The 144,179-nt window shown below is 34.6% G+C and overlaps 2 pseudogenes; both read right to left on the reverse strand.

Annotated features, from left to right (window-relative positions):
* Positions 1–15,329: 15,329 nt before the first annotated feature.
* LOC100726081 (tRNA (cytosine(34)-C(5))-methyltransferase, mitochondrial-like) lies at positions 15,330–79,432 on the reverse strand (annotated as a pseudogene).
* Positions 79,433–85,475: 6,043 nt separating this feature from the next.
* Positions 85,476–111,700, reverse strand: LOC100726356 (ADP-ribosylation factor-like protein 13B; annotated as a pseudogene).
* Positions 111,701–144,179: the final 32,479 nt, after the last annotated feature.

The following is a 144,179-nucleotide window of genomic DNA, read 5'->3' on the forward strand; positions in this document are numbered from 1 at the left end:
GGAAGGAAATTAATACAAAGAAAAATGCTTGGTAATAAAAACATACATGCATGTAAAGAAATCAGCAATATATATGTGTGTGTTGTCTTTTTTAATTTCAGCTGTTGAGAGTATCTTGTTTTTATACTAAAGGAGGACTACATGAACCTTAAAGTTGTCACCTAATAGTAGCCTTAGATTGGCCTCCTAATTGGATACCCAAGCAGAACAGAAACAGCATGAAATTTAGACTTGGTTTTTGTGTACTAGTCTTAACTCTACCATTAACTCACTATGTGAACATTATGAGAATCTTAACCTCTTTGGAGACCTCAGATTTCCCAACTTTCTCAGAAAAGATGTGTTTCTGAACCAACAAGGAATGGCTATAATCAAGAAGTAATAAAACCCAGAGAGAATGCTGCCATTTTGCCTTTATTTATTTACTTTATTTTATTTAGAGAAAAAAAAAAAGCAAAACAGAAAAAGGGTAGAAATAATACAGAGTTATAAAAAATAACAGTAAGAATTCACTAGTTGATAAATTACATTTTGCCTTTAAATCCTAAGGCCTCAGTTGTTCCTATTTTATAGCAGCTGGGCCTACACAATCACTGAATCTGAAATTCCAAAGTTAACAAGCCAAGCTTTTTCCTGCTATCGTTGTATTCTCTAACTTCTCTGGAGTACTTGATTCTAGTGATCAACTGCTCCTTTAGTTAGTCTCTTGATAAGTATTGCATTCTCCTGCTTTTTTTTCTATCCCTACCTATTCTACACATTTGTGGTCCACTTTGCTAAATACCTGCTTTCTTGTAGCTAAACCAGGGTTTAGTATTACAAGTCTGCCTCAAATTTTAGTAATCATCTGTTTTTTGCCCTCTTATGAAGTCTTTCAAAAGGAATCTTATTACTACTTATGATTTAAAGTTATAACTCTTTATGTCTCTCACTTACTTGCCTGAAATTTCAGTAAAGTATCTCTATCTGGAAAACAGTTTCATTCAGATGCACATCCACTTTTAACTCAACATAACTAAAATTATTTTTTCCTCAATGTAGCTCTATTTTTTTCCCCTTGACAATAGTATAGATTCATGAAACTGCCTGAAAACCTTGAGCTGGATGTTGTTTGACATGAAGTCTTTTCAATTAGAAGAATAATATTATACATACACTATATTAAACTAGGCCAGAAGTTTGAACCAAACTTCTTTTCTCACTATAAACACATTAGGACTGAAGAAACAAAATATATAGTTATTTACACATTAAAAATATAAATAACTTCTCAGTCAGTTTAGGTAGGGTTTTGTGGCCTTGGGTGAGCTCATTGAATGCTATCAAAACACACAAAAAAAGGACTTTTAGAATTGTCTGGATCTGCAGTTCTTCATTAAAGGTAGTATTCATTAAAGAATAATAATGATAAAAGAATATTAGAATGATGAAAACAATATTAAAATTAAAACTCAAGTACTATGTAAAACATTTATGTATATAACAACAATAATATAATGTGTGCTCACTAGTAGGTAAATACTTTTACTTTCCCCATTTTCACATATAAGAAAGTATAAAATGCTGACATTGTCTTTATATTATCTAGGCTGAAAATTAAATCACTTTAGTTCCCTTCTTTTCTTTTCCCTCATATTTAATTAATATTCAAATACTATTAATTCTCCCTATGTCTCTCTTTGGTCCCAATATTACAGACAGCTAAATTAGATAGAAATTAATACGCATTCAGAGAAGGAATGGGCCCTTATGAAATCAGTAGAAAAGATGAAGACATCAAAATTGTGGCTGGATGCAAATCTGAAGAGAGTCCAGTCACAAAATGGATACACAATAGCCAGGCCTGCGAGCCTCTCTAGAGATAACAGCAATATAAATTATACTGTTTGAGCCAGAAGAGGGGGCTCATGCCGGTAATTCCAGCACTGGAGAGCCTGAGGCAGGAGGATCACTGTGAGTTCAAGGCCAGCTTGGACTACACAGTGAGTCCCAGTCCAACCTGACCTGCATAGTGAAGCCCAGTTTCAAAAACAGACAAAGAAAAAAGATTATACTACCTTTAGTATCACCTTGTCTATTAAATCCAGATAGGTATCAGAGGCAAAGATGGGTGACCAGAACATCTGGGCCCATCCCTTTCCACGAATTCCTTTCTTCTTTCCTTACAGCCTTGCTGTGTGACTTGCTTCTCTATGGGATCAATATAAGATAAGCAACTATAATTTGTAAGGCAATAGATTGGTCATAGTTTGATCCACACTGTACTCACATGGGTATTTTACTGTATAAGTACACACAATGGCCATCCACTTTTAGGATCCCTACTGTCTCTTAGGAGCTTCCTCTTAATAAACCTTTCCTATGCTTAACTTCTTTGGTCACCAAAATTCATTTTTTGATATTTGGGGGACACAAACTCATCACATCTAATATGTAATAAGTTGGGAGTTATTTTTCTCATAACATCATTGCTATAGTAAGACCCAACTCAAATCCTACATGCCATTTTTGGACGTAGTTTGTTCTCCATAGGCTCAAAACCTAGAAATTTCCTTCCCGATGTGCTGGTACTAGGAGTTGTGGGACATTTATGAAGTGATTCTAGCAGAAGGGAATTATGTCATGCGAACAGCACTAATACTGCTGGGAGAACTAATACTGCTCTTGCAGTTGGTTCTACTAGAGTACACTGTTAAAGAATATGTCAGGCCTATCCCTGTGTCTTCCTGTTTTGCCATATGATCCTTTTCATTTGCATTTAGCTGATTCTCTTTCTGGTATTCCACTGTGTTGTGACCCAGTTAGGCTGATTTTTATTAGTGACAAAACAGATAGGGTGGTTTGGTCTTGGACTTCGGTCAACTGTGAGCTAAATAAACCTTAGCCATCTTGTTACTGCAACAGAAAACAGCATAATACATTGCACCTGCATAAGCCTTCTCTCAGAACCACAATATCATACAGCCCAGAACAATATTTTCCCTCCCCCAATTAAAATTTTCTCAAATTGTAACTATTCTTAAATAGCATATTTATTATATATTCAACATATTGTATCCACAGATATGCCACATACTAACTATTTATTCTGTGTGGTATTCCTCTTCTGAAAAGTCTCCATGGATAATTATTGCCTATTAGATGAAATGTTGGTGCTTTGGATTCATATCTGGAGTTCTAAATAAAATCTACATTTCAAATTTATCTCTTTCTATTCACTTAGTTGAATTCTGAATTCTAGCTAGCATACTGTTTGGATATATTCTAAAATGTGGCAATATTAGGAGATTCTGGAGCCTATCAAAACTAGGGCCATAGTGGAAAGGAATTAGGTTATGAGGAAGTCATCTCTGGGGTGAGGAATACATGCATCTGCATTTCTCTTCATGCCAATCTACCCTCCTGGAATGAGGGAAAACTTGTTACATTACTTAATTAAACATTTGTGAGGCAGTATCTGCAGGAAAGCAGTGAATGAAGAGTTGGGAGAATTCAAAGATTGAGGAGATAGCCCTTGACTCTCCAGCTTCTAAAACATTAGTAGGAAAATGAACCACACAAAATTATCAGACAGGATTTAGCTAAGCCTTGAGATTGTAAGAAAACATGCTGCTAGTTTGTCTTTAAAAGGGATGTTTCCAAAACAAGATGTAAACACACATTTAGATGACCAGTTCCCATGAGATTTTGTATTTATAGAAGTTTCCTAGTTTTAGAAGATTGGAAAAAATAAAGACATCCTTAAATAATTATAATTTAGCTTCTAAAACATAAATTGTCTTCTTCCCACAGGCAAACAATGTTCTAAGCACACAAAAGAATTACATAATTTCGCACTAAAAAAAACCCCACATAGATACTATGATTGCTGTTTTTCTTAGTGTTATTCTAACTTTACTACTAAGGAGACTAAGACATAATGAGGTTTAGCAACTTGCTAATACCACATTGCTAGAAAGTAGCATAGAGTTGAACTATAGGCAGTTTGACTCAGCAGCACCACTACAATATGACTATTTTAATAAAGAGTAATGGTGGAGAAGAAATACAAGTTTTATGGGACTGGGATAGTGAAAAGGAGATATAGAGAGATAACTTCTGGAAATTGATCACAGAACTCATCTGTTTTACAGCATCCAAAGCAAAATGGAAAAAAATGTGATTTACATAGACCAGGTCACCTAAAATATTGACTAAAATCTATAAGAAATTAATAATCACACTCCTTATACAGAATAGACCTTGAATGACCTAATGTATACTGTCTCACATAGGATCATTTTAAATGTGCTGAAATTGGCTCTAAAACCAAGAACAAAATGATCCTTGAATTTTAATAGCAAAAGCACGTGGAAATAAATTAACATAGCACATTTATTACCTTTTAAGTTAACTAGACACAAGACAGAATAACTGGTTACATATTAAATTTTAAATTACAAATCATAAACTATTCATGGGTCATGAAATCAATAGTGTGGGCAAAAGCCAGCTTTTTGTAAACTACACACATTTATCTACATATATGCATGTATATATATATGCATGTGCATCTCAACTTTAAGGATCAATGTAGCATAATAAAACTTTACATGTGTCTTTTGGTTAAGAACATCATCTTACAAATAAAATTCATATTTTAAATATTTTTTAAAACATTTGAAAGCTACTCAGCTAGGATCTTGTTAAAAGCTCTATGAACAATAACGTCAAGCTTTAGTGAGTTCTTGAAGTGTATTTTGAGTTATTGCTTACAAGAAGACCCTCACACTTTAGACTTCATTCCTGTGAGTAGAAAAGATGTCCATTTGTAATTAAGGAGATATTAATTTTCACTGAGGAGTGTCTTAGATTTGCAGAAAAGGACCACAGGAAAGTACAAAGAAGAGAGAAAAAGCATTTCTCCTGAACAGCTTAGTTCCATTTGATCTATTCAAATGTACCAGTGACTCCTCAATCCATTCATGCACAACATTTAGGGTACTTAGGAGACCTAGAGAGTTCTGGCTACATACTGATCTGGGTGTAATTATTAGTAGCTTGCCTTTTTACTCTCAAAACATCTGGATAGATGATAAATTACATGACCACTCTTTGTATAGGAAAGAAAAAATTGTCCCTGACATGTAAAGAAACATTTGAAGGGAAAAGCTGTGTACAAAAGATTTTGTATCCATTCATTCAAACTATGACTTTCTTGTGATTCTCTTTCTCCTGACAAACTTTCTGGGATATGCTTGTTAAAAGAAATTCCGTTTTCTGATTTAAGATGGTCAATAAAGTCCAGGACCATATTTCTCAAACTGAAATTCATAGACTTGGGAGTTCTTGAATAATTTCCAGACATCGAGCTACCAATGAAAATTTAAATGTTTGTATAGTTTATTTTGAACTTAATCTAAAGTTGTAGAAAATAGTAGTAGTTGTAGAAAATAGTTGTAGAAAATAGTACACTCTCCATATATATGGCCACTAAAGATTTTAGTGTACAAAAAGATGTTGATGTTATTGAGCTAAAACCAACCCACAGTATTTTAATGTTTGTGAAATAACATAAAAACCTCACAGTGTTCATAACATATAAATTTTGCTTATAGAAAGCTGGAAACAAAACAGTATCTTAGGACACCAAAGAGAGAGAGAGAGAGAGACAGAGAGACAGAGACAGAGAGATCTTTTTTGTGAGGTCAAGTATAGAAAAGGAATGGAAGAACTGAGAAATCATAGATGATGATTGACTGACATACACTGATTTCCAAAGTCCTCCACTATAGTGGTCCGTTCAGTACATGGTCAGACTTCATCAGGCAACCTAGTTTTAATAGAACAGGGTCATCTGAGATTATAAATCAAGTCTGTTTATTTTTCATTTTTGCATTATCTGAAATTGAGCCTAAGGGCTCCTCATGCATGCCAGTTACTAGGCAAGCACTTTACTATGGAGCTGTAGCCCTAGCCCTTTTAAAAATTTTGTTCTGAGATATGATCTTGCTAATTTGCCCAGGTAGACTAAAACTTTGTGATCTTCCTGCCTTGGTCTCCCAAAGCTGGGATTATGGACATGTATTACCAAGCCCACCTCTATTTTATATATTATCTCTTAAAAGCTTTTATAAAAGCTGATAAATTTTCAAGTTTTAGAAAACTATAATATATACAAATTTTTAGATGTTTTTTTCATTTTAATAAATATTTTAAAGGGGTATTTATATTACTAAATTTTAAAATATATAAGAATAAAAACATCATAACTGGAAACAGAAGATTGATTTGCTGTTGTTACAGAAAAATGGAAACAACCAGGCACACTGTCTTGACAAGAATGCCAATTTATCAGAATAAATGATTTGCCAAGAAGTGAATAATTAATGCTGCTAATTGTCCTCTTCAGCAAGGTTCTTCCATCCCTGTCTCCCTTGTTATTCTCATTGCTTATTCACACCTTGACGGCCCACTTTTATTTATCAGTCTCTCTCAGACCTACTCTGGTTCTCCATTATTATCTTTCTACTTTCGCCTTTAACTTCTATACACATTCTTATTAACCCTTCGCCTCAATATCAGTTATGGATGAGACAATGTTTACAAAGAAAAGAGACCATTTGAAATAAAATATAAAGATACAGATGGCTAAGAAGTTCCTGGAATGTAATAATAGCTCCAAGTATATTCATTTTCCTTGGAGTTAATCTTTTACTTTTAAGATTAGGCAAATGAAGTTTAGAAAATTTGAAGTCCAGTTAATGTCAGTGATCAAGTTAAAAACAGCAGTTCCAGATCACACTGAGTTTCATATTAGAAACACACACACACACACACACACACACACACACACACCCACGCACAGCAACACAACACAACACAGCACAACACAACACCTCTAGGACAACTGATACATTTGTAAAGAATAAGATTTTCCTACCTTTTGCAAGTGCTGCTTTAAAAATTTATTTTTGACTGCCCTTAATGTGTGGAAGTACAATTTTTTTTCTATTTTCAGTCATTCTCATATGCTTTCTGCCTTTTGATATTCCTTGTAGGTTTGAAGTATTCTCCAGAAGGCAATTATGGATTTATACACTGGCATTCCCACTTTATTATTAAACCTATTTCATTTTGAAATTTTCCCACATTGCACACATGCTTAAGCATGCCCACGATATAGTGGATTCTCTAATTTATTTCTCTCAGTACAATACACAAGATTTTGAAACTGGTCTGACTATTCTTTCAATTCATTATAGAAAAAGTGAGGATTATAGCCTGAGATAGACCATTGTCACCTAGGAGTATCAAAATGAAAAACAAAACTCCTGTATTTTAAAATATTTAGAGCATTTTTCAAAAATAACTTCAGATTCTCCTATACAAAGGGAAATGTGGTGATTTATTTAAAAGACATCCCAACCAATGAGTGGGATCCTCTAACCATTGTGATAACTAATTTCCTCCTTAGGTTTCAGGGGTGGAGTTATAGGAGTGAGAGGAGAGGGAGGGAGGGCAGAAGGGTGGGAAGAAAAGAGGGGGGAAAGGGAAGGGAGGAGGCAAAGAGGGAGGGAGGGAGAAAGAAAGAGAGACAGAGACAGAAAGAGAGAGAGAGGCAGGCAGACAGACAGACAGACAGACAGACAGACAGAGATACCAAAGCAACACGGCCTAGAATGAATGCTAAGGGCTCAGGTCTCCTCCTGTAGTATCAACGGTTGTCTGAAGAATCATAAGTGGGTATGTTAGTCACCTAAAAATTAATATAACAAATGTCTCAGGTGGCCAATCTATACAGAGAGATTTTGGCTTAGATTTTTTTGGAGATTTCAGTTTTATGATTGAGCAGACATGCTGCTTTTAGGCTTCTGGTGGGGTAGGGAGCACCACATCTTGATGGGAGTCCATGGTGTAGAGTCGAACCATTCACCCCATGGTGGGGAAGTTTAAGAGGGAAAGTCTGGTGGCTCTTAGTCCTCTGCAAGGCCATGCTCCCAGTGATGTTAAACTTCCCACTAGACCTCAACCTGTTAAAGGTTTATCATTTCCTGTGATATTTAACTGACTGTGCTAACTTGAGTAAGAAATGACCAACTAAATTAGATCAGCATAGTCCTGAGTGTGACCAAGTGCTTTACTGAAAACAGAAGACCCACTCTGGATGTGAGTGGAACCAGCCAGTAGTCTTGTCACCTGAATGGAATAAAAGGGGAACAGAGCAGAAAGCCTAGGTTGATTCTTTGGAGGGGCTCCAGTCTTTACTTCACACTTGGTCTCCTGGCTTCCATGCAGATCCTCCAGCCTTTCATCACAGACCTTCTGGTCTCCTGATATAGACTCACACAGGACACTACAGTGAGCACCAGGCCTTCGACTGAACCCTTCATCTCCAGCATGCAGCCATCCCTTATGTACTCTTCCATACCTGACTCTGTGTGCAGTTATCACAAGCCTGTTTTTGTAAACACTTATGTATTTGTATGTTTTGCATTAGATCAGTTTTTCTGGTAAGCACTGACTGATACAGAGTTTGGTACCAAGAGTATCAGGTGATGTGTTAATCTTCTCAAACAAGGACACCACACCTGGAACACTTCCCAACAGCACAGGCCAGAGCCCAAGTCTTTAATACATGGACCTATGGAGAACATTCCAAACCCAAACTATAGCAGCAGAATAATGACATGATAAGGTTTTGCTGTAGGGAAAACATTTTTGCAGCAATAATAGCAAGTGTAGATTGTGAGATATGAGGCAACAGGTAGGAATATGACTGGAGAAGAAAATTGAAAAGTATAAATGACCTTACAGAAAAGTCTATTAGAGTATGGCTCTAGATAGTGCCAAGTTTTAGGGAATGTGCAGGAATATAATTTGCTGCATACAATAGAGACCAAATGTGTTGAGGAATAGGCAATCAAGAAAACAGGCAGGTGGAATATTGGGTAGGATTTCCATGGAAATGTTGTATTTAGCCTGCAGTATGGTAAGATTTCCAATGGAGAAGATCTGAACCAAACACCAAAGTTCTCCCTGAATGTGTAAGACCACAATTTAAAACCTAAACATCAGTGGGAGTCGTAATGTTTCCAAATGGTGTATCAAACCCCTGCATGTCTTATCATATCATCCACTGCTCCTGAAAAATGTTTGACTCACTCAACACAGACCCTGCCCAAGAATGATGGCACTTATCTCACTTAAAATTCTCTTGTAAGAATCACCTTTTCCTTGTTTCTACCAACTGGAATATGCCACATTGAAAAAGAAACCTGTTAATAATATACAGTTAGATTAAACAGGTAGCTCAAAAAATTTTATTTGTGGGAAAAACTTTAGCTTTATATGGACGATGTGACAGTTACTACCTGTTCTATGATGTATGACAAATAACCTTTTTTTCTTTTTTGAGACAGGGTCTATGTCCTCTATTATTGCCTGAAATTCTGGGTTCAAGTGATTTGCACAACTGTGCATCCCAAATTATACTACAAAGATTGCATATTATAAGCTAAATATTCTAATCCCTTTTTTTTTCCTCCTTGTGGTCTGGGAAGTTTATAATTGTAATCCCATTGAACCATTATAGGAATCCTGGTGAATTAACTTCAGTCTAACACCTGTAGTGCAACCCATGTTGAGAATGAAGATACTAAAACATGTTCATAGTTAAGGGCTGCCAAGGGGTCCTCAGTCTGGTCCAGATTAAGATTCACAGAACAAAAGCCTTGATCCAAGGCATCACCTAGTATTTACAAACTCATGAAGAAGAGAGGGGCTCACAGATGAAAGTGAGTATGGCAGGAATTATATGAGTAATATGAGTAATATGAGCTGAACTGGCAGGTGGAGAAAAATTACCTCTGTAATATGTAGGGAGACAGGTATGTAGAAAGACCAGCCTATATATAACTTGACTGAGGTAGCATTTAAATGATTTAGGAGGTTGTTATGTTAGTTTCTAATATGTACACTTTTGTACCCTGGGAAGTCACAGCTCTTATCTTGAGGCTTGAACCCAGTTGACATTCCTGGAGCTATGTGGCTGTGCCATCCAACCGTGCTCAACCATTTATAGGGGGCACAATGTGAGGGAACAGGAAACTGGTCAGCTGTCTTCAAGGATGACATATCAGTACCTCTGCTAGCCTTATGCACATTGCTTAGAGCCAACTGAAGGGAGAAGGAAATAGCATAGGCAACTCTGTACATATCAGTACATGGAGACAGGGCTCAATTTAACTAATGCTGAAGCAAATGTTCTGCATTCAAGGAGAGCCATCCAGTTCATCTCAGACACCAAGTAGTGGGGTTACAAGGACACATTATCATACTGGGCTGATAAAGAATCTTTTATTGAAGAATATAGATTTGTGTCTATCATGTTTATTAGGCACATTTGTTATAATCTAGGATTTACAGTGAAGAATGATCAATTCAAGAAGGCTATGCGTCATATGCAGTGTGGTACTGCCAATTATGCCAACTACTCATGGCTGAAGATACCACACAGAACGATTTTCAGTGGCATCAGAGCTGGCTACCACCACCATATTCCTCCCTCCCTTTTCTTAAGCATTGGCTACTATTAGCTATGAATCAGCAATAAACTCTTCCTACCAACACCAACTCTTTGAAAGGTCTGTCTGCTCATTCCTGTACATGTTTACCCAATGATTATTGTAATACCAGAACAGGGAAAGGTATACTATTTTGGAAAAATTGGTACCACTTTGTTTGGATAATGTTTTACTCTATAACTATCTATAAGCTAATTAAAGCTCACTGTTTTTTTCACTCTTACCACTGCTAATCTCTGAATTTTGTTTCTTCTTACTACTATATGTAATTTTGTTCCCAGTTGATTTTAAAAATTAGAAAAAAAACTGGATCCTAACATCCTGGTTTTTGTTTCTAAGTAAGTTATATATTTTTAGTTTCTGTTGATCCTCCTAGATGGTATATTTATCCTTATTTAATATGATTTTCCATAGCAATATGCAGTGGAAAATCCTTCTTGACAAGCCATAGCAAGCTTAATTGAGTTATGACATTTACTATTAAATAGCTCCCAATGAGGCAAACAATTCTTTTCCTAAGATAGCAAATGGTTTCACAGAATTTTAGAATGACTCTATATTCTCATATGAATAAGAAATTATTTTCTTCATTTGTAAAAAGTTCTAGAGGTATGGAATTAATGTTTGTGCTAGCAATCCACTCTAAAGAGCTGCATGCTCTATCAAGCTTTATTTTTCATTAGATTTGGTAAAATCTATTTAAAAAATTAAAACATAGCACTGGATTTCAGGTCAATTTTGAAATGGTTTGTTTACTCTATAATTATTCCCTAATGAAAATTGCAAATCAATTCCAAATTTTTGTTTTAAATGTCACACAATAATATTAATAGAAATTATTCCATGAAGATAGTGTTTCTGATTCTATTGATTTTGCAGCCTGAAGCCATTCAGATTCTGACATTACTTTTAATGTTTTCAGGACAAATATTCATAGATCTTTTAGCACAAATAACAGATTACCAGCATACAATGGTTAACTTGTGAGCTTCCTTCTGAATAGTTCTCAGATGCCCGTGGGATCCAGGAGATATTATAGCTTCAATGTCAGCCTGACAAGTAAAATCAGTAATAGGCCTCATCCTTACTTTCTACCCCAATACAGCAATAAGCAGAGAAAGGTAGATTGTAAACCACTGATTTTGAACCATATAAATAGGTTGAAAATAAATTGGACTATCTACTCTATTTGTCCCCAGTGTCACATTTACCTAACAAGTAATCCCATTCAACTGCATCAAAGGACTTCTTGGCATCTAATAAAATTGCAGCAATTGGCCTCCAATTTTTTCTTTGTATTCCAGATGAGTTGAATTAGTCTATGCAAATTACCTGATGCTTCTTTCCCAGGAATAAAGCTCCCTTGGATAAGACTCTACTAGATTTGTGATTATTTAGACATGTAGCAAGTGTTCAGGTAGTTATTATTTTATACCTCCCTACACTATGAAATAAAAGTTTTAACAATAATGCTAAGGAAATAATATGTAACCATAAGTTTAAGGTTATATGGATATGCATAATATAACAAAGAAATATAGGCCATCATAATTCTAAATCACAGATAGTACCCAATACTGTAAAAATTCAGTCACATCATTTAAATGCATTACATTTATTCATAGTATTATTTTGACACTAGTGTCTGTTCAGTCTGCTGGTAGCAGTGAGAAGTTAATATGTGGGTAACCAAAATTTTTGTAAAGATAAAAGTAGCTTAGAAAGTAGTATGAATTACTCCTTGCTTTTTAATTGACACTGCAAAGCTACTTCAAATGTCCATTCTTTAGTTCATTACCTGCAAAAGAAAATGGAAGGCACAGAATACTTCTTTGGAAAATTTCTGAGTATTACAAACACAAGAATGCAATTCTTTAGAACATGCCCAGAAATATTTCAAAGTTTTTTTCTCCTAAGTATTAATAAGTCTTTTGAAGCCCCAGATATAGAGAACATCATTAAAATAGAGTTGAACAATGAAGAAAAGAAGCAAAACCAGTCAATAATCTTGAGTTTTTTAAACCATTCATTAGCAAAATAAGATACAGAGAAAGGCTGGTAATGAAGGCAGCTTTTTGTTGGTGATATTGTGTTCTTTTTTGTGCTATTAGGGGTTGAACACATGCCATTTTTACTAGGCTGCATCTCCAGCCCTTTTCAAAATTTATTTACCTTTAAATGGTCTCACTAAATTACTCATGGTGCACTTGAATTCACAATCCTCCTGCCTCACTCCTAGAGTGCTGGGATTATAGGCCTACACAGTTGGACTCAATTTTAATCTTGTCTCTACTCTTTTTTCTTTATTTGTTGTGCATGTCTGGAGTACGTACTGATTACACTCATCATGTAGAGCTGGTCCATCTACATGATCTAAATTCTTTTTACTTCACTTTACCCTCCATCATTTCTTTTTCCCTCCATCTCTTACCAAGTAGCTTTGGCAAACTATAAATAGTGCTTGAGTTTTGGTTTTATTATTCAAAAAAGGGATTTCTCTACTCAGAACTGTAAGTTTACAGAGCAAAAAAGAAAACATATAAAGAATGTAATTAGCTATTTAATGTTCAATAAATGTTTGCTGCTTCATTATTAATAAAGTAATGTACAATATGTGTATGTACATTGTATATATGTATGAATATAAATATTTTAAAAAGACCAACATAAAAACAATGATACAGAAATTCAAAACAAGATAACAGGAAATTAATACATTGCATATTATTATCTTCAAAGTAGTTGTTCAGATTATAAGATATAGGCATGGGATAACTGATCAAATCATGTAAGAATAACAATTTTTTTCTATGAACTAAAAAAATCATTAGTATAACTATCTTAGCTGTCTTGTATACATATTTTGTTCTTTTTCCTTCCTTCTTTTTCCTTTCACCCATTTCAGTTGTTCTTTCCTTTTAAGCAATTTCTTACCCTTTTACACTATTATTATAGGTTTGGGATCTTATTTACTTTTTTGGTTTCTTATACTAGGGAGATAATATGATGTTTACAATGTAACCCATTTATAAATGGGTTTTACACATTAGATAAAGTCTAATCCAACATCAGATCAAATATTCAAATTGAACTGCACAGTACTATGTTGGGAAAATAATAACATTCAACAAAATGTATCGTGAAAATTTACTAGATAAATAACTTTCCTCAAAATAAACATTTTTAAACTGATAATATCTGAAGACAGAATTTCAAAGAGTAAATACAAACCAAAAAATACTAATTTAAAACAAAAACCCTTTTCATTGTCACTAATCTTCTATAATCCAATACGTTTGAGTGGGCTAGAAAGAAATCTAGCTTTACTTCGAAACATTGGTTAGATACACAAAAAAGTTTTTAACAGAATGAGGATGCATAAAAAAGCATTCTTTTTAAGAATTCCTAGTTATTTGAATCTGATTATAGCTACTTGCAAAACACAAAATAGTTAATTACCAAATGAGCTCTAATTTAAATGAACAAAATAAAAGGATACAAAAATATTTGGCTTCAGCAAAAGTTTTTATTTCTATAATCATGAAGTGTTTTTTAAAGGCTAATTTCCAAATTTATATTGAAGTATGCTGCATGATTTTTCTTATTAGTTGGAAAAATATGGTTGTACTCAAGTGAAGTAGTTGGACAAAACACATGCTCCAAAACTGAAGCTAAAATCTTAAATAAAACAAAACATACCCACAGTATTCCTAGGATATGTAAACAGAAAGAGCCAATTAGAAAATGGTATTGGGTTTACAGCATCATCCACTCTCACTAGGCATTTCCCTCTTGTGAATTAATATGTAACATTATACTCTCATGTAACATTTTATCAGAGTGAAATAAAAAGCCCCTCCAGATTGCAACTGTAAGATAATTAGATTCAGTAGTGTTCATTATGACTGCAATTATATAACAAAACTCTCCAAATATAGTTCAGTTATTGCAGTTATTAGTCATTCTGGTTTTGTTGCTTTACAGCTTGCTGGATAGACTCCATTATTTTACAAGCTTAAGGTGGAAAGTCAAATCTGTGCATGTGAGTCTGCTGTTCCAAAGGCCTTTCAACATAATTTACCCTTTCAATTAGTATCTGTGAATATGGAAAAAAATTAGGAAAATAAACCCAGTGTCAATAGAGTCACTGACCTTTGCAGTAAACAGAAGACACTTATTAACAGAAAACAAATTTGCAAATAGGAAATCTATTTTGCTAGAATTAGAAACTGCACTGCTTAAGAAGATAGCTTCAGAATAACAATCAGTTCTTACCAAAAGATCTGTACATCTGATTAGGAGGAAAACAGTAAGAGTGTTGGCAAGGAGCATCTTTCATGGCTTAATAGCACGATGAACAGAATATAGTTCTAAACATTTTATGCACAAAACCATGTATTCTGATTAATTTAACCATAAAATGCCAAGTAAGAGACACAGAACAAATGCTATCCGTGCCACCTTAAATTGTTGCTACAGATACATTTCTAGGAAAATGTACAACTGAAAAATCTTAAGCATAAGTTCTGAGATGCTAAAGTATTAACTTAATAGAATTGCAAACAGATCTAGGGAAAATGACTGTATAAAGTGACTGGAAGACAATACACAAAATAATAAACACAGTAAGGTATCAACATTGTTTATAAGTTTCATGTCCCTGCTTTCTGTAGCCCCACATACACGACTGGACCTTGATTGTCAGGATGATTTGACAGTGTGAGAGTGGGGAAGCTTTTGTTATTCAATGGCTGGACTTCTGCAGCCATTAAAAAAAAAAATCATGTCATCATTTTCCCATGCTCTGTATTTTTTTCAGTTTAGCCACATACATTGGGCCCCAGGCTTTGCCCTTATCTGGAATCACCAGGAGCCCACATTCTTGGCCAGTGGGAGCAAATGTGAAGTCTTGGGAGCAATGTTTTGTGAATCCCCTAAGGTCCATAGGCACGATGTTACTGTAGGAGTTTAAAACTTCAGTGATCACATCTTGATTTTCTGCCTTGGAAAGTGTGCATGTAGAGTACACAAGTAACCCTCCAGGACGTAGGGCTTTGATTGCAGACCTAAATGTGAACAGAAAAATGAGATTCATTGGGTCCCTTAAGAGGAAATCAGGGGGTCTTACAGTAATAAAGATCACTTACTTGAAACTAATCTTACTCTGACTCAGACAAAAACAACTTTGGAGGATTTTCATCCTTATACCTCATTCTTCCTTGACTTATTCCTGATGACTTGGGAAACGGTAATCAGATCAATCAAGATTGAAAGGACAGAGTATGTGTGATGGTTGGTGGTTTTATTATCTAAAGGACAGGGAAAAGAAGTTAGAATGTGGCAGAGTAAGTTTGTGTCTGAATTGATGAAAATGAAGATATTAATTGAAAGCATTCAGAAGAATTGACTTATTTCATACTCCATATATTCCAAGTTGGATAAATAGGTTAAAAGCTGAAAGATTTTGTATTAGTTTTCCTTTGCTATGACAAAATACCTCATAAAGCAATTTAAAGGAAGAAAAAAATTATTTCTGCTCAGGGTTATAGAGCTTTCAGTTAGCTGAAAGCTAACTTCCATTCCCTATAGGACCTTAGTGAGGCCCACATTATAGTGCAAGACTGTGGCAGAGGCAAGCTGCTCACCTCATGGCAGGTAGAAAGCAAAGAGAAAGTATGAAAGAATCAAAGAGAGGGGTCTAGGATTGGATAGGCCCTGTGGTCAGGTTACCCCATGACTACCCACTCCTCTTAACTAGGTCTCACTCTTAATAGCCAGTTAGCTATGAACTCAACAGTGCATTAATCTTTTGATGAAGTTAGCACCCTAATGGTCCAGTCACTTCCCACAAGCCCATCAGCTGGTCCATCGGGTACATTTTAGATCCAAATCATAACAATCTTTAACTAAAAAAATGGAATAAATTATTTGGGGTGACCTAAGACAGGCACTGTGCATGTTGGTCCTTAAAACAAAAATCTCTGAATTGTACACTGAAGGGGCCTCTAGAGTTACATCCAAGTTATTGAATAAAATCATCAGGAAAAAGTCACCACCTTTAAAATAAACCTCTAGTACTTTATTGTCTCATTATAAAATAAAAATGTATATTCAAGGATTACCAGATAGTTAAGGATAAGACATGCTTAATAAATGTGTAAAAGAAATAACACAAACAAAATAACAGACAACAATAAAAATTATCCTAAATTAAAAAGTTTAGGGAACATAAGAGAAACAAGATCCAATAATTGCAGAAAGATCTTCAAATATACAACTATAAAACAATAACAGAATGCCATGAGAAAAGACTAAAAGCACTTGAAGTTTCACACATATTTGCTAAAATAACAAAACTCTACAGAACTGTTTGAAAGATAACATAGAACCCAACCCTCAAAGCAAAACAATAAGAGACTGATTGAAAATAAGATACACATAATCTATCAATAGGTCCAAAATTCAATTAAGAGAAGTAAAAAGATAACCCAGAGAATCTGAGGAAGACCTACATTAATTAAATAATAAAAGAATAATGAGAAAATATGACCCTTCAGATTAAACTAATTCACTAAAGGGCTAGCATCCATTATTTACCTGCTGAGTGTCCATTATATGCTAGGTACTGTTCTAGGTGTTGGATATATATAAATGGATAAATCACTATCAACAACAAAACTTCCTCATAGTATGAAGATTACATTTTAATAGGAAGACAGACTGCAAAAATAAGAATGTCAAGGGATACCCTATCCCCAAATCCATATTTTGAAGTTCAAATACCCTCTACTTCAGAATGTGAATGTATTTGAAGATAGGTTCTGTGAAGAGGAAAATTAAGCTAAAGTTAAGTGCTTAGAGTGGGATAGTAATCAAATATGGGGATATCCTTATAAGAAGAAATTTGGACACAAGAGTTTCAGAGGAAGCACTATGTAAAGACTCCAAAACAATAAGCAATTTATAAGCCATGAAGAGAGCCTCTGGAAGAAATTAATATTGCCAACATCTTTATTACAAATTTCTAGCCCACAGAACTGTCAGAAAATACATTAGAGAAGATGGTGGCTTGCTAGGTCGCTGGGTGGAGAGCCTCTCTGAAAAACAGCTCAGACACTGGAATTTGACAGCATGTAGAGGGCCAGATGAGCACAGAGGAACTCTCAGGAACCCAAGAGAAAACTGAAGTGAAAAAAATAGGAAGAGGAAGGACAAATGTGAGTGGAGTGCTGAAGCACAATGCGCTCACTGAGACCAGTCCACACTGTGCTGGGAGTGCCATGGAGTCAGGTGATTCAAGGCCACACTGAAGCCATGGAAACTGGTGAGTCCTGGACCCTTGGCAGAAGGGCAGGTGGAGTGGAGCCAAGATGGAGAACCACATTGATTACTCGTGAATGCTGGAGATTGGGCACCACGGAGGCTGGCTGGAGGACATGTTGGAGTGGGGCAGAGCCCAGTGCTGCAGTGGTGTCAGTCAGCTGCTCCTGGCCCAGAGAGGATTGGTGGTATCTGCTTGGGCTGAGCCATGCCCCTGGTTGGGACCCAATAGCCAGGGATGAAACTGTCCTGACCCTGTGACATTCACAAAGAACAGGCTACGTTGCTGAAGGAACTTGCAGGTTGACAAGCTCAGGGGCTGAATGCTAGTCAGCATCATCCCTGCATGTACCTCAGATAATAGCAAATTGAAGAGGGTAGCAAAACCCCAGTCAGAATGCTTTAGAAAAACCATAAGCAATACAGAGAGGGTCAGGGACCTCCACAACATACCTGTCTGAAAGAAACCAGAAACATGATAAGAGATAGAAAAAAAAAAAAAAAAAAAAAACTCCAGCTGCTAATACTGGGAAAATAAGCCCAGGAGAGGTAAATACAGAAGAGAACCAGTGCAGTAACCATGCAATATTAGGCACAACATCAGCAGACATAAAGAAATACATTCTTGACCTCATAGATGAACTTAAAACTGAAATTCTAATCCAAGTGAGGCAAGATATAAAAAGATTAATTAAAGAAATGATAAGCCCCTCCCAAGAGAACACAGATGGAAGAACAGAGGAAATCAGAAAAGGAAACATTTGATGAAGAATATAAACAAAATCTAGAATACATGAAACAGATCCAAAGAGATTACCAGGAAACTAAAAAGTCCATTGAAAGCTGGCAAAATGCCTTGACAGAAACTAAAGTTAGCCTTTTTAAGCTTGAAGAGAGATTTATGGAGTGTGATTGTGAAAGAAAAGATCTCTTAAAAATAACAAGGATCCAGGAAGAAACAATTCAAAGGCTAGAAGATGAGAAGAGGATTTATAACTTAAGAATAAAAAACGTGAGCAAAGAAGCAGGAATAACTACAAATGAACTACAAAGACTATTCATAGAAATAATTAAGGAAAACTTCCAAAGCATAGGAAAAAGAAATGATATCCATATAAATGAGGCATATAGAACTCCAGCCACCTACAACCAAAACAGATCTATGCCCAGACATATAATAATCAAGATTCCAGAAATCCACCACAAGAACAGAATATTAAAAGCATCCAGAGAAAAGAAGCAGATTACCTACAATGGAAAAATTATCAAAATAACGACAGACTTATCAACACAAACTCTCAAATTGAGAAGAGCCTGGGGAAAATAGTCCAAGCCCTGAAAGAAAATAACCTGCAACCCAGATTTATGTACCCAGAAAAACTCTCTCAAAATTAATGGAGAAATAAGATATTTCCAAGACAAGGAGGAACTGTGGGAGTTCATGGCCACCAATCCAACCCTACAAAAAATACCGAAGGACATTCCAGAGAGAGAGAAAAAAAATACCAGGATTCCAGCAACAGTGACAGAGAAGCCTCAATGAACTGGGCAGACAGTGGAATGAAGCAGTAAAATGGACAAATAACAGCAGAATCATAGAATAGCAGAGATGAGGCAGAGAAGGAATTCATCCTTGTATAGCAGTCTTATATGTCTTTTCCATTTCATGTGTTTATAGGAATATGTTTTGTTTTGTCTTGCTTTGTTTTTTCCCTCCCTCTAATATAGAAATGATAGAAATACATGTTAAGACTCATGCATGCGTAGAACCAATAAACAGTCTATGAGAACTGATCTTATGACACATGATGAAATGAACAAATACTTTGAAGAAAAAGAGACACTACAGTACCCAGTGCTGATCCAGGAGTATCATAATGTGAAACCCAGCAATGCTATTATTCTTTGCTCAGAGTGATTTTTTTTTAATTTTTTTTTTGTCTTTTTCCTTTTTATCAGTACCAGGGATCGAACTCATGACTGCCCGCTTTCCAGGCAGGCGCTTATGCTGCTAAGCTAAATCCCAGCCCCTCAGAGTGGTTTTTTGTTGAACAGAACCATTTGCAGTCTTGCTGTTTGAAACCCCACTTTATATGTTCCACTTTTGTATCTTTGAATAACTATTTGTAAGAGGACAATATGTAAATATCAACTAGTGATTTATTACTATTTATTCTTTCTTTGAAAGTATGAATTATTTCTACCCATGTTCTGCTTTGTTTAGTCTTTCTTTAAATAAAATTTTTAAAAAGAGCAAAGGGAAGGAAAGGTGGAGACTACTATCAATTTCCTATTGTCTTATCTGGAACTCTTGCATTGTTTACATAATTTTATTAGGTTTGGGTTTGTTCTGTCTTTTGTTGCATATTATGCTTTCAGATAGTAAGGGCAGTTATTCTAAATATAATGGGAAATATTATGGTAATCATGGTTTCCTATTATATTGTTTTGAAGTCCTATAATGCTTTCATTCATTGGTCTGATTTTATTACGTGAGATGGTATGAATGCTATTTTGAAGAAAATAAGAAATTATGGTAGTTATTGATGATTTACTATCATCTTGTTTTGAAGTCCTACCATGTTTTGTTCTTCTGTTTTGATTGGTTCTATTGTGTTGTGTTTTATTTGATTTTATTATGTGTGATAGTATAGACAAATTTTTTGAAGAAAATGAGGTATTACAGCAGCCATTGTTCATTTCCTGTTATTTGGTTTTGAAATCCTGTAATGCTTTCATTCTTTTGAATTTTTTTTACTATATTGTTATGTTTCATATTATTGTGTGTTAAGGTATACTCAATTATTTCAAAGAAAAGAGACACTATGTTAGCTACTGTTGATGTCCAGTTGTTTTGTTGTAAAGTGCTGTGTTGCTTGCATTTTCTTGTTCTGATTTGCTTTGTTTCATTCTGTTTTCTTTTTTTCTCTTTAAAATTAAAAAAAGAGAACTGTCAGGAATAAAGTATTGTTTAAGCCACCCAGATTTTATTATATTGCGGTCACTACTGCAAACTAACACAAAATATATACATATACATATACATATACATATACATATACATATACATATACATATACATATACATATTCATATTCATATACATATACATAACATGTACATGTACATGTACATATACATATAAATACACAGGCACATTAATTGACACACATGTGTGTATGTTCACATATGTTTTTATTTAGTATGTCATTTCTGTAACAGGGACTATAAAACAAATTAAAGGAAGGATAAAAGGAATAGAAGTGTTTCGATGATGTGGGATTGCAATTTTAAATAAAAGTCATTTCAGAAAGTGACATTTGAATAAAACCTGACTGATGTAAGGGTCTGAGACAATCAGATGTCTGATAAAAAAGCATTCAATGAGATGACTGAAGCATGGACAGGGAATGAAGCCAGAGTGGCCAAGAAGGTGAGCCAGGGAATGGTAGGAAGAGCCCAAGGAGGGGAGGCGGTGTGGAGGGTCCTGAAGAATACTGCAACAACTTCAACTTTATAAAGAATGAAAAACAGCCGTGCTCAGACACATCACTGTTAAATTTTAAAACTTCAGGAATAAAGAGAAAATATTAAATGTTCCCAGAAGGGATGGGGTCACCACTAAAACGGGCTGTTACAGGGTTCAGGAATTAGTATGGCAGTGGAATAGTATACTCTAAATCCTGATTAAAAAATAAATAAATGTCTTTTTACATCCAACTCATCAAATAAATATTTAAGAGGACTACAGAAACTTACAGACATCTGGTAACTCAAAAACTATACCTCTAGGAAAAGGAGGAGATAGAACAAGAAGCAACAGATGTGATTCAGAAAACAGTAGATGCAACAGAGGAAAGCAGGGAAGGCAGCAGCAAAGTCTCAGAATGAGAGCAACAGGGAGGCCTAGAAGTCAGCTGTTCCTGACCCCAAAGAGAGGGAGGTGCTCATAAAGAAGAAAGAAGGATATAAGGAAATAGATGAAATGACCGAAAACAGAAAACTGTAAAGACTGGGTACTGTAAATATTTGGAATATGTAACTGGGAGAAGGCCTGATTTTTCTATCTAACTTGGCTCTAGGAAAATTCTTCTTTCATTGGTGTTCCAATCACAGCACTAAACCAACAGAGAAGGAAATTTAATTTTAGCACATTACTCTTTTCTAGTGAACAATATTTATAGAATTGAACAGCATGTACCACTTATTGGTCTGAAATATTCAGCACCCTTTCTTAGACTGGCATTAATAATGTCTCAAAAGAAATTATAAAATCTCAGAATTCATACTATCAACTTTGACAACATGAACGTGAAAGTGTCATTATAAGGTACCAAGAAGATGAAGGGAGGGAGGGACAGAAGGCAGGATGGGCATAAAATAATCTCATTTTACAGAGAAACCAAGAGATATTCCCTGGTTACTGTTAAGAAGAAAACAAAAGGCTGATGTATACTTAAGAGAATTTTTACATCACTAAAATAGTAAGAAATTTAGGTCTAAGTATACAGTATTAATTGTACAGATCAGATGGAGGGAGAAACAGGAATTTCTGTGGGAATTAAGGGTGCGGGATGTACAAATGAGATAAGTTCTACAAGTGGTCAGTAAATGTTTGTTGGTAAACATGTTAAGAGTGTTGGGAGTAACCTGGAAAATAAATGAAGAACAGAAGCACTGTAATTACAAGTTCAACATTTTACATTGGTCCCCAAATGCTTTTGTTTGCAAATAATTTGTTATTGTTTCACAAAATTTTTTGTTTGCAAACTCCACCTCTGGTAACAAACATAACCACATAAACATAAAAATGCCTATGCTTTCCAAACTTATAGAACAAATGAGGTTAGTAGACCAAGACTCCACTGTAGTTGCTTCTGAGGAGGAAGACTGGAGGAAGACCCAGAAGACTTGTATGGAAAACTGCTCGGTAACTACAAGTTCACTCATATTTTTATTTTTTCCCTGTGAAATTTATTTCTGTAATATAAATGAAAAGGGAGATTCCACAGTAGGATAAACATCCAAACTTTCCCACAGAGGCCAGTTATTTATTTTTATGTTTTGCAATTTTGATTGTTAAAGATAACCTATATAGAAAACTTATTCCCTGAGAGTCTAGATAACTAAATTTAACAGTATCTAGAATTCCAGACTTCCTATGTATTCATTTATTGATTAAATATTTTTTGGGTGCTGATGACTGAAGGCTTATTTACCTGTCAGCATCATTCTATAGACTAATATTAGTAATGTTTCAGAACAGATTATAAAGTCTCTTTATATTATCAATGTTGACAACATGAAAATAAAAGTATCATTGTATTGCACTGAGATATACAAGGGAGAAATGCAGAGTAGTCTCTAAAAGTCTCAAAAAAACTTTTAAAATGTATTTCTTCACTTATTACTATCTTCTAAACATCCCCCAGAAATAAAAATGGCCCACTTTAGCTGAACACTGAAGATGTGCCTGTAAGGTGCCACCCATTGTAAAAATAATAATGCCTACATCCTAATCCCCAGAATCTATAAGCATGTCATATTGCAAGGCAAAAGGTATCTGGAGATATGACTAAATTAAATATCCTCAGATGTGCAGATCGTCCTACAGTATCCGACAGTGAACCTGCTATAATCACAAAGGTCCATATAAACAAAAAGAGACAGGGTGATGAAAACAGAGATGTGGTTACAGAAGTTAAAGTTGGAGGGACAGGACTGATGGCTAAAAAGAAAGAGCCAAGGCTTGCAGGCTGTTTTGGAAGCTAAAGAGGAAAAAACATTCTCACAGAACAATGATGGTAAAACTTTTGGAGCTTTCAATGGTAACAAACAGCCACACATGCCATTGGTTTGCCACCACTGCCCTAGAGCTTCCAGAAGGAACAGTCTGCAAGCACCTTGGTTTTAATTTTGTGAAATACATTTTCTACTTCTAATTTTTAGAAGGATAAAGGTACTAATCTTCTGTTAAGCTTCATAAAGTGTGTCACAGTTTGTTACAGCAGTAAGAAACAGCATGCACCTGATATTAGCTATTTTTGTTGTTTGTTTTACACACTAAGATGTATGCTGATTTTCCTAGAACATGTGTGGAATATATGTGTATTCTTATTTTGTATCAATTTCTACTGGTCTTAGCAACATAAGATCTGTAAAAAAAAAAAAAAAAAAAGGTACATTATTGTGTAAATGCAAATATCAGGCTCCACTCCAGCAGGACCTTCTCAGCATGCAATCTGTTCTTCACCACCACCACTCTCTCAAAGAAAACCCACCTCAGCACTGGTGCTGTTGCTCTGGGCAAACACAGAATTTGTAAAAGAAGAGATAAATTGCAGCATGGAACTTCCCAAGTGCCATGATATCTTTATGATAACATTCATACATTTATACCAGAAATACTGAGGAGTTTGACCACCGAGGCACCAGACACTCTGAGGACACTGACTACTGATGTTCGGTCAGACTTTCTCACCTAACATCCCTTGCCTTATTTCAAGCCCTACAAAAAAGTTTGCTTCTCTTTGTTTCCCACGGATGGTCTTTTCAGCCTCCATCTGCTGCAGCCAAACTTTATACCTCATTGCCTTCGCAAAAGTCTGTTGAGTGGTCTCTGTCTTTCATCATCCATTACATCAAAGATCTTTAAATTCTTACTTTGATCTTAGTTCCACAATTAGCAAAACCAACCTTAAAAGCATGATCTTTTTCTCTCATTAGAGATGCACAAAGTATACAGAAGTCTCATCATTTAAAAACAATATTGTTCTGGGTGTGATGTAAATTTAAAATTAATTTCTATAATGTTGCCAATGCTGGATAATTCTTCTGCTTTGCTTTCATTCCAACATTTATAACTTATCTTTCTAAAATTAGGTTGGTAAAACTTAACTATTCACATTAATTTATAAATAGGGAAATTTTGTGTAGTGATTAAAGGCTTACTCCTTTCTCCTTTATCTCCCTTCATTTCTCTTCTTCCCTCCAACCCTCCTTCCTTCTCCTTTTTCTTTTCTTTTTACAAAACTTGTTTTTTAATCTCAAAACCCTATAGCAAAGTGGTAGTGATTCTTGTCAAATGGTAGCTGCTGTTTATTATAGATGATTGTCTAAAATCATTTTTACTCTTTAGTTTCTAGTACTTACAGATTTCAAAAGTACCATCAGTTTATATTCAAAGATCATGAAAGGCAAGCAGCCTGAAAAAACTCATGCCACGGTTTATAGCTAAGATATTTTTACACTTAGAATTATGTCATAGAAGACATTTTTCTAATGAATTGAGTATATATTGAGTTACACCATTAGTTTTGCAGCAAGTACAAAACTATCTCTATAATTAGAACTTATCAATATGATACACATGAGAGATTCTTCACTTTTCATATATAAGTAACAATGGAGAGCCAGTTTTATTTAATGCTAGAACATTCAGCAATAATTAGAGCTCAATGAATTAAAAGATAATACTTTGGGTACTGGTTTCCATTACAAATTAAAAAGATGTGTTTTACAATACTTTAAGGGAAAATAACATGTTCCTAAAATTTAAGTACCTAAATATGCAGGACCCTGCCCACTAAAATAGTGTTTACAATGCTTGAATAGCAATTCACATATACTTTTAAATGAATTTTTCAAAATAATTGTGTGCATATCATAAATTTCATCTCATTTAGCAGTTAGTGAGATATCTAGTATCTAATAGGGTGAAAAATGAGTCAATGGGAACAGAAAAGATAAACCTTATCTCACAAACCCAGTGAGAAACTACTGAAAAAAAGAAGTTAGAGATTATTTCAGTAATAAGTCCTAGAGAAGCCATGCTCATTTTGGGAGGAGTACAACAAGAAGCCAATTTCTAAGCCACACAAACCATGCAGGGTCCAGGAAGAGAGACAAGCCAGTTTGTCCTTCCTGTGGGTCTACTGGATCTGAGATGAGTACAAGAAGAAGCCAATTCTCCCTTCCCATGAGCTGTGGATACCATGCTGGGCCCAGGAAGGGAGGCAAACCAGTTTGTCCTTCTCATGAGCCATGCAAACCATGCTGGGCCAAGGAAGAGACAAGACAGTTTGCCTTTCCTTTGAGCCAACTAGTACATGGGCTGAGAGTCAATCCCAACCACATAAGCAACCAGCTGGCAGGCTGAGTTGATAGCAACTGAAGTAAAAAAAAACAACTAAATGCTTGTATTGTTTGACTGATGTGAAAGCCTAAGGCTGGTAGTCTGAGTATCTACTAGGAGGATACAATATAGCAAACATAGGGGATTTCTTGTTTTTTTTAATCCAATATTGTTCTCACTGTTTTGTTTTGTTCTGATTTCTTATTTTATTTAATGCTCTGTTTAGATTGGTTTTGGTCTGTTTTGTTTTATTTAATTTTACCATGTCTGATGGTACAGACAACTATTTTGAAGATAAGATATATTACTGTAGCCATTGTTATCCTATTATCCTACTTTGAAGTTTTATACCACTTTCACTGTTTTTGTTTTGATTGGCTGTATGCTGTTTTTTACTTTGTTAGGTTTTCTTCTCTTTAAAATTAAAAATAAAATCCTGGCGTATGTTTTGACCATATAAAAAGAAAAGGGAGGATTAGACCACAAAAGAATCTAAGTTGGATTTCAGGTTAAGTAGAAGGCAAAAACATTCCCAAAGGTTTATAAATTTATTTTCTTTGCAGCTATTATTCTTCTTTTCTAAATAAAAGAAAAGTAAACTAAGCAATGTCCATTTTGGTATAATGGTATTCTCTTCTAGCTTTCTCTAAATAAGCGGTGGCACCTTGTCTTTTTTGTTCGTTTCAAAAGAAGAACATATTTATTGAGAGGAAGAATGGGGTTCCTGAGAGACAGAAGGGTTCCGGAGTGGGTTGCCAAAGACTCTTCTTTTCTACGGGATTTTATAGAACAAAACCACAAGGTGAGGGGGTCTAAAATAGGAACTCACAAAAAAGATAGGAGAGAACTATGGTCAACCAATAATATTAATTGCTCAGGTAAAACTGATTAAATTGGGGACTAATGGGGAAGGGAGTCATATGGCAAGCCAGCATGCTTAAAGAACAGTGACTCTTCCTGTAGGGGGTTGGAATGGTGACTCCTGACTTCCTCAGAGTGATAGAAAGCCACTTAGAATATCAACCCTTAGGATGTGGCTGCATTTGCTTGGTCTTTTGTCTTGAGATCTGAACTAGATTTTATTTAAAATGCATTTTACAGAAGTTTATATTAAAAGTCTACCACAGGTGTTCTAACATTATTCTCTGTAGTACTATTGTCTAAAAAAGTCAAGCAAGGAGTACCAGTAAATTTAACCACTAGTTTAAATGTAACATGTATAAGAACAAAACTTTATAAGCGTTCCATGTTTTAACTTAGATATATCACCATTTTAACAAAACTATGTAAGAGACAAAGCAATTATAAGCAGTAGGCAAAGACAAATCACAAACAATTAATAAGCAATGGGCAAAGAAAAAGCAAAATTTGAAGCATAAAAATTTGTTACCTAGAAAGATGTTGGATAGATAATAGCTGGCTACAGAGGTTCCCTGAGATAGTCAACTTAGAATTCAACATAATACAATGTGGGGAATCCTAAACAGAGGGAGAGGAATTCTCTCATCCCAAGAAGAAACTAAGGTGAGAAAAAATTAATCAAACATACAGTCCTGGCCACCCATGCCACCATGCAGCCCTGAGTGCCTCTGGGCCACCAGTGAGACAGGCCATCCCAGCGCTGCTATGCTCCAGCTGCCGCCTCCAAATTTGTCGGCCGTGGGCCCACAGAAGGCTAGAGGAACAGAGTGACTCAGTGCACACTGTCTGCCCCCGCCTCCACTGCCTCTGCTGCCTTCCTTGATCTGGGCCGCACCCTGGAGGGTTCGAGGAGGAGGGAACATTGCTGCATCGTGGTGTGGGACTGGACCTGCTGGGATGCACTGCAGCCTGCATCCTTGCTGCTCTTGTGAGGACCCGAGCCCGCGGTGCCAGCACTGAGTTGGCCCCCACTGCCAGAGCACCCCCAAGGTCCCTGGGCAGGTGAGTGTGTCTTTGTCACTGCCAGGGCTGTGCAGCCGGAGCTCCATGGAACCACCATCATGAATGAAGTCCAGAGAATCTGCTGCTGAAAACACCTGTTCACACAATAATCAAAAATACAGAACCAGAACTTTCCGATTTCCTGCCGTGCTCCAAAGCTTTGGGGAATTGGCTTGCCTGTCTGCGCCCTGAACTCTGGACAGGGCAGCCTGGGGTGAGTGTCCCTGTACCATCCCAAGCCTCTGGGAGGGAGTTTAAGATACCTCAGATAACAGCAAATTGGAGAGGGCAGCAAAAATCCAGACAGCACTTTTCAGAAAGACACTAAGCAATATGGAGAGGGCCAGAGACTCCCCAGACATACTTGTAGGAAAGAAACCAGAAACATGACAAGAGCCAGAAAATAAAAAAACCTCCAGCCACTGACCCTGGAAAACAATCCCAGGAGAGGTAAATACAGAAAAGAACCAGTGCAGTAATCATGCAATATTAGACACAGCGTCAGCAGACATAAAGAAATACCTTCGTGAACTCATAGACAAATTTAAAACTGTATTTCTGACCCAAGTGAGGCAAGATATAAAAAGATTAATTAAAGAAATGGTAAGCCCCTCCCAAGAGAACACAGATGGAAGAACAGAGGATATCAGAAAAGGAAACCTTTGATGAAGACTATAAACACAATCTAGAATACATGAAACAGATCCAAAGAGATTACCAAGAAACTAAAAACTCCATTGAAAGCTGGCAAAATGCCTGACAGAAACTAAAGTTAGCCTTTTGAAACTTGAAGAGAGATTTATGGTGTGTAATTGTGAAAGAAAAGATCTCTTAAAAATAACAAGGCACCAGGAAGAAACAATTCAAAGGCTAGAAGACGACAAGATGATTTATAACTTATGAATAAAAAATGTTAGCAAAGAAGCAGGAATAACTACAAATGAACTAAAAAGACTATTCACAGAAATAATTAAAGAAAAGTTCCCAAGCATAGGAAAAAGAAATGATATCCATATAAATGAGGCATACAAAACTCCAGCCACCCACAACCAAAACAGTTCTACACCCAGTCATATAATAATAAGGATTCCAGAAATCCACCACAAGAACATAATATTAAAAGCATCCAGAGAAAAGAAGCAGATTACCTACAATGGAAAAATTATCAAAATAATGACAGACTTATCAATTCAAACTCTCAAATCGAGAAGAGCCTGGGGAAAATAGCCCAAGCCCTGAAATAAAATAACCTCCAACCAAGACTGATGTACCCAGAAAAACTCTCTCTCAAAATTAAGGAGAAGAAGACATTTCCAAGACAAGGAGGAACTGTAGGAGTTCATGGCCACCAACCCAACTCTACAAAAAATACTGAAGGACATGAGAGAGAGAGAGAGAGAGAGAGACAGAGACAGAGAGAGAGACAGAGAGAGACAGAGACAGAGACAGAGAGACAGAGACAGAGAGAGACAGAGAGAGAGAGAGAGACAGAGAGAGAGAGAGAGAGAGAGAGAGAGAGAGAGAGAGAGAGAGAAGAAAATACCAAGATCTAGCAACAGTGACAGAGAAGCCTCAATGAATGGGGCAGACAGTGGAGTGAAGGAGTAAAGTGCACAAATAATAGCAGAAGAATAGAATAGAAGAGATGAGGCAGAGATGGCAAGCTATAATCTTTAATATAGATAACCCTAATACACTAACAAAAAATAGAAACAGGCAGATTAGATTAGGAGGCAGAATCCATCAAGATGCTCTGAATAGGAAATAAACTCAACCTAAAAGAGGGTTTATCACCTGAGAGTCAAAGATGACAAAACAATGCTACATATGACAGGAAACCAGAAAGAAATATGGACAACTTGTCCAGCAGCTGCAATAGATTGAAAAGCTATGACACTTTTGGGCAATGTAGAACTACACAGCTGGAGGGAAGAAAAACCTTGTGACTTTAGTAAGTAAAGGAGTACAGCTCAAGATCAAGCTCAGGGGTAAAAAGGTTTAGCAACACTCAGATAGATAACAAGTTGGCCCTCTAATCTAAAAACTATAGAGCTAGTGTGGCCTAAAATATACAAAGCACCCTAAGAAAGAGAAAATTGTCTAAAAAAGGAGACAGAGGACATTGTTAATAGTGTACTGAGATTTAAAAGTCACAGTAGTCTTATCGCTGTTTAGTTTGATTATATTTTGTTCCGGTCTGTCTACTCATATTAGAGTTGAGGGCACAGACAGCTAACCCAAAAATAGCAGGTTATATATCATGGTAACTGTCCTTAATTTCCTATTAACTTAAACTAAAATCCTGTATTACTTACATTGTCTTACTATGACTGATCTTATTTGAAGCTAGTTTGTTAGCCCGCTGTTTAGCCTCAACGGATTTTATTAAAATTTGGTATGCTTGTTAGTATCAAGTCTAAGAGTAGAGGCAACTACTCTGAAGATGACAAGATGTAAAAGATATCCATTCTGGTTTTGATTATTAACTGCGTTCAAGTCCTACAATGTCTTTAAAGTTGTATTTTTATTAAAATAGCTTTGTAATGTTATGTTCAATTATATTTTACCTGGTGATGTGGACAATTCTATTGAAAATAACAAGAGAAAGCATAATAACTACTGTAGATCACCTAATATTGTGGTCCTATATGTCTTTTTTCGTTTCATGTTTTTCTAGGAATTTATTTTGTTTTAATCTGTTTTTCCCTATAATACAGAAAGGATAGATATACATGTAGAGAAGAACGGAAAGAATGTCTAAACTATTTAGAATTTCTAAACTATTTACGGGAATGGATTATATAATACATGATGCAATGAACAGATACTCTGAAGAAGAAGAGACACTAAGAAACCTAATGCTAATTCTGTAGCATTATGATATAAAATCTAGTATCTATGATATAAAATCTACTATCACTCACTGTTCAGTGTGGTATTAGTCTAGCCTCTTATGTTCAATTTCAGCATATGTAAAGATAAAGATAGCTACCACAAAGAGACTGAGAAACATTATGGTAGTCATTACTGACTTCCCCAAAATCAGGTCTTGAAGACCTAAAAAGCCTTCATCATCCTGTAATGATTTGATTAGTTCTATAATGTTCAGTATATATTCAATGTGTGTGAAGATGGGGACAACTATTTGGAAGAAAACTAGAGAAAACAAGATAGACAGTGAAGATCTCCAGTGGACTTGCTTTGAAATCTGTGTTTCTTTAAATTGTTTCCTTATAAACTGTTTTGTTCTGTTTTGTTCTGTTTAATCTTACACTCTTTAAGACAAAATGACAAGTGTGTAGGATTGATAACCATATTACTAAGTTCTTGTTGGATTGTTGAGCAGAACTGTTTGTAGTGTCATTATTTGAATATCACTTTGTATGCTTTAATTTAAACTCAAGCAACTATTTCTAAGATGACGGTATGTAATTTATCAACTGGTGATTTCTTACTGTTTATTTTTCTGAAATTCTGTATTGTTTCTATCCTTTTTTCTGTTTTTTTCTTTCTCTTTAAATAAAAAAATTTTTTTTAATTGTTGCATAAACATGTCTCAGACCAGAGTCTATGAAACAAAAGCAAACTCTTAACTCTATCCAATGACCTTGAACTGCAAAGGATATAGGAGAACAAAACTCCCAACCTACTACATACCCAGTACAAGCTTGTGTTCTCTAAAATCAAAGAATGAATATTGGGAACAATGGAGTTTAAGAGAAAAATATATTTACTGAGAGAAAGACAGCTTCTGAGAGACAGAAGGGGTCCTTGAGTGGGTTTTCCCCCCTTGTCTTCTTAATGTCTCTTAAGTTTCATGGTTAAACAAAATCCTGAGAAATCTGGTATTAGTCCTTGGTACTATAACCACATTGTATGAATTACTACAAACCAAGTTGCATTAAGACTGGTGATATTCATTTTGAATAGTAGCAATGTAAGCTTCTAAGCAGATGTTTAAAAACATTATGACTAACTGTAGCAGAGGCAAAAGTACTACAGTGGTACCTCAGTATTCAGTTCTGAAAGACATAATGAGTACCAACAACTATGAGTATCAAACAAATTGTTGTGGCTGAAGACAACTGACATAAGTAAGTTATGGCTTCCACATAAAAGTAACAAACAAGCAACCAGTACTGACGTAACAAAAATGTATGGAGCAGGAAATTTGATGAGTTTCAAAGCAGCCTAGGACTAAGATATAACAGTTCATGATCAGATTAGGTAGACTTCTAGTCTAATTCCTGAAACTTTTATTATCTGTGTACATTTCTAAAATCCAAATGAGAACTAATGAAAATAATTTGGGTTGTATATTTTATTTCATACACAATTTCCAACTATCATACAAACCTTGGAGAAGTACTTCGAAAGGAAGCAGGACTGCTATGTCACATAAACCCTCCACCATTTCCCTGAAACACATATTCTCCTCAGAAGCCTCCTACACAAGTGTTGAAATGTGTAGCTTATAACACTGAGGTGGGAAGCAAAACTGATCTTGATTAAAATATAGTGGGAAATGCTTTTATTCCAAGTACTACTGACTAACAGCTACACCTATTCTAGGTACCCTGTTCCTTTTGGCAGATATGAGCTACTAGAATGTTTCCAAATATTTGGCTGATTTCAGCTATTATGGAATAGACTAAGATGAATTTTGTACTTGAATCATCTAACTGATAAAGCTGCTGAAAACAAAATGAAACAAAACACATTCTTACAAGAAAAACATAAAATAATCTGTTTCTAAATTTTTCCAAATTTAGAAACACAAAAATGCTCAGTAGCTTTTTAGCCATTCAGTGCACACTTGAAAAGTACTTCAGATCTTCTATTTCTTTTACTTCATTGTGATATCCAAAAAACACTGAAATCTACAGTTTTTGTTTGAAATTCCTGGCAGGTTCATGTGGCCTCAAAATCTAATCTAAACTGACACAGGTTATTTATGGTCAACTTACCACATGTAACTGTTAAACTGGATTGCAACTCAGTTGTTTTGGGAGATAAGTAAAGCACATTTCTAGACAGGTTACAGAGGTGTGACCCTGGGTCCTGTATATATCTCTGGCTTTTTCCTCTCTGGCACTGTTCTCTTGCTCTACCTCCAGTCCACAATTAACTAAGCAGCTTTCCTTCATCAGATCATTCCACCATAACATTTCTGAGCTAGAGCCTGCATAACATGAATCTTAAGATTTAAACTGTGAGTCAAATATACCACTTCATTCTTTAAGCAAGTATCAAGTATCAAGTATTTAGTCCTACCAACAAACTGCTCACTAATACACTCTATATGATATGCTACTCATGTTTTGCTAAGAAAGTATTGATACACTGGGTTACAGTCTTGCTCTAGACCCCACTGGAGGAAAAGGGTTATTTCATATACTGAATATGATATACACTATATTGGTTTTATGCCCCCCCCCCCAAATTCTGAATTCTAAAATACATCTGGCCTCAAAGGCTTTGAATAAGATGCTGGGCTTTTAGATTCAAGTTAACTTCATTGCAAATTTCTACAGAATATCTAAACTTTAAGAAATATCAGAGGACCTGAAGGGATATGGCTGTAGAGTACCTACCTAGTATGCATGAGACTTTTCATTGGATAGTTACCACACACACACACCCACACACCACCACCACCACCACCACACAGTTAAATCCACTACTCAGCAGTCTGCATGCCATAGTGTTTCTTCATTATGATATAAGGTAAGAAGAAAGACTGATTATTTTGTCCTCTCTCAGTACACCAAGGGCTCCTTCCCATTGATCTCAAATAGTGTTTTAAATTGTGTTTGCATTTTTTTTTAAAAAATACTTCATGCATCAATAATAAAGTCTACTTTCAAGGCATTCATTTTATCTTTCTCCAAATTAAATGACTTTCTTTTCACTGTAGTTTCCTGTCCTTGAAAGATCTACCTAAAGGAAAGTAGAGGACCAACCTTCAAGAGCTATTTAAGATACTAGCTCAGAAATAAGGTGAGAAAGTGTTGCTTTCTCCACACAAAAGAGAGGCCACTTTGTCACTTCCAGACTAGACCACACAGGCTTTCAACTATTAATAAGTGAACTACAATGTACAAAGAAAATAAAAATGATCATCTGAATTTAGTACTTCCAAGGAAAAATATTGCTTTTATGACAGTTTAAATTCAGTGATCTTGACAATCTAAAACAAAATATAACACTTAAAAACAAAAATGTCTTCGAATAGGTACAAAGTTTCATAGAGAAGGCAACTCAAAACTTAATTAAAACTTAAAATGTGATGTAAGATGCCCTATTTTTTTCTCATGGCAAATCTCTGAATCTCACAAAATATTATTCTTATAAATAGCCATTAAGGCCCCTTACCCATTTTTTAAAAATACAAATTCCCCATTTTCATTCTATTCTTTTGGTGCTTGATTAGAATATTTGGCATTCTGTTAGAAGAGTCAGTGTTAATTAGAACACTAAATTTATCTGCTTTCTGTATTCAAAAAGGACTAAGCCCAAAATATAAGAAAAAACAGCAACAGTGCCATCTTTTGACCAAAGCACAGGAAATGACTTTTTTCCCTTTTATTAATTACTCATGGAGATAATTTCATTTATGTCATCCTTATAACAGTGTTTGAAGTTATTTCCCTTGTCTTAACTATAATTTCTAGTGCTAAAGTAAAGAAATCAGAGATGTCTATACTCTTGAAAAATTAAAATTATAGCTAAACAATATTATGACTAATAAATTTTTTCTTCATGTTTATTCATGTTCTTGTATCAAGGGAAAAGTAAGGTACAGTTGGAGTTGAATATGGGCAGAGGGAAGCAATCAAGTGGAAACAGACTTGACTTCCCGAATGTCAAAAAGTTAGTAAGATTCCCTCCTCATCTTAGAAACTCTGGCAATGTACATTTTTCAAAACCAACCAAGTATAATAATGTTAAATATTTGAAAGAACAATAGGAGCTCAATGCTGTAATTGGCTTATTTTAACATTTAATATTCAATTACTATTTTAGAGGCCCTCTATCAGACTACATTATAAGGCTACCTGCATGTTACTTCACAAGCAAAACAATGTTACAATTAACAATGTGAAAAATGTATAATAGGTATTGCCAGTCTTAACTCACTGTCCAAATAACAAGTAAACTAAATTTACAAGGTGAAAAGCTGCACTTCAGGGGAAGGGAATATAATGGACAGGCACTATACTCTTCATAAGGAAATTCTTGATGCTTAGAGTAGAATGTTGCAGAATAAATGGGAATGGAGATTTGGTTCACGAATCAAACAATGTTGATTGCTGTGTTAACTGAGCAAAGGACGTGTGACCAGCCTAATTAATAAAGACACTTCATTTTTATTTGGTGCTTAACGAGCACTCCACACACAGTCTCATAAAACCTTATGAGGTAAGTGTACAAGGTAAACAGCCTTCCCTGATTTATCAAGTGAAGGATCACAAACTCTACTCGCCTGAAGTTACATGGTTAATTATTGCAGCACAAAGACTACCATCCAATCTCATGCCAGAAGGAGTACAACCTAAACACTGCTATTTACCCTGCAGCAAGCACTACAGCTGCTAAAATAAGTATGGCGTCTGGGGCAATAAGACCTAGGATGCCAGTGTACACCTTTTCTCACTCCAATTGCCCCAAATAGTCAATAAAGATAAAGAACAATTATATATACACCTTTAAGTATTCTTAACAAAAAAAAAAAAAAAAAACACCTAAGAATTAACAGGTTTAAAGCAACAATCTGAGAATATTAGCTACCTGTTTTTTTATACAGTATGAAACCCTCACCTATAAAGTACTGCTGCACAGCATTTAATAATAAAGTGAATGAAAACAAATGCTTTATGCTGAGAAATGTTTGTCTCTACTGACGCTTAAATGGCAGTTTTGAAGAATATTAACAAATTAGAACCAGCAGTTAGAAACTCAAAAGTAGTCCTTTACTAAAATTCCAAATAATCTGAAGTAATGATTCCTCTTCATAATAACTATATCATTAGTCCAAATAACCTAGTAATTCAATCATATTTAATTATAAAGGGATAAAATATTCATTTTCCTCAGAAGCTTATGAGAAACATGTACACATCCAGTGTACATTATAATTCAGTGCACATGTACTGCTGGTCTTCATCTTACCATACTACTTGATTCAGCCATTCACAAAGTTCTTGAGTGGTTATCCTACTTTGTCTTCTGGAACATGCTCTTTCTTTTTCATCTATGTTTAGCCTTCTTATGTAAGTATTTTTTCTTCCTCTCCATATATTAGTTCTACCTACAACTTTATCATTTGTTTACCTTTTTGCCCAAAGTCAGGTATGTTACATATGTACTTCATTCCATTGTTCAGTTAATTTTCAGACATGTCATTATTCTTACTTTGCAGAAAAGAAAACTAAGAAAAGAAAGTAACTAGTACAGGGTCACGGAGGAGTTATCCAAACCAGGATTCAAATCTAAGCAATGTGGTTTGACAGCTTCTGCTCTTAACAAACTGGTCTTGACCACCTTCTAACTCCAGGCCCAACCAATCAGCAAATTCTATTAATTATCCATTGACAACATCTTTCAATCTAACCACATCTGTATTTCTGTCTTATTCACTTAGATAAGATCTTCATCATCTACCTCTTATAAAATATTTCAACTGATTCTCTCACTAGTGGATTTGCTTGTCTATTACAACGTGTAGCAGACATTTCTAATTAGTCTTCAGCATCTATTTTTCTTTCTGTAGTAATGGAATTTTTAACTGGGCATGGTAAGGCCAATTTCCTAAAGTGCCTTACAATGAAGACAGGCACATAATTTAGCTGACCCATGAGATATAAGTGGAAGTCTCACAAGACATACTTTTTTTTTTATTCCTTCCTACTAGTTGCAATGTGGATTAAACACTGTGTGGACTGTGACTCTGATGATTATAAAGTTCCACAATCTTCTGACTGACAGGACAACCCTGAGAAGCAGAGTTACACTTTATCAAGTCACTATTATTTTGAGCCTCCTTTTTGGTTGTTGTTGTATTAGAAGTAAAATCACCAATACTGACTTTCGTACCACATGTGGGGTTGTTTAAATGGTATCTATAATGTAGACCTGGCTTAGTTGGCAGGTAATATGGGGCAAGATAACAAACAGTACAGGTTAGAAAGCCAGTGTAATAGCTTAATTTTATGTTCAACAATGAAGCCCAGATATGTGGTCACATATTATTCTGAGTGTGTCTGTGAGGATATTTGTGATGAGATTAACATTTGCATTAACAGACCAGATAAAACAGATTGTATTTCACAATGGGTAGGCCTCCTCCAGTCAGATAAGACTGAATATAACAAAATACCACTGGAAGTGGAATTCTCCAGCACATGGCCTTCCCACCTGAAAGGCTCTTCCCTAGACCTCTAGTCTGCTGGCTCAGCCTCTAGTCTGCTGCCTCTAAAACTGCCTAAGCCAATTCATAAAATTCATACACCCTCTTCCAACACTGAGACATACTTTCTCTGGTGAACTTGATATATCCAAAGACCTTTATTATTCTATAGCAAAATGTTTACTAAAATCACTATCTATGGTATCTTGGAAGACAGATCGCATGCTAAGAATGTTTATAACTCTAAAGTAGCTGGAAGATTTTAAAACATTAGTACTTGTTAATGACAGAAAGGTTAGGAAAAATCTGGGGAATTTGGAAGCAGAGATGCAAAACAGCTCTGTTAAGAAGACTCTGCTTGTGGATTACATAAAACTCTTTTTTTTTTTTTGCTATTTTGTTTTTCAGTACCGGCAACGCACCTCAGAGCCTTGCGCTTGCCAGGCAGGCACTGCACTGCTGAGCTACATCCCCAGCACTGGACTACATAAAACTTAAGCCAACTGAGAATTTAGGCTTTGGGTCTTGTTAGAATGAAGAGCAGTGTTATAAATTCATCTCGGAAGAGGCAGCTCCTAAGAATGGATAATACAATGGCCTGGAGCCTTACAAATGCAGATGGAGTGAATGTCCTTGTTCAGACAGTGGAAGTCAGTCCAAAAGCAAAGATGTTGCTCTCATACTTCATCCACTAAAAAAAAAAAAAACAAACATAATACTTCTAATAATGGCAATAAAGCTCAATTCCAAAGACACTGTGCTGAGAGAAAAAGTCTAGATAAAATCTTACTTGTTTAATTACAGCTTTAAGAATTTTAAGAGCAGGCAAAAGTACGGCAAACCAGAAGAAAGGATGCATTTAAAGAGAGGTGTGACTGGATTTGTGAAGGAGCATCAGGAGTCTTTGATAGCATTGACAGAGCTGTCTCTGTAACTATCAAAAGCCCTGGAAAGGTACACACTAAGCTCAGTAGGCACACACACACACACACACACACACACACACACACACACACACTACAGGGTCCTGGCTCACCTGGTAGGTAGAGGGCAGCTGGGTCCAGACTTCCTTTAGGAATCACACAATCTTCATTCAGCTTTTCCAAATTCTAAACCAGGTTCTTGTGCATCTCACAAGCCAAAGCTATTTTGCAGATTCCCTCATACCAGCAGAGCTGCTCAGGGTGGGCAGCGATGCTTGTAGAATTCTAGTGACTGATGTGCTTCTAGTCTGTTCTTGTGAGTTCTCCTTGACTTCACAAGCTAACTTCTGGCCTTGCTCAGGTCAAGCTCAGCAACAGCATGACACAGACTTCTATAAATTATGTAACCAGCATTAATAAATGAACAAGCTCTAATTTCTAGTAAGTCCCCTACATCATTTGAGGGAGTTCTTCTCTGACCAAACTATAGTACAGTATTACCTCTGCTCCTGTGAGTGTGAGTGTGGTATAATTAAAATTCATTCTTTGCCTTTTCTTTCTAGAAATTATACAAGTTCTAATGCTTGCATAAATTAAATTTCACAAAAATAATGAAGTTTCTTCCTAGCTAGGTAAACTTTTATTCAATCTTTAAATCCCATTTCAAAGCTTACAGGGTAACAGAAACTCTCATTCCTTGCTGCAGAATTTCTTCCTAATTGTTTTTCCAAACAAAAACTTTTCAGCTCCTACACAATAAAGGTTATGTTATATTTATTCTGTAGTTTTATAAGTAACATATGTGGAAAGTATGTTCTTAAATTTCACTTATTAAATGACTAAAGAATGTTATCTTACTTATTATACAGCTCAGGAAGAGAACTTTTCATCATAAAATAAAGGAAAATATTTAACTGCAATTAATGTACCAAATTTCTGAGTAAGGAACAGCTCAAGTAACTTCCAACACTTATGTTACAGAACAGATGAAAATGATATAGGCCACAAGCTTTGTTTGGGAGAAAAGAATACAAGTTTTTGCTAAGAAATCATTTATAAAAATGAAAAAGGATTTTCTTCAACCAAACATAGACGGTAGACAATAAGCCTGTATAGAAAGTAAAAAATCTGCTAATCATGATTATTATGTAAGCAACTGTCTCATTTTTAATGAAGAAGTGTGGTTGGTAACTTTTAATAAGTAAAGAATTATATAGAAAACCTTAACTCCTACTTTAAAATGTAGTTCCAAAGCATGCCATTCAGATGTTTTAAAATCCCAGTTATCTCTGACACTGCCTTTCTATTATCAAAGAGAAACAACAGAAGATGTTAGTAAGACCAGAGAACACAGTAGGCTGTTGTTAGTTTGATTTAAAAAAAAAAAAAAACATTAAAAATGTTTTACATTCTGAAGTTTTAAAAAGCTAACAGTTTAATCTGCTGTAACCAAAATATATTTTAATTATAATTTACCTAGTTGTAAAAGCAAATCTTTATGAGTTCCATAAATCTTTGTCTCTCATTTGTTTGTTTGTTTGTTTTTCACTTTTCCTCAATCCTCAATGTCAATTCATCTACATTTCATTCTTTTCTTCTGCTCAGCATTTCAGGATACACCTTTTATTTATTTTTGTTATCCATTCCATATCTTTTTTCATGTTTCTGCTACCTTTTGGTATTCCTCTACAATTTTTCTGTTTTTGTTCCTTTTCAGTAGTTCCCATTTTGTTCATTTTTATATTGCCTGTTTCTCATCATTTCACTCTGGTCAATTCAGTTTATATTTCTGCTGGCAAACAGCAGTCTGGGCAAGAAAGCCAATAAAAAATTCTCACTGCTACCGTATACTCTGACCATAGAAACATTAAGGTGAAAAGTTGAAGTTCATTGGCAATCTATCAAATAAATGCAGATTTAAAATTAAGTTTCAGGTACTATAAATATCTAAAATACAGATATTTCCTAGTTGATAGCTACCCAGTGCTATCATCGGTTTTAAAAGTATTATTTTACAAGCCTTGAGGGTACCCATCACTGTGCTCACAGTAAGTAATCAAATTTCTAGATATCAAACTGTTTATTATCAAAGAAGTTCCATAAATTCAAGATAAAGAAACCTGACCGAGCTAGCTATTTTCAAAGATACCGTACCCAGCAGCTATACTTTTGTCAGCCTAAGAAACAAAAACCATGCTGATAATTATCTTTTCTCTCCTGGAAGTTAAGTTTTTACTTTGAAGAAGGATTTTTTTTTTTATATAGTACTGGAAGATAGTAATGACATTAGCTATTCCTGAAATAGATTATAAATGACAAGTTTTAACATATTTATTATCAGGTCTACACTTGGATATCTCATGTTTAATACTTCTTCTCAACAGTTAATTACTGCATTAATATAGGTATGGAGAGGGACTCACAATTAAAAGATCTCTGCTAAAACTGAACATGAAGAATAAAGCTCTGTGTTGTTTAAATTAGCAAACAGTGCCAGGAGACCTCGTTAGGCCTACCTTACTTCAATAGACGGTCTTTGATTTACCATGAAATATAGTTTCTTCACTTATTAAAAAAAGAAGATAAGAAAGAAAATAGAAAGTCTTCAAGAAAACTACTACAATTGACCTTATTTTGCCCTGGTAAATGTCATTATGAACAGAGAATTGCTTATGATTTACATTATTTAAAAATGTTTTTCCAAACTTTTTTTTTTTTTTTTTTTTTAAGTAATGAGAAACTTTTCAAATGAAATCCTCTGCATTTAACCAGATAACTATACCATTTCTCTAGCTGGAGCTGGTATGGTAGACTAAGGAGTTCTTCTGATCATCCTTACCTGTTCACTCCAGATGGTCCCTAGAACACTGCTATAGTTCGTGCAGCACAGTTTGAAAACACTAATCTAAATAATCCTTCCTGAAGAAAGAAGTCATTTGACTTCTATAGTGGCCAGATTGTTAGAAAATTTGTAAAGTTTGGAAAGGCATTCTAGTGACTCTGCAGGTTAACAGCATGGTAAGTTCAGATACCTGTAGTGAGTAGCAGAATGAAGTCAAGCACCAGGTAAACCCTCTGATGGAGGAAGAGTCACTGAGACTCCTGATGGATAAGCCAAACTAATCTTGCTCTTTCAGCCTCAGTTCAAATTGTCTGGGTCATAAAAATAATTGGTACCAGTAGAAAGAAGATTCAGAGGAGGAAAACAAATGCAAAGCACAAAGTAACAATTAACAATGCTCAAATGACCAAAATTTTTTTCAAAAGAAAAAAAAAAAGTCTAGGTCATCCTCTACCATACTTAACGGTTACCATTTAGAAAAACTGTCCAGAATTTTAAAATAGAAGAATATATATGCTTCTATGTTGTAAATACTTACGCTTATTTGTTCAGTTTCACTTTGATATCCACTTAAGGCTTGCAAAGTTATTAAGAAAAAATAATTTATAATCTTGCTAACATCAAAGGTATCTTACAAACTGAGTAAGATAAACTGAGGTGAATTAATGAAGTGCTTAAAGTATCATCGTAATTTGATGGTCTCTGTGCTCTAACTTTAACCCTTTGGAAGCCATCACTCATGGGAAAAATTCATAACTTCCTAATTAACTTTCTTCTATGTTTACTCTCATGTATCAACCTTTTTTGTCAAATGCAGCAATCATTCTAAAATGAATGTAATTATGTTTTTGCATTATTAAAAGTATCTCATTAGTTCCTTACTGTATATATGCATTATTTCAAGATAGGGAATAAGCTATTCAAGTTAAACATTAGTCAAAGGCACAATGAAAATAAACAGATGGCTGGGATGTAACTTAAGGGGAGGGGATTTTCCTAGCACAAGGTCCTATATTCCATCCCAGAATGGTTAAAAAACAAACAAACAAACAAAAATAAACAAACAAACAAACAAAAAACAGCAGCAGCAACTGTCTAACCCAAGTATAAATATAGATGCTAGCACCTTACTTTTTAAGAGTAAAAAATAGGGTTCTCTTTAAGGTTACTGAACAGAATATGAAAGCCACTGAAAAAATCTATATGCTTCTAAAACAACATGATCTTAAAATATGCAAGGCAAAATTTACAGTTACTCCTTACTCTGAAGAGTTCAGATCATATTTTGAAAATTTTAACACACTTTTTTCAATAACTGACCTGAGAATCAGTTAAAAAAGTAATAATATAATAAAATTTTAAAAAGTAATACTAACAGAAGAGTCAAACTAAAAGTAACAAATGATAATTAAAGAGTATATACAGAATACTAAAATGATAAATGTAAAATTTACGTTCTTCTCAAGTGTATGTGAAATATTTTTACAAGTGTCAACATGAGGATATAAAGAAAGTAAAATTTTCAGAGGGATGATTAGCAGCATATGTTCCTTGATCAAAATAAAAATAATAAAACCAGAAAACACACATATGTTTGGAAATAGAAAATAAACACATAATAAAAAGATTAATACAACTAAATTATGGATCTTGAAAAGATAAAAATTTGGCAAATCTCAGTCAAGACTAATAATAACAAAAAAGTTTGAATTGCATGTAATAAAAAGAGGACATCACTCTAATTCCTACAGATTAAAAAATGAAGAAGAAAATGCATGCAAATTTTTACCCTTGCACCCCATTCTTAATCTGAGCAACCTTAGGGGTTGTTCTAGTCAGGGGTTGTGCAGAGAATAATTAGAATCAGGACATGGAGTTATAATATTTTTTTTTTATAATGGTCACCGGGAGTTAAGAAAATGCAGCAAATCTATCCACAACACCAAAGACATAGAATATTTAGTCAAGGGCCTAAATCCCACAGCAATGTCCCACAGGAGTCCAGATAAAAACTCAAAGCTCCTGACAATGCCTCCCAGGAGTCCAACTGGAGGTCCAGAGCCCACAAGAAGGACTCACGCCAGTCTCTTTTACGGGTCCATGCCGGGAAAGGCCAAAGGTCAGCAGTGGAAACCAGAAATTCCATGCCAGCAGCGCGAAGGAGCTGTGCTGGTGGGATGAGGGTTCTATGCTGGAGCTGAGAAGTCACACTCACAACAAAGACCAGGGCTGTCCTGAAAGGCACCACAGCCATCCTCAGTGATGTGGAGGCCCGAGCTCCTCCAACAACAAGCACAGTCAGGCACATGCCAGGAAGCCAGCGTGACCAGTTTATCCTGGAGACCAAGAGGCACATGTCTTCCTGTCCAGAGCCAGGAAACAGTGCTCAATATGGGGAGCAAAGCTTTTCCAGGAGAATCTAATGGCTCAAACAGCAACCCGTAGGAGAACCCACAACATCTCAATGCAACAATGTATTAACACCCCAATGTCTCAACACCTCCCTTCTTCTCCAACTAATTGTCCTGGAAACTTTCCTCAGGTAGAGCATCTTCACTCAAGGCCCTGCTGATGTAATCCAGCTGGTGTTAAATTGACCACCAGTTCTTAATCCATAACAGGGGTCCTCTTTATACCTCCTTTGTGCCCTAAGTACTCCCTCCAGTAATACTTTTACATTTAATAATCAGTGAGCTAAAGACGTTGAGAACAAGGATCACTTATTATATATTTTAGCCTCTGCAGTTCTTAGCAAACTTGCCATATAAGGTGGATCTTAACAAATGTTGGATAAATTAATAACTGTTGACAAATTCTTGTGATTGAGATTATATTTCACATTATCCATCTACATACTTGAGACACTTTTATGAATGAAAATATAATAACTACAAATTATAGCATTGGATATTTCTTGAATAACTTATAATCAGTGAGTGCTTTTAAAAATAAATGTGTAGGGCCAGAGATATAGCTCAGTGTTACAGAATGTGTTAGCATGCAAGAATCCCTTAGTTCAAAACAAAGCACCATGCCTCACCAAAAGAATTCTTTGCTCAAATAAATTATATATTTTATATCCCAGAACCTCTGATTATTGCTACCCAGCTTAATGAGAGAGGGAAGAAAGGAAAGTAGGAAGGAAGAAAGAATGAAAGGAGAAAGAGGAAGAACAAAAGGAGAAAGAAAAATAGTATTAATATTAGTTATAGTAATTATAGTACAACTGCTTTCTGTACTCTAATATATTACACATATGATAATGTGCAAAGTTAATTAAATTATTTTAACTTTATAAAGAGTATATATAGAAAACTGAAATAGTGGTTGAAGTCTTCCATTCTGTTAGAACCAAATAGCCAAAGATTAGTTTTCCAATATAAACACATCAACTTTTTGCTCACTATGTTGATAAATGATAAAGACTATACTCCTCAATCACTAGATATTCCTCATTTCAGCTCAAGAATATCAGTGAATAGGTGTTAGAGATCTTTTCCAATATTTCTTTTAAAACACAATTCTTCTTTATTTTAAAGAGATTAAGACAAAAGAGGACAGAACAAAGCAGATCAGAACAGAACAATGTAAGCAACACAGTACTTCACCAAAACACAGTTCTTGCTGTCAAGCAGTACCAGTTTTTAAGGATTGCTATCTGAATAAATTTTCAGACATTACCCAATAATCTAATCCTCCATTTTTACTGAGTTCAAATAGTGGATTTTCCTTGTAAAGTAGTAAAAAAGAATACCAGAAAGTTAGTATTTTATAGTGATTGATTTTCTTCCAGGAAATGGATGACATGATACATTACTGCAATAAGATCTCTACGTTTTTGTTATAAATCATACTCTTCAGTTAGCATTTTCCCAACCACAAAATATATAAACTTCTCTTGCACAAACACTACAAACACCACAGTCACCTTCTAAAAATACGACATACATAGCATTTCACAATACTTTCCCACTATATTTTTCTTACATATAAACAGATAAGAAGAAATGAATTTTGATGATTGTAGTATAATACCAGAAATTACTGACTTTGAAATTCTTTAGAAAAGTGGTAATAAAGGTGTACTTTTTTCTTTTTTGTTTTTTAAAACAGGATCTCACTGTGTGCTTCAGACTGGCCTTGAACTCATAGTAATCCTCCTGCCTTAGCTTCCTCAAGACATGGATTGCTGATATGAGCCACCAAGCTCAGATTAAACTGCATTCTATGAATAAAACTGGCTTTTGTTCAATTATTGCTTTCCTCTTGTTCTTTGAAAATAGTTTTAGGGGTATTTGAGAAAATTTTTTATAATTTATTCCCTGTTTTATAAATTCAATAAAAGAGTCTAATTTTGCCATTGTTTAGTAAGTGTAAAAAGACCATGCATGCTTTCAGGACCTTTCTCCTATCATTATAGTACATTTTATGCTTTTAACTTTACAAACTTAAAAAAGCACGTTAAGTTATTTTCATGAGTACATATAATTATACATATACATTAATTTTTGAAAGAAATTTAAAAACAATATTACATATCTCTGAATACTCCTATTAAAATTTTAACACCAAACATTCCTTTAAGTGAAATATCAGTTTTCATTTATGCATTATATTTGTGAAAATGTGTAAGACTAACATTTAGAGGGGCTGGGGATTTAGGTCAGTGGCATAAATGCCTGCCTTGCAAACAGGCAGTTGTAAGTTTGATCCCTGGTACCGATTTAAAAAAAAGAAAAAAAAGACTAACATTTAGTCACAAAATACTGTCATTTCAAAAGCTCAAATTCTAAACACTATGAACACTACCTATCTAATATAAATATAAATAATTCATGGTTAAGATAAATAAATATACAGCCATGAAGGGTAGAAAGCACCTTTGAGTATGTATGTCAACAGATAAGTGCAAATATAAATTTAGTTTTTGTGATAGCTGACTGCATCAATTTGAATAAGAAATACACAACTAAACCAGGCATGGTGGTGCATGCCTGTAACCGTAGCACTCAGAGGCTGAAGCAGGAAGATTGGCATGAATTCCTGTCTTCCAGGGTAAACATTTTGGCATCCAGCACAAACCTCCAGTCTTCATCACAGACCTCTTGCCCTCCTCATATGGACCAGCACAGGTCACTACAGTGGACTTCAGGTTTCTCACTGGATCCTTCAGAGCTGCAGCTTGCAGACAGCCCTTTTGCATCCTTCTACACTTGACTGTGTGATGGCCACTGTAAGCCAATCTTATAAATTCTTATTTGTTTGTATATCTTGCATTAAATCAGTTTCTCTAGTAAGCACTGATTTATTTTTATTTTAAAGAGAATAAAATGAAACAAGACAGTACAAGAGAAGGACATTAGATTTCAAAAACAAGACTAGGAAATCAATCATAGTTACTGCATTGCACAGTTATCCTCCAAACAGTTGCTTAACTCCTACATACAGGCATACTAAGTTTATCAAACAATATAAGCCCTCAGTTGTTTCTTTACTTCCTGGGGGTATCAGTTCAGAAACTTCAGTGCGTGTTCTCTAATTTATTCCATGTGTATTTCTCTTGAACTTATTCTAGGTGAGATATGGGCATGCAAATTAATCAAAAAATTTAAGTACTGAGTTGTTTCTTTTCAGTTGCCACCATTTCAGAAATCTCAAGGATGTGACTATCAATTTCTTTTGTGTCTGCATCTCCTGGATGTGTTTTGGGTGCAGTCCACTGAGGGTGTGGCTCTTCTCCTTGAGTCTGCAGTGGCTGTCTTACTGGGAGATGTGGCTTCTTCTCTAGGTCTGGTGCCTCGTTCAGCAGGGAGCATGGTTTCTCCTTGGACCCTTGGCAGTGAGCCTGATTTTCTTATTTTTGCTAGATTCCTGGATTCTCTCCCTCCATGGACTTCAAGTTTCACGTCATATCCTTTGTGGGTCCAGGGGACCTACCTCCCTCCTTTTTCACTTCCTTATGTTACGATATTCCAGTATCTGGAAATCAAATCTTGGAGAGGCTCTTGCTCTGTTGCTTACCACTCTGTCATATTCCCAAAAGGCCCCCAGTAAGAACTGATTGATACAGATTTTGGTACCACAAGTGACGGTAGAGAAACAGAACTGTAAAGATGAAATCCTTTAATGGCATTAGGGCTTCCTAGAGTTGACACTAATTTCAGAACACTAAAAATGCTATGGTGTCTCCTTCTATTACTGTGAAGAATATTGATAGCCCCTGGTGTGAACTGTTTAAAGTAATATGCAATGTGGATCCACTTTATCCTAATTCACCACTTGTGAAATATAAGGAATTTAGCAACTCTGTACGATACAAAGTTTTGGCAGAATGGGAAATATACTGGCTGGCTGCTCTTAGCATTGCTGGAAAACTACTAAAGGAAAACAATGAGTTCAAAACATTCACAGGAAATCTAATGTTTTCTAACTGTGAGAAGAAATTAATAAAGGAAAATAAGGAGCTCAAAGATTCAAACTCTTAGCTCCAGACACACAGAAAAAATTTTAAAACTTCCTAAGCATGTCCTGAAAAAGAATCTAGCCTCCTTTTGTCAAGACTGTAGAAACCCAAACACAGGTCCTCATAATCCAACTGGCTGAAATGCACCATAAGGAAGGCTATCTGAAGTAAAGGTGAAGCCTCTGATTGAAAAAGAGAATGGGGTCTCAAACTGAGGTGGCAACATCTGGGAGGATCTGGATAAAAGTGAGGATGTTGAGCACCTAGACTCCAATGAGAACAGTCAGCCAGAGGGAGAGATTTCCTGACTCATAGTGGTGAGGCATCCCCACCCTCTGGGGGGTTGGATTCTCCTAGAGTATCTTAGGAAATTAATTCTGTGTTGATCAAGCATGTTAATACTGGCAATCCTCAGGACCCACCTTCACCACCCACTTTGGTCTGTGCAGTTATAAGCCTTTTCAAATCACAAAAGGTGCCTGTTATGGCTTGTGTCTACATATCCCCCTAAAGTTTCATGCACTCTTAAATAGGACAGGCTTTTCAGAGGTTTCCCTACCAAGTATTAACTAGGCCCAACCTTGCTTAACTTCTGATATCAGATGAGATCAGGAGCATTCAGGATGGTATGGCTGTAGAGCAGTGCCTAAATCTACAGTGTGTGATGCTGGGATTAAGGGTGTGTGATTAGTAAATCAGTCCACTGACTGGTCTGGCATATTTACAGCTAAGATTAAGGGTTTGAGCACTACATTTGCCTTGGTATGTAGCCTGCATACAATATAAGGGACAGAAAGAGTCTTATCTTTCCTGTCTAGTTCCCTTTGCTGTCTTCCAGGACCATGATTTCCCCTTGAACATGCCTACTGGCCTTGGAGCCTTGGAGCTAGGTGATTATGGATTGAAATCTCTATAAACTGTGAGTTAAATAAACCTTTCCCCCTTTAACTTTAAGTGATGGGTATTTGCCTCAGCAATGAAACAAATGTAACTAAGACAGTGCCTAACGGTGACGTACACATTCTCCCATGAGAAGTTCTAACTTCGTGAGTTTTGTAACTCTTAAAGCAGAGGCCTGATGAGCAAATGCAGGAATGGATTTTATAGGTATGGGATGATGGTAGCAAAAATATACACCTGGATCAGGCTGCACTTGTTGATATGGACACGCAAAGCACAGATTTTGAGTTTAATGTTGTAGGTTCTGGATGATTAAAAAACAGTGTTAATAGTTTATATACCTGATTGGCAGAAGTATGGATCAAAAGACGGCCCATTGCGAATGAGTCAGACATGCCTGATATTTCCTGGTTTACTGTTGATGAAGGGATTCAGAGGCTTAGGGAAATGGAAATACTGGAGTGCATTGATAACATAAAAACTATTCTACCACACTGGAATGACCTTCAAGAAAAATCCTTGAAGAGCCTTGTCACTGCTCTTCTCTCTATGCCAAATCGTACAGTGGGGACTGCAGTTATGCAATAGAAACTACAACCCGATTCAGGCAGAATGACAAATGACCTACAACCTTCAAGAATAAAGGTGTGAGTCCCCCTCACCTGGGAAAGAACCAAGACCTGTGAGGTGCTTGCTGAAGGCCAAGAGAATATAGAATGGGTAGAAAGAAGAAGGTAGTTCTAAATAGCAGCTATGACTCCATGATCAACTACAGAAATAAGAACTGTAATAGTTTTCTCCTAATATGTTTCCAATGTAATATAATGTTGATAGTTATAATGTTGGTTAAGTGTTGTTTAACCTATATATGATGTGCAAGTTATGAAATATTAGGAGTAAGCATCACACAAAGAAAAACTGTCTTCTATTCAGGGAAGGGAATTATTGTATCTCTATTTGTACTCAGGATATTTACAACATGTTAGGTATGATTAGGAGCTTGCCTTTTAATCTGGAGACTATGATTTAAAGAAATGTGTCTGATTGTCAAGTTGACAAAGGATGTATTGTGATAGTTAACTGTGTCAACTTAAGTAAGAAATGCCTAATGAAATTGGATCAGCATAATTCTGGGTGTCAAAGATGTATGCTCAAGAGGATTGCTGCCAGAATGGCGTAAAAGGGAATTAAGAAGGAAGGCGAGCTTCTATTTCTCTGGAGGAGCTCTCGTCTTTAGCATCCCCTTGGAGGTCATTTCCCACTTCCAGGGCAGACTCTTCAGCCTCCAGCACAGATCCTTCAGTCACCTGGTACAGACTGATACTCCTGATACAGGATCACGTGATACTACAGTAAGCTTCAGGTCTTTGACTGGATCCTACAGACCTCCAGTGTGCAGATAGACATCTTTCACTCTTCCACACCTGAATCTACAGGCAGCCACTGTAAGACAATCTTGTAAATTCTTATATATTTGTATATCTCACATTAAATCTGTTTCTTTAATGAGCATTGACCAATATAATCTTCAATAACACAGTGCAGCCAAAAGGCATGGCTTATCTGCTTTTCTACCATCCTTTCCAGGCCTTTTCTCTCTTTTGAATGCCATCTTTTGTCCACAATATAAAGCCAGTCACTACTTGCTTACCTGTTTTTGTTCTAACTATTTTTGGAAATACAAGGATCTTAAATCTACCTTTTACAATCTGACTAAAACTCATATACATGAGTTTACTCTCTGTAGATTTGTATTTAAATCCTTTTATCTGGTAATATAAATAAAAAGATTGCCTTTTGTTAAGAGACTAAGAGGCAGAATTTGAATCTTTTTATCTCTGTAAATTACAGAATTAAAAGATTATCTTTTCTTAAAGAAATAAGAGGTGAGGAAGGTCTCTAAGGCAGACAAGAGAAATTTCTGTGTAAATGATAAAGTGATTAACAGAGTTATCTCTAATGAAAAAAATATTGTTATTTTTTAATTTTTGAAGTCAAGGCCAATAAGTAAGAGAGACTATGTGCTATTATCACTTTTTTCTTTATTGCTTTTAACTCCAAGACATGTAGATATTGGGAAATCAGATCATTTCCTGTGTCCATAGATTGGGTATCCCTTTCTCCTCTACTTATTATCATAATCACATAGCTAAAAGACTCCAAGTATTAGCTACTTCAGACAAGTCCTAAACCTCCCATACATACCAAACAGCAGGTACAAAGGTTGTATAGGAGCTGCTCAAGGACAAAATGTGGGATGATAGCAGGTGCGATGGTCTTTGCCAATCAAGAATGGTGTTATGAAAACCTACACTCATGATTGTGAAGTCAGTTTTGTGACCTACCAATTTGTCCTAAAGTGCTGTGATACTAAAGACACTGCTTCTGAGGAATAGGAAGATGGGCAAATGGAATAACTACTACGGAAGAGCTTTATTTGTTATGCTGTAAGTTTATGTATGATCTCTATGGCAATGACTGATTTTAAGGGAATGTTGAATGTTAAGGTAAATTTTTAAATGAAGAGAAAGAAAACAGTTAAAAACCCAAACCAGGCTTTGGCCAAAATCATATAAAGCAATTGCAACAAAAATAAATTAAGTGAACTGCTTTAGATTTAACCCTAATTACTTTGCAGCACAAAAATGATACCTTTATTTTTTGTTAATTTTGCTATAAATTACAGCTTTGAATTATGAATAATCAGCCTTTGCAATTTATTGCCTTTAAAGTATTATTCACTGTGTATTTTCCATATTCCAGACACCAAATTATATATTGGGAATAAAAACAATAAAGCAATCCCAGACTCCATAGGATTTAAAATCTTACAAAAAGGGAGACCTATATAGCAAATGTCTAATGCAGAACACTTCCTTTATCATACCCTCCCCCACTCCATGAATGTATGTATGTATGTACATGGCAAAGATATCAATCCCAGTCCTACAGAGTCAAGAGTCAAGTTAAGGCTTCAAAATAAGATGTCAGAGGTGTTTCCTGAAAAATCAACTGAGTTAGTAAGGAGAAAGTGAAAGATAAATAAGAACTCTAAAATGAAAGGAACAGGAATGCACCAGTCTCAAAGCTTGATACTTTACAGAGATTTGTTCAGGTGAAATACAGTGCAATAACTGTCCTGAGATAATGAGGTTAATGAAGTAAGAATGGGTTATATCAAGGGTTCCTAGATATTATACTAAAGAGCTGGAAATATCTAATACCACAAAAATAAAACAAAGAGTATCAAATCTTGCTATTAACTGGGGATCACTGCATGAGTCTCAGAAAAATGATAGGATCAGATTTAAATTTCAATCATATCACTTTAGCTTCTCTGTATAGAATGGAGAAGTAGAACTCACAACATCTCGTAACTGGAGACATATTAGTTGGGAGTCAGCTGGAATCAAGTGACAGATGCCAGTGATTTAGGTCTGAAGATGGAGAGAATTGGACAGACTTCAAAGGTATGTAACAGGTACAGCTGAGATGTCTTCCTGATTGACTGGATGTAGAAGAGGAGAGGATGTGGCTTTCACACACATAGCCAAATGCTTGGTGCTATATAGCATTTATCTTAACAGAATAGGCAAATTGGGGGGTCCAATTTTTATTTTTTTGTCCTGTTAATGGCAGTGAGGAACTAGAAGAACATTAGAAATTATGAGTTCAATCTTAACTAGTTGAGTTATACATATGGAAGATCTCCAGTATGTAATTATATATAGGTCTAAGACTAAGGAGAAAGATCGAAGCTTAGACACAAATTTGAGATACAGTATTTCATTTAAGTTGAAAGTATAACAGGAAAGAAATCAATAAAATTAGAAGTTAAAAAATAAAGATTAAATAGAGCACAGAGAACTGATACTTTTTGAATATTTCACAGAAGGTAAAGAAATGAAATTAGGTCTATTTAGAAAAGTCTAAAAACTATTAAGTAAAAAAAGGTGCAAGTTACAAAACAGCATACATACATATTGCCAGCTGTTATCTTTAAATTTACTTTTCTATGTATATTTACTTGTGAGAAAAGCTACAGAAAAAGTTTATGACTATAAACCAAATTTAAGTCTAACAGCTTTATAATGAAAAGAGTATATGGTTAAAGGACTTCGCTTTATCTGAATTAATGTTTTTTATAAGACCAATAATTTCATATATTATTTATGTTCATTTGTTCTTTCTTTCTTTCTTTCTTTCTTTCTTTCTTTCTTTCTTTCTTTCTTTCTTTCTTTCTTTCTTATTGATACCAGGGACTGAACTCATAACCTCATACCAGCAAGACAGGCACTTGTGCAACTGAGCTAAATCCATGGCCCTCTATTTATATAATTTAAAACACATTTTCAATCTTATCAAATGCAAACCAGGCATATTTCTTCACATCTTCAATCTCAGAACTCAGGAAGCTGAGTTCAAGGCCAGCCTGGGGTACACAGGAGAGATCCTGTCACAACACTCAGCCCCATAAATAATAACTTCTCACCCAATTTTTAAAATGTTAAGTAAAAATGCATATCAAGTAAAATTAAGATAAAAATATGCCTTCACCATTAGTAAACTTAATATGAAAAGATTCAAAACAAAATTGGAGGGTTTGAGACAAAAATGGAAAAAAGAAACAGGACATGAAACATAAAATACAAAAAAGTAATCATGAGCAAGAAGAAAAAGAAGTCAAGGCAGATATTAATCAGAGAGAGGAGAAAAATAATATTGTCAGGAAGCCTCTAGTTTATTAAAAAAAACATTGCAAGTCACCAGACATTGAGGTACATGCCTGTAATCCTAGGACTCAGGAGGCTGAAGCAGGACGATTGTTCTAAGTTTGAGGCCAGCTTTCTTTACACAGTGAACTCAAGGGAACCTGAACTATGTAGCAAGACTCTGTTTCAAAAAACAAAACCAAATAACAACAACAACAAAATGACATGTCACAATAGTATTAAGCCATCATAGTAGTATCTGTTATAAGAGATAACAATGGAAAGGCTCCAAGTAGAGGAATAATTAATTGAGAAGCCAAACTATAAAAGTGAGAAAAGAAATTTAGAGAGAGATGTAAGTAACATCTTACAGTTGGTAACAAGACGTAAAAGGAAAGAAAACACAGAGTTTTCAAATGTCTTGGATTTCTAGAACATGAAAAGCAGACATCTGACGGAACATAGAAATAGTCGAACTGCAAGATGGGATACATTTAGAAAAACCTTCTGGTATTACCAAGAATCACTGTACTGAGCAAGTACCTAATCTGATGCAAGAACAAGACTACACATTACTACTGTTTGCAATGTTTAGGGATTAGCATACGTTCACTGTGGTATCTGTCAGAAGTTGGCAACAAAACACACTGTCTGAAGTCCACACTCTCACTCAGTGTCATTTTACATGTAAGAGGTATTGAGTGATAAGACAACATTTAGCTGTACTTTACATATTTCAGAGTTCTGGTCAAGCATTTCACAGTTTGGATATTGTCTGAGTGTGTTGTCTGCAGATTAATGTGCTGGAAGCTTGGTGCCAGTGTGTGAAGAGGTGGGACCTTCAAGAGAGAAAGCAGTTAGGCTGCTTAGTGTATTTCTTTCAGAATCCTGGTTAGTCTCTGGCAAAGTGAGTTGCTACTAGAATAATTTTTAATTATTTTAAAAATTAAAATAATTAAATTTTATTTTTTAATTTTTAAAAATTAACATAATTTTTAAAAATTAAAAAATAGGGGCTGGAGATTTAGCTCAGCAGCATAAGCACCTGCCTTGCAAGCAGGCAGTTGTGAGTTCAATCCCTGGTACCGATAAAAAGGAAAAAGACAAAAAAAAATAAAAAATAAAAAATAAAGCATGTTTTGTCCCTGGATTCTAACCTCTCTTTCTGGCTTCCTGTCTGGACTTGAGATCTTTCCTTCTTGTAGCCACTGCCCCCATGATGCCATGATGTGAGTGAGACAGTGACAGGTCCTCATCAAAGCAAAGCAGATGTTAGCACTAAGCTCATGACTGAGTGAAACAAGCCTGTTTTTCTTCATAAAATATCCAACCTTGGGTATTTTGTTATGGAAAATATGTACTAATAACAAGCATTAAATAATAGGAATTATTTGGGAGGAGTGTGTAAGTCAAAATCACTCTCAAAACCAGAGCAAGGATGTCCCAAAATGCCTTTGATCTGAAGGAAACCAAGTATCTCTTAGTATTTAATCACTTCTACAAGATTCTTAGAGGGGAGCTAAGTGCAACAAGTAGCTACACCTTCCCAGGGAGCTGACGTAGCCAGAAAACACCAAAAAGTAGATGCATGTGCAAAGCTATTCCTTGGAGGAACTGCTCAGATTCTCACAGAAAGCCTGGTTCTAACCTTATGCTTGGGATGGTCTCAGCAAGCAAATAACTGCATCTGTGCCCTTCCAAGATTACGCACAATGACATTGCATGTTGTTAGGGGTCAGCAGGCATTATAGAATAAAAGCAGGAAATTTTCAAAAGAGCTGGAAACTTTTTTAGTGCAGTCTTCAGAGGAATTAGTCACTGGCACCTACATAAGAAGCCTTCCATTAGGGAGGCTTGATATCCTTCCTCCGTCATACCTATTTAAATTCATTAGAAGTCAGAATAAGCTTTTGTATTAAACAGTTCTCACCTTAAGAGTTCTATCTTTAGAACAGGCAAGTTTTTCCTTTGATGTATCCTACAGGCTACCATCTGAGAATCAGAAGAGAATAACCAGCTTCGAACATTTGAACATGGAGCATCAGCTAACACATAGAGGAAGAAGGACAAATGATGCAGATATATTCATAGAGAAAGGTACATAACAAACAAATAATAAGTACAAATAGAAACATTTCCTTCAGTGCTAAAAATGTAGTATGTTTGAGTTCTTTAAAATATTTACTCACTAATACTTATCAGAAAATTTTTGTATCTAATTTGTGTTTTTATTTATTTATGCTATTGGAAATGGAATCTAGGGCTATCACACTGGACTATACCTTCAGCCCTTTTGTTTATTTTGAGACAGAGTCTTGCTATGTCTTTAAATTGATCAGGCTGAGCTCAAACTTTTGATCCTCCTGCCTTAGCTTTCTAGTGTTGGGATGAAAACATGAGCCACCATGCCCAACTACAGTTTTGGTTTTTGTTTATTTTGATTACAGAAAAGAAACATAGGAGGACTAAAGTCTACTGATACCTGACTGTCTCATATATGATGCTAGGCTTTGAATTCAAGGCCTAATAATTCTAGGTTAATAGGTCTGCCCCTGAGCTGTATCTCGAGCTCTTTTTATTTAATTTTGGGACCGAGTCTCACCAAGTTACCCCAGCTAGTATCAAATTTCTGATTCTCTTACCTCAGCCTCCCAAATAGCTAAGCTCACAGGTATGTGCCACTATGGCTGTTAATGCCTATTAATGACATTTGATATTTTAACAACCACATCAAAACTTATAAGTCACTCATTTTAAACAGATATTATCATACCTTATTTCCGAATCCCCAACATTTTTAAGACTATTTCAATTTTCACTTACAGAAATGACTTTTTCTGTAACATTCTTTAATTCAAAATATTACTGAACTGAAGCAATCTAGTGCACATGTTTGTGTAGTGACCCAAATAATATCTGACCTCTTCCTAAATATCTTTAAGGCACATGAAAACATGTAGCATTCTATCCCCAAACCCAATGTTATGGCTTCCTTTGAATCATGTTGACCATCAAATGAAAACTGTTTCCATGTTCACTTTATCAAAATTTCCCAGGGCACTGAAAAACTCTATCAGGCTATGTCTGGGAGCAGAAGAAAAACAACAACAAAGCAACATAATAGTGGTAACCTTGGGAGTCTATCAATTTGTCAAAATGTAATAAAAGTACCTTGTCAAATGTTTCAGGCTGAGCATCTCCTATTTCTCTGCCATCCAATTCAGACACTTTAATTACATTTCTCAAAGGTTGTGGGATGAAAGATTCTAATGTCTGCCTCAGCCATCTCAGTCTCAGGCTATCGTATTCACTACAATGAAGATAGCCTAAATATAAAAGATTAAAAGGTTTCAAATTAAAGGCAATGGAATTGTTAAATTTCTACTTTTCAATAAGTACAAGTTCATAAAAATCAATTCACTATAATTATGCAGAAATAAGGCTTAGAAATAAGTATTATCATTGTCTTACACTTTGAAAATAAGCACAAACACAAACCATCTGTGTGTATGCACATAGATGCACACCTATGTGTGTGTGTGTGTGTGTGTGTGTGTGTGTGTGTATGTGTGTGTGTGTGGGGGTAAGGTCTACACCTTCCCAGAAGCTTGCACATTTAGCCAGTCTAACTGGGGAGGGGGAACCCACAGGGAATTATGGATTCCTAAAGACATGCTGCACAAGCAGTACTTCGGACATAGTTCTCACCTGAAAGCATGAGCTAAGTAAAAATGCACTCTGTTGTACATATGTAAAGCTCTTTCCATGACCAAATAAGGAAGGTAACAGAATATGTGGGGAAAAGTAAGTATTGAGACGCTATACTAAGGTAGTCATGGTTCAAATTATGACTGAGGAGACTTTAAATAAATTACTTAGCTCTTTAAGAGTCTCAGCTTACTTATTTGTAAAGTAGGATTGTATTCACCTACCTTGAGGTGCTTGAAAAGATTAAATGTGATAATCATCAGGAGCAGGATAGTAGCTAAGGGAGATGCTTCTGGTGGTGACTGTCTCCCAAAAGAGACACTGATATGAATGGCTATTTACAATGAACTGCTTTCACAAGAGCTAAAGAAGTTAGGTGAGGGGCCGGGGATTTAGCTCAGAGGCATAAGCACCTGTCTGGCAAGCGCAAGGTTGTGAGTTCAACACCTGGTACTGATAAAAATGAAAAAGACAAAATAAATAAATAAAAAGAAGTCAGGTGAGAGATTACAGTGTCTGGCTTAGTAAAATAATGATAAAAGATGCTGAAGAAGGCAGGAAGGGGAAAGGTTCCTATAACATCAGTCCTCCAAATCTAATTAAAGTGGCATCAAAAGGGACACTTCCCACTTGCGAGGGAGAACAATTAAGTTTAGACCTTAGACTTGAAACTCAGCCTGGGGCCTGCCACAGTGAAATCTAGGGACAGGCATGCCACATGGCACTTCTTTCTGGGTCATATCCACAGACCATACTCTGGATGCTCCTCAGCCAGGCAGAAACTGCCTCTGTTACCTGCTACCCTTCTGTTCACCTTGAGCAGTACAGTGAGAAGCAAGAGTCTAATCACTAGGGAGTAGTGCCAGACCGAGCATAGGACTTCACTTTGGAGCTCAGTTCTAAGATCACCGCAGCTCAAAAGCTTCTGATCCCAGACCAGGGCTTCTACATGAAGAATCTTGTCCTGAAGGTCTCACGTACACATCTGAAACCTGGTGGCACAGATTCATGATTCAGCATGCATCACTGTCAGATGATGCCTAGATGCCTAGATACTCTTTCCCTGCAGCTATCAGACTCAGTTTGTGACCCAGCTAAGTATCAGCCTGGGCAATGAATAGAATATCTTCACCACCTTCCCCAACCTTGGGCAGCACAGCGAGAAGCAAGGCTCATGTCTCTGCACCAACACAGTAATGTGAATGGAGGACTTTCTCAGAATTCAGGATCAGGTTGGTAAAACCTAAAACTGGGCAGATTCTTCTAACAGTCCTCATCACCAGGCCAGTGGCTCCAGAGAACATCTCTACATCAGTACAGACACCACAGCTGATAGGACCTCTATTCCAGTCAGTGTCACATCTGGACTATGAGTCTACCTCAGCAGGTAACAGCCCACAGCGCTATGTGTGTGCTCCATTCCTAGGGCCAGTCCTCCTGTTTTGAGGCCTACAGCCAAGAAGAATCCTACAGCACCTTAACACAGGCTATAGATAAGGCATCTGAGGCTAGCCTGGGCCCAAAAAGATATGTTCCTAAGTTTATTTGGCATAACTTATTGTACCTACCATGGATATGCACCAAAACTCAGCTTGGGGTGCCCTCTAGCACTGAAATAGCAAAAAAGATTCATCTACTTAGAAATTTCTAGAAGGGGAGACACATGGAAAGCCAAATTATGAAAACTGGAATAAACACTTAATCCTGCAATATAAAAACTATACCACATGCTAAGAAGCTAAAAGAACTTTCAGGGAATCGTGACCTCACCCAATGTACAAAATAAGTCACTGGAAACAAACCACACAATGACCAGTATCTGAGAACTATCAGATAGGAAACTAAATAAGTCATTTTACAGAAACTCAGTGAGCGTCAAGAAATGATTCATAGTGTAATGGACAAACTTACCAAAAAAATTAAATTGTTTGCTTCTTTGCTTTTGACACAAGGTTTCACTTTACAGTTCACACAGGCCTTGAACTCCCACTTTGTAACCCAGGCTGGCCTTGAACTCACAGTGATCCTCTTGCCTCAGCCTCTGAGTTTTGGAATTACAGGTATGTATCAACACACCTAGCTGAATAGTTTTTTTTTTTTTTTTTTTAAACCAAACAAAAAATAAAATAAAATAAAAAACCAAACAAAATTTAAAATGTAATAGAAGACATAAATAGCAGAACAAATCAAATAGGAGATAAGAATCTTCAAGCTGAAAGATAGGTTTACTTGGAAATATAAAATTAGAGGAGAAAAAAAAATAAAAAAATAAAGAATATGGAGCTCTGGATAGCACAAAAAGAGCATGGTGCTCAGCCTCCATGTGAGCAAGCAGGCCCACACCAGACAGGTAGTGCCCAGTCCCAGAGAAAGACAGCAGGACTTGACGAAACACATAGTGCTCTGCTCTGATGCAAGCAAGTGGGCCTGTGCCTGCCCCAACCTAAGGGCGCCATAGTCCACCAAGATGGCTCAAAAGTTTGCTTCCCTTTGGAACAGGGCAGCAGAGCTGAGGATTAATCAACTGACCTGATCCTGGAAGGAAGCAAGGAACCAGACCCCACTACATCCAGCAGAGACTGGAGCACTGACTGTATTTCCCATCTACCAGTGGGAGTGCCTTGGCTCGCAGTCCAGGATAAACAGATGGATGGGCTTCTGGGGCATCTCAAAAACTCATAGGCCATCAATAGAGAAAATTGTGATTCTCCGGATCCTAAGACTACAGATTTTAGAAAAAAACTACTCTCGAAAACAAAAAAAATTTTACTTTTTACTCAATCTTTTTTCATTTTTCTTTTTTTAAAAACTATGTTCATCTTTTCTTCATCAAGTTTTTTGATGGGTGAGGTTTTTCTCTGTTTCCCTTTTCTTTTAGTTCTTTTTTTGCCTCTTTTTTAACTTTTTTGTCTGCCACAGTATTTTTTTTTTTTTTTTTTTTTTTGATACTGGGGATTGAACTCACGACTTTGCGCCTGCAATGGAGGCACTTATGCTGCTGAGCTAAACCCCCAGGCCCTCATGGTATGTTTTATTTACTGTACTTTGCTCTTTTTGTTCTTTTCTTATTCATTCTTCCCTGTGACTGTTTTTTAATACTATTAACTTTCTTCTCCACCTCAGCAGGATCCCCACTTCACATTCTTCACCTCCTTCTCATATCCCATTAATTTTCAAATTTTGGTTTTACATTTTCTGGTTCTCTATACCTTTTATTCCTCCTTGTGTACCTATTAGGTTTTATGACTCTCCAGAGAACTAATTAACTTCATACAATTGCTGTTGAATACTGTTCTATTGTTAGTGCAGGTAAAATTCTTCCATTTTACAGATATTTACTGTAATTTTACAGATATTTACTTCCATTTTACAGATATTTACTGTAGGACAACAATAGTTCAATATCTCATTTGTCATAGTGCTCATGTCAATTATTCTCTTTTCTGTGGTTAACGTAGTGCACTATTGGTCCTTACAGTTTGTCAGTATTCAATTTTTATTTGATGTTATAATTGCAACTGATTTTATCATAATAGCCAACTTGTTGCTATTAATTGGTTTTCTTGAGATGTTGATATCTGGATTGCCTTGTGGGGGGGTCGGTAAAAATACTGTTATTACTTCCTAGTAAACTAGGTCCTGGGGTAAATATGCTGCCAGCTCTCCTCCCACATAGCAGAAATGGCTGAATCCTGGGACAGAGGCAAAGATCAATAGTTAGCCGGGCCCATAAGACACCACTGAAAAGTCAACATTATCTAAAGGTTTCCGTACTAGAAAAAAGTTTTTCACTACAATCAACCAGAACCCCCCCCCCCCCACACACACACACACAGGGTAGGGGGGAAACATAAATACAAGCCAACAAAAGTCCTTCCAAAAACTTGTAACGCCCCCAAACTGATCCATGGGGTATAAAAATGGAGCAAATAAATGTCACAAACCTGAATTAGGCAGATTGCTGCATCCAGCACAGCTCTTGAAATTCCAGAGGTAAAGGATAGCAAAAGATGAAATGAAGAAGCAAAATGCAGAAAGCTGAGGTCAGGTGCAGGAATCCGGAGGCTACTGTTAGTTGAAACCCCTCTACTTAGGCCGTCTCCCATTCTCAAATCTGGAACAGCTTGTTCGCATGGCTCACCTCAGGCATCCACATACGCGATCAATCTCCAGCTTCAGTCATTCCCCACAGGAGATAACAAAACAGATCAGTAAGACAAGCAGCTTGCCAACCTCGTGGAAGATACAAGAAAAGACGTACTGAACCAAATAAACAAAATGATCAGTGAATCTGAAGAAGACACTAACAAAAATCCAGCAGGGCTAAAAGAAGTGATGCACAACATGAATGGCCAGCACAAAAAAGAATTAAGAGCACACAGTAAAGCTCCAGACTGAAATTCAAGAGATTAAAAATTCTATTGAAAATATAGGCAGTAGAATGTAAGGACAGAGTGACAAAACTAGAAGACAGGGCTGCTGTTGGTGGCCAATTAATGAGAGATATCTTAAGCACTTAACAGTTTACAAACATCACTCAGACAGACTATTCACTCTGGCAGGTGTCATTTCAATCAGCAGACTCCTGTATTGAATAAATCTGATAAAATCATCATTTTAGTATTTGCTGTTATCATTTTTCTTACACAGCTCTCCTGTATTCACAGAAAGTGGACTTCAAGCCAAACTGACTGATCTAAAGAGGCAAAGAAGGTCATTACATTTGGTTGCATTAAAAATCCAACAAGAAGAGCTAACAATTAACATCTATGTACCAACTAATAATATACACAACTTGTTGTACACTAGAAAAAAGAGCTTCGTTATATGTGTATTATACCAAAATACCTGTAAGGTGACCCTAACTGTTCTGTACATATTTTTCCTCTTCCTTCTCCCTCTGGGTGACATAATTGATATGTTAACCATTGCTGCCCTCTACAAATAACAGATGTGGTGCTAATATAAGATAACAAAAGGTTGTTAATTGCTGCAAGACTCTTCTGTTCTCTGCTGAAGAAAACAGGATCTTCCCCATTAGCCTTCCTCCTGATCCACGCCCAGACCCCTTACTTTGTAAACTGTGGTATTTACTTAAAGATGGCAAGTATAGGGACACACATCTATAGCTTTTGTAGTCTCCTACTGCACTGTGTTGCTGGGCCCAGGATAAAATAAATCAGTGTTGCTTTTTTAAAATATGTTTTTGCCTCATTTTTACACTCAAGTTTGGGGGCTCATTTGTGGATTACAAGAAACTTCATAAGACAATTGTAAATGGATGGGGTTGGGGATTTAGCTCAGCGGCATAAGCGCCTGCCTTGCAAGCAGGCAATCGTGAGTTCGATCCCTGGTACTGATAAAAAAAATGAAAAAAACAAAAAAAGAAAATTGTAAATGGACATAAAAGATGAGAGAAACATAAACAGAATTATACTGGGAAATTTCAATATCCCTGACACAAATAGATCAACTAGACAAAAAATTTGAAAAAAATCAACAAAGAAATATCAAGGCTGAAAAATATCTAAGCAAATGGACTTAATATGTATCTGTAGAGTGTTCCACTCAGTAACAGAAAAACCATCTTCTCAGGAGCTAACAGAACTTTCTCCAAAATGAACTACTTACTAGCCAATGAAGCAAGTTTAAATAAAAACAAGCAAACAAACAAACAAACAAAAAAAAAAAGAAACCCTGAAGTTATACTATATATATCTTCATAGTGTAGTGAAACTAGAAACCAACAAAAGAAACACGGAAATGCAAATGCATGGAAAAAATATAAACTGTTAAATAAACAATGGGTTACAGATGAAGTAACATAATTCCTAGAACTAAATGATAAGTTCTGTATAATATGTGAGAACTTCAGGGACACAATGAAAGCAGTCTTAAGAAAAAAATTTACAGCTGTGAACGCATACATCATGAAAAGAGTGAGGGCAAATAAATAACCTAATGATGTGATGATTCAAGATCCCAGAAAAACAAGAACAACTGAAACCTAAGGATAGTACAAGGAAGGAAATTATAAAGATCTAAGAAGAAATCAAGAGAATTGAGATGGAAGATGTAGAAGACAACGCCAGTGTCTCCCTTTGAGTCCAAAACCATTACTGTAACTTTGAATATTTGGAGACTCATTTCCTTATACTGATGTGTAAAACGGTGGCTAGGATAATTCCTTCTCTCTTCAATGGGCTGTAAACATTGCAAATAAGGTTAGCCAAGGTGTTAATATGCAAAGTCTGGCCATCCTCCCATGAGCTGGCAAGATGCAGAGAAGACTCCAGGGATGTCAACAGAGAAGGAGCCTCAAGAGAAGAGGCCATGACTCCCCAGGGCACAATAGTTTGCATATCAAAAACCAAAGCAACAGCCCCCCAAAACAATTCCCCTGCTACCTTAATCAGGTTGTGTAAATCGATCCTTCTGCATGTCTTTATCTCTGCAAATTACAGATTCCTTCCTTGCACCTGGCCAGCCAGCTCAAGTTACTCAGCAATCCCTGACATCCTGACTATCACTCATCCCTGAGTGACCCCTCCCTTTTCTTCACAAGATAATAAATGCTGGGAGAGGCCTAGGATCTTAGCCTTTGTCCACATGTCCTCATGGGAAATGGACTTGGGTCCCCTTGGCTGCCCTTAACTTGGAATATGTCTTGGTATCTTTACTCTCTGCCTTCGGTTGCATTGGTGGTGGTAGATTGGAATCAACCAGCTGGAATTCCAATAATGTCTCAATGGGATTACAAATATAATCTTTTGGGTTGAGAGGAAAACTAGAAAGAGGATTACAATACTTAGATGACTGAACTTGATTTTGAGGTTTAAAATACAAGAAATGATAAAAGAATCAATGAATCAAACAGTTGGCTCTTCAAAAGAATAAACAGAATACAGCAACACTTGGTCTAACCAATGACAGGAGACAAAAAACCCAAATCAAAACAATTTAGAAATGAAAAGGGTAAAATCCCAATGGACACTTGTGAAATGACAAAGATTACTGCCAATTGCTTTGTAAACTTGTATATTAATGAATATTGAATGCATTAAAAAATCAGATTCTCTGATACAGTCAAATTACCAAAACTACATGAAGAATACTTAAAAATTCAGAATAATCTAATAACAGGCAACAATATTGAAGAAGTAAAAAACCTACCAACTAAGAAAATCCAAGGTCCAGATGGATTCAATGCTGAATTCTACAAAAACTTTGGGGGAAAACAATCTAACATCAATACTCCTAAAACTCTTGAATAAAATCTAAAGGGAAGGTGTACTCCCAGTGTGATTCCTGGAAGTTATCATTACTCTGATTCCAAAACCAGGCAAAGAGAGAGAGAGAGAGAGAGAGAGAGAGAGAGAGAGAGAGAGAGCAAAAACAAACTATAGATCCCTTTAATGATTATATATGCAAAAATTCTCAAAAAGATACTGGCAAACAGAATGCAATAACTCATCAAAAAGACCAGACATTATGACTAAGTAAGCTTCAACTGATAGATGCAAGGAATATTAAACATATGCCAATCCAAAAATGTAAAATATACTGTAAAATTCAATATTCTTTCAGGGTAAAACCACTGAATAAAATAGATATAGGAGGACATTATCTTAATCTAGTAAGAGTTATACATGACACATCTGACATTATATTAAATGGGTAAAACCCAAAAGCTATCCCTCTAAAATTATGAATAAAACAAGTATTCCTGCTATCATCATTACTGTTCAACATAGTATTTGAAAAATTAGCAAGAGCAATTAGGCAACAAAAAGAAATAACAGGGATATGTATAGGAAAAAAAAAAGACAAATTATCATTATTTGCAGATGACATGATCCTCTATACTGAAAACTCAAAAAAATCCTCCAAAATCTCTTAGAATTAATAATCAAATTCAGTAATAGACAGGACACAATATCAACATACAAAATCAGTAACACTTCTGTACAAGAACTCACTGAAAAATAAATTAGGGGAAAAATACCATTCATAATGACACCAAGAAAATTTAAATATTTAAGGATTAACCTAAGGAAGTGAAAGATTTCCACAATGAAAACTACAATGTTTGTAAAAAGGAAATTAAAGAAGACATCAGAAAATTAAAGATATTCACTATTCCTGGATAGGGAGAACCAATATAGTGAAAATGGGAAGAATTTCAAAATTAATAATCAGATTTAACAAAATCTCAACCAAAATTCCAACAGCATTCTTTACAGAGCTATAGAACACAATTCCAAAATTCATTGGAAACAGCAGAGATGCAGAATACCAAAAGAAATTCTGACTAATAATAGCAAAATAGGAGGCATCACAATCCTGGACAAGAAATTTTACTATAAAGATACAAAATTGAAAACAGCATGGTAGGTACAAAAACAGACATGAGGATTAATGAAACAAACCACATTCAATTATTTGATCTTGACAAATGGGCCAAATACACACTGGAGGAAAGACAGCCTCTCTTCAATAAATGAGGTTAGGAAAACTAGCTATATCACATGCAGAAGACTGACCCTTGAACCATATTTCTCACCATGTACTAAGTAAAAATCAAAATGTATCAAAGAACTAAAGGTTAAAATAGGAAGAATCTGCTGAAAGATACAACAGGTAAAACTATTGTAGTCACAAGTACAGGCAAGAACTTTCTGGAAAACACTCATCTGCACAGGAGATGATACTGAAAAACAGTCAATAGGATCATATCAAATTAAAAAGCTCTGCATAACAAAAGGAAAACCCAAATAGTCACCATATACTAAATAAAAATCAAAATGTAACAAAGAACTAAAGGTTAAAAGAGGAAGAATCTGCTGAAAGATACAACACTATTGTAGTCACAGGTATAGGCAAGAACTTTCTGGAAAGCACCCAGTTGCACAGGAGTCAACAATCAATGGGATCATATCAAATTAAAAAGCTCTGCACAACAAAAGAAAAAAACCAACAGAGTGAAAAGAAAACCTGCGTAGTAGGAAAACATTTTTGCTAGCTATTCCCACATACAGGACTAACATCTAGAATTAATATATATATATATATATATATATATATATATATATATATATTAGGGCTGGTGATTTAGCTCAGTGGCATAAGCGCCTGCCTTGCAAGCAAGTGGTCAAGAGTTTGATCTCTGGTACCTGTTAAAAAAAAAAAAAAAAAAAAGATTAGACTCCTCACAAATGAAAGACCCAATCAAAAAAAAAAAAAAAAAAAAAAAAAAAAAAGGAGAAAGTACCAATAAATACATGAAAAAATGCTGAACATCATAGGTCATCAAAAAAATGCAAATTGAAAAACAACATTGAGATTTCATCTTACCTCAGAAAGAATGGCTATCATCAAGAAATCAAATACTAAGTGGTGGTGAGGTTAAGGGGAAAAGGAACCTCTGTAGTGCTAATATAAGCACTAAGAAAATCAGTATGGAGAGTCTTCATAAAAGCAAACATAGAAATTCCATTTGACCCAGCTATTCCCCTTCTAAGTATCTAATAGAAAGGCATGCTATTACTTTGATACCTGCATCTACCTGCATCACCATAATTATAACAGCACAATTCATACTAACTAAATCTTGGAAGTAGCCTATATAATCTATCAACAGATAAACTGATAAAGAAAATGTGATACTTACACCTGATGAAAAACTATGAGACTATAATATTATATAAAATAAATCAGAAGCACAAGCTTAAATATCACATGGTTTTCTTCAATGAGAAACCCAAATTATAAATAAAGCACAAAATAAAAGACAGATGTTAGAAAGTTTAAATATAGCTCTTTCTGAAATGGGAAGTGGATCTAGAGATGAAGCGTAGAGGAAAGGAGGAGAAAGGGAGAAAAAAGGAATTAAAATGTCTTATATACATACCAACTCCATTAAAAAACGTAAATACTATGTGCTAAAAACATGTACTGATAAAGAAAAATTTTAAAACACCACAAAATTCGAATTATTAGGGCTGTAGAATTATTTAAAAATTCCAAAGGAACCAGGTGTGGTGATGCAGACCTGTAATCCAAGCACTTGGGAGACTGAGGCAGAAGGATCACTGTGAGTTAGAGACCAGACTGGGCTACATAGTGAACTCAAGGCCAGCCTGAACTACACAATGAGACCATGTCTCCAAAACATATTGTTTTTAAAAAGCCAAAGGAATAGAAATACCATTCAAAGTGGTCATAATGAAAATTCTCAAGAAAGTTACAAATATCCAACTATAGGGAAGGCAATAGTTACCAGTCTAGTCAACTGAACCAAATAGATATCAAGAATAACCCATATATTAAACATTAAAGAGGATATTCAAAGCAGCAAGAGAAGGGAAACGTAAGACATTGGTATCCTAAGAAGACTTCTCAGTAGAGATTTTCCATAGCCACAAAGGAGGATGAGATTTCACGTTACTAAGGGAGAAAACAAAACAACAAATCACAAAAGAAAAATATCTGCCCATGAATTCATTCAGGGGACAGTAGAAGGACATGATAAGGGCAGGGTGGTCTTGTACATGATTGACTAAGGCCAGTCTATGTAATAAACTGGAGTATGGTGAGGATGAGGGCCAGAGCAGTCATTCCATTAGGCAATGTGCTTTGATCCTATTTGGACTTGTGGCTCTATCAGCTACCTTTTAATATCTAACCATGCATTCAGGGAGGTTTGTGACCTGTGGCTCAAAAACTCTGTTACTTCTGCATGTCCAGCTCATACCTCTGGCCAATGGCCCCATGATATCACATTTAAAAGATCAGTCTCCACAACTAAGTGAGATTAATCTCAGGAATACAAAATTTTTGCATCAAAATTGACTTTTGAAGGAGTACCAAAGTATGACTGTAATGACTATATGAAGATCTTCTATTTTTGGCATTCTGAAACTTGATGTAATGGTTTATATTTGCTTAGCTGTGGTTATGGGAATTTCAGAGTGTACTTCCACTCCTCCTCAACATCAAAGCTGAAGGTGTGTTTCTCCCTGTAACACTTAGAGGGGACAATTTCTGCCCGATTTACCACATGTAGACATAGTATTTCTGTCCTAGCTGTAAGTTAGCCTCCTAGTAGATACTCTACTTGAACAGCCTCTACCTTTTTCCTCTACTCTTGCATTTGCATGAAATAATGAAAACTGACATGAAAGATTTTCAAGTAAAAGTTTTTATGTCAAAAGCCCGAAACAGTGCTCAATTTAACTCTAAGTTTTGCATTGTTTTTTTACATTCTGCTGCTCAGTATTAATCACCTCATTTAACAGACTTTGTTAACATTGTTAACTTTGTTAACTTTAACATTGCTTTTCTGTCTCTCCCTTCTCCCCTTTCCTTTCCTGTCCTTTCTCCTCTCCTTCCTCCCTTACTTTTTTTTTTTTTTCTTTCTAGGAAGGAGGCTCACACCCAGAGCCTTCGTACATGTTGAACAAGCACTCGACCATTTAGCTACATCCCCAGCCATTGTTTTATCTTTTAACTTTATTTTTAGAGGGTATTACTAATTTGCCCATGCCTTGAACTTTCATTCCTTATGCCTTAGCCTTCTAAGCAGCAGGATTACAGGTATGCAGCACTGGACCAGCTGTTTCTTACATTTTTAAAAGTTACTTTCTATAGGAGAGTTGATTAGAATACCTAGTCTGTGACACCACAGGAAACAGAAGCCCTGTTTGTTTCTATATCCTAAACTTCTATACCCTATGACCCAATGCTTTATAAATAGTATGTGAACATAAAGTCATGGTTGATCTGATTTGAAAAATGGCATTACAGTAAAGAATATTTAAGTCACAAGAGAAAATCAAACCATTATTAAATAATAGCTTTAGTCAAGATTATTCAGCATTTTAAAATAGCTCCCAGATGAAATACAGTTTTATGATATATTACTACTTTATATAGACATAAATTTTATTTAAAATGATCTTATGTTGATTTAACTTTTAAAATTATGCAATATATGGTAACAATGCAATATATGTCAAACATATATGATGTGATCAAAATATACAGTGAATATTTAAATTAAAAATTTACACTGCCATTAATGTCCCTCAAAATACTCCACCCTCACTTTGAACACACTTATCCTATTCTTGTTGGAAGTCTTCTGTGAATATCTTTATAAGATGTGGTGAAAAACATGGCAAATGCTGCTGCTGAGTGCCATCCAATGAAAAGGCAGGTTCACAAAAACATCACAGTGTGTTCTCCTCTACCTTATTTACCAGGTCAGGTACTGAACAACTTCTGACTCTTTCCCAAAGTGAAAATGACCATAAAAGGTAAACATTTTGAATTCATTCAGGACACTAAGGCGGTCATAATAACTCTATTGGTCATACACACCAGGCAGGACTTTCAGAACTGCTTCAGAAAGTGTGCAGAACAGGATAAGCATGTTTCAAGTGAGGGGCAATATTTTGGGAATGATTAATGAATGGCACTGTGTCTTTTACTGTAATAAATCTTTTTAATTTAAACATTTACCACAGTTATCATTCACATGTCACATACAATAACCATACTGAGACAATTTCAATTATGTCAACATTTCATTTAGGCAAGGAAAAGGGCAAATTTAACATATTCCTGAAAAAAAACAATGCACTTTAGCATAATCCCATGGCAGACTGACTCAAGTAAAGGAAATGAAAAAGTTTCATTCATTTATTTTAGTACATAAAACTTAAGAAAAAATCATATCTTATTTCCAGTTCTGCCAATTACTTTTTGGTGCCATACCTCTAATTTTGACTTTTTTTATAACCCTCTCAATGTAAGAAATGGAATAGAAATATTGTCCTATATGCTAAAAGTGTTGTGAAGGCTAATGGTAAAGTTCTCTGAGGTGGCGAGAAACAAAGTCACAAGTTCACAGATGATCACTATGAACTTGCTAAAATTCAGTTGACATTAGATTAAAATACATTTGTGGGTAAAACCTCTTAAAGTTCTAGTTTACAAAGCACTTATTACACACTGTCCCTCTGCTCATACACAAGTCAACAGGAGACTGTGGAAGAGAGTCAACAACACAACAGTGAAAACATTTTCAGATTCCAGCTGTCACTCACCTTGGGAACCTTAGTTAACTTCTCAATCAGTTTCATCTACAAAATGGGGTTAATAATAACTAACTCAGAGTGCTGTGGCAATAACAGGTACACTATGTTCTTCTAACCTCAAGACTTTAGAAGATTTTTGTGTAAAGATACCACTTCAGAAGCAGAGACTAAACTATATTTTAAAAGTATAGATTTATACAGTGTGATTAAGACAGTCCTTGGGATCTTGTTCTAAATGTTTATTGCTTTTATTATTACATAAAGAAGACAAACCTATTACAGAGAGTTCAAGAAAACCTTCTGGGGAAGCAGATTCCTGAGATAAAACCTGAAGGAAGGAAAGACATGAGGGGAAGGGGAAAGTGCCAGAGTGTGCAAAAAGACCTAGAGACAGAAGGAGCAGAAAGGAAGGCAAAAGCAATTCAATAAAGAGAGAAGTCTTATTACTTTTATCACCAGAGGCTAATTGGATGCCAAAAAGATGTCACTGACAGTTTGGCAATTAATATCAATTATCATCTTGACTGGTTTGGGAGCTCTCTAGGGGGTTAGGAAAGCACACTTCTGGGTGAACATGGGTGAGTAGTGGAGGTGTGACCTTAGGTACCATACATGATCACCAGTCCCTTCCTCTCTGGTGCTGTTGCCCTGCTCTGCTTCCCCCCACCATAAACTAAGCAGCTTTGCTGCACCATCCCCTTCTGCCAATGATGCTCCAGCTCCGAACCTGCTGACCATCGAATGAACCCCTGAAACTATGTGCCGAATCTTTCCTCCTTTAAACTGTCGGTGTTGGGTATTTGGCCCCATGACAGCCAAGCTAGTGAACTAATGGCAACAGTGAAAAGAATGTTACTCCAGAAGAGGACAGCCCGCAACAATAAAGATGACGGTGCCCCTCAACCAATCTTAATATGCTAATGTTTTCCTATTTAGATTCATAATTCTTTGCCTTTTTCTGTTAAGGGCAGGATATAAGGAAGTTGTGCTAACAAAAAACAATGGTGTCTATCACTGCTAACAGCTGGGCCAAAGTAAAGGCAACTAATTTTTTTCTATCATCATCTAACTCATGAGTTTTTTCTATCATCATCTAAAACATGAGTTTTTTGGTCATTCAAAGCTGTGAGCCTCTTTGCCCAAAATAATGGCAAGTACTAATGAACAGAAATTTGGCGTATAAATTGCATACTTAGCACAGCCATCATTTTAACTTTTGCTTATAAAAGATTTTATTAACATTGCTTCTAAAATTTAAACTTCAGCACAGTAGCTGGCCTAATTTGGGTTTTAGGTATGAGAATGAAGACATCTGTACATCTTAGAAAACCATCATCATTAGTCCTACTTAGATGAAAATCTATTTTACTTCGAGCAGTGACTGAATTTTACTTCCCATGGCATAAGAATAGGAAGATTCTTCCCCAATTCAAATTCATAGAATAGATCAGGTTGTTTTGGGTTTCCTAATCAAATCTATTTCTTTATTCCACAAATGTGTAAAATATTTGTACATAATAATGAGAGTAATTTAAGGTTAAAATGCCCTTTCTCCAAAATGGAAGCCAAGTTTGAAGCTCCCATCTTTACAATACAAAAAGTTTTGTGCCCAGAAGTAATGAGTTTATATATTGTATTGTAATGGAAATCTTATAGTAAGAAATTTTAAAAATTAATTAGTAGCCTGTTACTGTATTGAGACAAGATGTGTGCACCCTGCCTGTCACACAATTAGACTGCTAAATCTAGTCAGCCTTGACTGCCTGTGTCCAGCTGCTTTTCATAGATAACCTGGTTCAGGTTAGCCTATCCCAGCTGCAAGGACTGTATTTTTCCACCTAAGAATACAGTCTGTTTTTCTAATATGTTTCAATGACTTTCTACCCAGGATCAAATAGCTCAGTCAAGGACATACTTAATTTTACCCACCCTGCTCAGCACTCTGGGTCTCAGAATTTCTCTACTTTTAATAAACAATACCCTTTAGTTAATTCTACCTGACAATGTATAACTTAATTCATGTAACCAATTATACAATAATCTATACTTCCTGCTTACAAAATGTGAGAAGTTTCTGTTTCACTCTCATTTGGGGCTGATGATTTGGAACTGACTTCCACCAGCCTGCTAATATAATAAATTTGCCTTCCAAACTCCTTGGTGTGAGGAGTCTTCTTTTCAGTTCAGTATTAGGTTTTTGCAACAATATGTCTTATAAGGTTCAATAAAGGAGTATTGACAAAAAACACAGAATGAGTTGAAGTAAAAACAAATACTCCTTTTGATACAATTCATAACACTTTAGTTGAATTATAAACATTATAAGATACCTTAGGAATCAATCTTGATATTTTGTGATTTCTTATACTAAACTATTGCAAGCTTCAGCAACTAGTTTTTACAGAACTCTAAAACATCAATACAGTGTATTTTTCTTCAGTACACAGTCAACTGATATATTTGTGTCAATGTCATGTATAATTGAATTCTCATGTCTCATAATTTTTAAACTCTATTACAACAGCAAATGTTCTCCAAGAAAAAAATAGCTTTTAAGCTCAGTCTTCCATTTCTCCTTGTATACTTTCAAAGCTTTTTAAACACAGATATTAAAAGGTTAATTATTTAAACAAAGCATACTACCTGGCCATGCACACTGCAACAGTACCACTGATTAGCCTCCAGAGCAGCACACAGATCCAGAACTTTCTCTCCATCTCTTAATTCTAGAGTCAGTACTGGGAAAAGAGAAGCAGTGTTCAAAAGATAGTATTTTTTCAGGTTCCCAACTTGATGTCTTTTTTTGAACTCCTGGCCTCTTTAAGGCAGGCACTTCAACCGCTGAGCTAAGTCCCCAGCCCCCAACTTGATGTTTTTCTGAAGGCATTCCTTCTGGAGTTCTGCTGAGGTAACATTTCATTGATTTAGGAGATTTGGGCAAGGACCCTTGAAAAAGTCTGTGATAACCCTTCAGGTGGAACTCCTTTTCCAGTTCATAAGGGTAATTGAATCGGTTGAGGAGGACAGCATACTGCCACAGTGATGGAGATGTTAAAATATCTCTAGATATGCAAAAAAAAAGAATATTAATATTAAATGCATCAATATGATTTTAAATTATTAATGGGGTCGGAATGGTCCTAGGTTCATACTTTACTTATTTCTGACTTCCAGTGACCAGAATATTTCTGACATTTCCTTTTACTTCACAAGGCCCTCATATAGGTTGACCCTGCTGTTTACAAGTCTATCCGTATTTTAAAATTTGGCATTATTCATTGTGGCTTTTCAAAATTAATTTAAATCACTAAAATTGTGTTATAATTGCTATTCCTTTTTCTCTAAATTCTGAGTCAGTGAGGTATGTTTTACCTGCCTCAGCGTTAATCTTCCCTATGGACTATCATCTTGTCCAAAAAAAAAAAAAATCCCTGCATTAGCAAAACTGTACATCTATCAAAATAGATTTCTGCATTTTGGTCTAGCATTATCTGCACAAGAAACTGCTGGTTCGACACAAGAATGTTAATATTGGTGGGAAAACTATTATCATCAAAATGTGCTTGAAGGAGTGAGTGTTAACGTTTTCCTCCAATGTGGATAAAAGGCATGAAAAGCTAACTACAGTGAACTCTATAGTAATGGAGTTAATGAGCTGATGAGTGGCTCAGATGATTCAGATCCAAGGATGATTTAAAAATCACTTACGAACTGATGAGGCAAGCTTTCCACCCAACAGCTTTACGTTTCTAAATTTGTATTTCATCCAATTAGATCTCTTGACAATTACAAACTCACATCAACTGACAGGTGATAGAGTAGGAAATATTTAATTATTTACTAGCTGACCTTTCTGGCTGAGTTATTTGGGAGCTTCATTAACCATAGTCAATTAAATAAATTAAAGGTGTTGCTCACCGTGGAGCTGCCAATATGAGGAATGGCCAGAATGAAATCTAACACCTGCAACACAAGGATACCATGTGAATTTCAATTTAGGGTAATACATGGACCTATTTTCTATTCTCAGTGCCTTTTGCCATGAATGAGATGGTGCATCATAGGATCCTGGCATAACTGTTTCAGCTATGTCAGTAGGTAACTACTTTAGGAAAGTGATTTCCCAACTTAAATGTGAGTAAAACTGATGCTGATGATCTCTAGTATCACACTTGGGTAACTCCTGCTTTACCACAGATTCCAAAGAGAAATCTGAATGCTGCTGTTGTAAATCTTTTGAAAGTACATCTTAATTTTACCCAGAAGCTGGATAAAAACTCACACTACCCTCTGAGTCATGTTTAAGGAGATGTGGTCAGAAACATAATTTAATTTATACAGACTGGAGTGGGTTTCGTGTGCCCACCTCTTTGCTGACTAAGGGTAGGATACTTTCAGCTAGATAATATCAGACAGGGAAATGTAGTTACTATTATTTTTCTTTCCAGACATTCAAACCTATTCCTGGGTATTTATTCTTTAAAGTGATTTTCAGGATCAACTGGTCAATTAAAAATAATTTATAAAATAATTGTAGATGCAAATTTAATACACTTGAATAGGATATTAAATGTACTAAACCTGGGCAGAATTAACATCTCTATTGTAATTTAGTCTTTCTAACCCTGAGAGTAGTATTTATTCATTTAGTCATAGTTTTCTTTCAGCTCTCAAAGTAAAGGTTACTAATACAGTATGTTTCCTTTGAGACATGTTACTTAAGAGGATCATCACATTACAAACAGTATAAAATTCTAGCAAGACTGTAGGCTCGGATCCTTCACAGCAGTACAATTGGCAGAAAAAAAGACATGTAGATTTAAGTCACAGGTTTGCTTTGTCCTAATTGTGAGACACTTGTCAATGCTTTTGACTTGTAAAGGGGCTAAAAATTATGAGACTCTGCACAGACTAATGATGAAAATGTATGTACAGCCAGCATATGTGAAAAAGAGATCTAAACACCAGTTAATTTCTCTTTCGCCTAACCAACCCACTTTACTTCCATTCCCAAATTCAGGTAATAATACTATAGTGTTTACTAATAGTTATGTAATTTTTCTTTCTGGATGTGAACTCTGGGTAGGTGACATCACACTTACACATTTTGTCATTTGTTTCATTTTTTTTCAATGAAGTGCACATAAAACTTCCAAAAGTACATATAGATTTCCAACTAATCCTCCTTCATGTATATGTGAGGACAAAACAATGTAATCTACCTTTGTATCCTCAGTGCACAGCACAATACCTAGTTCATAAACTTTGCTTAAATTGTGAATAAATGAATGACTTGTCCAAGTATTACAGTATTAGTACTTCTTTGTTAGGAAAGAAATGCCAGAATTAGTAAATTGTAACAATAAAATTTTGAAATTATAATAGCTATATTAACAAAATGTAATGGAAACACAAGTGGGAAAGTCTGATAAATAACTATAACAAAATAATGTTTATATTGAGAGCTTATGTAAATATTCATTTTATCTTCTCAAATAATACATTTTTCCCATTTACATAAGAGGTCAGTGAGGCAGATAAGTTCAATAATTTTTCTAGCTCATGAACTCTTAGATGCTGAAGTAGGATTTGAATCTACACTCATAATCACTGTACAAAGGAGAAAGAATAGCAGCATTTCTGGCACAAGCAAGGAGTATCAAAATCATGAAGGTTTTTTTTTAATCACGATATGATCTTTGACCCAAATGTAATTACCATAGACAGTGAGGGAGCAAAGATGATCTGAATACAGGAAGCCACACAACTGAATATGGAAGCATTGAGAAGCAGCTTGACAGAGTAAGACACACTCCCGAGCCTCTACCAAATGAGAACTGTGTATCTGCAAGTTAGTTCACTGCTGTGTGCTTCAACTTGCCTATCAGTGAACATGACTCTACCTTAGGAAGAGAATAACTGTTACTTCCACAATGAGAATACTATCAGCACAAAATGCCATAAAAATGTTGATTAAAATAAGCAAACTAATGTACACACCTGAAGTGGGAGACATGGCTATTGAAATATGCCAGACAGGAGATGAAGAAGCCCTGAATAAATAGTAATAGTAGAGTTAAAAACGTTATACAAAATAAGAACATTTTCAGGTAGAAAAGGTAGTTTTTGAAAGCTATTTCAGATTTTGATAAAGGAAGGGTAGTGGAGTATGGTGAATGGTCCTATTGTTATAAGCTCAAAAACCCTTGTTCTCTTCCTGTAAAACTTGTAAAATTGCCAGTTAAGTTGCAACCTTGTAATATACTCACCATGTAACCCCTTCCCTGCCTCCCTGGTTCCTATAACTGCTTGTTCCACCTCCCTGGTTCCTGTAAAACTGAACCAAATTACCTTTCATGGAGACAAACTGATCCTAAGACCCTGACCCCTCATCTTGCGGCTGGCTACTTTGTAACTCCCTGTAGCCCCTGGCTCACCACACACTTCCCTGACTACCTTCTGGGACAGTGTCGCCACTGAGCTCAGCTAATAAAATGCTTCTTTTTTAGTTTTTGGAGTCTGTCATTTTTGTGCCCATATCTCCATGTGTAGTTAGGGAGACACCAAGAAAACTCTTACATCTGACACCAAATACAATTTTAAGGCTCACAAGACCACTGTCAAATCTGATTGCTCAATAGAAGGATACATAGAACTCATGGAAAGCTGTTAAAACTTAGTATGTTAGTATGATTTATTTATTTCAATAAAAGCACACAGATTAAAATCAATCTTAGGAAAAAAAACAAAATAAAAAACCTGTGTGACTGCCCACACAGCATACTATTAGTGTCTAGCTTCTCTGGAGGTTGAGCCCGTATCTGCAGTTCATAGGCCCCATCCAGGCAGTGTAAATCACATTGTTAAGACTATTACGTATGGCCTAACAGTCCAGGTAAAACAAAACACTCTTAACTCATACATTTCAAGGACTCAGTGATCACCTCCCTGGAACTGAGGGCAAATGCTCGACTTACTTTTGGGTGAGATGCAATCTTTATCACAAAGGTACTGAAGGTATGGAGGAAAAACTGAAGCAGCCAGGTTGACAACTGTGTCTTCAGCCGAGACAAAATATGCAAGTAGCAAAGACAACGTAACTTTGAAAGAGAAAAATATTAATATGCTTTTGAGCTTGCTGAATATGAAAATTCAGCGTACCTGCCAGGTAATCCTTGTAAGTATGGGACTAAATCTGGGGAAACACTGCAGTTCAGATGATAGTACAATGACAGAAGTTTGAAGTCATGCCATGAATGGACTCACTTGAAAGGGAACAGACAAGCAGAGCACTGACTGAACCACATGGACTTTAAGGGATTCTCAGAAGGTGGCTCAGCAAGAAAGGCTATTATACACAGGAAAATGAAAGAAAAATTTTAAATCTTTTCCCATTACTGTAAGAAACTAAAATTAATGAGTAAATTATAGCTGAGGGGAGGGGTAACCCAATTTCCACTGAAACTAAACAGACTCCAAGCACATTATGTCAAGGAAATAAATAGCTATAAAACAAAAGCTATAATTCTGTCTTCATTCCCCGCTGCGATTTTCCATGTTCAGACTATTTCCTTAGAAAGCTTTTATTTTGCTTATGGCAAATTTAGCACATGATCATGCAAAACTTAAATTACCATGAAACCCAACAGAAAGGTAGATGAAGCAGAAAGCACTGCAAATTAAATGGAGTCAAGGTTCACTGCTCATTTTGTTTAGGGTCGATTAATAACTGTAAGCCTGTCTTAACATACTAACTAGAAAAGTAATTCATTACAGGATATGGATAGCCAGATCACTATAAAATCTATAGATGAAATGTCTTAAATCATCCACATTTGCCTAGTTACATCTCAGGTATGAGAAATAATACATAACAAGGGTCAGTTGGAAGGTGTCCCTTGTTAGGAACCAGAAACCTGCCCCAAGTTCCAGATTCGCAGCTTACTACCTCAGTGAACTGAAGCAAGTTAAACTGCATGCATGCAGGTGGTCTGGAAATCCCCAAAGTCACTATTGTCTGGCAAATGATAAGCATGTAAGATATTTGGATACTCTACCTGAATAATACCTTTACATACTTTAAATTCTCATTATTATAAACTTCAACAATCATGCTCTGTGATAAAAAAATACCCATTTTGAAACTGTTCGGAAAAAAAGGCTATACACACTTTCATGTTAAACTATTTGAGTTTCCTAAATAACCTAACTTGCTCTATATCCACATCAGAACCAACTAACACTTTACTATCTTTATTAGCCAAGATTTAATATTGTTTTAACCAATATTTATTAACATGAGAGATCGAAAAAGACAACCATATGAGAAACTACTGCCTGAAACAAATTCCAGATAAATTATCTGTAGCCATATAACTGTTTCTGGACCTCTGGAAAGGATGTATTGGACTGCTATTCCCAAATTTACCCAGAAAAGTATTTTTCCCTCAGCCTAGAATATGTTTTCTCTTGCCCTGATAATTCCTGTAAGTCCTGTAAGACCTGGCTTTTCCTCTGAACACCACCTCCATCTTCTGACTTTCACAGATGTAGCGATGATACTTCTATTTCTATAATACTTAGTAAATTATATCATTTTACACAGTTGACATCATGCCCTTCTGTCACTATGAACACTAGACTATTTACAAACTAGACATGAGAAATGTCTTGTTGTAAGTATTCCAGGAGGCATTGTATATACAGTTCTATATCAGGCACTCAATGTCAAGTCCTGTTAGCAGCAAAGCTCAACAAATATACTCATCAAATTTCTCTCATTTTCTTTTATGTATTAAGCTTTTATTTTATAATAAAGAATTTATGTACCTGCAAGTATTTATTCAAAGTATAGCTAACCATAGACAATGTAGAAGAAATATAATTACTAAAGTATAACATATAAATAAATGTTGGCTTTAAAGACTTGTAGTATCTTCTGAATTTTAAGAAGTACTAAAATATCCCAGAAATCGTGAAGATTTTTATGTTACAGTATAATTACTTTTGTTGAATTGGTGGGCAAGCTTGTCTCATGGATGAAAACAAACGCTCACAACAAAGGTATACCTTTTGCTTAATATCTGCAGAAAATTTATTTCTCTCCTTTTCCTTATCCAATGACTCAATTCATTTCCTTTTACTTCTTCCTTTCCACAGGCCCAGCGGGAGTGGGCAGCCACATTTCAGCTCCTGTTTTATCCTCACTGCATCCTGCCTCCCCCACAAAAAATATGTATTACATTCTTCCACAGTTTTAGCTTAAGTACCAAGAGATCAGTTATCCTAACCTTGCTGTATTTCACGACTCTCCAAGTGCTTTGGACTATTCTTTGTCAAAATGACTCAACACAATTCTGCAAATCTGTCTTTCAAGCTTTCCTTCCAATTTTGCTATCAATTATGACAGTAAGAAATGCTTGCTGCCACACATATATTACAAATTTATTGAATTTCAACATTTAGCGCACTCTATTAAGAAATTTTAAAATATTTTGTTTTTGCAATGGGATCAATACCCTACTTGTAACAAAACTGTATTACTAACAACATTGTTTTCCAATACTGAAGCAAATCCAATCCATGAAGCAAAAGTTAAAATAAAATCTAGTGATACTAAAGAACACATTTTTAAGAACCCAGTGTAGACGTAACTATTAAGGGTGAACTTCATGGGAATTCTGTACTATCTTGGCAAATTTTCTGTAAACCTAAAATGTTTCCAAATTTCTTGGGTTGGGCTCAGCGGCATAAGCGCCTACCTGGGAAGCAGGCAGTTTGATCCCCAGTACCCAAAAAAAAAGAGTATAACAAATTTCCTAAAAGTTTATTTAGGAAAAAAGTCACTCTAGTTTCTGGCTGTACCTCCTCACTATTGTTTCATTTATTCACCCCAGAAAAGTGTCCCGAGGGCCCAGAAATTCGTAACTGTGGGGTACAACCCTGACACAAAACACAGTCTGAGAGAACAGGGAGCTAGGAGGGCGCTGGAACTGGAAGTGAGAAGCTGCAAGTTTGCGAGTTAGTTTGAGGGAACCAATTATCTGGTCACACAGAGATGGCCTTGGGAGAAAACTAGAGAACGCTCAAGACAACGAGTCAGGGTGTTCAACATTATTGCCGAGTTCCTGACGGCGAAGTGAAAAAAAAAAAAAAAAAAAAAAAAAGAAGAAGAAGAAGGAAAAAAGAAATTGTCCCTTTCCCCGCCCTCCCCCGCCTCCTCCACCGTGCAGCGGTAGTGCGATAGGAGGCGCCCAGTCCAGACCTAGGGCCTCACCCGAGGCAGCATTATCCTGCTGCAAACTTCTACACAACAGTTCTACACGGTTTTGCATTAAAAGCCCTCAGCAAATACAAAGCACAAGTACACTTCCGGGACTAGCCGCCTTCGCGTGCATCCTCGCTTTCCAGTTGAATATCTCGCGAGATTCTTTTCCTAGGATTTCAAATTCTCGCCACAAGGCCAATATCTCGCCAGAGGTACTCGTGGAGTCTCTCAGTGGCTGGCTGACAACGCAAGTGTTAGGTGCGTGCGGGCTGTGAGGGCGTCCGGCAGACGCTCAGGGGCGTGGCCAGCCCCCCCCCCCCCCCCCCGCACAGACTGGGCTGCTGAGCTTCAGAAATTGCTTAACTCACATGCTGCACTGTGTCTGTGTGCTAGCTGTTGGTGAGAGAAGGGTCTGTTTCTGTTAAGCTGTTTGTCATTGTTTTAGGCTCAGAGGCAAAGCCAATCTACCAAGTCTGTCCACCCACCCGGACAACTCTTGAAATGCGGTGAAAAAAAATGTTTTTTTTTTTGTTTCCTAGGATGAGGCAGGGGGATAATTTCTCCTTTTAAAAATGGGAAATGTTAGAAAATTAAGTGGAAATACACAGATAAGGTGCTCCATACTGATCAACAGTAAAGGCCCTTTTATTCTCTGCTGTTGTGTACTCCTTTCACTGTCAAGATCATTTTGTCATCATGCTTGGATACCAGATACCTGGGGAACAAAATGACTCTCCCTGTCAGCCAGCCTCCGCATTCACTTCTACAACAGCTACTTTTAATGGTCCTCAGAAAAATGTTTATTTCACCTATTCTGGTAAGAATATTAGTGCATTTTTAGTTTTAGTGTTCATTGCTCCTTGTAGGAGCCAGCAGTGATTTATCAGAGAATTTGAGCATAGTTACTAATACAAGTATCATCATTTTGAATTGGGCTTTAATCCTCAGACTGGATCCCTAGGTATAAACAAAGTTGCAAGTGGATTATCCACATGAAAAGCAAGTTTATCTCTAATGAAACTTAAAGTCTAATATATTCTAATAAGTTTCCTAGTAATCTAAAAACAAATCTAACTAGAATTTAAATTTGATGCAAAATATGGCATTTAGGAGTAAAAAATATGCAATGAATGTTACTGACTGATGCTTAGGCAAAAGTCACTAATCTAATTTTTGTTGTGCTAAAATACCAAATAAGAAAAACTAAAATGCAAAGTTCAAAAGATTGTTATTAGTAAAAGGAGCTTTGTCATTCTGTGCTATGCTTATTACCCTAGTAACCATATAACTGGAGCACCAACCACATAGTTATAGATTAACTGATAGCATCAGTCATGCTGTTCTGTATGCATCCTCACCCTAGTAACCTGTTTGCTGTGTCAACCTTTGTTCCCTTTGTGAGAGACAAATGATGCTGTGTCAACCATTGTTCCCTTTGTAAGCAACAAATGTTCCTGGAATTGGCAAACCAAGGGCTGTGAATTGGCTAACCACCCACTGTGAAATGCCTCTGACCTCAAGCACAGGGAAACAAAGGCCTACCTTTGTTCCAGTTTCTCATTGCTATGTACTTAGTGGTCCATGAGCTAATCCTTATTGAGCTGTAAAAATCTGTCAAAATTCTAACCCAGTGACACAGCTTTGCAAACTTCATCTGTGCTGTGCCACTGGTGCCAGCTTAAATAAAAGTGCTCTTTTTCTTTTTAAAATAAGATATCTTTTTCTTGAATAGCATCTTGGGGCCTTGTTTTTTGGAGTACAACAACTTTCAGTCTTTATACATGCAGAGATTCTATCAATTTATTTTTTTATGTTTATTACAAAATAACAACTAATGAATTAATGCATTTTATTTACAATGTAGACATGAGAGGCAAGAGAGTAGTAGGAAACACATGCTATAATTCTATTAGGGAAATACTGTGTTATACATAGGAAGAGATAATTCTCTGTTTTGCACCTTAGCATATTTCTATTTTATGATTTTAAATACACATTTTCACAAGTTTTTGTCTGCATTTTAGATAATCTTAAAATAGGTAAGTGTGTAGTTACTTTGGGTAGATTTTCAAATCTTATTACCTATGTTTCTTTGGTAAATTCCGTCTTCATATTCACATATTCACTTGTTAAAGAATCATCAGTGTCATGTTGTAAGTACTTTCCCAGTTTCTCTTAAATTAACATCAAATGTCAAGCCACTTTGAATTGCTATACAGTATCAGTTGTTTGTTATTAATTTCGTTGCTCTCAACTATATAACTTCTTACAATGGAAGCCAACTGTTTCATTCTCCCAATTTTTTAGTTTGACCTTTTGTGTTTAAGCCCTTTATCTAGAATAAAATTTATTTATCGTGAGAACTTGAATGTGTTTGCCACCCATCTCTAATAGCTACTGAAGAATAAACAAAGCTCTCTATTTTTAGAGTTTTGTTTAGATTTTAGGGATAAAATCTGTTAGAAGCAGACTTGTTTTAAGGCACTACAGGCATACAATTAAAGACAGCTGACATAAATAGTACAAATTACGTTAAATTTTTATAATGTTAAAAAATCAATTAGCATTACTGATGAAGACATCTCCAGGCAAAATTTTTATCTAAACATCTTTGTGGTGAAATCAGTTCATCCAAGTGGTTTTTCTAAATAAGTGCACTTTATAGACCATCTCCTATACTGTTTCATATTTACATACACATACCTCAAAAACCTGCACGTTTAGACAGGGCTTATTTTTCTTCCCAAAATGTTAAGGGCAGGCTCTGTAGTAAAACAATCTAAAATTAAGAAATCCGTTGCTTATTAAAACACGTGGTAGGATCATGGGTTCCTACTCTCAGTAGGAATGGAGATTATAGTTTTATGCACACCTGGACTTTGATTACAGGTGAGGCTTTTGCTAGTTTAGGGATCCAAGTGGTAAGTACAAATTCCAGTAGACAATCCACTGCAATGGAGGTCTAAGTATACTACTACCATTTTACTTAATTTCTTAAAATTTACTTAATTTTAAGTAATTTGTACTACTACCAATTACTTAATTTAACTACTTAATTTGTAGTTAAAGCTGCAAATATGTCTTTTATGGGTGAAGTTTTCCTGAGTATTGACAGGGAATTTTACATATTAAGTAAACTAGAGATTTTTATTTATCATGTAAAAGAGTCAGATTTTGGATTAATGACATTGTGCTTAAATAATTTATATAAAAGTAGAAATTTGATTTTCCCATTACAAAAAAATACACTAAATTACAAACTATTTCAAAAGTTGAGGGAAAACACAGAACAAGTAGTAACTAAAAAAAAATCAATATAATAATTTTGCAACATTTCTTTGTAGTATAGTTTTTATGCAGTTTGATACTTATCAATTACAGCAACATAATATATAGTATCCACATATGAATTTTCCATTAGAAGCTCATAGAATTATCTTTTAAATATGTAAAAATATATACATTGGCCAGAAGCTTTAAAAAAAGATAGACACTGAAACAATCATAACAAGGTGCAATGATGCTATATTTAAAAAATCACATTTCTCAGTTATGTAAATGTATATAATTACATGAAATTTTTTTCATGAAAATAACAAGTTCATTGATCTGCTGATTCATTTTCCTTTTAACAATCATATGAAAAATCTTTACTTATTAAAAAAGATCATTTAAAACATAATGAATGATAAAACAAGTATACTGATATAAATTACTTTTATTGTTTAAAATGTCATAATTCAAGACAATTAAGAATTAAAATGTAGCATATATCAAAATAAGCAATTAATTGTTAAAATCCATCTGGATTTACAAAATATCTTGTAAAGCATTTTTAGAATGCTTCATGAAAGCAAATTAATGTTTGAGAGAGTGATATAAAACATTGATTCTATTTTACAATACAATTTTAGGACCATTTTATTTTTTATTAAATGGAATCAGTAATTACTGTGTATTACAGTAAACACTGGTAGTAAACAAAAATGTTAACAACTTTACTTTCAAGACAAATTAATACTAACAAGCCTTTTTAAAAATAAACATAAATGTTACAAAAGTAACAAATGAGATGAGCAATTATTCCTCTCAATTCCAATTCAAAATTTAAACTGTCTTCTGCAGTAGTTTCCCTCATATTTCAGCCACTTCTCAAATTTGGATTGTCATCTGTCTTGCATCTTATGTAGAATGATTTTTGCTTGCTCAGTGTGCCAGATAGGTTCATGCACAAATTCCAAGAAACTGTACCATACTGACTATAGCAGTCTGATTAATAAAAGTTCAGTCAGTTAAAAATGTGATGCTCTAAAGTAAAATCTTTTAAAAGGTAATCATACTAAATACACTACAGATGTACTTACTTATGTTATCCTCAGATAATACTATATGCTTGCTGTCTGTATACAGTACCAAATGCAACAATCTTAAAATGGTAGAGATATTATTTTCTTATATGATTTTCACCTAGATATAAAGGTATGCTGTCAATTAAATGAATGTGTCTTTACCAAAATAACAGAAAAATAGAGAATTCTATGGATGTCATTTTTAACTGCAAGACAAATACATTTTAAATTGAGCAATTACTTTGGAATCATTTCTTTATAAGTGTGTTTGATCCAAATTTTTATCCTCATTGCTTTAGTACCAAAGCTATTTGTTGAAATAGTCTCTGGACCTGCAGGAGACTTTTCAGTATGTTTTGCCTTTAACTTCAAGGCATGAAGTAACTAGAATAATCTAAAAGAGTAACTATGGCTTCTGATAAAACAAAGGAGTGACAGCACCTTGAGCTCTGAAAGTGTCAGACATTTAGAACAGGAGTTTATTGAGACTTAATACTATCTCATGAACATATTTTTATTGATTTTAAAATTTTAGATTAAAAAGTACATAAAGACTTTTTAATTTCTTGAGATTATCACCAAAGTACACAGACAACAAAAACAAATTTGGGCTCTCCCATGGATGATATTTTCAAATCATACAATTTGATAAAATAATGATTAGAGAATTTTTCTTCTTTAAAGGTCAAATTAGAATTCACAGTTCAAGAATAATGTTATTCCAACACATACTTTGAGTCATTAAATATTTCTTGTTTATGTAATATGTGTCTGTTAAGTACATCAACTCTATTTTCCAGACACAATTTAAACAAAGCATCTGTAGAAAAGTGCACAGTGTAATAGTAATTTAAATTTTTTTTAAATTTTAGAAGAATAGTTAAAAAATCTAGATTATAAATTTACAGGAGTTCCCTGTTCATGCATATGCATTTTAAAAAACGTTTAACTTAGAAATACCGACTACCAGGTGAAGTTATATGCAAAGTTTATTGGCTTTCTTTCTGAAGAAGTTTTGTTTCAAGAATAAGCTCATGAATGGAGATGTATAAACCAAAACTCAAAATTAAATCTTGCCAAATTGGTCCAAATGCTCATCCCATGTATTAGTCATTTAGTTTCCTTTCTGCTTTAACCATGAAGAACATGGAGAAGTGATTATCAGGATAGGTCCACGGCTAGTAATTTCTTCACTAAAAATTAGTATGGCAATCTGGCCCCAGTCATCAGTGATCAAGGTTTCTCTTCTTTTGAGAAAATGTTCCAGTCAACTCGCTGATGATATGCACAGAGATATTCCATATGACTCGGTTGTGAGATCAAATCATGAGTGTTACTGTTAAGTCTCTGTTTCACAGCCAGAGGAGGAAGAGGCTTCCCATAGAAATCTACATAAACAAGGGAAACCAAGAACACAAAAGAGTTATGCTAATCAAAAATTTTCACATCATCCATTATTTTTCAATCAATATCTTTAAAAAACTAAGCCATATACTGACTTGTTCAGTGAAGCAATGGGAAAGGGAGATGCAAACAATAAAAAAGAAATCCAAGAAAACTTCAATTAATTCAAAACAGAACAACTATGGCAAATTTTACATGACTGAGTAAAATGTTGCACCAAACAGATGCATGTATTATTATTTTTGTTTCCAACTGCACACTTACATTAGAACTGAAAAGAAGCAAAATATTTAAAATCTACACAATGTATTTCTATGGCTTGATAAATCTGTATTATTCATTTGCCATATATTCTTATGTAGTGGCTATAACTCGTATGTATTTTAGGAAAAGCAGGCTGCACTTTTACAGTAATACATCAGTATAAATCAGTGAACTAGTGCCTATTTTATACAAAAATATCCTGCCTTTCATAATAAATATCTCATCACAAATTGGCTTCTATCCTTAATGGCATGTGTAAACCATCAATAGATAATTACTTTCTGATATGTTACCTTAAGATTATTCTAGAAGCATAGGTGTTCAGGATTATTTGAAATAGATAGATTAAAATGTGTTAGGGAAGAATGATGTTTTTAGAACAACAGACCCCAGTGTAACAGTATGACATAATGAGTTAGAGGTGTGTTTCAGAGCTAAGCAAACCAAATTCAAATCCTGAGTCTATCATTTCTTAGCTACATGACCTTGGAGTAGAGATTCCTCATGAACAGAAAGTGGATAGACACTGCTGCTCACTTAACAGTTACTTGGGAGAATTGAAAAATTTTAAGCACAATGGTAGCTACAAGGTAAATGTAGTCATTATTATTGCTATAATTAAATTGACAATAGGTATTTAATTATTCTAAATTCAAAATATTTATTCTCTAATTCTTTCAGTTCAAAAATTAATGAGAACATTAATATATGACAGAACTCATAATTAAGGCATAATAATTATGTTTTGTCACAGATTTTACTTCTAGAATTTAATACTTTTGTAAAAAAATGTGTCAACTCCATGTGCAAAAACTGGTATTTTGTTGTTGTTGTTTGTTTGTTTTTTCCTCTCCCAAGGAAACAGTTTGATTTCAGGGGATTCTGAACCATTTCTTTGCCAGAAAATGGAATTCCACTATTAAAATAAGCTTCTTATTGCCGCTAACTTTGAAAATATTGTTGATAAGGATACCAAGCTAAAATGCCTAATTTAATTGTCAATTCACTTTTTTATAAAGAGCTTCAAGCTTTTTAACCTGAAAATTGGACCAGTAGAACTACACACAGCTGGGTGTGGTGGCACACACCTGTAGTACTATCCACTGGAAGGCTGAGACTGGAGGATCGCTGCAAGTTCAAGGCCAGCTTGGGCTATGTAGTGAGTTCAAGACCAACTTGAACTACGTGAGACCATTTCTAAAAATAAAAACCCACAAAAACTTATCTTCTTTTTTTAAATTTTATTTAAAGAAAGACAAAAGAAAATGAAAACGGGTAGAAATAGTACATACTTTCAAAGAAAAATATAAACAGTAGTAAATCACTTGTTGATGTTTACATATTGTCCTCTTAAAAATACTTGTTCAAGATACAAAAGTGGAACATATAAATGGAAATTCAAACAGAGGGACTGCAAATAGTTCTGTTCAACTATCTAATAAAAACTTAGTAATATAGCTATCAATCCTATACACTTAAACACGTATGCATTTATCCATATCTTCATTTATGTTGAGATTAAATAAACCAAACAGACTAAAATCTCTCTGAACAAAGATTAATAGTATTGCTGGATTTCACATCATGACACTCAGAATCAGCACTGGGTATTGTAGTGCCTTTTTTTCCTTCAAAGCATTTGTTCATTTCACCATGTGTCATAAGATCAGTTCTCATAAACTCTTCATAGGTTTTACACAAGCATGAGTATTAAAATATATTTCTACCCTTTCTATATTAGAGAGAGAAACAGAACAAAGCAGGACAGAACAAAACATATTCCTATAGACACCTAAAACTAAAAAGACATATACAACTGCTATACAAGGAGTTCTACCATGGTTATTGTGTTGTTTCTTGTTATCATCAAATTGGCTATATCATCAGACAAAGTATAATTGATTATATCAGTACATAATGATATTAATAGAAATACAACTTTGTAGATAGCATAGAAATACAAAAACAGGTAGTAATCAAATCAGAATGGCTATCATTGTGAATCATTGTCATTTTCAGTATAGCTGTCTATACTCTCTGACTTGATGCTATCAACCTAACAGTTTTGAATAAATATCTGCCAATAACAATCAGCAATCAAACAAATCAGATTTAACTAAGATCAGTCATGATATAGCAATATAAGTTATACAGGGATCCAGATTAAGTTAACAGGAAATTAAAGATGATTGCTGTGCTATATCCTGATATTTTTGGGATAGCTGTCTGTGCCCTCAGATCTAGTGCTTGTATACAAACTGGGACAGAATAAGTTCTATCTAAGCAGAGTGGTGTGAGTAACATGGGTTTTAATTCCTGATACATTATTAACAATATCTTCTGCTCTTTTTAAAGATTACTCCTCCCCTTTCACTTCCCCAGGGTTTACTGAGTATTTTTGGGTCTCCCAAGCACCCTCAGTTTTATATTGGGGGGGGACCTGCTATTTACCTAAGGGTTTCTGAACTTTCTCACTCCTGGACTTGATCTCTAATTGTATTTCTTTACTTAATAAATCCTGTTTTCCAACCTATCCATAAATACTGGTCCAGTTGCCCCTATTACTCCCTTGTTCCCTATCACATAGAGTTCTGTTTTCTCATATTTGATTTTGGTCCATATACACTTCTTCAGGTTAATTATATTTCCCATGAAGAGCATTTCGGTGGATCCTACCTCTTGATCCAGTCTGCCTGTGATTCTCTCTTTTTTCCCTAATTTAGTATATCTAGGTCATCTATATTGGAAATTATATCCTACCTTCTCTGTCTCATTTCTGTTGTGCTCTTTTTCCATCATTCATTGTCTGTTTTTCTTCTTCATTTTGTTCTATTCATTGTATCCTCTCTGCCACTGTGCCTGAAATCCTGGTGCTTTTCTCTCTCTTTAGAATGTCCTGTAGTATTCTCTGTAGTGTTGGATTGGTGGTTGCAAATTCCCTCAATTCCTCTTTATCTTGGAAGCATCTTGTTTCTCCATTAATTTCCAGGGACGTTTTTTCAGGTATATCAATCTGGGCTCCAGATTATTTTCTTTCAGGTCTTGGAATACTCCACTCCAATCTCTTCTCGATTTGATGGTTGTTCTGAGAAGTCTGCCATAATTCTGATGGGCTTTCCCTTGTAAGTAATCTGTTTCTTATCTCTGACAGCTTTTAATATTCTGTTCTTATATTGGATTTCTGGGGTCTTGATTATTATATGCCTGGATGTAGTTCTGTTTTGGTTGTAGGTGGCTGGAGTTCTGTATGCCTCATACATCTGAGTATCTTTTCCTATGTTTGGGAAGTTTTCCTTAATTATTTCTGTGAATAGCCTTTGTAGTTCCTTTGTTTATACCCCTGATTCTTCATTCATATAGTTTATTATTAAGTTATAGATCCTCTTGTTGTCTTGTAGCCTTTGTATTGTTACAGCTTTTTAAAGAAATTTTTATTTTAAAGAAATTTTTCCTTTCATGATCCCACATTACAAACCTGTCCCCTAGTTCAGATAATCTATTCTTAGTTTCTTTCAAGCAGTGTCACCAGCTTTCAATGGAGTTTTTAATTTCCTGGTAATCTCTTTAAACCTGCTTCATGTATTCTATGTTTTCTCTATTTTCTTCATCAAACAATTCTCCCCTTTTTTTGTGTTCTTTCCTTCTTCCATCTGTTTTCTCTTGAGATGCACTTAGCATATCTTTAATTATTCTATTTATATGTTGCTTTACTTGGTTAAATGCTTCACTTTTGAACTCATCTATGAGGTCCTGAAGATATCATTTTATGTCTACTGGTGCTATGTCTGATATTGCATGTTTGCTGTCCTCATTCTCCTTTGCATTTACTTTTCCTGGATCAGTGTTCTCAGGATTTTGGACTGGGGACCCTTTCTTGTTGCTTCCTCTTCTCATATTTTTTGTTCCTTCCATACAGGGATATATAATAGGCCCAGCTTCTTTCTTTTTTGGTTACAGTTTGTCTGATGTGTGCAGATTAGGTGCTCCCACCCATTGCAGTGTACTACAGAGGTACAGACTGGGACAGCCTATTCTGGGCCCACCTCTCTGCGTTAGTCAACCTGCTGAGGGCTTCATTGCATTAGGAGGTACCACCAGGCATAGGGACTTGGGTTGGGCTAGCCTATTGGGTCTCAGTCTTGAGCATGACCTAGGTCAAGTGCTCCCCACCAATCCCACTTGAGAAGGGAGCAGCTGACTGAAGTCACTGAAGCCCCTTGTTCTGGCCAGTCTGCCCGGTCCCAGAACATGGTCTGTTGGAGCCTCTTTGTCTGTGGAAGGATTTTTATTCCTATCACTCTCAGCAGGTTGGCTCTCAGTTTGGTTTGCCAATTCCCATCTCTAATGAGTTGAAACTGGCATGCTTTTGGGTAGCTCAGTAAGTTGTTCAAGCACAGCAGTGGCAGCGAGTTCAAGCAGTAGTACTGAGACTGTAGCTGTTCCAATAGTAGCACTGGGACAGTATTTTTCATTTGTTTCTCTCAGCTTAGTTTATTCCTGGGTTGGGAGGGTCTATCCTTCTGTTCAGGCTCCCCATGCTGAATTATTTTTGGAATCTAAGTTGACCATCTCAGGGAGCCCCTGTAGCCTGCTGTTATATATCCACCATCTTTTTTCAATTTCCAAAATTTATCTTCTTTCCTAATTTTAGAATTTGAAAATATTCTTTAGTTTGCATATTCATTATTTGTAACTAGAACTGTTTATTAATTTCTCATAATGTACAATGATAATACATAACATATTGGTAAATTAGATTGAATGTGCACACAATAATACAAAATCTTTTTAAAAGTCTCTCTGAAGCATACATCTTGCTCTGTGCACATGACCCAAAACTATAGTCACATGGTATTCTTCAAATAAATAATGTTCTTTTCTACTCCTCTTCATTAAACAGTCTGTTTCTTCTACTCCTCATTCTTACAAGGCCCAGTTCTAATAGCACTTTCCCTAACTGCCCATGTAGTCTATATAAAGTGATTCTACACCACAGAATTGATGTCACCAACACAACAGTAAACTCAAGTATTATTCCATTGAAAGAGAATCACCACAATGACAGAATGTATGTCTCATTCATCTTAGTATTACAAATGTGTTAGCTGATGTCAAGTACAAAGTAGGTGCAACTGAATGATAAATTCAGTAACAGAAAAAATCTGTAATGTAAAAATTATTTCTAAATGTATATGCAATTGTATATATAAACACACTAACATTACTCTGCTTGCTTCTAACACTATGGATATTTAAATTCATAATATATTCATGGATATATAAATTCACTCAGTTATATACTAAGTCTGAACTAACCTCTTTTAGTCAATAAAAACATCATGATATAAAAACCAGCCAACCTCAAGACCATAATCTTAAATGAAATAAATTGGACACCCAAGTTTAAGTAACAAGATTGCTTACCTAATGGGAGAAACTGAAAGGGTAAGTAAGGAGCAGAGCAGATGTAAGATATTGGGAAGCGGGAAGACTATGTCTGAGGTGGAAGAGAACAAAGGACAGGGGAGGAGGAAGAAAAAAGTAAAACAAAAGAGAATAGCAAGAAAAAATGAAAGGAAGTTTCTGTAAATGGAAAGGATTCTGTAAATGGAAGGGAGGAGAGAGAATATGGAAAAATGAATTAAGATATACTATGTACAGATACAAATTCCATATAATGAATGTGGTCAATATGCATGAGAAATATGTACCAAAAAAGATTAATAAAAAATCAGTAACTCAAAGATACATAATTCTAATGGAAATACTTTATGAATAATATTCATATAGTCTAAAGATACACACCTATTTTTAGAAATGTAAAAAATCTAATCTCTGAAAAAAAGCAAATAGTACACTTATATTTACATAATTTTAATAAAATATTGTATAGTTTGATAAATTTAAACTATGTAATAATGCTTTTCTAAACTTTACATTTTTTTCCCTACTAAGTGTTCTCCTTAGAACATTTAGGTTTTCAGAGAGATATGGAAAAGGGAATTACAAATTTTGTTCAAACAAGTTTAGTAAGCTACAATGACATGTAATTATTCTTTACCTTGTAGAAATATCTTATTGCAAAGACCTAGGCTGATGGTATATACATTTTCTCTTTTGTACAAGATATCTCTATTATTCCCAAGTGTCCTGTTTCTGATTCTTGCTCCTTAGAACTCTAATGTCATCAACTGGCTGGATTATAACTAATGTTAATCTCATTTAAAGAAAATTATTTTCTTAATTTAATGAAGACATCAGTAACTTTCCATTTAACTAAACTTTATTTGGCTTACTGATTTATTCTCTGATATTACAAATTTTGTTGGTCTTTTCTTCATTTTAATATTCAGCAACTGTTTTACTAGGAGAAAAAAAATATATGGCATTGTCATGTATATGAGCAGGACCTATGGATTTTTTTGAACACTATTAAGTGTAATTTTAATGTCTTACATTTAAATTAATGTCCCCCTTTCCCCTTTTCATATGTATTTACATGAGTATATCATAGATAAGCATAAGTATGATTCTTTTACATTTGCATGCTAAAATAAAAATCAAATTATATAGATGCAAAGTGTGTTGAAAAAAAGTTTTTTAAATGAAATAAAAAACACAACCACAAAGGATAACAGTGGTTTTAAAAGGGTTCCAAAACTAAAACATTAATTTTTTTTTGTTATAAAGTAAATAAAAGTAGATGTAATATGTGCACACAATGTTTTAAAATGAATACTTTGCATTACCATTATGATGTATTTCACCAAGAGTCTCCAGTTTTGGAAGTCTAGTGACTTAAGGGGTTCCCCAACCAACTAAAAAGAAGAAAAACATGTAACACACTGTTAAACATATTTCTCTTTACAACTGTGGAGAAGATCCCTCCCTTGATAGGAAGTATATGTAACATTCAGAGTTACTTCAAATTTATTGCATGATATAAAGTTGAACAGCCACAAATCAATTTTAAGTGGTTTCTATTTCAAAATATATAGGAAGCTAACATTTACTTTTTTACTCACCTTTAACTAAAAACATAAGTAAATCCTTTCACCACCATCATAAATTAGCTTTATGTTACTATTCTAACCTATGGCAGAGGCTGAAAGAAATGGAATGGTTTTATTGAATGGAATACTAAAAATGGTCTTTAAAAGATTCCTAAAAGAAAATATCACTATCTAAAGCCTTGTAATTGGCTAAAAGGACACTAAAAATGTATTAATGTAATCATCTGGTATTTATCTACTGAGTACCTATAGTAGGTGATGTGTTATGCTTAATGCTGAAAAGTTACAATCATTATGTAATTATGACCCACTGCTTTATATGCACTACTCAAGTTAATCCATGTAACAGGAAATGAGCATATATGTTAAGATTTATATTGGGAAAGTTCCTACATCTAGATGGCTCCCAGAATGAAAGGTCCAAAATTTTAAAAACTAACATTAGCCATCCATCTAATAAATTTAATTTTTTTTAGCAGACTAGCACATTGAACTCATTCTGGGAATTACTGGGCAAGGTTTCCTTAACAGATTTTATGTTTTTATTTATGATATGAAATATAATATGAAAAATGATACTTATGTTAACAAATTTTGAACATTACAAAAGTGTACGATTCTCATAAATACAAAAGATAATGAATATGCTAAATAAAAATTATACAATGTATTTATCTTTCTTTTTTCTTTATTGTTTAAAGCAGTATTTCTAAATTTAGTATATCAATTTACTCACCAGGAGAGGGAGGAGGGGGTAGCACTGGACTCATAGGGATGGAGTCATCTGTATTAACTGATTCTATTCAGTGACTCCTTTTCATTCCTAGTTTCTGAATTTTCTTTTTACTATTATATAAAATAATACAAATATTGACTTTAATACCACTGGGAAAAAGTGAATGTCTATAATTGAAAACATTATATATTTGGGAAGAAGCAAACTTCTAAGATAGAAAACAAAATAAAATTTGAATACTGATATTATTACTATAGAAACATCTTTGTTGGAAATTTTTATCAAAAACCAAATGTGAACTTGAATATATTTACTAAGAAAAAAAATTTAACTACTGGTTACTTTTATTTATATGTAACACATTATATATACACATACATAAAAATATATTTTCTAAAATGGGAGTCACACATAATGTAAGACTCAATAAGTGTGAAGCCTACAAAGTAGTAAGAAATGTAAATATATTTAGAAAGAAATTATTTTTCTAAACAAGTTAGTGTCATTTGAGACATCTCACTCTAAGTAGAAACAAAATTAACTACCCAGTTAAAGTTGTAGCATGTAGCTAGAGAAAAGGAGATCTCCAAAACCATACAATGTTTTAGGATCAGCAACTGCTCAGGGTCCAAAAGCACAGATCACAGAACTTACAATCTGGACCTGGTTCTCAGCCCTACCTCAAATGAAGAATTATGGTCTTAAATTACTCAGAGTCTCTCAATTCCTAGTTTCACATATGTAAAGTGGAAATAATATGCCCAGGATTGCTATGTTGAATAGTATAATGTTATATTGAATAGTAAATGAACCTGAAGGCACGCTTTGAAGTATAAAATATAATGCTATCACTGTGGTGTATGACTTATCTCAAATCTCCCTATGCTATATTTTAAAAATCATTTGCTGAATCCCTTTATTTTTAACAATGTGTCAGGTTGGATTCCTTTTACAAATCAAAGCCAGCTATCTGAAATCTATTTTCTTTTTAACTCTGCTGATAGAAAGCTATATGGGTATTACAATGGCTGCCCTAAATTCTTATCTAACAAAAAGATAACTTTGAAAACTATTTTCTCTCAGCAAACTTCAATTCAGGGGTTAAGAATGTATTTTCATGAACCCAAGGATATTTGAAAAGCTTCTTACATACTATGGAGCCTTTTCACTAAGTAGGAATGGCAAGGAAGTAATTATTGGGCCCAATAATTTTAGTTACTTTACAAGTAACCTTAAAAGCCCTGTGAATAAAGATGATGGGACAGCATTCCATTTTAGAGATGAAGAAACAAAGTCTGAACAATGTTATATTACAGGGATACCCACACCCCAGTTGCACAGCAGGAGGCAAGTGGCAGGCTAATGAACACAGCCTCATCTGCATATGCAGCTGGTCCCATCCTTTGCTTTACCACCTGGGCTCTGCCACCCATCTGACTGTGATAGCTTGGACCCTGGAATAAAACCCAAGGAAGCAAGAAATTAAAATTTGGGGTGCAAAGGCTTTATTTTAGGCCAGGCCTGGTGACACAATCCCCAGGAGCAAATTTGGAGACTGCATGCCTCACAGCTGGGGAATTAGGCTTTTAAAGCTGAAAACCACACGAATGTTGTAATTGCTGATACAGTTAGGTAGCATCTGGGCTTTACAGAACTTCCTGTAATTTCATTGAAGTTAAGCATTTCTTAAAGAACAGCACATTTTATTACAGATAGCTAGATGAGGGGTAGGGGAGGGAGTTACAGGAAACTGATACCTAAGGCTTTTACAGCTTTCTCAGGAAATTGAAACTTAACCTAGAAAGATAGGAAAGGGGGCTGAGTAGCACATACAAAACAGAAATGAGGCGCAATGGTTAGAACTAGGCTATAACACTGACTAGTGGTGGCATTAGATTATCACTGAGCTTGAAGCCTACTGTGAAATGCACATGCCAGGGACCTATGTTGTGCTCTCTTATGGAATCTCATGCCTGGTGACCTAAGGAAAGCTGAGGAGGTCATGCTAGCACTGCGGAGCCACTGCAAACACAGTTAAACATTGAGAGAAAGGTTTGACTGCACAGAGCCCATAATACATCAATTTCCTACAGATTCATATCAAAACCCATCAACCTACTGTGAGTGACAGGTGACAATTAAGCTGCATGTGACACCAGGCTTTATGGTAAGTTAATGTACTTCAGTTTTACAGTGGACCTAAAGGCAGACTTTAGGTTAGAATCTGACAGTTATTTTAGTTTGTACCAGGCCTGCCCATTATTTTATTTACCACTTCTATTTAGCATTCTTTCCCACACACATATTTATCTCAGTCACAGTTTTGCTAAGCCCACAAACTAAGCCTAGCCAAAAACTGGACACCCCTAGATCATGGGGGTGATGGCACATGCCTGGAATCCCAGCAATTAGTTTTTGTGAGGCCAGCTTGGGATACATAATGAATTCAAGGCTGGTTGGAACAACATAGCAAGACCTTGTCTCAACAAAGAAAAAAATGAAAGAAGGAAAAAAGAAAAGAAAGACCTAGTGATGATGAGACATGAGAAGACACTAAAGCTGCCAAAAATAAGAAAGCTATATTTAAAAGAAAGCATCAAAGGTTTAAATTATGGGAATTTTTTGCAAGCCATGATTCAAATTATCCAACAAAGCCATGAAATCTTCAAAACTTGGTTGCCATATGGAGACTTTGGAATACTGCAAAGGAAACAAATAAAAACCACGCAGATGAAGAACAAGAGCAATTATTCAAAAGTCTGCACAGGTGAAGTGACTTTGTGCTAAAAGAGAAACAATTGCTTCAGACTGAAAATGACAGAAGCCTTAAAAGTATGTTTGAGGTGTGGCTAGGTAGTAACATGTGGTTCCATCCCCAGTATGGAAAAAAATGTACATTTGATACAACCTCAAATCTCCTTTCTTTCTGTATTAAAGGCAAATTTAATATCCTGAGATTGCCAGAAAAACATGAAAAAGCTGCTTCCATTCCCAATATACTGTCTTTGTGAAGCAGGGTTTTCTGCAGTGATAGCAGCCAAAAATGAGATTATAAAGTAGACTGGACAAAAACAGCACACTTCAAGTGTCACTGTCTCCTGTCACCCCCAGGCAGGGCAGTCTAGTTCCTGGAAAACAAGCTCAGGGCATCCAGTGACAGTACTGTGAGTTGTACGATTATTTTGTTATATGCTACAATGTAGTAACAGAAAAAACTTGCACAATAAATATAACCTGCTTCAATCACCACCCCCATCCCACAACCATTGTACCTCCCCCAGTCAATGGAAAAAATGCTTTCCATAAAACTACTCCCTGACACTAAAAAGGTTGCAAACTGCTATTACAGCATTTAACATATATCTAGCAAATGGATTCTACCCCTGGTTTTCTGATTCTAAACAAAAGTTGTCTCCCATGACACCAACACATATAAACATTCTGCTAAGCCACATCAGCAGTTAACCTTGCAATGAAAATTTTGTACAGAATTAAAATAAAGGAAACCAACTATTCAAATAGGATTTATGTGCGCATGTGTGTGTTTATGCATGTACTTAGGAATGAACTCAGAGCCTTGCACAAGTTTTACCATTGAGCTATACCACAGCCCCTGACAAGACTGTAAAAAATGTTTTATGATGTTTAAATATTAAAGAAAAAACAATAGAGAAAATGATGTAAACTTCAGCATTAAAAGGCTTAACAACAACAAAGACTTAAAATGTTCAATAAATTCCAAGGAATCCTAGTAATTACACTGAATTCTAAATATTTTCAAAATTGAATTTCTGCTGAATTTTTTTTTAAGTTGTAAGGTCCATATAGTAAGGTTATATGCAAAAATGCACTTAGAGAAAATTGGGTAATAATTAAGTAAAGATCTTTGAGAAAAATTAAGATAAAAACTGCATTTGGAGACCAAAAAATTACAGCTTTTTTGTGAAAATAAACATGGTAGGGCTGGGAATATAGCTCAGTTGCCTAGTGCATGCCTGGCAAGTGCAATGGTGTGAGTTTGATCTCTAGCACCAAAAACACACAAAAAAAACCCAAAAAACAACAATGACAAAAATACCATATATATGAGAGTTACTTTAAATAATACATTGTCACTTGATTCTAAAGATCACTGATCTATCTCATCTTCATCCAACTGCTGTGTTAATGCCTCCTTATAATTTTCTACCACTTCGAATTCTTTTTTTTTTTTTTTTTTTGGCTATTGTCACTAGTCTGGTTTTGTGTTTCTAATTGTTTATGTTCCACTTTCTGTTGCAGGGGACAAATATCACTATCTTTTTTCACTGTTTGTTTCTTTGTCTCTTTTTCAAGTTTCTTTTCAGGCTAACAAAAGTGAAATATAACATTTTTATTATACTGTATAGTGGTTATTCTAACATCAATTTAACATCCATTTACCTAATAGCAATATAAGAATGTTTATAATGTTATAACCAGGCATGGTGGCGCATGCTTGTAATCCCACCACTTAGGAACCTGAGGTAGGAGGATTGCATCAGTCTGAGGCCAGCCTGGGCTACAAAATGAGTTCACAGCCAGTCTAGACTACTTAGTGTGAGACAGTCTCAAAAAATCAAAACAAACAAACAAATCAAAAGCAATGCTTGTAAAGTTACACTTTTTGAGATTTTTGATGGCATTGTGATATTTTTATTAAAATTATCTGCTGAACGTAACACTAAAACATGTTATTAAATATGTAACAAACACAGAAAATATAAAGAAGACAAGTATTACTGGTGATTTTACAGGCTAGAGATGTTCATTATTCACTGTGTAATCATTAGGAGGCATTTTTCTCTGCCTACCTACACACACACAGACATATGTCACACGTAAACACATGTAAGTGTATGACTGACTCTACATACATCTTTAAATGAAAAATAATGTAAGGGTTTTTTTGTTTGTTTGTTTGTTTGTTTGTTTTTTGGTACCAGGGACAGAACTTATAACCTCACACTTGCCAGGCAGGTGCTTATGCCACTGAGCTAAATCCTCTACAAGAATTTAAGTTTTTAAGAAGTATTTCTTTCCATATCAATGAATATATCAAGTACTTAGAACAGTTCTTCATATATAGAAAATAAGTGTTAATTGCTATTATTTTCAACAATTATATTAACATTTTAAATGGTTCTAACTTATTACACGAATTCCTTTACAACAATGACTCCTGATTTTTAGTTTTCCTAGTATTGTAAGAAATAAATTCTCTTAAATTTTAAAATGAAAATTCTAACAGTAAAAATGTTGAATCAGTGAGGTTAGTACTTATTAAAAAGTGACATATAATCACACAGTTCTCTTCCTTAAAAAATGGAAAAATTTATACCTCAGGTAAAAGGTTAGGAAGATTATTTCTTTATATCATTCTCAATGCTACACATTATTAACTTTTCATTTCTCTAGTACACTAACAAATATTTAACAGTGTTATTTTAATTTAAAAATCTTATTACTAAAGAAGATGACATTAAATACCTTTATTGCTATTTTATCCACTTAGTAAACTGTGCTTATCAGTATGCATTTCTCTATTTCATAGTAACCTATACAAATTCTCTTTTCTCACCTTTGTCTTCTCTATAATGAGGACTAATCACACAGTTATAGCAGATTATGCATCCTATGTGTTTTACTTTCCACTAGGATTTGCTTTGTTTCAATGCTTGCCTTTTAACTTTGTAAAACAAAGTTAAAACTTTAACTTTAAAATTTTAACTAAAACTTTAAAATTTAACTTTTAAAATTAAATATAATATGCTCTATCCATTTTTCACTTTATGACTTGTGATTTATCTTTGAAAGTTTTCATTCTCTTGGCATATACTAATACTTCTATTATCTACTAGTATTTTTAAGAAAATGTTTCAAATATATATATTTAAGTCATTGATACTTCTGGAGTTTAATTTGCTGTGAAATGCACAATAATTTTATAGTTTTCCAAATGATTATTCAGGTCCAATATTTTTCTCTCATTTTGAAATATTATCTTTATTTTATATTAAATGTTCATATATAATTAGATTTATTACTATTTGTTCCATTTATAGATATATTTTAGAATACGTCATAATACCTTACTATTTTTAATAGCTACTGTAAAAATCAAATGAACAATAAGTATTGTGAACAATGCAAACATATTAAAGAAACTGGGAAAAATAACATTTGCATAGTACAAAGAGATTTAGATAAATTGTTTTCATTACTTACCATCTTCTTAAATTATCATAATTTCAAAGAATAATTATACTCTCTCCATAATCCTAATTGATTTATACATACACAATATTCTCTCCTCTATACCAATATTGTTTTCTTCCTTATATTGTGAAAAATATGATACTGAGAGAAGCACTAGGGCTTTGTAAGTTTTACACACAGTAGTGCTATAAAATAACAGGTTTTATTTACAAGGTCAGCCTTCTTACACAGAGTAGTAAATGTTTCAAAGCATTTTTTAAAATGTAAATCAAAATCACAATGTTTGATAGTATGGAGACAATAGTTCCCACTGTTAAGATGGCTTTACTTCGAAAAGCACATATTTAAAGGAAATGCAATGGGATTAATAAGAGATTTATTTAATCATCAGCTGAGAAACTTAAACTAACTAACCCATATTATCAGTTATTTGCAGAATAAATATCAAAACTATCTCATTATATTTTTACCCAGAAAGGTGCTCCCTCAACACCAGCCCTGAGAAAGAATCATTCACCTTCCCAGATGAGCACCTGTGTGACAGGGAAGAGGAGTAGAGAACACACAGGCAAGACCAGCGAGCCCATATCCACAGCGAGCTCTGAGTGAGCAGGAGAGACTTAGCAAGCCCAGCCTGAAAGGTGGCTCAGCTGCTGAGAGTGAGGAAAGCAATGAGAAAGCAAACCCTTGGTCCCAGCAAAAGATGAAAATAAAGACACACACACACACACACACACACACACACACACACACACACACGCATGCATACATACTCCTTAACCTCTTCACTATTAAAATCTACCAATCAATTTTGCTTAAAACTTGTGATGATCAGAATCAAAATAAATTTCCCTATATTCAGATACAGGAAAATTTATTGTACTTTGGAACATTCTTAAGTATCAATGGAAAATGAAAAATTGTTTACTCTTTATATATATATATATATATATATATATATATATATATATATATATGCACCTAAACATTATTATCAGAGATAGTAACAACAAAACTGGGATAATGACAATGTAAATAAGACTAGTACATTACTGCTATATGAAAATAATGATAAAAGTAGATTCATTAAAACATTAATGGAAACAACATTAATGGAAATAATAATGTTAATGTTGATAAGATAATGTTGAACAATATTCAACATTTATCTTCATTCTAATTCATTTTGAAATCTTATTTCTTTTTTTATAGTCAATTTAAAATGACTGCCATTTTTTATTTTTTGCATGCATGCTAGATAGTTGCTCTGTATCTCCAGTCCCCAAAGTAAAACTTGAAGGAGAAAATAAAGGAATGAACACTCAGTCTCTCACCTTTAACTTCATTATTTAGAGAGATAACTCTATTTTCTATGTTATGGCTGGAATCTAAAACATTTCCAGAAAGGCTTACTGCATTGAAGCCAAGGTTCCAGCTGGTGGACTTTGGGAAGTGATTGGATCATGAGGGCTCTAACTTCACCAAGTGGATTAACCCAGTGATAACTCACAGCTCAAGGGGCTTTGAGGATGTGCTATGAATGAAGTGAGTCACTGTCAACAGTGGTTTTGAAGGGGTTCTGAAGGGGATAGTTTGCTCCGAGTAACTTCGTTTCTGCTTTGATCTCTCCCTCTGCTTCCAGGCCACCATGAGGTGTTCAGCTTTGTCCCATCATGTCCTGCCACAATATTCTGCCATAAAGGATGCAGAAACAATGAACCAAGCTAACCATGGACTGAAACCATGAGCCTAAATAAACCTTTCTTCCTTTAAATTGACACTTTCAGGTATTTTGTCACAGTGATAGAAAACTAGCACACCTTGTCTCTTTTTCCTCCCTTTACCTCCTTTCCCAACATCAATTTTATAAATTAATATACAAAAATTATGTTTGCCACCAATTCATACCTCCACTATTACAGATGCTATAGGCTGGAAGGGATTAGCAGTAATTGGTCTTGGGTCCAATTCATCCAGACCACTGGTTCCATCCAGTTCTGCTTGGTCTCTTTCTCTTTGTTCTCTATTATTAGTGAGGGGAAGTGGAAATTTCTTTATAAAGACTGTTGAGTTATGTTTAAGAAGCCAATTTATAACAGGTTTAAAGGCATTTAATCTTCATAATTTTAACATCATGTCATAGCTCTTAATTATAGAGAGGATTTTAAAAATACACAGATAACAGGCCTCTATCCTCATATAAACATTAGCTATTTGAGGCTGGGCATGATGGCACATGCCTATAATCTCAGCATTGGGCTGTTTCTTTGGGGGGGGTAGTTTTGTTTTGTTTTGGTACCAGAAATTGAACTCATGACCTCATCTTTTGTAGCCAAGCACTGTGCCACTGAGCTATATCCTCAGCCCCAACCTCAGCATTCTGAGGATGAGGCAGGATGATTGACATAAATTCAAGGCCAGTCCTGGATATATAATGAGTTCAAGACCATCCTAAACTACATAGTAAGACCCTGTCACCAAAAAAAAGAAACAAAAAACAACAACAAAAACAAAAAAAATCAGTTATTTGAATTTAAAGAAATTCTGACAAAATAATTCTTAAGAGTGACTTTTTCATTGTTTTATTTAGCTTTGTTTTTTGTTTTTTGTTTTTTTGAGTCAAGGTCGTCTTGTATAACTCAGGCTGGTCTTGAACTCATTTTGTAGCCCAGGCTGGCCTTGAATTTGTGGTAATCTCTCTACTTCAGCCTTCAAAGAGCTGAAAGTACAGAAATACACCATCATCATACCCAGCTAACAGCTCTTTAATGTTAATAGCACAAATTATTTCTTAAAAGTATATATTTGTCATATTATTAATAATTACCCTCTAGAATCAAAGGTATTCTTTTTACCAGCATCATCAGAAAAGTCTTGGAGATATTTCTTTAACTCCACCTGTGTTTTTATTTATATACAAATGTGTTTTTTATTTATAGTACAAAGAAAACAGTGGGATATCTATAGATTTTTTTCTATAGAACTATATAAGGTAGTACAATATTTTGTCCAGTTGTATATAATATTTGAATAGCTAGGTAAACATCTATTACTTAAAGCTGGAGGTGGTAGTGCACTCCTGTAATTCTAGCACTCAGGAGGCTGAGGCAGAAGGATTGCTGCAAGTTTGAGGCCATTCTGGGTTACATAATGAGTTCAGGTACAGCCTGAACTATACAGTGAGATCTTGTCTCAAAAACCAAAAATACAAAACAGAAGAAGAAAAAAAAAAAAAAAAAACCCCTGTCACTTAGTTTAAAAGTATGAGAAGTTATAAAAATAAGTTGCTCCATATCATTCAGATTAAATATTCCCATATTAGTTGCTACTGAATCATTTATAATTTCTTTTTCTAGTCATTTATGATTTCTGTGATTTAAAGTTAATGTTGCCCAATACATGAAGAGAAAGTTACTAATACAAGCCACTAAAGGCAGAAAAATGAGTATTAGGGATGATCAACTAGGTTGGCAGTAAAACAATCCAAGTGTTCATAATTATGGCATTTGTTAACTGTGTTCTAAAATTAAAATATATATCCTATCAATCTGAATCTGGAAAGGCAAGGTTTTGAGATTTACAATTAACTATTCCTGACCTTGGACTAGATTGTTGAGCCTCAGCTTCCCATAAATATGGAAAAAATACCTCATTGAACTGTCTCAAAGATCAAACAAGGCAAAATATGTGAGGGAACTCATAAATAAACAAAACAAAATAGTCACTGTTATTTATATTACTCATTTATTAGTAACAATTTCCAGTATATAGTATTAATACACTACATTGATAACCAAATTGTGGGGTTTTTTACTGCTTATCAAAAAAATTAGAAATGATTATGAGGACCAATTAGATTGAATTTATTAAAGTAAAAAAATTGTTTTCTGATCTCTGTAGCCTGTTCTAAGTATCAATTGATGTTTAGTTTTAGGTGATTAATTGATGTTTAATTAAAGAAGAGCAATCTGAGGCCACGGCAGCCCAGGATAAGGAGAAGAGGAGAAGAAAACAAGGATGAGTAATGTCTGCCATGATACAGAGCAGGTAAAGGCCTTTGTAAATGACTCACAATAAATTTCTTCTATTCAATTTGATTCCACTGTCTCTCCCAACCACCTTCCTCTCTCTCCCTTTCTCTCCCTCTCTCTTTCTCTGTCTCCCACTCCTTTCTCTCTGCCTTGCACAAGTTGGCCACATTTTCCACCTCTGTCTACTCACACACTCCCATGCTTTTGTTTTCTTCGCAGAGAAAACGTAAAAGGGTTATCAGAAAAGAATGGCCCTATATATTATTTTTATAAATAAAATATTTTACAGATGTGATTATTTGTAATGAGTATTATAGCATGAAAATATACAATGGGATATAAACCTAAAGAGTCTCACAGTAACTAAAATCACATGCTGGCAGCTGCCTCAAGACCACTCATTCTCCTCTTTCTTAGGTAAGACGAGGACCTAGATGAGTGGCACACTCACATTACAGATCACTTCAGGAGAGTGCAAGAGAGTTATTTTACACACATTACTTTCCTTTACAGAATTCTCTCAATTAAAAGAACAACACTGCCAGAGGATTTCCTCCACAATGTAAGGGGAGGCCTCATAAAAGCTCAGGAGTAGTCGTTTTTGCTCATTAAACCATGTGAAAAGCCAGTACTGGTTAGGTTGATGGGAGGCAATTCTGGATCTTATAGGAACCTACTCAAAAACCCTTCCCATTGTTCCTCCTTTCCCTCCCTCTTCCACACTAAATTCAACTTATATTTAAATCATAGAACTTTCTTACATAAATAAAATTATAAATGATTCTACATAAAAGTAGAATTTATGCAATCTTTTTCAAAAGTAGTTTGGTGAATTTAAGTGTTTTCTTTCTCAAAGCATATTTCTTTTTTTTTTTTTTTTTTTTTTTTGTCTTTTTCATTTATATTGGTACCAGAGATCGAACTCATGACTGCACACTTGCAAGGCAGGCACTTATGCCACTGAGCTAAATCCCCAGCCCTTCAAAGCATATTTTAATAGCTTAAGATATCTATTTTAATAACTTAAAATATATTTAAAATGGTATACTTTCTGACAATTAGTACTGAAGACCAGCTCTTCTCAGTTAAGTTACCTTTTAACATCTCACCCTCTATCTTTGCTGAGACTAAAGAAAGGTTTCTGAGTCTCCATAGTCTTGTCATTTTGAGCCTTATAATTCTTCATGGGGGAAGACTGTTCTGTACTTGAAAAATGTTTGGCAGCGTCCCTGGACTCCACACAATAGGCGTCAGTACTACCTCTTCCTCCTCTCAGCTGTGAAAATAAAAATGTTTTCAGACATTTCCACATGTCCCTGAAAGGCCAAAATCTCTCTGTACATTGAGAACCAATGCTCTAAAAGTGCTCCTAAGAGGTATCTCTCTCTCTCTCTCTCTCTCTCTCTCTCTCTCTCTCTCTCTCTCTCTCTCTCCTTTATACTGGGTATCAAACTCACAACCTTGCACTTGCCATTCAGGTACTCCTAAGATGTAATACATAAAATTTTGAAACTCTGGGAAGTAATGACTACATAAGGAGTGTATTTAACTAGTGTAATACCACCAGGAAAGTTAAAATCTATCTCCTAAGCTTGTGTAACCAAAGATTCATAAAATAGGCAATTTATTTAGTATCCTCCTTCATACAAAAGGAGACAAAACTGAATAGAACAGGTAGACTAAATAAACAAAAGTATCAAATAATTAATAAAACTGCCATGTGGTATAAAATTAGGCTACTTACCTTTCTTCTCATAATTTTCATACTCATTCAGCTCTTTCTCATTTCTCCTCTCCTCAAGTGCTCATTGTTCAGCTGTGTTCTTTTGTATACTTTTATTTAAGATACAAAGTCTCTTGCAATGAAATGTAGTAGCCAGTAAAGGCCTTTTTAATAGATTTGTTAATTTTCTTTCCATATTCCAAGACTGCTACAACAGACGTTTATGTGATTCAAAGAGGTTCCTACAACAGATGTTTACATGATTCAAAGTTGTTAAAGCTGAAAGATCTCACAAATCTACATTCATATACTGTCATGATTTATGTTGGTGGCCCCCAGGCCTTATGCATTTGCACTGTGCATTTGTGATTGGTTCATTGTCTAGCTTGGATTGATGGTATCAGTGCTACACCCATCTAGGGGTGGAGCCAGCATACAATGTAATGGCAGTAAGAAGGTGTATTCTGCTTTTTTGTCAGTTTCTGCCTTGCTGTTTGAAGCCACCATAAACTAATGGCCCCGCCATGCCACTCTGCCTTGAAGCCAACTGAGTTTGGACTTAAACCTCCAAAAACTGTAAGAAATAAACCTTTCCTTTTCCAACTTTGGGCATCAGGTATTTTGTCTCAGCAATGAGTAAAAAGTAATTAAGACATATACCTTTATGCATAATTATCAGTATATAAAAATAAACTATTTTAAATGTTTATTTGAAGCATCTACTTACTTACAAACACACTTCATTACTACATAGTAACTAAATAATTTTACATATAGTATCTGAAAGCTACAAGACTCACTATGACAATAGGAAGTTCATAGATATGTTATAATTTTAAACCATTCTGTTGGAAGACAAAATAGACCTGCCATGAGAAAAATATATCAACTTTTTAAGAATATTAGTAAATTTTAATTTCTTAACCAATGAATTTACAGCAGTAAACATCCATAAAGTTCACAACCTAATAATAATTTTACAAAACTAGAATAATTTAACTCATCTCTTTCTTAAGATGGTATGACAATTCTCCTGATACAATTTTTCAAAATTCATCATGAATTTCTGAATATAAATCTTATCTTTGTATTTTCCTTTATGATTTAAAGAATGCATAGCATAACATTTTGAGACATGTGCTTCACAAAAAGTAATGCAAAATCTCTGAAATCATGAAGGATAGCTTTCTCAAGAAGTCAGTAACAACTAAACAGGAAACATTATAACATAACTAACACCAACCAAACATCAGTAGCATGATTTCCTATGTAAAATGATTGTCCTTTAACTGATTATCACCTTTTAAGAACTACATTATACTAAATGTATCTGCAAAAAGCGAAAAAGAAAACACGTACTATCTAACACAGGCACATGTGCTCATTAACCAATTTTTCTAAAGACAGACATGACATCACATCAGCTTCTCCTAAAATGCCTTCTTTGTCCTGTTTATTTGCTAACCTACAAAAACAAAGTGCTATAACTATCAGTTGACATCTTTAAAATATTTTTTAATTAATGGTTTCATTTGTTATGGGATACGATGGGAGCTGCAGCTTAGCTCTTGCCTAGCATGCATATGACCCTGGATTTAGCACCATGTTCCAAAAGAAAAAAAAAAAAAAAACACTCATTTTGGCATTGTGAATAACATATCTTAATTCTTTTTACTTCCTCTCCCTACCTACACTTCCTCATCTGTCCATCTCTGCATCCCTTCCCACTTGCAAAAGGTCTATTTCCCTGTTTCCTATTAGGTTAGACTATGTTCTTCTTGTCAATAGTTTTAAATCTACTGATTAGAACTAGATTGAAGTACTGTAGTATTCTCATCATTGTTTCTTATTTATCATTATAAAATAAACTCATAAGAACTGGTTATAAAACAAAAATCAAGAAGTATCAAGAAAACACAAACAATTTAACAGTAGCCCAAAAGAAGGAACAAACGGGGGAAAAAATGGCCCATTTTCTATGGCCCTAAACCACATATTATGTCCTTATTTCTTAAAATAAAATGCATCATCATATAAATATCCTCATTTCATATTAATATCTTATTAAAATATAGACCTTATAATCTTTAAATGTCAATGATTCATTCTGTATTTGAGCTCATCGACATTTTTAATGTGTAAATGTGTCCATGTAAATGTTTACCTGGAACAGAACATTAATAAACAAACATACTTCATGTGCAGTTCCCATGCATACACACTCATCTGGATGCAAACTGGGGAATCAAATGAAAAACCAGGTAACTTCTAGAGATAATAGGAAATTTCCATGATTACTATTTTTCTATTAGATGAAAGAGGTCAAAAAACAGTTGTCCACCTGTATTCATGGACTCTGTATACATGAATTCAAACAACTTCAGATACAAGCATTTGGGGAAAAAAGCCAAAACACTGTACTGATTCTATATGAACTTTCTTTTTTTAAAAATTGTATTTAAGGAGAAAAAGAAAAACAAAGGGTACAAGTTATATAGAATTTTAGAAAAAATAAAAAGTAGGAAATCACTAGTTAATAGATTACATATTGTCATCTTAGAAATAGCTGTTCAAGTTACAAAATTAAAACATATAAACTGGATGTTCAAACAGTGAGACTGCAAACCATTCTGTTCAATGATCCAACAAAACTCAGTAATATGGTTATCTATCTTATACACTTAAAGGATATAACATATAGTTATATCCTTTAGAGCACTTTCTTTTCCTCTCTTTTGTACAATGACAGTTACATATTTTAGGTTTTATTGCTCCCACAGTTCTTATTACTTTTTTTTGAAGAGAGTAAAACCAAATGTGACATAACAGGACAGAGTCAGTCAAATCAAAAGGATGGACTTAATACATAATGTAAAAACAAAATACAAGGTGATCAACATTGGTTGCCATAATGCCTCTTGCTATCTTAAAAAGAATTGCCTATATCATCAGATATAATAAAATTGAACAAAACAGTAAAGAACAAAACCAATAAAACCAGAAAATTGGAGACATTACAGGACTTCAAAAGAAGATAATACTCAACCAGAATGGGCATCATAATGAATCTTATTGTCTTCAGAGTTGTTGCCTATACTTTCAAATTTGGTACTATCAAGCAAAATAGAATAGAGGAAAATCAGTCAAAACAAGATGGTGAGAGCAATACAGGGTTTCAAATCAAGTTAATAGGAAATCAAAGTGGGTTACTATAATATATCCACCTATTTTTTATTTTTCCCTTAATTAAAAGATAAAAATAAAAAATTAAATAATAAAAAAGGAGATTGAGATAAAAGAGGGCCTAACAACAAAACAGCACAGGTCAAAACATAACCATTTAAGCAAAGTAGAGTTTCACCCCAAGATATTCTGACATAAAGGTAGTTACCATAGTGTCTCTTTCCTTTGAGTATAACTTTGTATACTGTAGCATCAAACATATCAAGACAATGTAAAACCATTCAAGAGAATGACAGTATTACAGGGTATTTTGAATCAACTAACAGAAAATGAGCAATGGTTTCTGTATAATCTCCTTTGCTATAAATTTTTGTTATATTATCACATATAATAAAATCCAATAAGATACATGTTAAGACAGATGGAGACAGAAGAACAAAGCTTGATGAGACTTCAAAACAAGATGTTATTAAATCAGCACTACCTATTATGATGTCTTGTTTTCTCCAAAATAGCTGTTCCTACCATCCAACCTTCTCTGCCTCATTTCTGTTGAGCTGTTTTGCTGTCAGTCGTCAGTTTGTCTTCTTTATTTCGCTTTCTGCTCCATTCATTGTGGCATCCCTGACATTGTTTCTGGAATCTTGGTACTTTTCTTTTTTAGAATATCCTGCAGTATTCTCTGTAGAGTTGAATTGGTGGTTGCAAATTCCCCTAGTTCCTCTTTATCCTGGAAGCACCTTGTTTTTCCATCAATTTCTAGGGACAGTTGTGCAGGATATATCAATCTTGGCTAGAGGTTATTATCTTTCAAAGCTTGAATTATTTCCCCCCATGCTTTTTGTGATATCATAGTTTGTGCCAAGAAGTCTCCTGTAATTCTGATGGGTGTTCCCTTGTAAGTGATCCGTTTCTTGTCTCTGATGGCTTTTAATATTCTGTTCTTGTATTGGATTTCTGGAATTTTGATTATTATATGCCTGGGTATATCTTTGTTTGGGTTGTAGGTGGCTGGGGTCCTATATGCTTCATATATCTGGGTATCTTTACCTTTTGCTAAATTAGGGAAATTCTCCTGGATTATTTCTGTGAATAGCTTTTGTAGTTCATTTGTTTGTGTCCCTACTTCTTCTTTTATGTTCTTAATTCTTAAGTTATAGATCCTCTTATCATCTTCTGGCCTTTGTATTATTGCTGTTTGTTTCCTTGCTATTTTTAAGAAGTTTTTCATTTCATGCTCCCACATTGCATATCTGTCCTCCAGTTCAGGTAATCTATCCTTAGTTTCTTTCTAGCTGTTAGGTCAGCTTTCAATAGAGATTTTAGTTTCCTGGTAATCTCTTTGAACCTGCTTTATGTATTTTATGTTTTCTCTATTTTTCTTCATCAAACAATTCTCCCCTTTTTTTACTGTTCTTCCATTCAACCATCTGTTTTCTCTTGGGTGGTGCTTAGCATTTCTCTAACTATTCTACTTATATCTTGCATTACTTCATTAAATATTTCACTTTTGAACTCATCTATGAGGCTCCGGAGATATTGCTTTATGTCTATTGGTGCTGTGCCTGATATTGCATGTTTTTTGTCCTCATTCTTTGCATTTAGCTTTCCTGGATCAGTGTTCTCAGGATTGGGGACTGAGGACCCTTTCTTGTTGCTCCCTCTTCCCATACTTTTTGTTCCTTCCACACAAGCATATATAGGAAGCCCAGTTTTTTTTTTTTTTTCTTTGTGGTTACAGTTTGTTTGAATCCACCGGCTGGGTGTTCCTGCCCACTGCAGTGTACTAAGGAGACACAGACCCAGGCAGCCTCTGCTGGGTCTGCCTCTCCAGGTCAACCTACTGAAGTCTTCACTGCTAGGGTGCACTGCCAGGTGCTGGGATCTGGTTTGAGCTAGCCTATTAGGTCTTAGTGGTGTCACCCAGGCCAAGTACTCTGAACCAGTCCCGCTTGAGAGGGGAATATGTGACTAAAGTCACTGCATTTCATTTCATTTTATTGTTATTACATTCCCTTTAAAATAAAAATTAATACATAAAAAAGAATAGACCTAATGTAGCTAAATTAATACAAAAAAATATTGTATCTGCCTTTAAAGATCCATGTTCTACATCCCTTGATATCTACTGGTGAAAACCTAAAGACTGAAGACTTTCCAATAATTGAATCAATATAAGCAAAAAGAACTGTCAGCTCTTGTTCGCTTTCTTTCCCAACTGTTTCAATTGCTTTACAAAACTCCAAACACTGAACTTCTGGCACAGAGCAGATTAATTCCATCAATGTCATTCCCTTAACACCAGATTAGAATCATCCTTTCATCTTCCAGTGTCTTCAAATAAACTCAAATAGCATTTGCTTTGTCAACACTTTACAACAACAGCAAGAAAATTTTTCCTTATTAAAAAAAAAAAAACTTAAGAACTCAAATACTTGCTCCTCTTTCTACAATAATCTCACCTAACCAATTCCACTTACCTAACCAATTCCATCACAATCCAATGAACAAACAGCTCAATAAACAATATTCAACACATAAAATACACCTTAAAATATAAAATTAAAACTTTTAAAATCAAAGAGAGAAAAGAAATAGTTTTATCCTATGGACACCAGATTAGAACTAATGATAAGCTACCAGAGAACCCAAAATATGAAAAGTGTACAATATAAAATACAAACTTTTATTTAAAACGGTGTAAGTACAGCATTGGCAAGTTACTGATTTAATGAGATCCTGTATGAAAATTTAAATGAAACAAAAAAAAATAAATCTAGAATTTGTAGTTCACTGCAAAAGCCCCAGGTTCAATTTACCATTAACATATCCCCACACATGACAAAGAAGTAAGCAAGTGAATATTTCATTTTGTTATACTCTCTCATTGGTGAATCTCTGGTGAGTTATTTGAAACATGCAATATTTTGAGACTGTTCAGTTTTGAACCTACAATACTGACAGACTAAAATAGACATTAAATATATATAAAAGAATAAATTTACCTTTGGTGTGGAATAATATCTAAACATATACACACTCATGGAAGAGAAAGCTCAGAAAAGCTGAAATTGTTTGAATTCAGAGATTTCCAAGGCTGTTATTTAAAAGCACGTTATAAAATGTTAAATTACATAAAATACATGAATGTGAGGAGGGGATGTTAAATTACATAAAATACATGAATTTGAGGAGGAGATATTGGATACTGATAGTAAAACTGATAGTAAAACAAATATTAAGACCTTCCACTGAATATTAAAGGCAAAATTATCAAAACATAGGATACATAAAAATGATGCAAAAATAAGGTATATATAATACAACAGCAGGAGAGAAATGTAAGAATAGCATTTGTCCCCACTTATTATAAATGGATAAAGATCTACAAAGAGCTTTCAGACACTAGAAGTGAGTCTAGTGAGTTTCTGATCATCACAATGAACAAATAATCCACAATGAACAGATAATTAGAATAATACAAAAAATGGAAGAAAAATGTTTTCCAGTGAAGCATGTAACACTTGAGCAGTCTTTTATTGTTTTTGTTTGTTTTGTTGTTTACTATGCAGTTCAGGCCTGAGTTCACTTTTTAGCCCAGGATGGTCTCAAACTTGCAATCATCCTCCTGCCTCAGCCTCTTGAGTGCTGGGATTATAGGTGCATGCCACCAAGCCTGGGTTTGAACAGTGTTTTGAGTATAATCAGTGCAGAAGAAGTACTAATAAGGAAATAAGGTAAAGTGCTGAATGGGCCAATCTTAAAATATTTGTATTCAAGCAAATTATAGACTTGGATTCAATTAAAATTTTAACAGAATGCTAAGTGAATGTTAATGAATGATAAAACAAATCAAATGCATGCCTATTATTTATGATATTTTGTTTTTTAAGTTTCAACAGATCTTTCTTTGTGACCTTCCTATAGTGCTTAGTCAAAAATGCAGGACAAGTTGTAGGAAGTCATTTTTAAATGTGAATTTAGGGGAGACATCAGAAAAAACATGAATGAGTTAAATCCTATTATTAAACTGCAGACTCTGTGGTAGGCTAATAATAAAAACTAATTGACAGCTACAGAGTATTTACAACATTCTTCCCTAAGCAAATAAAAAAAAAAAAAAAAAAAAAAAGAGGTGCCATGTTGGAACTTAGGGCCCTGGGCAACAAAGCAACCTGCTTGCCTCCCTGGTAAGCAGCCATGGCTCAAGTGAGCGGTGGGCAATCCAGGGAGAGAACCAGCCAGTCAGTGTCTCCTGAGATCCATGCCATGTTGGGACTTAGAGCACTGGGCAACAAAGGAACCCGCTCGCCTTCCTGGCAGGCAGCTGTAAGCCTACCAGTGCAGGGCTGAAAATCAAACATTCCTCTCCCCCAATCTTTAGCAAATATGGGGGACTTCCTTCTACCATCTCTTTGAAGGCAAATATTGTTATCACTGTTTTGCTTTTTTTGATTAATTGTATTGCTCTATTCAATACTCTGTTTTGATAGGTTTTATGATGTTCTGTATTTGGTTTGATTTTGCTATACCTGATTGAAAATACAACTATCATGAAGATAAAAAAAATTTTTTAAATGTGAATTATGTGTCCGTATTTACCCATTAGTATTTATTTAATATGCAATCTCTTCTTATTTTCAGAATTTACTTACCTGGAACTCAGTATTTTGCAAATGTAGAACCAATTACTTTATAGAACTTTGTGCTCTTTCTCCTATGTTCTGGTTTTCCTTGTACTTTCAATGAACCATATTCTGCATACTTTTCCACACTGTACTCACATGTTTCTATACAGATGAACTTAAAGATTCTTTACCTCTTACTCGGTTTCCCGGGTTACCTACTATGGAATTCTTACTTCTACAACATACAAGTTTACATTTAAAAGATTCATATCTGATAAATAATGCCAATTTCTTTTTTCTAGAGATCATCATTCTTGGAAATCCCTAAAATACTTGAAAAATAACATGAGCATACTGAATAACATTCTTTACTTAAAAGGTTTTCCTACAAATTTAAAGCTTTGCTAAAGTAACAAAATGTGTACAACATCTCAATTTAGGTATATTAACCATTATAGAAATCAATGCTATCAAATTAGCATTGATAGCTAATAATTTGGTTTAGACAACATTTATAACATTTTATTTAATTTTTGTTGATTTTCTTTGCAGAAAGATATCTCATAGGTTACCTTAAATATGTACTTTCACACGTAACGAGTAACTCAGGATGTTGCATGAATAAGCCATGTGACATGCAGTAGCTTCATGTTCAGACTCATGTTTCTGACTATTTAAATTACAACAAAAATACAAAAAAGGAAGAACATGTCCAATTCTTATTTAAAATATTTCAATTAACTTTAAAATTAAGTATTCTTGTAAATGAGACTTTGATTTACAGATAAGAAATGATATTAAGCATCCAGAGTTTTGCGAAGATCTGAGCCACCAGAAAACATCCATAATTTAATGAAACTGCAGCTTCCATGTATGTTGTAGTTAATTTCAAAGCCATTTTTTTCTCTCAAAAATTATCAATAACTAGGCAATTAGATTTTGAAAATTGTGTTGTATGTGCTTTTAAACACTTCCTTGGCAGGATTCTCATAAATGATAATACCAAAAAAGAACACAAAACTTCCATTGGTTTTATAGTTTGTGGGGTTAACTTTTGAATACTTTTTGAATAGGTTGTGCTATTTGAATGAACAGGAACACTGGCTTTAATGCCCTTTGTCCACTTTGTCCATTTATAATTTTAGTTTGATAGGTGAAACATAGTTTTCATTTCTCTAATGGCTAATTTTCTTATTTTCTAGAAATTTCATATAGATCACCCTGTGTATCAAATTTAGAAATATTATCACTGTTGAAATGATAAATATCTAATTTCTTTTGTATCCTTTGAATAGAGATTTTCATATTATATACCTGAATCAAGTAAGAAACTGGTATTAACAAAGTCTCTGAAAGTGTTAATCTACACCTTATGGTTTCCCTTAGCTATGCTTATTTTTATGTTTACTGATAAGCCATTCTTGCTATATTTAAGTTAGTCAATATTCTGACAACATGTTAGTATAGATTTGGTTTCCCAAGTCATATGGGTCAGAAAATCATTTGTTCTGCTTTTACATTTTACAAGAAACACCCAGTTTTCTACATAAGTATGCTCTGATTTGTGTACAATGTGAATTTATTTCCAATATATACTGACTGGCAACCAGAATGGCAGTTGACAGTCGCCTAAAAGCTGTAAACTATGAATATTCATATGAATGATTCCAGTGCACTTTATCATTTTTTGTAGGATACATTTAAGACTTTTTGGGTGATACAGTCAAAGTGTCCCCATTTAGGCACCTTTTAAAAAATCAAACAACAAAAAATCACTTAAATTGCTTTATGTACCCAGGGCTTATTATAATGTGTCATTTGAATTCATTTTAATCCTATATAACTTATACTGTAAGAAAATGTTTCTAATGGAATACTCAACTTCAAAATATATTGCTTATGAAGAATTTTTTCCTAAACTTTAATTATAAACAGTTATGAAAAGCTTATTAAAATACGAAGTGATAACTTTGAAAAATATTATGTTTTGTTTTGTTTGTTTTCTTTTTGAGGAGACAGCACCAGAGCACCGAATACAGAGCCTTTTGACAGTCAGTGTGTGTGCTGCTTTCTCAGCCACACACTCAAATGTTTGGGCTGTTAGTCACATTACCCCAGTTGGATTAAATTATGGTGCTTATAGTAGAGTTTCTCCAGGCTATTGGGAATACCATTATTGACCAAAAAAAAAAAAAAAAAAAAAAAAAGCTATCTAGCCTCACAGAAAGTCTTTTTCTCCATGCATTTTATCCTCTCTTAGTAGGCTCCCTTTGGCTATCAAGTATCCCATCTTTTGTAATGGAAGTGATATTTGTTCTTTTCCACGCATTCAAATATGTAGCTAGACAGATCACTGATCAAAGAAATTAGACTTCGTATCTAATCTGTGACCTGTAGCCTGTTATAATGGTTAATGTATTATTTGGATTAAAAGAGTCAACATGAGACAATTCATGGCTATTCTACTTGTTCCCACTTGTTTTTCACACCACCATTACAGGTTTTGCATAGGAGTTAGAGGACTAGCTAGAGGACTGTAAGGAGGTCATTAATCAGTTGTCCTTTGTCTCCTAACAAACAATTCTTTGAAATCAGTCTTTGAAGAAACATGACAGAGATAAATAGGACACTTAATTGCACTGCCATATGTCAGAGCTTATTCTTGTGGCAAAACCACTTTATATAAAGCTACTAAGCCAGTAACATTCATTCTACTAACAATGAGGAATTTCCAAAATCAATCCTCTCTACACTTGTTGGCAAAGCTATATTCTTTGCTTCTCAAAAGTCCTTTTTTATTTATTTCCAATTTCCTATACTTCTGTGTTCATTATTTTCAGTGTCTTCTTTCTTTTAGCCCCACTTTGTTTCATTTTCTTATAACTGAGGACTCTAAAGCATATTTCTGAAATAGTCTTATTTCAACATATCATTTATTATAATTGACACCCATAAAAAGATCTTATATAACTGAATATTCAGTTATTTGAAACAGAATTGTAAAATGAAAACTTTGATACATTTGCTCCAAAGTGGTGTCACCTTGGTTAATTTTGGTTTAAATCAGTTTATCTTTAGTATGCCTTCAATGATATTCTGATGAGTTTTAGTACTATTTAATTTCATTTGCAGTAATCCAACAAATTGGAATAAAAAAGATGTCTATGCAAGAATAGTGCTTAATTCATTGTGGTAATTTTTAAATTAAATAGACAGTAGCATTTGCTTTGCACTATAAATTATGTGTGGAGTTTCTCCCCTCCGAGCAATTTTACAAAACAGATGACTTCAATTGGTGTAGCCATCCATCTACATTAGAAACTTTCCTCTTGTTTATTAATATTGTTGTGTAATACTAACAACTTTGACTGAGAGAAATTATAACTAATCATAACTTTTTTCTTTACTAAGACATGTAAGAGAAACAATTATTTTAATTACCAATAAAACTATCAGTGCATTAAATACAGACCTAGGTGAACTAAATGATGTATTTATACTTATTATCCTAGGACAGTGAAGGTGAAACTTTTAGAGCTTTCAGTGATACAAATAGCACACTTCAGTATGCACGACGCTATAGGTTTGTCACCACTGTCCCAAGACAATTAGTAACAATATTCCATTCACAGAAAGAAACTGTTTGGATAATAATATAATAATAATAATAATTTTTTTTTAATTTCCCATGACTCACAGTATGGGACAAACCAAAATCTCACAATGAGAAACACTGTGATCACAAGAAATTAAAAACAGTATCTTGTGGGTTTTGGGGTTTTTTGTTTTTTGTTTTTTGTCTTTTGTTTGTTTGTTTTTGGTATTGGGAGAAAGTTGAGTGATACACCTTTATAAGCTACAGTATGGGGATAATTGGTGATAAACACTACAAAGTAATAAAGACCAAGGAAGGATTCTTTCTTTGAGCCGTAAGAGGAATTATGACCTTGAAAGTATCTTAATTTCAGATTTTTGGCTCCAGAGGTATAAAACAATAAATTCTAACTTCAGGACAATGGATCTGAGTTAATTTGTCATAATTGTCCTAGATACATAACAAATTTCATTTATACTTCAAATTACTCAAAAAGGTATTGGAATTATCTACAAATTAAATTTCTAACATGGATAAAAATTTACTGGTCATACTTATTATTCAAGTAGTTTATGAATGGAAAACACTAGGAATAATAGAACCTTTGAAATTTTGAATTATGACTGACTTCCCAAGTGAGATATATATACTACACGGTAATTGGAGTAAGGGTATAAAGGGAGATGCTGTAGTTTAGATCATGAGTGTTCTGCCAAGGTTCATGTACTAAAGGCTTGATCTTCAGCCTGTGGTGGTATTAGAAAATGGTAGATTTGACACAGTTGGCGGAACTATGTCACTGTTGATATGATCTTGAGGGGATACTGAGACCCTAGCCCATTCCTGATTCTTTTGTCTTCTTTCCAGCAAAGAAAGCAAATTCCTCTGCCACACACTCCCACCAGCAGGTACTGTTTCATCTCAAGGCCACGAGCAGCAGGCCCACTGACCGTGAACTAAAATCTATGAAACCATGATCCCAACTAAACTTTTATTCTTTTTAAGTTGTTTAATCTCAAGTATTTTGTTAGAGTACTAGAAAATAGACTAACATAGCAGAAAAGTATTGCTGAGGTTGTAAGAATATCATTTCCAATTAAGGGAAAACTAAATTAAAAAATAGTGGGATATATTATAGTAACTTTTTTGTTTTCCTATTAACCTGATATGAACCCCAGTATTGCTCTCCCCATCTTGTTCTGTCAGATTTTACTATATTCTATTTTGTTTGATAGTATCAAGTTTGAGGGTATAGGAAACCACTTTGAAGTCAATAAGATATACTATGATGCCCATTATGGTTTGACTATTATCTTCTTTTGAAGTCCTATAAGGTCTCCAGTGTAGGTTTTAATGGTCTTGTTCTGTACTGTTTGGATCAATTCTATTATACCTGATGATATAGGCAACTCTTTTTAAAAATAGCAAGAAACACAATGGTACCCATTTTTGATCACCTGATATTCTATTTTTGCATCATGTACTATGCCCCATCCTTTTGTTCTAACCGACTCTGTTTTGTTTAGTCACGTTAGGTTTTATTCTTTTCAAAAAAGTAATAAGAACTGTGGGAGTAAAAAAAAAAAAAACCCAAAAAGTGTCATTGTTATTAAAAAGAGAGGAAAGGAAGATGGTCTAAGGGATATAACTGCGTGTATGTTTGAGTGTGTAGGATGGAAATCCATATTACTGAGCTTTTGTTGGATCATTCAAGAGCATTGTCTGCAATCTCATTGCATGAATGTACACTTTATATGCTTTAATTTTATAATTTGATCAAATGTTTCTAAGATGACAATATGTAACCTATTAACTAGTGATATCTTACTGTATTTTTTTCTTGAAATTCTGTATTATTTGTACCCTTTTACTGCTTTGTTTTTTTTATTTCCTTTCTTTTTTTCTCTTTAAATAAAAAAAAAGAATATCATTTCTATGTGAACTTAATCAAAATTGTGTGTCCAAGATAAAAACAAAGAAAGAACTTTCTGGAAGAATATAAAGTCAAAGCAAGTAGAAGACTTGATAGTGCATGATCACTGAATCTTTGGTCTTAAAGTCTGAGAACAGAATTTTTCCTTTAGATCCAAAACCTAAAGTGCATTCCATACTGACAATAGGCTTCCTGCTTAAAATTCAAGTTTTATTTGTTCTCATCAACACATAACAAGAATCTAAAACAAATATATATACAGAGTATTCTGCAGAAGTAAGCTGGCAGCAAGGATCTGAGCCAACCTAAAGAAGATTAACCCAGTGGAGGCAAATCAGTAAAATCAACAGTTGAAAGATAAAGTATATATGGATGAAAAAATTACAAAATATCAATAAGTATATTTAACATGAGTGATAAATATAATGGAAGTTTTTTTCTATATAAAATTTAAAAATATGAAAGATGACAGAGGAAAGAGTACCACACAGGTTGAGCCCAGTCAACATAACTTACTGACTTAACAGAACTTTGTCTCAAAAGAAGAGAAATATATAGATACGTATGTATAATTTTAAAGGTCTGAGGATATAGCTCGGTATAAAGATCTTCGGTTCAATCCCAGTATCACAAAATAAATGAAAATGCGTAAATAAATAAGTACAAGTAAAGAGACAGAAAGACAGAGTGAAATGAAACAAAAAGGTGATGGGAGACAGTTACAAAAATAGCCAGCCAGAAACATTAGAAATGTATACGTATATATTAAGTGGAACAAAATCAAGGCCAGGCTAAAGACTACACTGGGTAATGATTAACAAGTATATACTAAAATTAAAAATTACAAAGTTAAAACACAACACTAACAAATTATCTTGCTTTATCTACAAGGAGAAGAGAAATTAAAAATCATGAGAGTTACTGGGAGAAACTAGGAATAAATTGGGAGATTCACACCTTTATGACATGACATTCTGGATGGGGAGAAAACAACAACTGAAAACATCTCATAAGTCATAAAATTAAAAGTGGGTTATGAGATTTTATTTAGTCAGCGACACAGTAAAATGCCCATCATTTACGTGTTTTCCTTTACACAGGACTTACACTGTTGTGAACAGACATACGGCTCATTCTGGCCAATGCATTATAAGAAATGATGTGTCAGGTTTGGGCCAAAGCATAGCACAGTATACCTGCATCCCTTCTCACAATGACACATCTCATAATTTAAGTCTTGAATATGGCAAATTAATAATCATTCTAGGTTAAGGTAAATGAACTAGAACTCTTCCAGGCAAATCAGGGTTTATGGTAACCCAAACAGTATAGCATGTGCCAACAGAAGAAATCAAAATGTAACTCCAATATGTTGGGTGTACACATTTATTTACTGCAATTGTAATGTATAAATTTGTTAGAGACATTTTACACTGAAAATTATGAAGGTATTCTTTGTAACTTATACTCAACGCTACTATATTTAAGATAATCATACAATTTGATTAAATTAGAAACATTATTAAATAAGCTATCTAAATGAACAATACATTTTAAATTTAACTCTCCAAAGCACAGTATTCAAAGTGCATTAGTAGACAAAAGAAATGTATATATGTTCATTAGTATAACATATCCTACTTTCATACACTTAGATGAAGGACTTCTTTAATTTCACTGAAGAATTAGGGTAGATATTGCTTATTAATTATGGGGAGATGGAGACAAATTTAAGCATTACATTTATTAGCCAACAGTTTTACTTTGCTAAAATAAAACAAAGTCAAACCATTTTAACAACCTATTCTGCTTACTATTGTGCATTACTTCAAAATACTAATTGCATGGAATACAGATTATAAAAACCTGTTTAACATTTAATGCTGATCTATGCTTTTTGAAAGCATGACTGGATAATATAAATTCTCTAAAATGTGCAGTCCATCTATCAACCATTAAAGATCCATATGTTCTACTTTTTATTTTCATCTTAATAACAAGATACAGGATTAATAACCTTCTGGGATTAATATTTTTCAGACAGATTCAGATAATCAACTGTTCTAAACTGTTCATAGTGTACTATGTTTTGATTAGTATTGCTTAACAAGCTTATAAGATTTTTATAGTCTTTTTATTTTGTAGGTAACCTCCTTATCCACCTTTAAACTTGCATTTCACTGAGGAAATTGATAATGAGAAAATGAAATAGACTGTATAAAATACAAAAGTTAAATCAAATATATAAACTTTTCTACCTGTACCCAAATAAATAACTATATACTTTAGTTTTCATAACTAATTTTTCCTTCAGAGTTGATTCTCCCTAAATCTAGTATTAAATCATTTTTTCTAAAATGATGTTGATTATGTTCCTTTTTTTTTTTTTTTTTTTTTTTTTTTTTTTGAGGCACAGTCTTGATATTTAGTTCAGGCAGGCCATGAACTTACTTTGTGTCCAAAACTAGCCTCAAACTGATGGCAATCTTTCTACCACAGTATGTGAAATGCTGGGATTACAGATGTGCACAACACCCAGCTTGATTGCATATCTACTTAGCTATTTGATCAACTTTCATTGAGTATTTATCATAGGTAGTCATTATGCTGCCCAATTCACATAAATATGAAACATTCAATGTTATTTCAACAAGTCATAATTCAGTAAGAGATATTTATATAGTACGAGAAAGATCCTACAATAGGCACTGAATCTCAGGTGTCCTAAAAAGGTATTTCCTACTTAAACCATCCATAAATGTTTCAAAAAAAATTGAAAGAGTCTTTTGTGTTTTGAAAGACCAAGAAGAGATAGCATAATATACAAGAAGGCTGAAATAACAAGAGATAAAAAGAGGTCTTTCCAGAGTCAAAGTCATGACACTAGGCCTATAGATAACAGGAAGTCAATGGAAGGAACTACTAGCTTTGAAAAGCTGGAATCTGGAGGTGGCAGAAGGCAGTACAATGTCAGAATACAGAGCAACAAGTTAATGGTAGGTAGAGAGCAGGGCTTAGTAGGGTAGAGACACGGACAGGTAAGAACTTCATTTTACAGGCCTGGTTACACATTGTGTTAAAAGGACCAGGAAAAGGAACTAGTAAAGGAATTGAAGCAGGTAAACAGTTCAAATACAGCATGATAATTTGGAGAAGAAATAATGAGAAGTCAAATTAATGATGAACTGACAGATGAAATTAGTTACATACACTGATTAAAAGAGCTTCGTGAGGAAGAATCAACAGGATATGGTAGATAGTTGTGGAACATAAGAAGAAATTGACCACACAGTAAATAAATTTGTTAAACTGTCCAATCTAACATGTTTTATCTAGTTAAGTTTTTTAGTAATAAACTCTTACAATATCTATATGCTCTTGTTTTGTACTTAGATGTAGACTTACTTATAAATGAAATGGTTTATAAATATTTCTAATGATTCTAGCTAAAATAACTAGAGCACATTGATAAATGACCTGAGCTTTAATTTTAAAAATACAAGAATTCACTTAAAATGTAGAAATTTTCTTGGAAATAGGCGATGGGAAGTTAAAAGTTTGGAAAATAACAGTATATAAAATAGAAAAATAAAATTATTAAATAATCTAAGAAATATGAGTTAAGGAAAGCCATATCTCTTTTTAAAAATATATGATTACAGGGATACATTATCAGGACTGTATATATTAAAGAACAGCAAAATGACCAAAATATATATTCGGTGTATACTGCACTACAAATATAAGGGAATTTGAATACACAAACACTTTGTGTTTAACTTAACTATTATCTGTTTTTCCACCATTTCTCTTCCTTAACATAGAATGAATGCAATCATTTTATAATACATGTTTATGCTATGATTAATTCTCTTTGCAGAAGATGCTAAACAAGAAGGAATGTTCTGAGATAAAAGTGACACAAATCATAGTTGCTTATGTATTAAATATTTAAAATTTTATGGACCCAAATAACCTATACACATTTATTCACCTACTTCTCCACATTATCTGCATGCAGGGAAAGTTATTTATCCATGCATGAGCTGATAATAGAAATTCAGTAACTCTGGGATGATTCACATTTTCCTGTGTACAAGAAAATTCTATCTTGTATGGCATCTCATTTTTCCTAGAAGGCCTCAAAATAGTTTCGCTCCTTATAAACTTTTCCCTATCACTACTACTAGTTTTTAAATCTACATTTACAACCTGACAGTCTAAATGAACATAATTCACTTTTGTGTAAATTGACATGTAATTACACATGTCTACAGAATACAATATGATGATTCAGCACACACTGGCAATGTACGGTGGTCAAATTTGGTAATTCACTTTAGGAATACCTAAGAATTCATTCTAGCAGTTAAATAGTGAGATTGATCAACAGGTACTGAGTCCTCTATATTTTCCTTTTATCATGGTTTTTCCTCTGCATTACTGTACTCATCTCTTACCACTCATTGGCTACCCCTTAACTGTTTTTCCCTACTTTACTTGAACTGGCACACCTCAGTGGTACAGCACGTACCCTAGTCTATTCCTTCTCTGTGCACTATTAAGTGTATCTTTATGAGGTGATTTTTTGGTTTCTATTTGCCCTGGCTTTTAAATTAGAAATACTAAATTGCAAAATGAGGAATCTGACTTGTTTAGCCCATTAATGGAAATCCATATGTGAGAAGTGATAGGTAGCCTGTTAGCCAATGAAACAAGTCTCTTCAATTTAGGTGTCCAGGCTTGTTTTTCTAAGATACGTTTGAGAGAGGAGGGCACCATACATTTCACTATAACCAATATTTCTCAGCAAGGTTTTTTGTTCAGATAGTTTATAATAACAATGTTTTTTAGAGTGAGAAGTACTCTAGTACTTCTAGTGTACTTATTTCCATTAGGTATTTTTGGACTACATTTCTCTGCATTTTACATTTCTTTAGATAATAATCAATTAAAGATACATAATAAGGTCATAATCATATATGCATTACAAAGAAATCAAAATGAGACAAACTACAGAAATACATCTTTGGTTCTTAAAGAAAAAGGATAACTCTTTTCTAAAATGAAAAACTACTGAAATCATCTAAACACACACTAAATATTTCTATGCCACTAACCATGCAAATGTGAATAATTATCTTTTTGCTTTCAAAGATCAATTAAAACTTTCAATACTTTTCAACAACTATGTATCTTCTTATGCAAATTTTATGCTTTTGTAACAACTCTGTACCTTGATTATATCTACAGATGATCACTAATAGAGAAAATTTTATTCCTTCTGTACCAATATTCAATGCTAAATATTAATACATAGTTATTTATATCCTATAATGGCTAAAAGTTCTAAAGTTAAGACTAAGATGACCCTGTTTTTGAAACCACTTCCTTTAGTTAATTGCCCTAGATAGAACACTACAGCAGTGAGAGTTGGGACCAAGAGACCTTTACCTTGAGGTCATTTTCCCTGCTCCTAGGCAATTTACTTGTGGCTAAAAATGAATTCCAATGGGCTGCTTGGGTGTCAGTGATACCCCTTTAGGCACCACCCCAGACCAAATCTACATGTATGCCCCCCCACACCATGTGTCCTGCAGAGAAAGCCAGATTCCAGAGGTCATGGAGTTTCTCTCCATATCCTTAAAATAAAGGCCACTTTACTTTATATTTGCTGTCATCTAACCGTGCCGAAAACCCTATCAGTAATATCAGCACAAACTTGGGCAGGTTCTAAAATCTGCCTCAGGGGTTCAGTTTTCTTCATCTGTATCATAGTGCTGAAATATTTACATTATACAGATTTTTATGTAAACCTCATATCACAGGAAATCTCTAAATTATTCTTAAATATATTTATTTGTAATATGTAATGACAACCTCCATACATAAAGCCATAAAATCTTGATACTTTAGACTGAACAAAATTGAAAATAAAACTGATTATACAAATGAGAAAAATTAATGAGTTAAAGAACTTTAGATAGTTCACTGTAAGAGAATATTACAGAAAATTAAATAAAATCATTACTTAAGCAAATGTAGCAAATTACATAATATGCATGATTGTTAAAAATGTAATATTTTGTCCACTTAGCATATAAGGAGCTTAGAATTATTTTTTCCTCCCAGTACCTAACCACTGCATTACTAAATTCCTGTGTGTTATACTTCCCACTATATTTATCTACTTGTCTACCAAAATTCACCAGGCATATTAAATGGCACAAAAAAATGCTTGAAAAGATAGAACAAACATGAAAATGTCAACAGTCAGAATTTGTAGTAATGCTAGGATTATTTAAACATTAAAAAACTGATATTAATGTTATGAGCTTTATTTTAAAAGTAGGCTGCATATGAAAACATCTGGATAATATAAATAGAAATGAAAAGTCTAAGAATCAAAATGAATTGAGTGAATAAAAACTGCTAAAAGAGAAAAAAGGCATTTGACAAGCATATCAAAAATTGGACATGGCTAAGGCAAGAATCTCTCTGAGGGTTGTGACATGTTAATTAAAAACTTTCAAAACTTAAAGGTGGGGTTCTGAAGATGGCAGCTTGACAGTTAGCAGGGTAGAGAGTCTCTCTGAGAGAAACAACTCAGCACTAGAATTTAACAACATAGAGAAGACCAGATGAAAGGAGAGGGATTCTCATGACCCAGGAAGAAACTGAGGGAAAAAAAAGAAAGGAAGGAAAGAACAATGTGAATGAAAGGCTGAAAGCAGATGCAATCACTGAGACTGGTCCCATGCTGTGCTGGGCTTGCCATGATATCAGAGGATTCATGGTTGCATTGAAGCCAAGGCCACTGAAAACAGGAGTTGGTGAGTCTGGGACACAGTGCAGCATACAGTACAGCCAACGTGGAGAGCTGCATTAATTCACAGTGAGTGCTGGACATTGGGTCCTACAGCAGGCAGGTGTGGTCGGCTGGAGGACATATTGGAGTTGGGGAGAACAAGGCCTGAACCCAGAACCACAGAAGCATCAGTCAGCCACCCCTGGCCCAGAAAGGACTAGTGGGATCTGCTTGGGCTGGGTCATGCCCCTGGTTGGGACCTAATAGCCAGGGATGTAACTGTCCAGAAACTGTGATGTCCACACTGCACAGGCTACCATGCTGAAGGAACTCGGCAGTTGATTGGCTCAGAGGAGATGGATCAGCCTGCATTGTCCCTGCATGCACCTCAGATAACAGTAAACTGGAGAAGGCATCAAGTCCCCAGCCAGCATGCTTCAGAAAAACTGTAAGCAATACAGAGAAGGCCTGAGACCTCCACCATACATTTGTCTGAAAGAAACCAGAAACATGACAAGAGAAAGAAATAAGAAAAAGCTTCTAGCTACTGACCCTGGGAAAATAAGCCCAGCAGAAGAAGTAAATACAGAAGAGACCCAGGGCATCAATCACGCAGTATCAGCCACAGCATCAATGAACATAAAGAAATACATTCATGACCTCATAGTTGAACTTAAAACTGAAATTCTAATCCAAGTGAGGCAAGATATAAAAAGATCAATAAAATAAATGCTAAGCCCCTCTCAAGAAAACATAGATGGAGGAATGGAGGAACCCAGAAAAATGAGAGAAACCTTTGATGAAGAATATAAACAAAATCTAGAATACATGAAACCGATCCAAAGAGATTACCAGGACATTAAAAACATCACTGAAGGCTGGAAAAATGCTTTGACAGAAACTAAAGTTAGCCTTTCAAAATTTAAAGATAGAATTGCAATGTGTGATAAAGAAATAAAAGACCTCTTAAAAATAACATGGAACCAGAAAGTAACAATACAAAGGCTAGAAGATGACAAGAGGATCTATAACTTAAGTATAAAAAATGAGAGCAAAAAAGCAGGAGTAAGCACAAATGAATTACAAAGGCTATTCACAGAAATAATTAAGGATAACTTCCCAAGCATGGCAAAAAGAAATGATATCCAGATAAATGAGGCATACAGAACTTCAGCCAACTATAACCAAAACAGATCTACAACCAGACATATAATAATCAAGATTCCAGAAGTCCACCACAAGAACAGAATATTAAAAGCAATCAGAGAAAAGAAGCAGATTAATTATAAAGGAAGACCTATCAAAATAATGACAGACTTCTCAACATGGACTATCAAATCAAGAAAAGCCTGGAGTGAAGCGGTCCAAGCCCTGAAAGAAAATAACCTCTAACCCAGATTGATGTACCTTGAAAAACTATCTTTCAAATTTAATGGAGAAACAAGATGCTTCCATGACAAGGAGGAACTATGGCAGTTGGTGACCACCAATCCAACCCTACAAAAAATACTAAAGGGCATTCTAGAGGAGATAGAAAAAATACCAGGATCCCAGCAACAGTGGAAAAGAGGCCTTAATGAGTGGGGCAGACAGTGGAATGAAGGAGAAATGTGGACAAATAACTGCAGAAAAACAGAATAGCAGAGATGAGGCAGAGAAGGTTGGGTATAATCTCTAATATGGGTGGCCTTGATACACTAACAAAAAGAAACACAGGCAGGGTATATCAGGAGATAGGATCCATGCAGATACTCTGAATAGGAAATATACTCAACCTGAAAGAGGGGTAATAAACTGAAAGTCAAAGATGAAAAAATGATGCTCTATGTGACAGGGAACCAGAGAGAAATAGGGACAACTCGTCCAGCAGCTGCGGATAGGTTGCAAAGTCATGACACTTTTGTGGAGTGGAGAACTACTCAGCTAGAAGGAAGGAAAACCTTGACACTTTAATAGGTAAAAGAATAAAGCATCTGATCAAGCTCAGGGATAAAAAGGTTCAGCACCACTTTGATAGATAACAGGTTGCCCTTCTAATCTGAAAACTAAAGGAGTTAGTGGGACCCAAAATATACAAAGCACCCTGAGAAAGGGAAAGTGGAAATTGTCTAAAAAAGGAAGGCAGAGGACATTGTTAATAGTGTATCAGGATTTAAAAGCCACTTTACTCTTATCACTCTGTTTAGTTTTATTTTATTTTGTTCCTGTCTGTCTACTCATACTAGATGTGAGGGCACAGACAGCTATCCCCAAAATAGCAGGATATACTATAGTAACTATGCTTAATTTTTTATTAACTTAAAATGAATCCCTGTATTATTTACATTGTCTTACTATGATTGATCTTATTTGAATCTGGTTTTCTAGACAGCTGTTTTGTCTTGACTGATTTTATTTGAATTTGGTATGCTTGATAGTATCAAATCTAAGAGTAGAGGCAACTACTCTGAAGCTAACAAGATGCAATATGATACCCATTCCAGTTTGATTATTAACTGCTTTTGAAGTCCTACAATGTCTCCAATGTTGTGTTTTTATTAAATTGCTATGTAAGGCTACGTTCAATGATATTATTCCTGATGATGTAGACAATCCAGTTGGAAATAACAAGAGACAGCATAGCAACTACTGTAGATCACCTAGTATTGTGGTTTTATATGTCTTTTTCATTTCATGTTTTCCTAGCAATTTGTTTTATTGTCTTGTTATGATCTGTTTTCCCCTATAATACAGAAAGGGTAGGTATATATGTAGAAATTCACACATGTAAAATTTCTAAACAGTTTATGGGAACAGAGTATATAATGCATGATGTAATGAACAGATACTCTGCAGAAGAAGAGACACTAAGGTACCCAGTGCTAATTCTGTAGCATTATGATATAAAATCTCACAATACTATTATTATTATTCACTGTTCAGAGTGATTAATAAGTCTAGTCTCATGTTTAATTTCAACATTTATAAAGATATGGACATCCCTATTGTCTAGCCTTGTAGACCTAAAAAGCCTTAATAATCTTGTTCTGATTAGCTTAGTACTATAATGTTTAGTATGTATTCACTGTGTGTGAAGATGTGAACTATTTGGAAGAAAACAAGAGACAATACGATGGACTGTGAAGATCTCAAGTGGTCTTGCTTTGAAATCTATGTTTCTTAAAATTGTTTCCCTGTGATCTGTTTTGTTCTGTTTAATTTTACCCTCTTTAAAATAAAAAATAAAAACTTAAAAGCAAAGGACATCATAGCCAAGGAGGTATGTAATAAAAAATTATAATAATGATTCCAATAGACAGAGATGTGCTTCACAGTGTGTTAGCTCACACTCTTGGGACTTCATAGGCTCAGCTGTCACATGGCAGAGGCTGTTCCTTTATATGTTGTGCTTTTAAAATTTCTGCAAGACATAAAACAAAAGGAAAATTCCAAATGTGAGACTTACATGTTTTTTATCAGTCCCTTCACTGTGTTTATACTTTGTCTTACTAGAGAATTGCTTTCAGTGAATATTTTAATATTAGAAAACTTATTTTCAGACTTATCTTTAGGGCTATTTGGAATCAACAACTACTCTATTACAGGAATTTTGTGACAGTAAACCTTAATTGTCAACTAGACTGAATTGAGAGACACTTGGAGATTCAACTGATCATGGGGTAGTCATCTGTGGATTAATCACTGACATTCAAGGTTGGATGTATCACTGGACTTGGGTAGAGAATGTGGACTGCTGGGACATGCCTTTGGAGCATATATCTCTCCTGATGCTTTTCTCCTGTGTTCCACTTCCTGCATGCCTGGAAGTGAGTAGTTTTGCTCTACCACACCCCCTCTGGCATGATGGTTCTGCCTTGGAGCTACCCAAATATGAATTAACATTTCTTAAACTATGAACACAAATAAATTTCTCCCCTTTAAGTTGCAGATGCTGAGAATTGTATTCTAGCAAAGAAAAATAAATGACCAATATAGAGATTTGCTAACAGACAGTGGGGTCATTGTTGTGATTATACCCGACTGTCATGTCTGTATCTAGACGTCACAGAAAATTCTTGTGAGTTCATAGGTGGGGCTTTCAGAAGGTGATTGGAGCATGAGTGTGTGAGATTCACCAGCAGATTAGCCTGCTAAATGTGACTTGGGAGGTGAACCCTGTTTGGATGAGGGAGGTCACTGAGGGTGTAGCATTACTGGGCCTATTCTACTCTCTTTTTTGATACATCTCTGTGTCCTGCTGCTAAGTAATGAGCTATTTTTCTCTGCCATGCCTCTTAGACATGCTGCCCTGCCTTGGAGCCACCTGTCTTTCAACTGAAACCTCCAAAGACTGAGCTAAAATTAACCTCTCCTTTAATTTATGAGTGTTGTATATTGTGTCTCAGCAACAAAAACGGGACCAATATATAAAATTGCTACCAGAGTGCTGGGTCATTCGTATGATTATATCTGACTATGTGTTTCACAACTCTTCGGTATTGATTTGCAGAAAATGTTTGGAATTGTTTGGAGATAGGAGCTAAAGAAATCCTTGAATGCTTATGAAAATTTCTGATTGATTCAGCAGACCAAAATGCTAATAGGAATATAGACAGTAAAGGGTGCTCTTGAGATTTTAGGGAAAAGTGCAAATTATATTGGGAAATGGAGACCAAACAAGTTACACTGTGACAAAAAACTCATTTCAATTTTGTGCCTCTCAGGAGACTGAGACTATGTTTAACTATGGTGAACTAATTGATCTGGTTGGGGAAATTTTAAAGCAGCTTAACATTCAGTTTGCTAGTTTCTTTTAACTCGACATATAGTGAACACCAGGAACATAAACCAGAGCAGAAAAATTTCAATAACTCATCTCCTGACCAGAAAAGGTGTGTGTAAGCTGGGGCAAAAGGATATGTGTTTCTTGAAGAGATTAACACCATTTAAAAGCCACCAAGTACTTTAAAACTGGATAAGAAAGATGCCTTGAGGACATATCATGAGTCACCATCATCCAATCTGTTGTGGGACTAATGGCTTTCAAAGTATAAATTTTTCTTTTGAGATCATAGACCCAGCTCAAAAAGGTACCTAAGGAATTGTTTCTCTAGGATTCAGTTCACTGTTCTCATCCATTTAAGTATTCAGAAGCTCTGATATGCATGTCCCAGAAGCATGCTGGCAGAAAAATGTGGAATTATCTATACCAGTGGTGTTGAATCTTTTAGAGATTTCAATAACAAACAGCTGGCTGTGACACATAGGTTTGCCACAACTGGTCTATGTGACACTGTATTTTTCCCTTAATTTTTGATAATTTCAAATATATTGTTCTGTTGAAAATTAAATCAGTGCAATGATGTAAAAAATACATGTCTTACCATGTATACATTAAACACAAACTTTTAAAACTTGCTTCTTGGTAAGCAAAAGTAAAAAACAGAGATGAAAAATATTTTTTCACTAAAATGTTATTGTATGTAAACATAAGACATTACTATTTCAGATGAATTGATGGAGTACTTAAAATAAAATTCTGTCAATAATAAGCACAGTATTATATGTAATTTTACATTAAACAGCATCCAATAAATTATGAAGTGATATATAGTAATTATCAGGTTTTATACAGTTGTAATAATCCCTAATAACCAGAATATGGCTATTTTAAAAAGCCATTTATCTTTTTAATTACAGTAATAAAATTTTAAATAAAACCATATGGCTATTAAATTTTAAGAAGCTATCAAACATAATTACTGAAGCTTAAAGAAAATAAAATAAGTTTAATTATAAAATTCCTTCCTATATTGTAAAAAGCCTTTTATCTTTCTGGTTCAGAGCAACTGCTTAGTACTAGTTCAAATAATTAGTAAGCAACAATACTCCAATATGATATACCCACTATTGTGGGGCATAATCCATAATGGTTATTAAGAATTTTGAATATTATATTTACAGGTCCTGTTGCTATTACTGTATTTTATCCTTTCATTTTTAATGCTCTACAATGGCTAAAACTAAATCAAATAAGTAAAAAAAAATAAAAAAGGAATAGACACAAGTGTTAATGTTTCAAAACATTTTTTATTATTTATGATTTTCAGAATATGAGTGTCACTCATTGATAATGACAGTAATGTCCTAAGTCATCACTCTTTGTCAACTGCTGCCCCTTCCAAACACTGTTTGTCATCTTGGTACTGAAATAATCTTTTTTTTTTTTTTTTTTTTTTTTTTTTTTTTGTTAAGGGGATTGAACTCACGACCTCACACTTGCTAAGCAGGCAACTGTGCCACTAAATTATATCCCGAGCCCCTAGACTAATCGCTTTAAAAAAGAAATTTGAGTTAATTCTCCTTTTCTCAAAAACATGATAATAGGATTTTGCTTTAATCACAAATTCCTAAGTGCCTGGAATAAAAACAACCTACCCAAAAATTACTACACTAAGCTCCCAAATGTTAATCAAGCTTAAGAGATTCTTAGAAATCTTTCTTTTCTTATCCTAATCTACCACAACTATTTTTAACTGGCATCTCTGACCCTAGTCTCCACAGCATGTGGAAAAGGCATTATATAATATCAATTACATTATACTCTTATTTTCTAAAATCTATTATTTTTTCTAATCAACTTTAATAATGGTTCCCCAACTAAGATCCTTGTGTCCCTAGAGAACACTGAAAATTAAATTTATAAATTAAAAAATCCTTCTTATTTTGAATTTTTAATTTATAGCTTTTAAATATATTCATAAAAAGAATCTAAAATTTTCCTTAATTAATACAGCCTGCAAATTAGTATTAGTAAAGATGAAGTGAGTTCTCAGGCAGCCTATCTTGGTCAGGAACTATGGGCTGGGTGAAAATGATCTCAGTCACACGGTACTACATATTCACCCACAAATGACCACTAATTAAAGTATGGATCATGAAAACTAGCAAATATAAAGTCACATTAAAAAGATAAAGTACAGTAAAGGCTGTATTAATTAACCACTTATTTGGCGGGAAGGGCTTTCAATATCAAAGTATGCTATTCTCAGATAAGCACCTGAAACTTTATTAATTTGATCACTTAGAAATAGATATGAACACCATAAACACAGGCCATTGAGTTTAGTGCAAATTTGAAATATTAAAATATTAACATTAATATTAAAAATATAGCATTATTATAAATTAGGTACATTTTAACTGAAAAAATGTACACAGGAATTATAGGAAATTCTATTTAGTACTTAGTGCATTTAAAACTATTAATTCTGATATAAAAAATAAAACAATAATTATATTTTGATTTCCTCTTTATAGTAACCATGTCTTTATCCAAAACTATCACACAGCAAAATTAGATGAGCTGTTATTTAAAAGTAATGAAGACATCTTGTTAGAATGAAAGGAATCCAAAAGTACAATATTATTGAAGCTTGCTGACCAAAAAGACAGCTCAGGATTCCCTCATTTTTCAATTGCTGTCCTATCTCCAATCCTTCTTGCCCCTCCATAAGAAAACTATACCAAATTAGTTGCACTTTCAAAGAATCACCAACTTCTTTCACTGTTGGTATTTCTTTGAATCATTCAGAAAAGTCCTTTTCATCTGGCTCTCTCTCATCATGAACAACATCATCCAAGACTGCACACGTTATCTCCTGTAGAAAACTTCGGTGGACTCCTCCACACAGAAAGTAAGTCCTCCTATACTTCTTCATCCTGTGCATATTCTTACAAGCAAATGATTAACATGCTGCATTACAATAACTAGGCTATATATTTCTTCACTCTGTGTTCATGAAATTTGAACTTTTTTAATTTAACAGGCTATTTCCATGTATGAAGGTTTGAGTGTGCAGGATATAACCATATTTACTATATGATGCCATAGAAAGTCATCTCCAACTGGAGACCTTTGTAACCTTTTAACTCCTCCCTTTTTGCCCAGTTTAGATGCCCCAAGACAGTATAGAAAAGCTAATCATGACTGTCAACTTGAATGATTTGAGGGATGCCTAGGAGATTATAACAGTACACTGGAACAAGAAGCCAAGCTCTCCCTGCAAGTCAGCACCATGTGCAGATATCTGGGGGGAGAACCAGATGCCAGCCCTTTCCTGTGAGTCAGCACCATTTGCAGAGCATGGGGGAGGAGAGCAAGAAGCCAATAAGACCTCCTTGTGAGTCAATGCCATATGTGGTCACTGCAGGGCAAACTAGATGCCAGCTCCTTCCAGCATGTGGTCAGGGAGACAATAAGAGCTAATGTTTCCCCATGCCCCTCCCCTTCATAAGCTACCTGCTGATTCAGAGATATACAGGATGTGATGAAAGCTATTGAGGTAAAATACAACTTAATGCTTGTAGTGTTCAGTGTGTCACTGACTTTGCAGGCCTAAAGCCAGTAACTTGATCAGCTGTTCAGAAACTAACAATACACAATGTATATTTATGGGGCATCTCCTTCTGAAGGCAGTAGCCATGGCTAATTCTCTATTATCTTTGTTGAAGTCCTGTATCATTTTCATTGTTTTGTTTGGTTGGGTTATATTCTGTTTTGTGGTGTTTGATTTTATTATATCTGATGGCATGGGCAGCTATCTCAATGATAACAAGACATATTATGGTAGCTATTTTGGATGCACTATTATCTTGAAGTCCTTTATTGTGTTCATTGTTTCATTTTTATTGATTCTATTTTGTTTTGTTTTGAGTTTTACTATATCTGAAGTTATAGGTAGCTGTTTTGAAGACAATAAGAGGCATTATGGTAACTGCTGTTGATTTCTTACTATCTTATTTTGAAATTGTATCCCTTACACTGTTTTGTTTTGATTGACTTTATTCTGGTTTATTTTCCTTGGTTTTGTTCCCTTTAAAATAAAATTTATGAGAGAGAGAGAAAAAAAAAAAGAACAGTACACTTGCCAGTGATTGGGGCCTGCATCTGGTACGTGGCCTCATGTCTATGGCTCTTCCCTCATTCTGTTTCCTGGCTGCCACAGAGGGAGCAGCCCTCTCCTGCCACACCCTTCCATCATGATGGTTCTGCTCTGCAAACAGTGGTCAACCATGGACTGAAACCTCTGAAACTGTAAACCAAAACTGTTGAGGTTTTATTTTTGTCCTTTAAACTGTGTCAAGCATTTCTTCCACTAACAGAAGAATGAGGAATACATAGTGTGCTCTTCTTTCTATGCTCTTATTTCATCTGCATTTCCTTGCAAATGATTTAACATGTGTGACTCACTTTCCTCAGTTATAAAAGGGGACACAATAATTCTATTGTCTCCCTATCATGGATAGGAGGAATTAGTGAGTGTAATCAATTTGGAAGAGCAGACTTCCTTTTCCCCTTCTGCCCTATTTAAATTTGGTAACTCAAGGCCAGATTATTTATCCTGGAAGCACAAATCAAGGCTTACTGTCTGATGCTGCAACCAGGCTAATGTTCACAGTGCAATCCAGCTTGCCTGCCCTTCTAGATCACATCCTTTTTTTTTTTTTTTTTGACTCAAGGAGGCAGAATGGCTTGATGTTTAGTGTTAACACGAATCACAGCTTCTGGAATTCAATTAATGTTTGTTCAGTAAATGTGGAATGAATGACTAAATGACTTGATGGACAATATGTGAAGATGTTCCAGCACTGCTGTAAAACCAAATGAAATAATGCAATTGTGAGGCACTTCACAAATTTCAAAACATTGTGACAAGGAATGCTCCAAAGCTATTAACATCCTGTAAAATGGAATCTTTAAGGATTACTAGCATTTTACCAAGGTGGCTCCAAGACATTAAAATAGTTGTTCCTGGTCACAAAAAGATCAGTGTCAGTGTAATTATTCTGTTTGCTTCCTGCCTGAGAAAAAGGTTACTTTTTTCCTCTAAGCGTCTTCTTATGTTTTCCTATTATTTTAATGAATTAGCAGAATTTGATTTATCACTGGCCTAAAAGATGTTGCCCAATACTACCCATTCGTTACTAAATTTATTAAGCAAAGCATTTTTGAAAATTGAGAGAATTAAAAAAATACTATATGACTATTCTGTTTGGGGGGAAATTTGAGGCAGATGAAAGATACTTGAAAGTACTCCATAGCTCACACAGTGATAAAGTTTAACAAAAGCATTCAGTCTTTATACTATATTTCAATGTTCATTTCATATAATTTACCTTTATCATAGAAGACATGACATAGAGTTTATATAAGTACTGTAGGAAAAATTTGACTTATTTTTAATATAGTGAAATTTTGATATTTGTGTATAATTTTCCTGTAAAAACTATGCACTCACAGTTAGAAATGACATGACAAGATTTATCCTATCACATTTGTTAGAGAAATGAGATTAAATGTCCTGTGATAAGTCACTTAACTGTTATTGTTAAAATGAACTGACTTCATTGATATCAATGAAAATTCATTTTCTGTCATATATATAGTATAATACACATGTAAATAAATTCATATAATTCAGTGTTTTTGTAAAATGCCAACAAAGCCTCAGTGACTACTGTGAAGATATTTAATATTTCTTGGTCTCATTTTACTTAATTATAAGTCACAGTTATGCTAATCTCTGGCTTTCTGTCTGCCTTTAAACTGTTAATTGTATACACCAAATTATCCAAATCAATCAATCAATAGCAAATAATACAAAGAAAGCACTATCTTACTGGAAATAAAGGGTTGAAAAATCAATCATTAGCATCTTACCATGACAAAAGATCCAAAATAGTCAAATTTTTTAAACTATATCACATAAATGTAAACATAATTTATTATGTTTTAATAGTAATTTTTGAAATTAACACAGTTCTGTTAGAAAACTTTTCTAATAAAAATACAAACATTTTTACATTTAAGACCCTTCTTTACTATAAAATTTGGTACATACAATTAAGAATTTTAAGAATTAAGAATAAACAATTTGTTGTATTTAGTAATAAACATCTTAGAATCCATGCATGTATATATTTTGGTGATATCAAAGCAAAGAAATAAACATAATAATTGAATAAAAGTAGTTTGCAATTAGGTCAATATGAGGTCAACACATAATTTGTATCAAACATCAGTATAACTCTGACTTTTGGTTTGTGGGTGAGTAGGTTCTTTCTTTCTTTCTAGTATCTGAATTTTTCTCTTCCTCTTTATCATTCTCATCCTTTTTGTTTTTTAATTAACCTTGGAATCATGTACTTTAAATTTTATATTCTAGATAGTACTTTTTAAAGAATAATTTTATTATATTTGAGGCACTAATGAAAAACTTACATCTGTATGAAGCATCATCAATAAAACCAGGTAATATGCTCATTTTATATTGGAAGTGGAAATAAAGAATAACTAAGCTGTCAAAATCAAGGTCACGAGAAAAAAATCAATGTGCCTTTCATTAGGGCAACTTGGAAGATAGGAAAGGAATATACACATTTTGCTCAACAAATAACTGATCTTCTGGATATTTATCAGTGAATCATCAATACATATCACTATAGCTCTTTGATATTTTTGGCATTGTAGTATAGTCCCCATAAAGTGGTGTTTCAATAACAAAATAAAATTTCCCTTCACATCTCTGAAATAATTAAAAAATTTTTGAGGGACTAACAACCAACAAAAGATTACTTTTAAGGTAGCTCAATATTTATTAAGTGTCTACTACATACTTAATAACTACATTTTTAAAATAATGAGAAAATATTCAAAATAAAGTGGTACATCTGGGCTGTACCTAACAATGGTTATTTTTTCAAAGATCCCCAAAAGTGATTGAGAACTTCTGGCTATCAGGGTAGAGGACTTGGCATACCATCCAATGACTATCAAGTCTTGGCCCAAGCCCAGGTCTCTTCCTGAATTTCCTGTCTCACTCCTTAGTCTCCACCTGTTCCAGCCATTTACCAGTCTCTCCTCAACATTCTATCACAGGTTCTCCTGATGCCCTTGTGCTTCATTCTCCTCTGTCTTAAATGATTGTAACTACTTGTAGCCTAATGATAGAGACAGAGAAAGAGACAGAGACAGAGACAGAGTCAGAGACACAGACAGAAGAAAGAGAGAGAGAGAGAGAGAGAGAGAGAGAGAGAGAGAGAGAGAGAGAGAAGAGGGGGAGAGAGAAAGAAGAGGGGAAGAGAGGGAGAGGGAGAGAGAGAGATCCCAAATACAGAACCAAATGTAGCATCTTTAATAAATGCTAGCTGTGTTAATAAATTGCAAGGTAATGATCTATCACTGATTCCCAAATCTATAGGTAATTTACTAATGTGTGACTTAATCATATTGCTCAAAGCATGTATGCCTTACACTTTTCAGTTACTGAACTGGAATAATATGAACTACTTCTTAATTTGGATATGAAATAGATACCAAGTGCTTCAAACAGTAATAATCCCATTAAGGTGAGCTACTGTATTATAGTGACTGTTGTGCAGCCAGGCACTTCTACATATTTCCTACCTATGAATCCTCAAAAGTGAATAGTGTCCTTTCTGCAATTTTATACATTATTAAAACAGGACAAAAATATTAGGTTATTATACAAGGAACTCCTAATAAGGCACAGAATTGGGACTCAGTCCCAGGCCTATTTGACTATGCAGCTCTCAGATGACTTTAAAAATTAAAGAAATATTAGAAGATACAAATCAAAGGCTTCCCTGACCAAAATTTAACAGTAAGGTTTCTCTGTTTTATAAATCAGTACTTCCTCTGTGGAATCTAAGAAGAAATTTCTCCTCAATTCATCTTTAATCAATTCATAGATCTAGAAGAAAAAAATCAGGACTTTTAGGCTTTTAGTTTATCTTTGGAAATTCAGAACAACCCTAACATCCCCAGTGTTTCACTAGAGCTTCTAATATGTAGAGTTGAGGCATCAAAATACCTTCCAAGTAATTCCTACTTCTAACTCTGCTTTTTCATTTTGTCTTTCATTCTATTTATTTTAAACAGAAAAAAATGCCAGGTTTTCCTTTATTCTGCATCTGTCTCTTTTAACTAAAAAAGGCCATAGGAAAAAGCCTGGCACATTCTGTATTACAGTCTCTATGTAATGAAAAGAATGCTTTTCTTTTACATATTTTTCTCCTTATGCACTAGTATTCAAAGCCTGGTTCTATTCAAAATGTATGTCTTTGGAAAATGGCAGATTTGTAAATAGTCATCATCCAAACAGGAACAGAAAACATCTACGTGACTGTCCAGAGATTATTAAGGGAGATACATGTTTTCTGACATTTAAATAAGTACAGGTTAACTTATATAGTTTATAAATGATAGGTAAATTCCAAGATAATTATGTTCTCCAACTGTTTCTAGTCATATTGTATTTCTGTTATTTTTGTTCTAGGAACAGAATCACAAAAGAAAGTAAAATGGATTGAGCATGTATAATCTAAAAATCCAAAATCTGATCATTTTGAGCACAGACACGATAGCACAAATGGTAGTTTGCAATCTCATGTGATGTGACCCAAAATGCAAGAACTTAGAATATGCTGTATAAAATTACTCTCAGGTTATGTGTACAACATGGAGATAAAATATAAAAGCATTTCATGTGTGAACTTAAGTTCCAGTCTCAAAATATTCCATTATATATGAACAATCATTCCAAAATCAATAAAAATCCAAAATCAAGAATGCTGTAGTGCAAAGCATTTCAGATAAAGATGCTTAAATTGAATTTTAGACTCTTTTCTCACACAACTCTGTAAAGAGGCACTTCAACTACTACGAAAACCAATGCCATTAATTCTTAGATTGAATTAGTTCCCTTAAATTAGATTTCATTCATAGCCTAAGTGATGTTGAATGCACTCTATTTTCCTAAATCCAGATAACAATATAATGTGTTCATTAAAAAAGACAAGCTAGAGATCTGTAATGCCTAAGATTTAAATCCTTCCTCTATTTTGTTGCCTTAATAAAATATCACAAACTGGTTGGTTTAGAATAACAGAAATGGATTTCTTTGCATTTGTAGATGCTAGAATTTGAGGCAGAAGTATTGCAGGACTTGGTTCCTGTGAAGGCTTTGATGGAGAGCCTCTCTCCTATCCTCAGATGGCCTGCTGGCAATGTGGCATTTCTTGGTTTATAGTCACATTATTCCAACACATTCCTTCATTTTCACCTAGCATTCTCCTTGTGTACATATCAGTGCCAAAAGTTCTTTTCATAAGGACATCAGACATACTGGATGAGGGAACCAACACAACTCCAGTATGACTAATTTTTTCTAATTACATCTTCAATGACCATATAAATAATCAGATTCTGAAGTACTGGGGATTAGGACATCACCAGTTATTTATTTTCTTGTGTCCCAATTTCCTAACCTATGAAATGAACATGAGTACTCACTTGAAAGACTTAGATTGCATAACTGAAATGTTAACAATGGTGACAATAAAAAGAAGCACTCATAAGAATTCTTAGTTTATACTACTTCATGTGGGAAGTTATTTCTGGGAAAGTGGCCCATAGAAGATAATCTTCTCTATATAATTTTTATTAGAGAAATATTGACATTCTTAGAATTCAAGTTTCTTAAAATGCCAGTTACTAGTTTAAAAATATAAAAATTAGAAGCATACTTGTTTTGTTCTACAGTTTAGTAATCAGTTTGATAGCACAATAATTGCATATCAAAGTTAGGTCAATGCCAAGCAAAATATTTGGTGGTACAAATTTTCTCATATTAAGTAAGCACATAGAAATAACAGATTAAGGACCACATTTTGAATGCACTGAAAGTTTTGGAACTGCATAAGCCAGTTCACTAAAAGTTACTTTTAAAGGAAAAATCAGGCGATGTCTTTTCTATATTCTCTCTTCTTCTATACTACAGAATAATAGGCTTATCATGACAAAAGATGTTTCAAACTTTACTTGATATATATATATATATATATATATATATATATATATATATATATATATATATAAATTTGGTACCCGGATTGAACTCATGACCTCACATTTGCCAGGCAGGCACTTATGCCACTGAGCTAAATCCTTGGCCAAATCAAATATATTTTATCCTTTGAAAAACTGACTTCAAGATTTTATTATATGTACTTTTATATTGCTAACATTCTATTGACATAGGAGCCAAAACTGATACCTAACTCTCCTGGGCTCAACCAGGAATTTCTACACAGTCTTCAATAGGCAAAATTATATTGCCTACTTCTTATTTTTACTTATTTTTAAGATAATAAAATTCTGAAATAAGTTATCTGGTGATTATAAGTGATTAGATATATGCTGAATTTGGGCCATTGATTATCCATCTCACTAAAGATGGTATTTTTAAGGAATTACTTGACCCACATTAAGTCCACTCTTTGTAAAGTTGTTTGTCACAGGGCACTATGCTTTTTATGTTTCTGAAGCCTGTGACTTAATCAAGATCCATCATATTTCCTCTTACAGAACAGATTTTTTGCAAATAAATGTAAGGACAGTAAATGACTGAAATCAATTCTGCCCAGTAAATTAGAATTAATCCTAGGGGCTGTCCTGGTTCTCGTCCTTACCAAAGGTGATTCTCTGGAATCTTTTTCTAATTTGTGGGCTATCCAATTGTCTTATAAATGAATTTGTTTGCTGTTTAGGTTAGTTGTTTCAATTCCTATTGTCAGTAAAGAACTCAAATGGTTTGGGATGGGACCTCCAACTGGGATTTCTTTTTCTTTTCTCTTTTCTTTTCTTTCTTTCTTTCTTTCTTTCTTTTTCTTTTCTTTTCTTTTTTTTTTTTTTTTAAGGAAAGAAGGAAGCTCACTGTTTGTGAAAGTTTCAGTCCATAATCACTTGGCTCCAAGGCAGGGTGACTAGAATTTCTTCAACATTTACACCCAAACCATGTAGGGTGCTTATGAAAAATTAACAAAACTAAACATTATGTCAAATATACTAAACCCAAACAGTTATCATGCACCTCAAGGATCTGTCATTTAAACAAGTTCACAGCCATTCTCATCCAAACCAAGACTTGTTGATTGCTATTCTAGTTTTATACTGGGGAGGAAAGAACTCAATATTGAAGAGAGTCAGGGCTGATTCAAACGGTGAGGTTTCTCATTAGGTACCTAAATTAAAACAATGCTCATTAATCAAGATTCCCTATATAGTGCCTAGCAGATAGCTTTGAAATATCAAGACAAATGTGTAAAAACAAATGATGAATAAAGAAATGTATACACTCAACGTCTTCATTGCCACAAATATATGAATCAAATAGAGTGAAGTGGACAATATTACTTATAATCATAATCAACAATTTTTAGTTTAAAAATACAAAGGAACACATAATCCATGAAAAGCAATTCTTTATAATTTTTTCTAAACAAATATTTATTCCTTTAAAACAGGCTAGTATTATGTATTTTGAATAGTTTTGATGCAAATAAATGCTTAAGACAGTAGAGGAATAATTATTAAAATATTTACATTTTAAAATTCTAGAATTTCCTTGAAATTCTTCTCATTTATAAATACACAATTCTAACAGGCTTACAAGTAGCTTTTTTTTTTTTTCATTTATGGTTACTATATTACCCTTTCATCTTTGCCAACTAATTTAATGATCGTATAAATTCCATTAGTAAAATAAGTACTGTAATTTATGCTCTTTCCTTACCTGGAAGAGGTGGGATCAAGAAAACATAAAGTGAAGCTTTTAGAATTAAATTACTGTGCACAGTTGAAAATCATTTGGTCTTTTTCTTTATTTTTCCGAGTGTATCACACTCTTCATCATCCAGAGATACATTTTTATGAATGCCTTTAATAGCAGACTGCTGACTAAAACATGTTCATGTTTTTCAGAGAACAAGTCCTCTGTAAAAGCAGGACTGCACACTCTCCCTTTATTTTTAAGGTAGGACTGATTTTATGAATAACAATAGCTTCAAGCAATGTTATATTTGGAAAGCATAATGCAATATTACCTTAAACATAGTTGAAAAAGTAAAAATGTACATTCTTTTTAGTTCAAGATAGCAATAAAGTGAGGTACACAGAACTACATGAACCTCTACACTTAAATTAAAAAGCAATTTAATATTTCTAGGGCAAACAGCAGTGTTTCAGAGTATGTATGTGTTTGTGTGCACACATGTATGTGGACAGATGGTATGAGTTGAATACAAGTAACTGCTGAAAAGTTATAGGACTGCAGAAATAGCCAGAGAGCTATTTTTAAAATTTGTAATAATCAATAACTCACAATTGATATATAAAACTTACTTATTCTAACTTTCTATGCATGACACTTATTTATACTTATTTGATTATTTAAATTTTCAAATCATAAGTTTGAGAATAGCAGGGTAGGCAGGAGCAGAAACTGCTTCTGTGTTTACTTGACACGGGAAGATATCTCTTCTTCTGCGGGTGTCTATACACTTAGTTTTAAGGAGAAATACTCATTAACTGTAGAATAACAATATTTAAGATTACAGTAGTACCAGAAAATAGAACAAGCAACTAACTATGCCATTTTTTCCTAAGTATAATGAGCTTATACACAACCCAGCTAACACAATTGTATAAGACAGGCTGCTTATTCAATGGTTGAGAACACAGATCTTGACAAAAAATAAACTGTCTAGAATTTCAATCTTCACTTTTCTGGTTCTGTGATTTGCTGATTCTCTATGCTCTAATTTCTTTATATATAAAATAAGAATTATACCCAATTATATTCCTTTTTTTGTACTATATGGAGGTTACTCCCCTTTATATAAGTTTGCTAAATATAAAATCAAGAACCTGTTTCTATCTCCATTAAATTTTTAAAAAGGGATCTCTTAACTTAAATGAAACTAAATATTTTTATGAAGAAATGACACTTAGCTGTCTCTTAAGAAGTGTAATGCACTTTGTCAGCAAACCACTGTTTTCTTTTACAACCATGATAGAGTTGGGCTGGGATAATTTCCAAGTTCCAAAACACAGCCAGTGAAAGAGTCCTGCTTTAGAACTTGTTGAGGAGATGATACAGGCATCTA

This window comes from Cavia porcellus, unplaced genomic scaffold (assembly GCF_034190915.1).
Source record: "Cavia porcellus strain 051 isolate PalLab524CR breed Dunkin Hartley unplaced genomic scaffold, mCavPor4.1 scaffold_15, whole genome shotgun sequence".
Taxonomy (NCBI): Eukaryota; Metazoa; Chordata; class Mammalia; order Rodentia; family Caviidae; genus Cavia; species Cavia porcellus.